General features: G+C 45.4%; 3 protein-coding genes and 1 pseudogene across 14 annotated transcripts in view; 2 read left to right on the forward strand and 2 right to left on the reverse strand.

The window, feature by feature from the left end:
* Positions 1-1,221, forward strand: part of LOC127916498 (E3 ubiquitin-protein ligase TRIM35-like) — a 5,886-nt gene extending 4,665 nt beyond the window's left edge. For 5 of the 10 annotated variants that reach the window (XR_008095036.1, XR_008095039.1, XR_008095038.1 and 2 more), the window contains one exon: positions 882-1,220. The gene's annotated coding sequence lies outside the window, so the exon portion shown is untranslated. Of the gene's footprint in view, positions 1-881 lie in introns of all 10 variants that reach the window. The other 5 variants (XR_008095042.1, XR_008095044.1, XR_008095041.1 and 2 more) reach the window with 2 other exon arrangements.
* Positions 1,222-4,697: 3,476 nt separating this feature from the next.
* wu:fj16a03 (uncharacterized protein LOC335475 homolog) lies at positions 4,698-9,489 on the forward strand. Its single transcript, XM_035754069.2, has 3 exons — positions 4,698-4,862; positions 8,546-8,644; positions 9,220-9,489. The coding sequence occupies exons 1-3, from the start codon at positions 4,817-4,819 to the stop codon at positions 9,303-9,305; spliced, it is 231 nt and encodes a 76-aa protein (XP_035609962.1). The 5' UTR covers positions 4,698-4,816; the 3' UTR covers positions 9,306-9,489.
* Positions 9,490-11,899: 2,410 nt separating this feature from the next.
* Positions 11,900-112,934, reverse strand: LOC118369580 (echinoderm microtubule-associated protein-like 4). 3 transcript variants are annotated; one of them, XM_052498425.1, is made up of 24 exons: positions 112,408-112,934; positions 49,327-49,509; positions 35,599-35,740; positions 34,709-34,930; positions 31,701-31,841; positions 31,346-31,371; positions 30,955-30,990; positions 29,194-29,317; positions 28,765-28,914; positions 27,986-28,055; positions 26,584-26,694; positions 25,625-25,720; positions 25,356-25,490; positions 24,920-25,055; positions 20,047-20,198; positions 19,676-19,801; positions 18,868-18,999; positions 18,628-18,695; positions 18,410-18,498; positions 18,183-18,280; positions 15,836-15,923; positions 15,524-15,622; positions 14,179-14,309; positions 11,900-13,880 (listed from the first exon to the last, which is right to left on the reverse strand). In XM_052498425.1, the coding sequence occupies exons 1-24, from the start codon at positions 112,430-112,432 to the stop codon at positions 13,656-13,658; spliced, it is 2,805 nt and encodes a 934-aa protein (XP_052354385.1). In that variant the 5' UTR covers positions 112,433-112,934; the 3' UTR covers positions 11,900-13,655. The 3 variants fall into 3 exon arrangements, with proteins under 3 accessions (XP_052354385.1, XP_052354384.1, XP_052354386.1); XM_052498424.1 differs by lacking the exon at positions 112,408-112,934 and adding an exon at positions 67,215-67,738; XM_052498426.1 differs by lacking the exons at positions 34,709-34,930; positions 112,408-112,934 and adding an exon at positions 67,215-67,738.
* LOC118369928 (eukaryotic translation initiation factor 5A-1-like) lies at positions 68,622-69,614 on the reverse strand (annotated as a pseudogene).
* Positions 112,935-144,179: the final 31,245 nt, after the last annotated feature.

A 144,179-nucleotide genomic window follows, 5' to 3' on the forward strand; every position in this document is an offset into this window, starting at 1 on the left:
TCGTCTCCTCCCCTCCTGCGTTCAACGTCGTCTCCTCCCCTCCTGCGTTCGACGTCGTCTCCTCCCCTCCTGCGTTCGACGTCGTCTCCTCCCCTCCTGCGTTCGACGTCGTCTCCTCCCCTCCTGCGTTCGACGTCGTCTCCTCCCCTCCTGCGTTCGACGTCGTCTCCTCCCCTCCTGCGTTCGACGTCGTCGCAGGTTTACTCACCACCGGTCCTGACATTCATCATTGCACGCACCTGGACTCCATCACTTCACTGATTACCTCCCCTATATCTGTCACCCCCTTCGTTCTATTCCTTAGGCCGTATTTAGTATGTGTTCCATGTCTGTACGCTACTCGTGTGTCTTGTTTTGGTCCATGTTCCGGTTATTATGAAACTCACCACCTGCACTTGCTTCCCGACTCCCAGCGTCCACGGTACAAGATGTAATAAAGACCGTTCCAGTGGTAGAGAACCTTACCAAACCCCTTTCAGTCCAACTTGGTGATAAAATGTTTAATCATTGTTTTGTTTATTCTCCTAATTGCTCTGTAAATTGATTGGGAAGAGACGTATTGTGGGAATGAACATTTGTTGCAGTGCGAAGGGCCTGGTAGTAACCACTCCAAGAACCGGTATCTGTACTGCGCTGGAAGTACCAGGCCATGTTTGGTATTTCTCTGACCCCTTTGACCTACTGAATGGATTTGCTCGACCGGGCCAAACTAACCCGACCACTCTTCACTGCCAAATGTAGTAATGGTCGAAGGGACCACTTGTTTTTAACACTGTGACATTGTGTGACCGAGCAGGAAGAGTTGACAACAGGTTATGTGTATGAAGAAACTTCGGGTGTGGTAGCTGATGTGAACCGTTTTTCCTCTGTGCCCCAATCAGTTCCCCCATGCAGCATCTCTATCTCCAAGATGGAGGATACCAAATGGGAAGAATTTGGTACATGCGTGAGGTTGGCAACAGACTGGGAGCATTCTCCTCTGTGGGCGGGGCTCACAGAACGTATGTGAACAGCACACATGCAATGCACCGAGGGGACAGTGAAGCCCCTGTTCCAGTTTCCCTGGCACCTAACCAGCCCACCCCTGACAGCGCACTGTTGACTCAGGTTCGGGACTGTTTATGGACAAGGGAAGATGAGAGGAGCAACGCCTGTGAAGGCACATATCGGCCCCACAAAGCACTGAACCCCTTGCATAAGGAGGAGGAGGAGGAGGAGGAGGAGGAGGAGGAGGAGGAGGAGGAGGAGGAGGAGGAGGAGGCACGGGCAAAATCCTGACCTCTCTGCTGAGCAGGGGGGCTGTTGTCACCTGTACGCCATCACCTGGCAACACGCCAGTTTGACCTGTTAGAAAAGCATCTGGTGAATGGAGAATGGTACAAGATCTTAGAGCTGTTAATGATGCAGTTTATGGCAGGGCCCCAGTTTTGACAAACCCATTCACTATCCTTTCTTCTGTCCTGCCAGATTCAAATTGGTTTACAGTTGTTGATTCGGCTGCACTGCTACATTTCCTAGCTGCGACAATGCCTCGAAAAACCAATTACAATGTGTTCAACAGACTGTTAAATATTTGGGACACGTTATCACACCAGGGGACAGAAGGGTGAAAGCTATTTTAAAAGTTCCTAATCCAAAACACCAAAGAACATATGTTGTCACTGCTAGGAATGGCAGGTTATTGTAGGTTATTGTAGAGTTTGGTTAACCTCTACGGGATCGGTGAGTGCACTAAACTGCAGACGACAAACTCTCTTGGTGTGTGAGATTCACTGGTTCTGGTGACCGTGTGGTAGAATTGGGAGTGTTTGATAGCCACCTCTGTAACAACGAGGTGAATGACAATTGCCAAACATTTCAACAGGGAATTTGCAACAGCAGCTGGGAAATGTTCAGTAAGAGCACATCAAGGACATTATTGGATTTGTAATCATACTATTTACCTGGGGGACCATACTGCTTACCCCTATTTAACTGGGGGACCATACTGCTTACCCTGATTTACCTGGGGGACCATACTGCTTACGCCTATTTACCTGGGGGACCATACTGCTTACCCCTATTTAACTGGGGGACTATACTGCTTACCCTGATTTACCTGGGGGACCATACTGCTTACGCCTATTTAACAGGGGGACCATACTGCTTACGCCTATTTAACTGGGGGACCATACTGCTTACGCCTATTTAACAGGGGGACCATACTGCTTACGCCTATTTAACAGGGGGACCATACTGCTTACGCCTATTTAACTGGGGGACCATACTGCTTACCCCTATTTAACTGGGGGACCATACTGCTTACCCCTATTTAACTGGGGGACCATACTGCTTACCCTGATTTACCTGGGGGACCATACTGCTTACGCCTATTTAACAGGGGGACCATACTGCTTACGCCTATTTAACTAGGGGGCCATACTGCTTACCCCTATTTAACTGGGGGACCATACTGCTTACCCCTATTTAACTGGGGGACCATACTGCTTACCCCTATTTAACTGGGGGACCATAATGCTTACCCCTATTTAACTGGGGGACCATAATGCTTACCCCTATTTAACTGGGGGTCCATAATGCTTACCCCTATTTAACTGGGGGACCATAATGCTTACCCCTATTTAACTGGGGGACCATAATGCTTACCCCTATTTAACTGGGGGACCATACTGCTTACCCCTATTTAACTGGGGGACCATAATGCTTACCCCTATTTAATTGGGGGACCATAATGCTTACCCCTATTTAACTGGGGGACCATAATGCTTACCCCTATTTAACTGGGGGACCATAATGCTTACCCCTATTTAACTGGGGGTCCATAATGCTTACCCCTATTTAACTGGGGGACCATAATGCTTACCCCTATTTAACTGGGGGACCATAATGCTTACCCCTATTTAACTGGGGGACCATAATGCTTACCCCTATTTAACTGGGGGACCATAAGGCTTACCCCTATTTAACTGGAGGACCATACTGCTTACCTCTATTTAACTGGGTGACCATACTGCTTACCCCTATTTAACTGGAGGACCATAATACTTACCCCTATTTAACTGGGGAACCATAATGCTTACCCCTATTTAACTGGGGGACCATAATGCTTACCCCTATTTAACTGGGGGACCATACTGCTTACCCCTATTTACATGGGGGACCAAAACATGGTTTATGTGCTCAGCTGAGCTACACTTTAATGCCGAAGACCGTAATGTTTGACCTGTAGCATACTTAGAAATGCGCTTGTTGTAGACAGAGGTTTGCTCTCACAAGGTTGTCTCAGTGGGAGTGGAATATTGGCTGAACATCCACACTCTGTGGTGGCCAGGTGTTTCTCTCCTAAGCAAACACACTCTGAGAGCAATTAGTTGCTGAGAAAGGATGCACTTTGCTGTCTTTGTTTGACCTAATCCTTAGCAGAAACGGGCAAGTTAGAACTGAACATGATGTGTTAAAGGTTGAAGGTATTAAACTCCGTTTCACAACGGATGAGATTTACATAGAATTATTGCTACATTTTTTAAAAATAAATGTATTGTTAAGGAATTAACTACAGGGAGGATGGGACATTTTAATGGGACATTTTAATTGTATGTGTCCCCATAACTGAGGATGTGACTAACCTTGTGAAACTGTCCTATTGTAAACCCTTTCTTGGGAGTATCATCCTGTGCTGTAAACCAGCTGCACCTGCGTTCTGTCCATGAACAGAAACCATGAAGACATGTCCAAATCCTTATTTTATAATATCCACCACAAGAGGTGGAGGTGGCGGGTAAGACCAGATGGGACCTGGGGGTCCTGAGAGAGAGCGTGAGTAGGAAAGGGGTCCTGAATGTGAACCCTGCCCACGGGTTCTGGGCCCTGTCCCTGAGGGACGGCGGCCAGTACAGCGCCTGCACCATGCCCTGGACCCGTCTCACTCTGAAGAGGAGGCCCAGGAGGGTCAGAGTGTGTCTGGACTATGATGCGGGAGAGGTGACTTTCTATGACCCCACTGACATGTCACTCATCTATTCATTCAGGGACAAGTTTAAAGAGCCATTGTTGCCCTACCTCTGTCCCTGTGTGAGAGACAGCGGCCGCAATGCTGAGCCACTAAAGATATGCCCTGCCAAAGTCTCATTGGTTCATGATGTTGGTGATAAAGTTTTGCAGATTACAAGATGTATTTTTTAGAGGAGATATTGCTAAAGCATCCATATGTCTCACTATCTATTATTAACACAATGGATGTGTTAATGCCCCTTCACTCAGGTCCTTAAGAGAGCACAAACAACCAGTCAATTGGCCTCCGGGGGGCTCATCAGTAGTGCCTGTACTGTGGCCCACCTCCAGGAGGGAGCGCAGTCGGACCACTTGATCCGGCTGTTCCCTCACACATCATTTGTCATATTTTTTTTCTGTGTTTCTCAATGGCGACTGAAACTAAACAGAAAAAGGTGATCATTTACTCAACATTAGTGTTCACATTCTAATAAATAAAGTGTTTCCTGTCAACAGTGAGCTTTGTCAGCCAACAGAGGTGAAGTGTTATTGGAGTGCTCCAAGACTCCCACTGATAATGCCACAGTCATGGGATGACATAAGACACCATTCCCTTATATGGAAGACATTTTAGACACCATTCTTTAACCCTGAAATCCACCCTTGTCAACACAGAGTGTATGCCGTGCCTGTCATTGTGTGGGTGTGTGTGTTCCTGTCTGAGCACACGAAACACAGTATAAAAGCAGAGGGGCTCTCTGCCCCTCCAACACTTTGAACCTCAGACGTATCCGCTGCTAAGAGAAGTCTTCGACTGAGACCAACAATGAGAGCCTACCTGGTCCTGCTTCTGCTGCTCCCTCTGTGCACAGGTACGTCATGCTTACTTACTTCACTTGGTGCGTTGAGTTCCTTGCCGAACATAGGTCCTCAACGAACTGCTTCCAACCCCTTTCTATCTCACAGACAAACTGCTTCCAACCCCTTTCTATCTCACAGACAAACTGCTTCCAACCCCTTTCTATCTCACAGACAAACTGCTTCCAACCCCTTTCTATCTCACAGACAAACTGCTTCCAACCCCTTTCTATCTCACAGACAAACTGCTTCCAACCCCTTTCTATCTCACAGACAAACTGCTTCCAACCCCTTTCTATCTCACAGACAAACTGCTTCCAACCCCTTCTATCTCACAGACAAACTGCTTCCAACCCCTTCTATCTCACAGACAAACTGCTTCCAACCCCTTTCTATCTCACAGACAAACTGCTTCCAACCCCTTTCTATCTCACAGACAAACTGCTTCCAACCCCTTTCTATCTCACAGACAAACTGCTTCCAACCCCTTTCTATCTCACAGACAAACTGCTTCCAACCCCTTTCTATCTCACAGACAAACTGCTTCCAACCCCTTTCTATCTCACAGACAAACTGCTTCCAACCCCTTTCTATCTCACAGACAAACTGCTTCCAACCCCTTTCTATCTCACAGACAAACTGCTTCCAACCCCTTTCTATCTCACAGACAAACTGCTTCCAACCCCTTTCTATCTCACAGACAAACTGCTTCCAACCCCTTTCTATCTCACAGACAAACTGCTTCCAACCCCTTTCTATCTCACAGACAAACTGCTTCCAACCCCTTTCTATCTCACAGACAAACTGCTTCCAACCCCTTTCTATCTCACAGACAAACTGCTTCCAACCCCTTTCTATCTCACAGACAAACTGCTTCCAACCCCTTTCTATCTCACAGACAAACTGCTTCCAACCCCTTTCTATCTCACAGACAAACTGCTTCCAACCCCTTTCTATCTCACAGACAAACTGCTTCCAACCCCTTCTATCTCACAGACAAACTGCTTCCAACCCCTTTCTATCTCACAGACAAACTGCTTCCAACCCCTTTCTATCTCACAGACAAACTGCTTCCAACCCCTTTCTATCTCACAGACAAACTGCTTCCAACCCCTTCTATCTCACAGACAAACTGCTTCCAACCCCTTTCTATCTCACAGACAAACTGCTTCCAACCCCTTTCTATCTCACAGACAAACTGCTTCCAACCTCTTTCTATCTCACAGACAAACTGCTTCCAACCTCTTTCTATCTCACAGACAAACTGCTTCCAACCTCTTTCTATCTCACAGACAAACTGCTTCCAACCCCTTTCTATCTCACAGACAAACTGCTTCCAACCCCTTTCTATCTCACAGACAAACTGCTTCCAACCCCTTTCTATCTCACAGACAAACTGCTTCCAACCCCTTTCTATCTCACAGATAGGGCTTTCAAACCTGTTCTTGAAGGCTTGAAAGCTTTCTCAAAGTTCCAATTTATGGATTGTTATATGATAATCCTGAGGTTGGCGATTTGGTCTCTGAAAGATCTACCACTTCTCCAGTGTTGGGGAGTAATCTGTTACATGTAAGGGTACCTGTAATCCCTTACATTACCAGCAAAAATATTGTAATTAAGATTACAGATACTTTTGAAAAACTAGATAATTACTTTTACATTCACAAAGGATGTTTGCGGGAAAAAAAATCGGACACTTCTGTTTTCTCAAGGACATTCAAATCAGCATTGAAAAAATGTGTTCCACCTGAGTGACTCAGAGACCACAAATCAGAAACCACTGCGATGACACACCAAATGTGCTTGATGGATCGTGGGAAAAGAGCAAAATCCAAGCTATGTCTTCCAATAGTGCGACTTCTGTCGTTATCCAAAGATGATCCAACTTGAATAAACGCTTGGTAAAGGATGACAGCAAGTGGTGTAGTCTACGGCGATACGGATATCAGTTATTATTGATATCTACTTAGCGCATTGATGACACTGCTGCTCTCATTTAGCTATTTGCGCCTTACTGATTGTGGTTGTGGATGGCTGTTCACAAATTGAAATGTGTATTTGAACCCAACAATAGTTGAATTCAAAACATTTAAGCTGCCTATAAATAATTGTTTTTGAAACCAGTGGACAGCCAGTGAAAAATGCGCTCTTCAACAGCTGCGTAGTGCGGATCCCATCCTATGGGGAAAAAGTAGGTATTTTATTGCTCATTCTAATTCAGGCTGGTAAAAAATAAAATCCATAGACGTAATGGACACATGCTCAAAAGACAATCTGTAGTTGCTACATCCATTTTTGGACTTATAAATTATATATATATATATATCCATTGATTCTTGAATATAATTTATGTCTTATGAGCTTAGTTCATCTGTCACGCTCCATGAGAACCCAAAATATAAGCCTGTTTAACTCCAATGTTTGTAAACATTGTGAATGTAAACAAACACTGTATAGCCTCATAACATGGTTTAAATAATAATTGTGATATCATGGATGGTCAGTCCTTGCATCTATAGCTCTGTCTGTTAATCCGAGAGTGGTTACATTTCTCCAGGCCCATCACTCTTTACCAAAACAGAGGCGGGGAAACCGTTTTGTTTTATCTGTGGATTTGCCCTTTAAACAGCTGCATATTGTCAAGATATCAAAGTGTCACCAACAAAAAGGTAAACAATAGGCCTTCAGCAAATGCAGCACATGACATTCATTTTTGCTATGTAAATAGCACTTTTCAGTAGTGCTCAAAGTATGCCATTCCATAAGCGCAGCATTTATTTTTCAACTCGAATCAATGAGCCCAATCAGTCCTCCATGACAACAACATCATAAACAACAGAGTAGGGCTGGCTAATAAGTCCTTAGTTTGGAGGTTATGCTCAGGTAAAACAATTTGGCTAATCTATACTTTCAAATTTCTAAGTCCTATTCTTGAAGATCAAAGGGTATAACATTTAGTGGAATGACTGGAATTCTGATTGGCTTTTAATGTGAATATATAATGTAATCATATTATTATATGTAGTAGAAAGTTATGGATTAGAAGACGCCTAAATTACCAACCAATAAAGTCAAATTTAACATCTATATATGGCCAGCTATGTAAACTTTAACATTGATTTATTCTGCAATAGATGCCATTCAATTGGTAACATACATTGTCTTCTTCTAATGCCTCTTAAGGGGAAAGTAATCTAAAAGTAACTTAATGTAATCAGATTACGTTACTGACTCTGGGCAATCTAAAAGTGACGTTACTGATTACAATTTTGGACAGGTAACTAACGGATAACATTTAGAAAGTAACCTATCCAACGCTGCACTTCTCAAACCGGGCCTAATATTCTGTTTTTCATCCACCGCCATCCTATAGTATAGGAAGATGTGATTGAACACTTCCTGGTGTTGTCCAACATTATCCTGAGGTAGCTTTTACACTCCCTTAGGTCTCCTTTCTTCTGTAAAGACACACAGACACACACACACACACACACACACACACAGCAGCTCGCATGCACACTCACATTACTGAATTCCTGCTCTGCATCATTCATAACCGTGCTGGCAAGGGATTGACGTACTTCCTCAGACCACATCATCGTGCCATTACGTTTGTTGTCTCCAGTGATCTGTGAACCAGCCCTAAACATACCTTGGTCATTGATGACGTAACCCTGACCCTCTTCCCTTCTCATAGCCGACTACAACATTGAATGTTACGGAGAGGACTTCCTGATGCTGAGGAACCAGCTGCTACAGTGCTCAAGCAGAACACAGCAGGCCTGCTACACCAGGAGTGAGTATCACCAGCAATAGTCCTTCACTTGTCTCCTGCCACACAAGCGCTGTGTTCATCTCTCTCTCATCGGCTCATTGGAGAGGAGAAAAATGGGCCCTCCCCTCGGACTTCCTTCACCGATAACCTTTTCGAACGGGAGGCGAGCAATTCGGGAAACGAGGGCGGAGGAAACGAGGATTTGACAGCTAGTCACGTTTTCAGACAGCCCAGGACTGAGCAATATGACTTGTTCTTGGCAAGGCTGGCTCTTTGGATCAATGGGCTGATCGATGACATTAACTGTCAGATATGCCCATGATTACGTTGGATTGCGTAATACAACAGTTAACACAACGTTTGGACCTTCAACAGGGCAACATCCAATTATGGACTTCTGACCATAACTAATTCAGTGACACAATAATGAATTATTCAATTGGGATACAAAAACATAAAGTGATCAAATCCGTAGCCTCACAATATGTCTTATTGAATAAACCGGTTTGTGAGAGTGAAATCCTTGGTCCTAGTAAATCGTCTGATAGAGACCTTCATCCTACGACATGTCCTAATGTTTTGTGTCTCCTCTACAGAGACTGGGGAGAAGGGCTGTGCTCGGCTGGAGTTATGCTCTCGATCAGGCTGGAAGTGCTGCTATGAGGACCGCTGCAATGCCTAGAACTGATTCCAGGGGACACTAACTCCACGGCCCAGGACAGGCAGAGGACGAAGAGCTGTGATATCAGCCGACAGCGACTTGCTGTTTAGCACTTGGTGATCGAATGCGTTTGTATAAATAACACAACAAAAATAACTTTAGTTGGATGTAAAGTCACATGAAATAAAGTCCTACGCAATTGTAACCACCCATCTCGAGCCTGAAATGCTGCTACATACCACAGAGAGCTCTGTCCAATGTTTACTCACAATGTCTAATACCACAGCCAGAGAACTGTCCACTTAACGGACACAACTAGAGACTGAAAGGTCCAGAATTGACTAGGGAAGACCATCCACTATACAGACATACACATGGACGCATGCCCACATACACACTCAGCAGGTCAGGTATCAGAGGATTCAGATTGACACAAAACAATCTCGTCACAGTTCTGTTTTCAGGATCAGTGAGTTGTCGTCAGAGCGTGACAAAGTCCACATTTAATCCTTCCTCAAACATCTATGTCCCTGAGCCTGTTTCGGGGACATAGAGATGTTTGAGGAAGGATTAAAAGGTTGACTTTGTCACGCTCTGATGACAACTCACTGTTCCTGAAAACACAACAGTGACTCAATGTAAACTGAAATTATGTATTGAAGCGAACCCTTTCATACCACAAAACATTCAGACCAAGATCAACACGTAGATCAGTGGAATTACTCAAACATAAAAGCTTCTCTCTGTTTTAAAATGTTTATTTGCATTTTTTTATATTTTTTTATTTTTATCTTCAGTATTTTTCTAGAGACAGATTGTGTGAAACATGTTTTTGTTGTTGTTGTCATTCATACAGTATCTCATCACCATCAAATCATTTCAACATTTCATCAGTATCCCCGTCATCGTGCATATGGTCATAACCATGTTTATTTTGAACATCACAAAAGGTTGTACATGTCTGTGCCTCCCCCCCTCCCCACACTCCTTTATGCCCTCCCCATTCCAACCACGGTGTCACCGCTGTTTTGTTCAAGGAGTGTTGGTGAGACAACCCCAGCGTACCCATCTCCCGACCTCCCCCATCCCCATCCCCGCCCCAGGACACGTAGACAATCATTCACAAGGCTGAGGTTTCAGACCAGTCAAGGAGCTTTGTGTTTTCAACTCACTTCTCCCCTTCCCTTTTTCCTTTGTGAGTTTTGGATACTAGCCATCTAACTAATAAAAACATGATTCTATACAAGCCCTTCAGAAAAACGTCCCCTAAAAAAATATGGTTGAATAGAAATAATGGCCCTCTACCTCTCAAAATCCTTAGATCCTTGTCAGGGCCCAGTACACGGGATGCCCTGGTGTCCAAATCCTCCACACCGTACTAATCCGCCCTATCTTAAAAAACATTTCGCCTCCCTTTAACCAACACAGGCAAAACCTACCAAACCCCCACCCCCGAACCCCCCTCTCAACGTGGCCATTCGTCAAAGCAACACTCAGTACATAACGGCTGTAGGCCTCCGATTGGCAGACCACCAACCAAGTCTAGATGGGCGAGGTGATTGGCCATGAAAACGCTGTAAAAACAAAAGTGACAGAAAGCCGGTCCACTGTCCCCCACCGTAACAACGTGTCATGGTAAGAAGAGCACATTATACGGAGAGACATTATTTCACACGGTATTGTACGTGGATGAGCTGGAGGAGTGTGCCCCCTAGTGGTAATAGAAAGCAATGAAAAAATGGTTCAGAGGGTCTATCTATATCTCAAGATGAAGAGACCAGATATATACACACAGGCATACCATTATATACATAAAGTAGCCACAACTGAAAGTACAAAATTATTGAGTATGGGAGGGGAAGATCTAGCAAGACCACATGCACCCCCCCCCCCCCTCCTCAGCATTCTGGGACGGAGATCCCATGTTCACTACAACTACAGAACCACAGGAGGGGAAAAAAATGACAGGACAAACTACAGAGAAAGTCTACCTGTAGTAAAGCATTCCCAAGATGGGGAAAAACACAGTTGATTTGCAAGAACAAAACAAATCTGAAAACGCTCCTAATATAAAAAGAGAAAGAGGTTCTTTGTGGGCCAGCTGGAAGGCTACATTTCTGAGGCCAACGCTAGAATAACATCAGTATAACATTGACACAACCATGCCCTCATGCACTTTCACTATGATTGATAATGTCTCTACCTCTACCACTACAACCCTGTCAATGCCACATTACCGACCTTAGGACACTATCACCGACAGGCACTTTTACCTCCACAGTCCCGTGTTCACTACAACTACACCTTTCTACACCACATACCTTTTTACACAGTCCTCTCTCGTCCTGACAAACCTGGAAAATTACTATACATACGATCAAAGTCTTTACTGTGCATTGCCACATATGCCTTAGTCATGAGTATCCCTGCTATCATCCTTCAACCTTCCTTGCTATAGAAAGCCTCCACTTTCTCTCCCTAGTCACAGATGGACAATTAAAAGGCAATCTCTCAATTCTCTATCCTCTACTTCCAGCCGATAAACAGAAGAGTCTCGCTCTCTCTCTAAATGTACCAGCACATTCCCACTGAAGGGAGACAGAGGGGGCTGTGTAGGAGACAGAGGGGGCTGTGCAGGAGACAGAGGGGGCTGTGCAGGAGACAGAGGGGGCCGTGTAGGAGACAGAGGGGGCTGTGTAGGAGACAGAGGGGGCTGTGTAGGAGACAGAGGGGGCTGTGTAGGAGACAGAGGGGGCTGTGCAGGAGACAGAGGGGGCTGTGCAGGAGACAGAGGGGGCTGTGTAGGAGACAGATGGGGCTGTGTAGAAGACTGAGGGAGCTCTCTGCCTCCCTCTGCTGGCTGTGTATTCCTGTGAGAGTGATCTAGTCCTGATTTCTGCAGAAAGGGGGGAGCCAGAATGACACAAATGTATAAAACGGCGGCTCGCAGACACTTAAGACTCTTTTTAAAATTTTTGTTTATATTCTTTTTTTTTCTTCTTAAAAACATCTCAGTCCATTCCAGCAGAGAAGGAACAGTCCCCAGAATAAGATTTTAAAAGGTATACATCCAAAAGGGAAATAAACAGAGAAAATGGTAGCATGTTATTGTAGGGCGAGCAGGTGAGAGTCTGCTGGGTACTGGTCGCTGGTGGTTCAGAGCGGTCATTGTGTCCATGGCCACAGGATATCCTATGGCTCATTATGAACCTTTCTGGCCGTTACAACGAGGCTGGATGGATGAGTTCCCTGCAGGGACTCTGGTAGAGAGAACAGCTTATTGCCATGGAAAGGCAGTCTGCATGCATGTCAGCCCACACACACACACACACACACACACACGCGCAAGTCTTGCGCAGCTAACATTGTGGGGACATACTATTAAGTCCCATTCAAAATCCAATTTTCCTTAACCCCTAACCTGTACCCGTACCTTAACCCTAAACCTAACCCTAGCTGCTAACCCTAAACCTAATTCTAACCCTGACACTAATTCTAACCTTAACCCGCCCCCCACACACACACACACCTGTTTGAAAGCCCGGAGTGATGGAGTATGTTGTCATCAGCTGTATGTGATGGTGTGTTACTGGTTGTGTGTGGTCGCAAATTATGCTATGGTGTGTTATTGCAGGTTGTTGCATTATCGAGTAAGGATCAGATGAGTATATACGTTTCTATGGCAACATAGCCTAGACACGTGATCAATATTGAATAAGGGCTGGACTGAGGAGTGAGCATTAGCAGACACGACTTAACCGTATGAACCCGAACAACCACAACATTCTCTCCTCACGCTCTCACAACGTTGGGTGATCATCTTTAAAAAACAACATAAGCCACTAACATCACTGCCTTGTCTCACGTACATCCGCCACTCTTCTCCGAATAACGCAGACATCAAAAAGAAACAAAAAGAAGAGCACAAAGACAAAACTAAAACTGAAAACAAAAAGAGACCTGAACAGAGATGGAATCCGCCCGAGAGACGCAGCGACATCGAAGCACCTCCAGGGGGGGGTGCTGAGCAGGAGAGAGGAGCGCTGGGCTGCATCACAACTGAGGCTCTTCACGAGGGTGGGGTGAAAGGGCGGCCCTCGTCGCTAGGCGTGGCCGTGTCGTCGCTGGGTTCCAGGCTGTCCTTGAGGCTCAGCGTGCTGTCAGAGGGGGGCGGGGTTAGCTCGGCGGGGGGAGGGGTTTCCGGGGAGCTCTCCTGCCGTCCGTTGGTCGTGGGGGAGGTTGGCGTGGGGGGAGGTGTGACAAGAGCCACTCCCCCGCAGTGCGCCGCTGTGGGGTCAGAGGTCAGGTCGAGGACGGTGGGCGGGGTAGGGGTTGTGGTTGGCGGCGCGGCCGGCTCGGTGGGGGTGGGCGTCAGAGGCACCGCTGGGATGGCAGCACGGAGGATGGAGTTATGTAGGAGCCCCTCCCTAGAGAGAGGGAGGAGTCACTGGGGACCAATGAGGGGGTCTTCTCCACCAGACGCCACTGCATGACACTGGTATCCTTCCCGCCCGTGGACACCAGGTGACTGTCGTTGTGCATGAAGGTCACATTGGTCACGTGACTGCTGTGGGCACTGTATTTGTGGCTAGGTGCCTGCGGAGGAAGGAGATATATTAGGATTTGAAGCCAATATTACAGTAGGCTATACTACATACAGTATGTTTACCACAGGAGGTTGGTGGCACCTTAATTGGGGAGAACGGGCTTGTCGTAATGGCCGGAGTGGAATGGAATAAATGATATCAAACACATGGTTTCCATGATTTGATGCCATTCGCTCTGTTCCAGACATTATTATGAGCCGTCCTCCCCTCAGCAGCCTCCACAGATGCATACCGGGACAGTACTGTTGAGCAGTACGGGGACTCGAGTGCTTAGGGGCCAGGCTTACCTTGGGTCTGGCGCAGGGGTACTGGAAGAGGTGCACTTTGCAGAAGTCATCAGCCAGAGCGATCACCTTCCTGTTGTGGGACCTGATCAGAGCGTTGATGTCTGTACCATCGGAACCCTCAGGCCACACTCCTGGAAGACACACACACACACTGGTTGTTTTGCCCCGCTATCATAGCAGTGGAACCTGCCCTGAACTTTAGCCTCTGTTACTAGCCAGCTATCAACCGGTACTCTACCCTGCACCTTAGAGACTGTTGCCATATGCACATAGTCATTGAACGCGGGTCACTTTGATAGTGTTTACATACTGTTTTACCCACTTTATATGTAGATACTCTATTCTAGTCTAGTGTTACCCTATATAACTACTGCTGTACACAGATGTTCTATTCATGTACTGTCCCCACTGTCTATACACACACCATCATATACATTTATACTTCAGGACTTTGACAAGGCTCATTCTGATGTCAGTATATTTCTTATTTCCTTTCTTACATTTTGGGGGATTAGCGTGTTTTGTATTGTTACGTATAACTTTTATTATCACACTGTCGGAAGAAAATAAACACTTCACAACACCCGCGATATCATCTGCAGAATAAGTGTCCACAACCAATTTGATTAGACTTCGTGTCCTATGCACATGTTCGAGTACGTGAAGCCGTGTCACAAAGCCTACCACCAGGGGGCAGACCAACACCATAGAGGCCTTCATCCACGCTAACGTGCACAGTACACACTCCCTATCTTACGTTTTCTCTCTCTCTCACAGGGAGATACAGGCACATAGAAATAAAGAGTGATCACTTCACGCACATATGCAATCTCTACTCTCCTGGGTCTGATCAGTTCCAGCCTAAGCGAGGGACAATCTACTGGCTGAGAACTGAGGAATCTGAAAGTCGAGAGAGAGAGAGAGAGAACTATTTTTCCAGCCCCCTAAAGAACTAAAATATGTGGAGTCGGGGGCTCTATGTTTTCCTGGGTAGCAGAGTTCAAATGGGAAAGACATGCGTTGGCTGTTAGGCGCCGTTACAAACTTGCGTAATACGAATGTAAAAAAATAAAAATAATTAAAGATTGAGAAAGAGAGCAGAGGAAGACAGGATGAATGATGGAGGAGGAAGAAAAAGAAAACAGAAGGCAGAAAGTCAAGAGTCCGTAGGAACGAGTCCCAGACCGCACTTTCTGTTCAGTAGCAGGTCTCACACCCACAGAGGCTTTATACACCCACAGCAGTGAGCATAAAAACACACAGTCTACACAGATCCGGCATAGCACAGCCACGAACAGAGCCAAAGCATTCCCGCCATATCCCTATTGCCCAAGTCGATACTGACCGAAGACATGGTAGCCCAGCACACAGGTATAGGTGGTCCAGTCGATGTCCTTACACTCAGAACGGTTACGGATGTACTTGCAGCCGTTTGGAATGTCCCCTGCAAAGAGGAGAGAACCGGGGCTTAGCTTAAGGGGAACACTTCACCACAGCAGTAGGTTGTTAAAGAAAAAGCTTGTGAAAAAAAATACATTTGTCTGATTGCTAAACATCCCTACGGTGGATCAGTAATTTAGCCCCATTCTCCATCAATGAAGCTGCTGGTGCGGCCTTACTAACGGCATGAGACTCATTCGAAGGTGTGTTTACGCACAGTAGAGGATCTCGTAGTCTCCTGAGTTGGACATGATGAACTTGTTGTCGGGGGACCAGTCAAGATGTGTGATGTAGCTGGAATGTCCCTGTTAAAACCACACAGAGTCAGAAGGCTGGGTAGGTGATTTAGGAGGAGAGGTGAAACAGTTCATGGTTACATTCATGGGGCTAGAGACAGGCACAACAGCATGTACAGCGAAGGGCTAGCTTGGTTTGGCTAATCGTTTCAGAGGAGATTGTTGCCTTTATTGAAACTAGCCCACGCAGTGGTTAAGTGCACTATCCTGGGAGCGAGCTCCAGTCTTCCACCACAGCCCATTGGAGGAGACACTGTGTGTGTCTGTCCTCCCCCCACACTCAGACTCAGGGAGGGAATCTCTGTTTGCCTATCTTGGCACATTGTTTGATTTCCTTCAGGTCTGCAGGCTTCCATCCAACACACAGACCCATGCAATCATATCACACACACACACACACACACACACACACACACACACACACACACACACACACACACACACACACACACACACACACACACACACACACACACACACACACACACACACACACACACACACACACGTCTCTGACATCCTGCCAAGTTAAGGCTAGTCACTCCACAGCTGCTGAGCTCACTTTCTCACACAAAACGCATACAAATCTGAATCCCATACTGAACGAAACACACACACAGAAAATGATGTATTTCTGTCTTTATGCATCTCCCTAATTATACACACAATCCGAGGCACTTCCTTATCTGAACATGAGGACTCGTATACATATTTGCATGTGTCCCTAGAAATCCATGCAACTAACTGCATCGTTATATACTTGTACTGTATACAGACAGGGGCCCAGTCCTCTGCCAACGCCAATAAAACCTCAAACCAACCTTCCCACAATGTCTTTATTCCCTCTGGAGCCCTGAGCCGTTGAACCGTACCAATTGAGAATCTGGCTTTAATACTCTCTCATGCAACCCCAAGCTTGTTTTTCAAAAATGTCAAACGTAACTGCTGTGATTCTGATCTCTGCTCTGTTATTAAACTACCCAACCCGCTCTGCTGTGGCTGCCAGGCTATGTACGGTAAGTTGCCTGGGGGTTAACATTGGTAACGTTTCGTTCCACAATAGGGTACCAAGACCATAGTGGTCAAGCACCAGAAGCAATGACCGTGACCACAACCTGAGCACCATGGTCCTGGGGGGGGTGAGAGGGACATGAAAGAGAAGTAGAAAAGTGAAGAGGGGGGAGAAAGCGAGTCAGGTCAGAGAGGTGGGAGCCACGAGTGAGAGACACTACATACAGGGAAAGAGAGGGGGAGAGAGACAACAGTGAAAGAGAAACAGAGAGATCGCAGACCGAGCAGCAGCCAAGCGGAGGCCAGAGGAGGTGTAAAACGACAGTGTGTTTAACAGTGGAGTGATTCACACTGGCCCTTTGGGTCTCCAGACCGCTGGAGAGATGGCCTGCTGGAGTCACAGCCCAGCGTACTGATCACTCTCTGTTTACCCGCTACCTCTACCCTGCTGGAGTCACAGCCCAGCGTACTGATCACTCTCTGTTTACCGCTACCTCTACCCTGCTGGGGTCACAGCACAGGGTACTGATCACTCTCTGTACACCGCTACCTCTACCCTGCTGGGGTCACAGCACAGGGTACTGATCACTCTCTGTACACCGCTACCTCTACCCTGCTGGGGTCACAGCACAGGGTACTGATCACTCTCTGTACACCGCTACCTCTACCCTGCTGGGGTCACAGCCCAGCGTACTGATCACTCTCTGTACACCGCTACCTCTACCCTGCTGGGGTCGCGTCTTTCTCTCAGTGTCGGTCTCGCTCTTTCTCGGAGCAACCCGGCGGTGCCAAGGCAATGCAAAATGTATTAATAATTCATACTCTCTCTCCCTCTCGGTTTCTCTCCTGTTGCTTTTCCTGTGATTAATACACGCTGAAAGCACTGATCATATCCCCCCCCCCCCACACACACACATATCATTCAACACACCACAGCAGTCTGCATAACTCACGTTGATGAAATGCCTTTACTATGGCTATATTTCTAAGCTAAAGGCCTCTTCCATGCTGGGTGCTGAACTGCTCCCTTCACTGTCATCACAGAGGAGGTCAAATGTACAGTCAGTAGACAAAGACAGAGTCTCTTTGAGGAAAATATCTTCCCAAATGCATATAGGCACACACACACACACACACACACACACACACACACACACACACACACACACACACACACACACACACACACACACACACACACACACACACACACACACACACACACACACACACACACACAAATGGTGCTGTACTCACAATGCACTTCCCACATCTGGTGTACTTGCGGCCTTTCTCCGCCACGGTGTGGAGGTAAATGAAGTTGTCATGTGATCCCACTGCCAGCAGGGTGCCATCTGAGGAGGGAGTGAGAACAGGATTGTGGGTAAATGATCCACCCGCGTTCTATTATCCTCCGCAGGCGTGTGTTGAATGAACAGCGCTTCCTTCAACACGTGACTGGGTGCAGGACCAGCTCCACCCACCTACGGAGAAGCGCATGACTGACAGCTGCTCGTTGCCGTCTGTGTGAATGGCCACCAGGTCTCTGGTCTCTGCATCCAGAGCGTACCACCTGGGACACGCAGGGGGGACAACACAAGAGGATTCGTAAGAATGGACTTTCCCCCGTACAGGAGGAGAGGTGGGGCAGATAACACACTAATGTCCTTCAGAGTTAGAGATGGGGTCCAGCTGAACTTACTTCCCTGAGTGAGTACCGATGGCCACAACAGCACCACTGGGGTGAAAGTCTGCACAGTGGCCATGCTCCTGAGAGAAAGAAAGAGCAAGGGAGAGAGAGAGAGATACACAAAATAAATGTATGTTAGAAATGTAAGGCATGAATTTTTGTCTGTTAATAAAATCAAAAGGGTAGTGGATGAGCGTGGATTCTTAATCTGCTGTATAGAATAATTCCCGAAAGGGAGATACTGGTTCTTACATCCAGGAGCCTGGTCCATTCCAGGGAGTGGTCCACAGAGTTCCACAGGCACACCTGCCTGTCCTGGGCACAGGTTAGGAACAGATCCTTGAAGGGGTGTGACGCCAGCCCCCATAGCTCGTCTGTGTGTCCCTGGGGCGAAAAGGTCAGAGGTTCGAAAATTATTCTGAACTCCAGCTTTTACAATGCAAGCGCCCTGCTCGAAACACACCACCAGAGGGTGGGAGCAGTTGGGCTCCCTCAAAAGACGGGAGAAATACCTCCGCCCGGCTCTTAATTCAGCGTTCAAATCACTGGGAAAAAATGAAGCCAGTTATACAACACGGGCTCTCTGGAAAATAGCAGCGTCTCACCCGCTCTGCTCCCTCTCACAGGGAGGAAACGATTGGGATGCAGCTAGTGAGGGGGCCGACACGGGCATTCTTACAACAGGGCTGGTTTAGCAGGGCCCTGCAGTCCTGAGATGCCTTTAGCTGTGTAGCTGACCCCCCGGGATGTTTCAGACTCGCCACACCAGGAATATTTAGCGGTGGTGGTCAGCTAGTCAGCAGTGAGAGTGAGAGAGAGAGAGAGAGAGAGAGGACGAGAGAGAGGACGAGAGAGAGGACGAGAGAGAGAGAGAGAGAGAGAGGACGAGAGAGAGAGAGAGAGAGAGAGAGAGAGAGAGAGAGAGAGAGAGAGAGAGAGAGAGAGGACGAGAGAGAGAGAGAGAGAGAGAGAGAGAGAGAGAGAGAGAGAGAGAGAGAGAGAGAGGACGAGCGAGAGAACGAGCGAGCGAGCGAGCGAGCGACAGAGTGAAACCTCTCACCTGCACTTCCACCTGGAAACCGTCATTAAACGTTCCCCTCAGGATGAAGTTACGTGAAGTGCCCACCAAAAACTGCTCCCCCTTGCCTTCGGCCACAGCGCGAATGGTTCCATATTGATCGGGGACCTGCAGTGGAACAGATGCATTGAGATGTATAACAAACAGCTTCCACAAACAGTTGTAATCTGATCAACAATGAATGATCGGTTTGTCATCATATTGAACATGTGATATTTGACATATATGATACACTGTATATCAGTAAGTGTATATGTTTGTGCATAATCCATGGTGTACTGGCGTATATGTGCCTGTGTTGTATTCTGTATGGCTGTGACTGGCAGAGGTATGTTCTGTGTGGCCCACTGCACCTCTATGTCCCTCTCTGGGTTGAGGTCGTGGTCCCAAAGAATGATCTTGTGGTCCTTGCCCCCTCCGGTCAGCAGGGTCCCATTCCTCATCTGACACAGAGTGAACACACTGCCGTCATGGGCCTTAATCTGACGGCTGATCTGGTACGCACCTACAGGGGGAACGAACAGACAGACAGACAGAGAGACGGAGAGAGAGAGAGAGAGAGAATGAGAGAAAGAAAATTGCCCAGAAGGAACGAAGAGGGAGAGAGGAATGAGAAAGGGAGTGAGGGTGGTCGTAAAACAGCTCACAGCGGAGGTTTCTGGGAATAGGATACAACAAATATTTGACATTTGCTAATGTAGTTTATGTGCCACGGTACAGGCCAGCCCGTTGTTCTCTCAGGGGAGCATTTGAGGTGGAAGTGAGAGAGAGAGTGTGTGTGTGTGTGTGTCTAGGGTTGCTGTGTCTGCATTCTCTACAATCGAGCGCACCGCCACGCAAGCTCCATAGACAAACATTGACAGTAGAATGGCCTTACTGAAGAGCTCAGTGACTTTCAACGTGGCGCAGTCATAGGAGCAAGTCAGTTCATCAAAATCCTGCCCTGCTAGAGCTGTAAATGCTGTTACTGTGAAGTGGAAACGTCTTGGAGCAACAACGGCTCAGCCGGGAAGTGGTAGGCCACACAAGCTCACAGAACAAGAACGCCAAGTCCTGAAGCGTGTAAAAATTGTCTGTCCTCTATTCCAGCACTCACTACCGAGTTCCAAACTGCCTCTGGAAGCAACGTCAGCACAATAACTTTTCATTGGTAGCTCCATGAACTGGGTTTCCATGGCAGAGCAGCAGCACACAAGCCTAAGATCACCATGTGCAATGTCAAGCATCGGCTGGAGTGGTGTAAACTCGCCGCCATTGGACTCTCTGGAATGATGAATCACGCTTCACCATCTGGCAGCACCACAGACGAATCTGGCTTTGGTGGATGCCAGGAGGACACTAACTGCCCAAATGCATAGTGCCATCTGTAAAGTTTGGTGGAGGAAGAATAATGTCTGGGACTGTTTTTCATGGTTCGGCTTAGGCCACTTAGTTCCAGTGAAGGGAAATCTTAATGCTACAGCACACAATGACATTCTAGACGATTCTGTGATTCCAAATTTGTGACAACAGTTTGGGGAAGGCCCTTTCCTGTTTCAGCATGACAATGCTCCCGTGCACAAAGCGAGGTCAATACAGAAATTGTTTGTCGAGATAGGTGTGGAAGAACTTGACTGGCCTGCACAGAGCCCTGACTTCAACCCAATCAAACACCTTTGGGAAAAATTGTACGGCAGACTGTGAGCCAGGCCTAATTGCCCAACATAAGTGCCCGACCTCACTAATGCTCTTGTGGCTGAATGGAAGCAAGTCCTCGCAGCAATGTTCCAACATCTAGTGGAAAGGCTTTCCAGAAGAGCAGAGGCTGTAATAGCAGCAAAGGGGGACCAACTCCATATTAATGCTTGACGAGCAGGTGTCCACATACTTTTGCCATTGTAGTGTACTTGCAGAATATCACTCCTTCTGTAATAATACTAAATTCTATGCTAATAACACAGACAGATACACAGCAAGAGGCCCATTCCTCAAGGCTAGCCAGACTGAACCTGAGGCAGTGGAATTCTCAATGGAGGTACTATTGAGTAGCAGAGAGAGAGGGTATGTGTTAGAATGAATATGCATCAGATAGTGTTTCTGTCTCTGTATCGCTTCTGCTCCCCCACATTGGCATGACCTCCATCCCCGCAGAGCTCAGACAGATGTGGACACACACACACTCCCACCGTCTAACCAGCAGGAGGCACTGTGGCCCAGCTCCACCACAGTAACTTGAGCAGAGCAGGTAAAATAAATACAGATATGAACAGTTTATCCCTGGCATCTGGCCAAAGTTCTGTTCATCCAGGTCTGTAGCATGCCAAGCAAAACCATTACTGCTCAAAACCCCAACACCGTCCCCCCCCAGGCACTCTGGCCTGCCAACAATCACACCCACTATTCTTCTTCTCTGCCCCCACTTTTCTTTCTACTTTTCTTCCCCATCTTTCTCTTCCTGTGTCTTTCTGTGTCTCCTTCTCTCTGGTCTCGAATCACCTCTTTCAGTTGCTCTTCTCTGTGTCTTTGAGACTCACTGAAAAGGTAAGCGCCTGGTATTACTCATTTGAGAATGTCTGATACGGTCAGACGGTTTACCCAAAGTGACTAAGTTTAACACAGATATTCATATATACGTGGATCATGAGGGACAGCACCATGGTCCAGCCAACTGTGCCATCAGGTGAAGGGGTTGCGTGATGTATAAAGTACACTGTATTGTGTACGGTGCTGGCTCCCACTAGGTGCTAGCTCCACTAGGTGCTGGCTCCCACTAGGTGCTGGCTCCACTAGGTGCTAGCTCCACTAGGTGCTGGATCCCACTAGGTGCTGGCTCCACTAGGTGCTGGCTCCCACTAGGTGTTGGCTCCCACTAGGTGCTGGCTCCCACTAGGTGTTGGCTCCACTAGGTGCTGGCTCCCACTAGGTGCTAGCTCCACTAGGTGCTGGCTCCCACTAGGTGCTGGCTCCCACTAGGTGCTGGCTCCACTAGGTGCTGGCTCCACTAGGTGCTGGCTCCACTAGGTGCTGGCTCCCACTAGGTGCTGGCTCCCACTAGGTGCTGGCTCCACTAGGTCTTGGCTCCACTTGGTGCTGGCTCCACTTGGTGCTGGCTCCACTAGGTGCTGGCTCCCACTAGGTGCTGGCTCCACTAGGTGCTGGCTCCCACTAGGTGCTGGCTCCCACTAGGTGCTGGCTCCACTAGGTGCTGGCTCCCACTAGGTGCTGGCTCCACTAGGTACTGGCTCCACTAGGTACTGGCTCCACTAGGTGCTGGCTCCACTAGGTGCTGGCTCCCACTAGGTGCTGGCTCCCACTAGGTGCTGGCTCCCACTAGGTGCTGGCTCCCACTAGGTGCTGGCTCCACTAGGTGCTGGCTCCCACTAGGTGCTGGCTCCCACTAGGTGCTGGCTCCACTAGGTGCTGGCTCCCACTAGGTGCTGGCTCCCACTAGGTGCTGGCTCCACTAGGTGCTGGCTCCACTAGGTGCTGGCTCCCACTAGGTGCTGGCTCTACTAGGTGCTGGCTCCACTAGGTGCTGGCTTCACTAGGTGCTGGCTCCACTAGGTGCTGGCTCCCACTAGGTGCTGGCTCCACTAGGTGCTGGCTCCACTAGGTGCTGGCTCCACTAGGTGCTGGCTCCCACTAGGTGCTGGCTCCACTAGGTGCTGGCTCCACTAGGTGCTGGCTCCCACTAGGTGCTGGCTCCCACTAGGTGCTGGCTCCACTAGGTGCTGGCTCCCACTAGGTGCTGGCTCCACTAGGTGCTGGCTCCCACTAGGTGCTGGCTCCCACTAGGTGCTGGCTCCCACTAGGTGCTGGCTCCACTAGGTGCTGGCTCCACTAGGTGCTGGCTCCACTAGGTGCTGGCTCCACTAGGTGCTGGCTCCACTAGGTGCTGGCTCCCACTAGGTGCTGGCTCCACTAGGTGCTGGCTCCACTAGGTGCTGGCTCCACTAGGTGCTGGCTCCCACTAGGTGCTGGCTCCACTAGGTGCTGGCTCCACTAGGTGCTGGCTCCCACTAGGTGCTGGCTCCACTAGGTGCTGGCTCCACTAGGTGCTGGCTCCCACTAGGTGCTGGCTCCACTAGGTGCTGGCTCCACTAGGTGCTGGCTCCACTAGGTGCTGGCTTCACTAGGTGCTGGCTTCACTAGGTGCTGGCTCCCACTAGGTGCTGGCTCCACTAGGTGCTGGCTCCACTAGGTGCTGGCTCCCACTAGGTGCTGGCTCCCACTAGGTGCTGGCTCCACTAGGTGCTGGCTCCACTAGGTGCTGGCTCCCACTAGGTGCTGGCTCCACTAGGTGCTGGCTCCACTAGGTGCTGGCTCCACTAGGTGCTGGCTCCACTAGGTGCTGGCTCCACTTGGTGCTGGCTCCACTAGGTGCTGGCTCCACTTGGTGCTGGCTCCACTAGGTGCTGGCTCCACTAGGTGCTGGCTCCACTAGGTGCTGGCTCCACTAGGTGCTGGCTCCACTAGGTGCTGGCTCCACTAGGTGCTGGCTCCCACTAGGTGCTGGCTCCACTAGGTGCTGGCTCCACTAGGTGCTGGCTCCCACTAGGTGCTGGCTCCCACTAGGTGCTGGCTCCCACTAGGTGCTGGCTCCACTAGGTGCTGGCTCCCACTAGGTGCTGGCTCCACTAGGTGCTGGCTCCCACTAGGTGCTGGCTCCACTAGGTGCTGGCTCCACTAGGTGCTGGCTCCACTAGGTGCTGGCTCCACTAGGTGCTGGCTCCACTTGGTCTAGAGGCCTGTTTGTTAGGTTTAAAGGTCCAATGCAGCCATTTTTTTTATCTCAATATCAAATCATATATGAGTAACAATTAAGTACCTGACTGTGATGTATTTCTATTTTATTGCAATGATAAACATAAGTAGCTTCTTAGCAAAGAGCAATTTCTCAAGCAATAATTTAGCTAGGACTATTTGGGAGTGGTTTGAGTAGGGAGGGGAAAACTGAAGACTAGCCGTTATTGGCAGAGAAGTTTGTTTCTCTTTCTTATTGGTCTGTTACTATTAACTCATTTACCGCCTGGTGATGTCACCAGACTCCATGTCACCGCAACAGAATGACATTGCAGGCAGTCTTTTCAAACAGCCCTTACACTAAAAGGGCATTATCACAATTTCACACTATTATGCCAAACTCATAGTGTGGAAATATACATAAAACACAGGACAATCACATTTTGACTGCACTGGGCCTTTAAGGCAGTGTAAGCAAGAAGGTATAGACGGTGTGTAGTGTACCTTTGGGTCCCTTCCCTGGGCTCGGCTCCACTGTGCTCCTGCTCCATATCAACATGATGCCTCCAGAGTCTCCAGTCAGGATGTCCCCGTTGTTGAGGAAGGCCAGACACTGAACAAACTTGGGTTTTTCATATTTCTGAGCAGGAAGAGAAGTCGAGCGAGTTATTTCGTAATAAATGCATTGTGGATGTGTTTAAGGGAGACTAGAGAAAGAGCAGGTGTACGCGTAATGTTCAATTACGTAAGGGATACATCGTTTTCTGACATCACACCATTATTCAAGGCACTTAAGGTTATTGTGACGCCAATGTGTAAAAACAACCGTTAAGTGCACTTCTCTGTTTTGCTTGGCTCAAGCAGATCTTTACACGCTTTTAAGTCCTGAACAAGTCTTAAAAAAAAAAAAAAAAAAGAGTATTAAGGTGTGTGTCCTCACCCCGAAGATGCCCTGCTTGCGTGCCAGCGAGGTGCCAGCCCAGGTCCAGAAGAAGATGTGGGACTTGCCACAGGTTACTATGGTGTTGGCATCAGTAGGGTGGAACTCCACCACATGCACCACCTCATTTGTAGACTAGAGAAGGTGAAACAGAGATCATGTACAGCTAAAAAGAAGATCCATTTTCATAACCCAATCGTCAAAAAGGCAATGATTTACGCATTTCACGCAGAATTACACAGTAGAAAAACAACCCAGGTAACTCTGACCTTGATCTCAGCGATCTTGGATTTCTTCTGCCAGTCCCAGACAGTCAACATGTGGTCGTTACAATCATCAATCACCGCCAGGTGTGTGCCCGAGTCCTGTAGGAGAAACGCGGGAGGAAACAGGGTGTCTTCATGTCAGTAAAGCTTGTATGAAACACAGATCCTATTGTCTGCAATTCAACAAATCTGCCATAACATAATTCCAGTTTATGCCTGCTATTCTTTGATAGTGTATATTATCTGTTATATACTGTAGGTCGGAGAGAGGGCATGGAAAATTCTAAACATGAATCAACCTGTCGCATAAATGGCCATAAAGCTAGCAGGAATAACCAATAAACTTCTAAGCGGTTAGCCATTAAGTCGACTTGGCATATGGTATCAGCAACGACATACGGATGTGTCATCATCCTTCGTTCAGGATGTACTCATCTTTAATAAAGCAAATCCACTGCTTGGCTAGACCTCTGATAGCATAAGAGGATAATGGTTCACTTAACCTAGAATGTGTGTGTGTGCGCTCGGTTTTATGGAAATGGGTCATGGCGTATGTGTGTGAGCGTGTGCGTGCGTAGTTCGCCTGTGAAGGGAGCCCGGACTGTAAAAGCAGAGTTCTGGAATGTTCTAACGGAGGACAGGGAGAGAATAGTAACGCTAAACTACTACTGATTAGAGAGCATGTGAGGTGCTCAACACCACAACGACACCACTCGGGACCCGCGAGCCTGATCACGAAAGGGCTCGGTTCAGAAACACACAGCACCTAGAACCCCAGACCTGATTCTAGAACATCTGTGTGATTACGTAGAACTATGGATCGGTACCTGTAGGATCGGTACACTTCCCAGGATGGAGTCTCACATGAATTACCACACTATAGTAACCATATTTCCCATAATGACTAAAACGTCCTTGATTATATCATTGGAGGTGTTAGGAGTGGTGCTAGGGGTGCCCACCGCTTTGGAGAAGGCCAGGGAGCCCACCCCTCTCTCGAAGGTGCCCAGGCCGATGACCTGCAGGGTGGACAGGCTGACCGAATCCCACACTCTCACATGGGGCTGCAGTGGCTGCAGGGGGAGAAGAAGAGAACGCACACGTCATTGAACTCTCTGTGTAGCCAAACTCAGACCCTATGGTTGCATTTACAGTGTATTCTTCTCGACAGCATCCTTTCCTTGTTTCCTTCCCTTCACAATCAGCGGCAGATGAGGAGAGGCCAACACAACATCTGACCAGCTCTCAGCTTTTCACTGTGTTCCCTAACCAGAAATGTGCAGGTCTCGGTTGGGTCACGATACTCCTTTCCAACCTTCCTTTGCTCGTCTCCTCATGTTCACACGCACTGGCAGATAAAATAACTCGATTGAATCCCAGCCAATTGCTTTTTACCTATCGCATCCTCTAAAGATCCGTGATCATTAAGGAAAAAGGAGAAGGAGGTGAGGAAAGGAAAGGAAGCCATCTTGAAGACTTGAGAAAGCATTCAACAGTTACAGTCAGTAAGTTGTCAAATATCTGGCTCACTGACAGACAGGATCCTCTTCATTCGAGGAAGGTTAGAGCCAGTCTGACATGTTTGCACCCAGAGAGCTTAAACATAATGAGTTGCATTAGAGTATGGATTATTGGTATGCTTGAGTAAATATGAGGCACTGGTGTCTGGATGTGCCTGTCAAAGACATGAGTGAGCCTGAATGTGCAACGCAAGCAGAAATACTGTACACAAGAAGAGACATTGTGCAAACAAGGATTAGGCTTTTAAATATAACCACAGATAGACATGTCATTCTTTATTTGGCAGGCTGGTATAAGACTCCTTAAAGGAAAACTCCCACTTATTTTGGTATTTGTTGCTCTTAGTCCATTGTTGACATAGTCCCAGAATGTTTTGCTTGTCTGCATTCAAGTTTTCAAGATATGTAAGTTTCAAAATACACAAATACAGAAATCATCCCCGTATGATGCATTTTCGATCATGTGATGTAAAATGCATCATACAGGGATGATTTCTGTATTTGTGTATTTTGAAACTTACATATCTTGAAACCTTAATTGCTGACAACCAAAATATGTTGGGACTATGTCAACAACGGACTAACGAAACAAATACCAAAATATTGTTTTTGGGGTGGAGTTTTCCTTTAAGTTCCTTGGAAAACCCCTTTGGTGTCACCGAGGTGACATTTGAAACCCTGTGACTTGCATAGTTGCATGTGTGTGCCTGTGTGGATGCGTGACGGGGAAGAAAACAGGTTGAACAAACATGAAATGTCACACTGCCGGTCATATCATTAAAAGATTTAGCCAGTAGAAAGTTGAGGGGTGAGGAATGGGTGACGAGGTGGGACAGTGACTCACCCGCCCATCCTTATCCACTCCTGCAATCTGTCCCGTGGCAATGCGGATCTTATCAGGGTGAACGGCAAGGCTGAGAGAGACACAAGGAGAACGAGATCAAAAAACAACGAAATGTGTCTCGCGCGTAGGACACTTACCTCCCTACTGAAAACGCCTACAGTCAGCAACAAACCGTAGTAATGAGTGGAGTATGTCAGGCGTAAACTGAAGCTAGATGAGAGGGAGCTGTTTGACTGAGCAGGCCTGTGTGCATGCCTGGCCCACGGCCTGATGGGAGGAGGTGAGGCGTATCGTTTCAAACATAATACAGGTCTGAGTATCGCACAGACTCATTTGACTCTCCCAATTCTCGCTCACCCGGACAGAAGACATTTACACCTCATTTGCATAGTACGTTGATCTTAAGAGGCTCCTGGGAGGATGGAAGCCTGAGACAGTTGAGCTGGAGGTGTCAGTTACACTACGGTTAGTGTAGGAGCCATTGTGTCTGTGACAAGTATTTGCTTAATCCGGGTGAAAGGTTTTATTTGAAGTGTTTATATAGTTCTCAGACACTTGGGGACATATGATACTACCTTCTGTATCTAGTGTATCTTATCTACTGTCTCCGGGATACACAGCCCATGGTACTGCGTAGGTGACCGTCTGAAATCAACACCATACTACACAACCAAGTCTGACCAAAACTCCCAGTTGCCACCAACTCACCGTTTTGTGTCAAACAATAAATACCAAAACAAAACAAAAGGAAATGACAGTGGAACAGGATACCAGCTCACCATTTGACACTGTCTGTGTGGCCGAGGTAGTGGCGCTGTGTCCTCTCCTCGTAGTTGAAGAGCACGACCACAGAGGCAATAAAGTAAACACTCTCCCCTGTAGGGAGCAGGTACACGTTGGCTCGGCAGTCTTTCCCCCTGTAGCCATACCTGACATCGGGAGTCAAGGAAACACAACAGAACACGCAGAAGGAAACCCATCGAGGGAAACACGAGAGACCTCAAACGGGACATCTTAATAGCAGAACTGGCTCATTCTACCAGTCTCCCTTTCTTCATCTGCAATGTGAAAACAACTGGAAAGGTGAGAGTGAAGACCCAGAAGACATCCACCATTTTGCTTTGATCCCCAGACAGACAACAGAAGGACCGAGGTCAGAGACATACAGAGTGAGAGCGTTTGGGGACCCTGCTGAGACGAAAGGATACACCCACTCCAGTTTGAGTCTCTCCGGAGGCAGCTCTGTGCGCACGTCCTCGTAGTTCTCCACGTCCGCGGGGATGAACATGGTGATGGGTCGACCACGCATGAACATCTTGATGTAGTCTCCCTCTGCGGAGGAGACCGACAGAAACGAAAATCACGATCGCCATTTCGACTTGTTATATACAGAGGAGATCTGTTGGATACTAAACCCATGCTTTTGCACACACATTCAGCATTCAGTATCGGCACAGGTAAACATAATAGCAGGGGCATAGCTGGGTTCAAATACTATCAGAAATGATTGAAAATACTTGTGAAGTATTCAGGCAGGCGAGAGCAAACACTCAAATAAGTATTTGTACCCAGGTTGGAGTGGTATTTCTCACTCAAGAAAACCCTGTTAAGGTAATAAAGGTTAATGTGTCATGAGACCGAGACTGTATGACATGAGTTTAGTCCATTAACAGAAGAATCTCAGCAGCCTGACTGTTCACCACGCTCCCCACCGGCACACATAATCACTTGGTTTGAGAACCCTTTTTTCATTATTAAAAATATTTTTAAAAAAAACATAAACACCTCAAAAAGCCTAGAGAAGCCCGATGAGTTGGGTAGATGTATATTTTTTTGTATCATTATTTTATATACTGTTCAGCCAGTGTGCTGCACATGCTCTCCACTCGTCGAGGGACGAGACACGGTACAGACAGACGAGGAGACAGACACGGACAGACCGAGAGAAGCGTTGGATGCCGTGCACCGGCGCAAAGCAGTGAGTCAGCAACACCAAACCCAGCTGAAATAAGAAGACGTGATAGGAGGATAGAAGAACAAAGAGAAGAGGAGGAAGAGAGAGAGCAAAAAGAGGGGGGATTTGTGGGAGACTGGGATCAGTGGAATGTGTGCGTTTTCCGCGTCCGCTCGTTCCAGCTCCGTGGGGTTAGGGCTCTACTCTCCAAGTGAGAAGACAATAGGGGGAGAGGGAGATTTGGTGGAGAGGCACAGAATTTCAACATTGCTCATAAAATAGTGAGGGCTTTCATCCAGTTTTCTCAAATTGAGGGGGAGGATACAGTAGAACCCAGCACTGAAGGTTCAGAATCCATCCCAGGAATTACGTAGTTTATGACTAGCTAGCATTTACTGGTACAAAGGGACACAAATAAGTGCCTTGTGGACGCAAATAAGTGTAGCCATGGTCTGTGATATTCTGATTTAACTGATGGTTTCCCCTTTATATCTGTGTCAATTAATGCCGGTAAAAGGCCCGAATTAGCTGAATTTTTGTCCTAAGTGTCGGTCTGTCTGTGGAGCTAATTAAGTTAGCGAGCGCCCCGCCCAGCCATCTCAGAACCAACCACATTCCTCACATGACCTGCCCGAGCCAAGAGAAGGACACTTTTAGCCGGACGACACTATGTTAAGTGGCAACGGGGCACAGTGGGGCGTGGCATACTGGCAAAGCTATGCCCTTTATTTAGGCTGGGCATCGCCTGAGGACAATGGCATGGAGGAGGGTGAGAAAGTATTGGGGGGGGCAATTTCTGTATTTGAGGGAGTGATAGAGGACAGAGAAAGATGGAGAGAAATAGGCGAGTGAGGGTGCAGATGGGAGAGAAAGATCATGTCTGTACTTGACCCGATGAAGGGAGTGGCAAAGAAAGATAGATAGAGGAAGAGGGAAATCAGACTAAAAAAACAGCGGAGGGTGGAGAAGCGCCTGCTCCAAGGCTGCTAGCTCTCGCTCTCTGTTGTCAACTTACCAGCTTGGCTGTTTTTCTCGCGGGTTGACATTTTGGCTGGTCATGAGACAGAAACAACGTCACTCAAAACACACACGCACACAATGACAGTACACGGGTGGCGAAGAGCTCGAATGGCCCGAAGAAGACAAAGATGACTAGTTGGGTCTACACAATAGGTTAAGGGCACGTTGGAAAGAAACACAAGACGCTTTGAAATACAGCTCCTCTTAAAACAGAGATACTACAGTGTAGCACTTTCATAAAGGCCAAAGAGAACATACTTTAGTTGACTTTGTATCATATTGTACAATGTTCTAATTGTTCCAAAAAGGCTATACTACAGTGCATAGGTCTAGTGGTTCCAATATGCGGTGGAGGATGTGTTACATGGAGAAGACAGTAAACTCACCTTGGCTGATCACTGGGTCTTTATGCCTGGAAGAGAATGGAGAAATAGCCATTAGGACAGCCCGTGACTTGTGTCGACAAAAACAAAGTGACAGGGTGACAGTCTGACAGTTGGGCCAATTGAGCAGCATCCTATATTAGGGAGGGACTTTGGATGAAAACAAATCTAGGGAATTAAGGGGTTGTCATAGTGATTGGAGGAGAGTGTCATGTCTGGAAGGTACAGTACTCTCATATACCCCATAAAGCGAACGCAGGCAAAACATAACCGGAATTCAATTCTGATGTACCACTGTATCTGGAGTACGCGTTGACACTGTATAAGGGTTGTGAAGGGGGTCCGATCAGCCACTCACTTGTCCGCGTTCTTCACCACCTTGGCCAGCAGTTTGGAGGTGGAAGCAGCCTTCACCAGCTTGTTCCTGCTCTCCTCGCCACTCTCCCACGTGCTGCTCTGAGAACGCTCTATCCCCGTGCCCCGCTTCGCACTGTGACCCCTACACACACACACACACACACACACACAGAGGAACGCACGTGAAAAAAAACAACAACAATTGTATACCACATAGATGGATCAAGAGAGGAGGAGAGAAAGAGAGTTAGCTAGACAGAGAGAAAATAAGGAGTATGGAGGAGTGCCATGGCGATAAGGGAGACTGGTTTCAATGGGCTAATGCTACTCATTTTTTTGAGATGTTAAACTGGAAAAAGTGCATTGGAAGTGTGTAACTGTGTTATTTTTTGCAGTCTACATTATACTTACGGCCCAGAGTTTGAACTTGACCAGGCCACCATGTAAACCTGACAAGGAAAAACTCTGTACCCTTAATGTGCACAATTATTTCACCTGAGGCAAACCTCCTGTTGGGTTAATCTGGACCTGAAGCACCACACACACACACACACACACACACACACACACACACACACACACACACACACACACACACACACACACACACACACACACACACACACACACACACACACACAGATATGGTGCCTCAAAGAGCCACCCAGGTCAGCAGTACGCAACCCCTCAGTGCTACAATCACTGCACCCCAAGCACAGGTTAGTACACATTGGCTGGCTGTCCAACTCAAGCCCCAGGGTTCAGGAGACAGAGAAGGCCGAAATGTTAAGAACCACACTGCAAGTGTGAAGTTAGAGGAGGAGGAGGTTTAGTAACATTGCAGAATGAAAGGTTTTGGAGAATGGCTCGAGAAGAGAAGAGAGAGAGAGAGAGTGAAGAATACCACTACTCGTGCGAAGCTGTGAGGAAGAAGGGTTGTTTGCGAGACGTAATGTTTTGGATCACTTCTGCGTGGCGTCTGCTCATCCTCCAGGGGGCAGTCGTGACGCTTTGGGGCAGATGGTACTATGGCAGACGGTTGGGGGGAGGGGTGGTTTAATGATGCATTACACTGCTACTTTTACAGAGTCTGTACTCTGTTCTTATCTACAATACAATAGACGTGATTTAGCAGCCGATTTGATCCAAAGACACTTACAGTCATGCGTGCATACATTTTACATGCGGGTGGTCCCGGGAATCAAACCCACTACAAGCGCTATGCTCTACCAACTGAGCTATAAAGGACCCTGGAGACGGAGAGACATGGACGGCGGGGAAAGACACCTAGGTATCCGCGCACGCACACACACACACACACACACACAAAGGCCCGGGGAGGGCAAGAAGAGCACACACAGGGTTAAACACATAGATCCCAGCACCAGCCTGCTGGGGCCCTCAGTAGAGGAGTGAGGGGCGAGCGAGAGGAAAGCTAACAGTCCCACAGACGAATCTGGGGGCAGAGCTGAAAAGCTTCACTTTAAAGGGGGTGTTTGGGGGAGGTGCAGGAGAGGGTACGTCAATAGATATGGGGGAGAGAGAGAGAGAGAGAGAGAGAGAGAGAGAGAGAGAGAGAGAGAGAGAGAGAGAGAGAGAGATGGGGAGAGAGAGAGAGAGAGAGAGAGAGAGAGAGAGAGAGAGAGAGAGAGAGAGAGAGAGAGAGAGAGAGAGAGAGGGGGGAAGAGAGAGAGAGAGAGAGAGAGAGAGAGAGAGAGAGAGAGAGAGAGAGAGAGAGAGAGAGAGAGAGAGAGAGAGAGAGAGAGAGAGAGAGAGAGAGATGGGAAGAGAGAGAGAGAGAGAGAGAGAGAGAGAGAGAGAGAGAGAGAGAGATGGGAAGAGAGAGAGAGAGAGAGAGAGAGAGAGAGAGAGAGAGATGGGAAGAGAGAGAGAGAGAGGAAGAGAGAGAGATGGGAAGAGAGAGATGGGGTGACAGATGGATGGAGTGGTAACTAAAAGGAAGGATCCATAAAGGGTAGACGATCGGTATAGTATCGTTGCTATACAGCGGATTTAACTTTGGTTAAAAGCCCGGAATGGTGCACTCACTGCATCTCAAGGCTTTATTCTAGCTAAGTGAGTGTGAACTGAAGCCTATTTGAGACTTCCATTCCTCTGGTTGGATTGGAAAGGAACCATTTAATAGGTCAAAATCACCCTATAATACCCACAGTACCCCTATAATACCCTATAATACCCACATGCCTCTCCTGCCCAGCAAGGCCCCTGTATGTGCACTGCGCTGCTCTGAGGCCTGGTTCATTTCATATTGGGTGGACACACGCACAATTGCTAGCAAATGAGTTTTCCAGCCAATGTATCTGGCACATCAGCAGTCCTGACTAATAACCTGATACTGCCCAGTCTAATGGGCAGGGATGTGTTCCCGGGGTGCTCTTTGTAAAAACTGAATTGATTTTCAATGTTTCTGAGAATAATTCATGTTGATCTATGGTGTGGGTCATGAGTGTGAGGTTGACCAGTGCTTTGATTAGTGAGTGCAGTCGGTCTGTGGGCTGGAGCTGGAGCTTGTGTGTGCGTGTGTGCGTGTGTGTACGCGTGTGTGTGTGTGTATCCTGACTGGTACGGAGCACAGCTGGTACATGAGAGACAGGGCCTCTCCTATTCCTAACGATACAGTGGAAGGCCTCACACTGTTGCGGATGAGTGCAGAAGGGACATCTGCAAACCGTTCCACTCCTCTCTTGTACTTTCCTCTCGTCTCGTCTGAATGAAAATGCTGTGCTACAAGTAGCCTAAAAGGAAAAAAGGTCAGTAGTGTTGAGAGCAGGTCGAGAAGTGAAAATCTGCAGTGGCGGAGTCTGTACGTGGAAAGATAGCTGAACGTACAGGTGAGAGACGGCGACAGACGGGAGGGGGTTAATAATGTGAGTGATCTGAGAAGCAGGCCAACTCCGCCCCCAGTGAAAGGTAAGCAAAGGTCAAGAGCGCTCAGTGTCGGCAGGGCATTGCGTTGAAAAGGGAGATCAAAGTGTGCGTCGGAGGAACCTTTTGGCTGGGGAGGTGCCCTTGTTCTCCAGGGCCTGCCTTTGGGACTGGGGGGGGTGGGGGGAGAGGGGGTGGCTGGAGCTGGAGGGGGACGGCGAGGGCTGCATGGGGCTGGCCGGGGGGGCTTTATCGTTAGCCTGGTTGGGCTGGGAGGGCCCCTCCTGCTTCTCCTTGATGCCCTCCATCGGAGGGGTGTCCTTTTTCCTCTCTGCTGTCTGACCGCTGTGGAGACAACCAGGGGGTTAACAAAACAGGGGAACACAACCAGTGAAGACAGGGGGACAGAAACACATCTAGAGGACAAGAGGACAAGCTGATCCTGACTCTGTGCCTATGCGAGCAACTTCTACCAGCAGCCTTCACGACTGCGAAGACTTACAAAGCCCCGACTTCCTCAAATAGGCAGTGTAAAACCGACTCAGCATATTTGATTAATGTCTAGTTACTCATTGAGGAAGTGCTCAGCAATGCTTAGCCATAGGCGTGCATACAGGCTGTAACAGGTACCCCATCACAACATTATTGTCCTCAAAGAACCAGGGTAAAATTTACAGGCTTTATTCTGTTGAATGACTGCAAGCTGGAAGGTAGAAAGTTAAACACGTGATCAACATCAAAACAGGTTGACAAATGAGATTAATGTGGCGTTTCAGAGCAAAACATCATGTCAACACAGGCACTTCATCAACGGCTGCCGATCTGATATGAGCAGGTCTAGAGTTGAGCAATGACTGTTTTTGAATGGGAGGTGTGTGTGTGTGTGTGTGTGTGTGTGTGTGTGTGTGTGTGTGTGTGTGTGTGTGTGTGTGTGTGTGTGTGTGTGTGTGTGTGTGTGTGTGTGTGTGTGTGTGTGTGTGTGTGTGTGTGTGTGTGTGTGTGTGGTACAGTACCTCTTGGCTGCTGAGGAGAAGGTATCCTTCCTGGCGACGGACACTGTGGAGCTATCTCGGTCTCTATGGCTGGGCTTACGGCTGCCGGAGCTGCCGTTGGGGATGCAGGACATCGAGTAGGCCTCGCGCAGGGGATTATGGCCTAAAGGGAGCAGGAGAGAGCACATTCAGAAGGGACAACTATAAGATATACACTGAGTGTACAAAACATGATGCTCTTTGGGGGGGGTGTCAAGGGGTCAGAATTTTTCATTGCTAGGTATTACTGCACTGTATAGGAGATGGGGAGTGGTTGAACAAGGGAGTATGACTGCTCGACAGACAGACAAACAAACAAGGGTTAAGAGTCTGATCCGAGGGAGGACAAAGGAAGGATTAGGGAGAGCAGATTCCTGGCTAATCCCATCTCACCCCCCTCCCTCACCCCGTTAACCAGACAGCCTAATTGGATAAGGAGGGAAGAGGGAGCTCATAGGAAAGAGAGTAGGCGTCTCGGTGAGATAAACCATTGATTAACGGTCCTCATGCAGAGAGCCGGAACACACACTAGATATACTATAAACAGCAGCACGGACACCATGATGCAACACTCCGTAGGAAACACACTCATATGAGTTTCATAAGTAAAGTGAATGATGAGTATTTGAGTCAATACAGCCAAGATTCTAATGGATGATGACATAAACAAATGGCGTGACATCTCGGAGAGAAGATTAGATGAATGCTCTCTTCTTTGTTGTGGTTGTAATTTAATAAATCAACTCAGTCCTTTCTAAGCACTTCTGTAAGAATTACTGTGTGTAGAGTAAGTTTGTGCACTGACCGGAGGACGGGTGAGGGGCGGGGTTATGTTTGGGGGCACGTGGTGTCCCAGGAGAGGCCTGATCCCGTGTCGGCCCAGTGGCCCAGTTTCACGGCCCATTACCACCCCCCCAGTTCAAACACACACAGCATGGTGGAGTATCTGGTCTCCCTCTGCAGGGCCGGGTTGGGGGATACCCCATCCACCAACACCCCCACCTCCACCTCCCTGCTCTCTCCTGTCTCATCCCCCTCCCCCACCGCCATCAAGGCAGAAGAGACAGCTGGAGACTAATTAGGAGAAGACCGGCAATGCTGGTACACAAGGCCTGAGGGAGAGTCAATGAGTCTGATGAATGAATAGTCAAGCGAAATCAACCCAGTCCTATTCTAACGGCTGTGTATTAATAATGATTGACACCTTGCAAGAGGCAGTCTTCTTCCATCAACCTGGCTTCTTGATCTGAGAGGCCTACTTCTCTCTCCCATCAAACTGCTGTGATTGACAGGTGTGTGTGTGTGTGTGTGTGTGTGTGTGTGTGTGTGTGTGTGTGTGTGTGTGTGTGTGTGTGTGTGTGTGTGTGTGTGTGTGTGTGTGTGTGTGTGTGTGTGTGTGTGTGTGTGTGTGTGTGTGTGTGTGTGTGTGCTCACCTCCCTATAGATTGGCTTCCTCATTCCTGATAATAAATTATTTGGAAAAGAGGAAGAAAGGGTGGTCCTTCTGTAGCTCAGTTGGTAGAGCATGGCGCTTGTAACGCCAGGGTAGTGGGTTCGATTCCCGGGACCACCCATACGAGAATGTATGCACACATGACTGTAAGTCGCTTTGGATAAAAGCGTCTGCTAAATGGCATATTATTTATTATTATTATATAAGACTGGAGCTGGAGAGATAAAGATAAGAGGCAGGAAAAAGAGAAAAGTGAATGAGAGGGATACAGTGCTGAGCAGATCAATCAAATGGATTTATAAAGCCCTTCTTACATCAGCTGATGTCACTAAGTGTTGTACAGAAACCCAGCCTAAACCCCCCCCAAAAATCTGATAAAAACCCAAGAATGTACATAGTAGAGGGGCAAGAAAGACTGAACAATACACAGAAAGAGAGGAAGAGATTTCTGGTAGTTGAGTAAGGGAACGGGGGTCTCAGGAGCAGGAAGGGGTCCTGTTTGGGGGGGGCGTGCCTGCTCCAAGGGTGTATATGTGGGGCGGAGGTGGTTTGCAGACACTCTGCAGAGTTGGCCTTGCAGTCAGAGCATGGGTGTCTGAAGAGAAACTGAACGGAACCACGTGATTTCCTTTGCTTCCTGTCTGCTTCAGTCCCGGATTACTGCCCACGTCACTGAGAGAGCAGGACAACAGAGCTGAAATATTCAGAGCCCCACTGTTGTACGTGTCAAACTGCCAGTGCTGTAACATCAGCTCAATAACCTCTTAATTGCATCCATGTACATTTCCCAGGAGTGCTGACTATCCCACTACAATAGGACACACACACACACACACACACACACACACACAGCGGGGGTTGCCAGGAGCCATCGCTATGGCAATAGATGGTATTAAATAGGAGAGTGATGTCATAATGAGATAAAAAGGTCACCAGCCGAATGGAGAGCTGACCGGAACGAGGGATCAGAGGGTGTGAGGGAGGAGAGACGGATGATGGATAGAGGGATGTGCAACGAAAAGGCTAAGCAAGGGTGACACAGGGTGAGCACTTCAATTAGGGCTGTGGCAGTCATTACATTTTGTCAGCCGGTTATTGTCATGGAAAAGACTGCCGGCGTCACGGTAACTGATCGTTAATTAACATGAACACGTTCAGCATCTCCAGGCCTCCCAACATACAAGCCGCTGATGCCTTTGGAACATCCATACTGAACCAAAACATAAAACGCAACATTTAAAGTGTTGGCCCCATGTTTCATGAGCTGAAATAAAAGATCCCAGAAATGTTGCATACGCACAAAAAAAAACATATCCCTCTCAGGTGTGGCATATCAAGAAGCTGCTTAAACCGCATGATCATTACACAGGTGCACCCTGTGCTGGGGACAATAAAAAGGCCACTCTAAATTGTCCGGGCTCTGGCTGGGCCACTCGAGGACATTCAGATACTTGTCCCGAAGCCACTCCAGCATTGTCTTGGCTGTGTGCTTAGGGTCGTTCTCCTGTTGGAAGGTGAACCTTCGCCCCCAGTCTGAGGTTCTGAGCGCTCTGGAGCAGGTTTTCATCAAGGATCTCTCTGTATTTTGCTCCGTTCATTTTTCCCTTGACCCTGACTAGTCTCCCACTCCCTGACACTTTTTATTTTTTATTTACTTAACTTTATTTAACCAGGCAAGTCAGTTAAGAACAAATTCTTATATACAATGACCGCCTAGATTGAAGAACATCCCCACAGCATGATGCTGCCACCACCATGCTTCACCGTAGGCATGGTGCCAGGTTTCCTCCAGACGCATTCAGGCCAAAGAGTCCAATCTAGTTGGTACCCTTCCACAGATCTGTGCCTTGACACAATCCTGTCTCAGAGCTCTACGGACAATTCCTTCAACCTCATGGCTTGGTTTTTGCTCTGACATGCACTGTCAACTGTGGGACCTTATATAGACATGTGTGTGCCTTTTCAGATCATGTCCAACCAATTGAATTTACCACAGGTGGACTCCAATGAAGTTGTAGAAACATCAAGGATGATCAATGGAAACAGGATGCACCGGAATTCAATTTTGAGTCTCATAGCAAAGGGTCTGAATACTTATGTAAATAAGGTTTTTATTTATTTTTGTTATACATTTGCATGCCATGGGCTCTCAGATCTTGTTCCTGTACCTACCCGGTGCTTAATTTGGGAAACAAGTGAAATCTGTTCGGGACAGGTGTGTGCAACGAAACATATTTCACGAAACCGTCTACGCACTGAAGAAAGGAAAATAGGAGAGAGCGGAGATGGAAACGCATAGTGGTGAGACATTCTGCACAGATTCAAGGTAATGTGTCACTCACTTCATTACGAAAATATGAAGAAGATCCTGACTACTAGGATATTCAAAATCAAATGCAAATTCACTAACTGTAGGCAAACCTTAAGACGCCCTGCATAATCAATGAAACAACAGCATCGCCTAGGGCTATATGACCTCTCCCAGACTCAAGGATAGAAAGTTTGGAGTGTAAGCATGAAGTAACCAGTCCATCCAGTATGCATAACAATACAGTCCACACTCAACTGCGATTCCTTGAGATTACTTGAGTTTTGAAGTATAGGCTAGACCACTTATGTACAAAGACATCTTAAATCAGTTTTGTTTTATGTTTATCTTCCCCATGCATAATATGCGGTAGGCAATGTATTGTATCATGTATTGTATCACAATCATCATTTTAATTCAGGGTTTTTTCGGGTTTGGGCTCATAAGCATTTGGATTGAATCGTCACCGTAGAAAGCGCTGTCCATTTCGTTGTGTTAGGCTTTAAAACAGCATCCACCACAACCATGTTTTACACTGTTTTAAAAGTATGATCGACCTACTGTTCTGATGATAAGTGTTTGATGTGATTTTACATTGTATTTGCATTGATGTTAGTGGTTAGAGGGACAATAGAGCCCTGAGTACCAGACCATTAGGACCTGATGGTAACAATAGAGCCCTGAGTATCAGGCCATTAGGACCTGATGGTAACAATAGAGCCCTGAGTATCAGGCCATTAGGACCTGACAGTAACAATAGAGCCCTGAGTATCAGGCCATTAAGACCCGATGGTAACAATAGAGTCCTGAGTACCAGGCCATTAGGACCTGACGGTAACAATAGAGCCCTGAGTATCAGGCCATTAGGACCTGACGGTAACAATAGAGCCTTGAGTATCAGGCCATTAGGACCTGACGGTAACAATAGAGCCCTGAGTACCAGGCCATTAGGACCTGGCGGTAACAATAGAGCCCTGAGTACCAGGCCATTAGGACCTGATGGTAACAATAGAGCCCTGAGTACCAGGCCATTAGGACCTGAAGGTAACAATAGAGCCCTGAGTACCAGGCCATTAGCACCTGAAGGTAACAATAGAGCCCTGAGTACCAGGCCATTAGGACCTGACGGTAACAATAGAGCCCTGAGTACCAGGCCATTAGCACTTGAAGGTAACAATAGAGCCCTGAGTACCAGGCCATTAGGACCTGACGGTAACAATAGAGCGCTGAGTACCAGGCCATTAGGACCTGATGGTAACAATAGAGCCCTGAGTACCAGGCCATTAGGACCTGACGGTAACAATAGAGCCCTGAGTACCAGGCCTTTAGGACCTGATGGTAACAATAGAGCCCTGAGTACCAGGCCAGTAGGACCTGACGGTAACAATAGAGTCCTGAGTACCAGGCCATTAGGACCTGACGGTAACAATAGAGTCCTGGGTACCAGGCCATTAGAACCTGATGGTCCAATAGAGTCCTGGGTACCAGGCCATTAGGACCTGATGGTAACAATAGAGCTCTGAGTACCAGGCCATTAGGACCTGACGGTAACAATAGAGTCCTGAGTACCAGGCCATCAGGACCTGACGGTAACAATAGAGTCCTGGGTATCAGGCCATTAGGACCTGATGGTAACAATAGAGCCCTGAGTACCAGGCCATTAGGACCTGATGGTAACAATAGAGCCCTGAGTACCAGGCCATTAGGACCTGACGGTAACAATAGAGTCCTGGGTACCAGGCCATTAGAACCTGATGGTAACAATAGAGTCCTGGGTACCAGGCCATTAGGACCTGATGGTAACAATAGAGCTCTGAGTACCAGGCCATTAGGGCCTGACGGTAACAATAGAGTCCTGAGTACCAGGCCATTAGGACCTGACGGTAACAATAGAGTCCTGGGTATCAGGCCATTAGAACCTGATGGTAACAATAGAGCTCTGAGTACCAGGCCATTAGGACCTGACGGTAACAATAGAGTCCTGAGTATCAGGCCATTAGGACCTGACGGTAACAATAGAGCCTTGAGTATCAGGCCATTAGGACCTGACGGTAACAATAGAGCCCTGAGTACCAGGCCATTAGGACCTGGCGGTAACAATAGAGCCCTGAGTACCAGGCCATTAGGACCTGATGGTAACAATAGAGCCCTGAGTACCAGGCCATTAGGACCTGAAGGTAACAATAGAGCCCTGAGTACCAGGCCATTAGCACCTGAAGGTAACAATAGAGCCCTGAGTACCAGGCCATTAGGACCTGACGGTAACAATAGAGCCCTGAGTACCAGGCCATTAGCACTTGAAGGTAACAATAGAGCCCTGAGTACCAGGCCATTAGGACCTGACGGTAACAATAGAGCGCTGAGTACCAGGCCATTAGGACCTGATGGTAACAATAGAGCCCTGAGTACCAGGCCATTAGGACCTGACGGTAACAATAGAGCCCTGAGTACCAGGCCTTTAGGACCTGATGGTAACAATAGAGCCCTGAGTACCAGGCCAGTAGGACCTGACGGTAACAATAGAGTCCTGAGTACCAGGCCATTAGGACCTGACGGTAACAATAGAGTCCTGGGTACCAGGCCATTAGAACCTGATGGTAACAATAGAGTCCTGGGTACCAGGCCATTAGGACCTGATGGTAACAATAGAGCTCTGAGTACCAGGCCATTAGGACCTGACGGTAACAATAGAGTCCTGAGTACCAGGCCATCAGGACCTGACGGTAACAATAGAGTCCTGGGTATCAGGCCATTAGAACCTGATGGTAACAATAGAGCTCTGAGTACCAGGCCATTAGGACCTGACGGTAACAATAGAGCCCTGAGTACCAGGCCATTAGGACCTGATGGTAACAATAGAGCCCTGAGTACCAGGCCATTAGGACCTGATGGTAACAATAGAGCCCTGAGTACCAGGCCATTAGGACCTGACGGTAACAATAGAGTCCTGGGTACCAGGCCATTAGAACCTGATGGTAACAATAGAGTCCTGGGTACCAGGCCATTAGGACCTGATGGTAACAATAGAGCTCTGAGTACCAGGCCATTAGGGCCTGACGGTAACAATAGAGTCCTGAGTACCAGGCCATTAGGACCTGACGGTAACAATAGAGTCCTGGGTATCAGGCCATTAGAACCTGATGGTAACAATAGAGCTCTGAGTACCAGGCCATTAGGACCTGACGGTAACAATAGAGTCCTGAGTACCAGGCCATTAGGACCTGATGGTAACAATAGAGTCCTGGGTACCAGGCCATTAGGACCTGACGGTAACAATAGAGTCCTGGGTATCAGGCCATTAGAACCTGATGGTAACAATAGAGCTCTGAGTACCAGGCCATTAGGACCTGACGGTAACAATAGAGTCCTGAGTACCAGGCCATTAGGACCTGATGGTAACAATAGAGCCCTGAGTACCAGGCCATTAGGACCTGACGGTAACAATAGAGCCCTGAGTACCAGGCCATTAGGACCTGACGGTAACAATAGAGCCCTGAGTACCAGGCCATTAGGACCTGATGGTAACAATAGAGTCCTGGGTATCAGGCCATTAGGACCTGACGGTAACAATAGAGCCCTGAGTACCAGGCCATTAGGACCTGACGGTAACAATAGAGCCCTGAGTACCAGGCCATTAGGACCTGATGGTAACAATAGAGCCCTGAGTACCAGGCCATTAGGACCTGATGGTAGTTAGCAAGTTGGGTACTACCAAAGCATGTCCAGAGTGCATAAAAAGGGGATTACCGTGACTCAAAGGTCACGTGGAATTTTACTGCACTCATGGGCCGTGACTCATGACTGCCGGTGTGGTGGTAATACAGTCACCACAACAGCCCTACTCCAATCCTACCATTCATACAGTAAAGGGTTCTGGTTTTTTTTTGTGCCTTTTTTTATATAGTAAGGCACTTTTTAAATGCAAGAGAAGTTTGCAACATAAGCCCCTTAGCCCTTGTTTTTAGTGGGCTTTGCGAGTGTACAGTTATGTTCACCGCCGTGGCCTGAAACTCCCCATAAATCAATTTGCGATGATTGTACACCCGCTAAGAAAAGTCTGCAAAAACTTAAAACATCATCAATGGAGAAGTCAACATGCAAGTGGAAGTAAAAACGAATGCAAATAAGTTAGAAATTGTGCTACTAAATCACATAACGGCATAAACACGTCTTGTAAAAAGCAATGATGTTTTTGTTTGGTTCTCTTTTGGAAATTGTAGAAATAAAACATTTCCCTTCTTCAGAAGTTCCAGCTAGGCAGGCTAACGTTATAGTTAGTTAATTTGCAAGCTATCATACAGTAGGTGTATATTAATAATTATAAAAATCCAAATAACTTCACAGATCTTCATTGTAAAGGGTGTAAACACTGTTTCCCATGCTTGTTCAATGAACCATAAACAATTAATGAACATGCACCTGTTGAATGGTCATTAAGACACTAACAGCTTACAGACAGCTTACAAACTTAGGACACAAAAGAGGCCTTTCTACTGACTCTGAAAAACACAGAAAGAAAGATGCCCAGGGTCCCTGCTCATCCGTGTGAACGTGCCTTAGGCATGCCGCATGCAAGGAAGCATGAGGACTGCTGATCTGGCCAGGGCAATAAGTTGCAATGTCCGTACTGTGAGACGCCTAAGACAGCGCTACAGCGAGACAGGACAGACAGCTGATCATTCTCGCAGTGGCAGACCACGTGTAACGACACCTGTTAGGTACATCCGAACATCACACCTGCGGGACATGTACAGGATGGCAACAGCAACTGCCCGAGTTACACCAGGAACGCACAATCCCTCCACTAGTGCTCAGACTGTCCACAATAGGCTGAGAGGCTTGTACAACAGGCTTGTAGGCCTGTTGTAAGGCAGGTCCGCACCAGACATCACCGGCAACAATGTCATCTATGGGCACAAACCCACCGTCGCTGGACCAAACAGGACTGGCAAAAAGTGCTCTTCACTGACGAGTCGCGGTTTTGTCTCACCAGGGGTGATGGTCGGATTCGCGTTTATCGTCAAAGAAATGAGAGTTACACTGGGGCCTGTACTCTGGAGCGGGATCGATTTGGAGGTGGAGGGTCCGTCATGGTCTTTGGCGGTGTGTCACAGCATCATCGGACTGAGCTTGTTGTCATTGCAGGAAATCTTAACGCTGTGTGTTACAGGGAAGACATCCTCCTTCCTCATGTGGTACCCTTCCTGCAGGCTCATCCTGACATGACCCTCCAGCATGACAATGCCACCAGCCATACTGCTCGTTCTGTGCGTGATTTCCTGCAAGACGGGAATGTCAGTGTTTTGCCATTGCCAGTGAAGAGCCCGGATCTTAATCCCATTGAGCACGTCTGGGACCTGTTGGATCGGAGGGTGAGGGCTAGGGCCATTCCCCCCAGAATTGCAGGTGCCTTGGTGGAAGAGTGGGGTAACATCTCACAGCAAGAACTGACAAATATGGTGCAGTCCATGAGGAGGAGATGCACTGCAGTACTTAATGCTGCTGGTGGCCACACCAGATACTGACTGTTACTTTTGTTCAGGGACACATCATTGCATTTCTGTTAGTCACATGTCTGTGGAACTTGTTCAGTTTATGTCTCAGTTGTTGAATCTTGTTACGTTCAGACAAATATTTACACAAGTTTGCTGAAAATAAACGCAGTTGACAATGAGAGGACGCTTCTTTGTTTACTGAGTTTAGCACACACAAGTTACCGATGGCTGAAAACACAATCATGAACAAGTGACGAATTTCCAGGCAAGGGTGGTCCATTTAAAAATCATCCCTTCCTCCCTCGCCCCGCAACTCGTCAGACGTCATGATACGTCATCAGAAGTGTCCACTTCATTTGAGGGCTGAGGGGATAGGGTGTGTCTTTTAAGTGTTTGGACCGCAACAAAGAAGATGAAGAAGAAGACCACGAAGAAGAAGGAAACAAAGAAGAAAACGAAGAAGATGAAAAGGACGAATGTCAGAAATAAAGTATTTCTGAAGAGGTGCACATCAAAGATGCACAATTCTTTCCCAGTTACTGAGTGTTGGTCCCATTAGCCAATCGGACGGAATGCAAGGGGAGGTAGTGAGACGAATACGGATAGCCAGGGGAAGGAAGTTGGAGCTCAGGAGAATTTGAGAGTGGCAAAGGCAAATGCAAACTTTTGTACATATGTTTTAAAACAATCCCCCAATCGTTTAATTTTCCAACCTTACCAGCCAGAGTTGGTTAGTTGCGTGCACTATTTAGTAGGATGTGATCGTTGATGTAAAGTTGAGTGAGTGAGTTGTAGTTCTCTCGTGAGTTGTCATTTGCTAGCTAGCCTGTCAGTAAACAATCTAAATTGGACAGGTAGCTATCACCAGCAGGTTGTTTTCCGCGAGGACTGTGTGCACCAAGCCATTTATCCCTCTACGAGCTAGCGAGGTAGTGTAAATAATCTCAGTAGTTTCTAGATTTGGGACTTATTGCCAACTGTCCTGGGCAGTAACCGCTTCCTCTATGCATTTTTCACAAGGAGAGACCAGTTAGATAGCGTCCACATCCCTGCACGCTGATTGGGTTCCTCTGAACCGAAGGGTTTTTTTTTCCTTTGGAGATCAGATCGCCACGGCCCCGCGAGCAGCTAGGTTTCTCTGATCAGAAGAAACGTAACATTGTGAGTGAGGAGCAGGTGTCAGTGCGTATCTTGTGTTTGGTGGGCTGCGTTCAGCCTGACATACTTCACCAGTAGTGCCAGGTCTGCAACGTTAAAGGGGTAGACCAACTACTTTGTACCGGTACTTCTCTTTCAGGTCTTTTACACTTTCAATTGTGTACCTCATTGTGATTTTATACTATATATATATAGTATATAGCATGAGACAGAGTCTACAACCCACACAAGTGGCTCAGTTAGTGCAGCTCATCCAGGATGGAACATCAATGCGAGCTGTGGCAAAAAGGTTTGCTGTGTCTGTCAGCGTAGTGTCCAGAGCATGGATGCGCTACCAGGAGACAGGCCAGTACATCAGGAGACGTGGAGGAGGCCGTAGGAGGGCAACAACCCAGCAGCAGGACTGCTACCTCCGCCTTTGTGCAAGGAGGAGCAGGAGGAGCACTGCCAGAGCCCTGCAAAATGACCTCCAGCAGGCCACAAATGTGAATGTGTCTGCTCAAACGGTCAGAAACAGACTCTATGAGGGTGGTATGAGGGCCTACAGCCCAACACCGTGCAGGACAGTTGGCATTTGCCAGAGAACACAAAGATTGGCAAATTCGCAACTGGCGCCCTGTGCTCTTCACAGATGAAAGCAGGTTCACACTGAGCACATGTGACAGACGTGACAGAGTCTGGAGACGCCGTGGAGAATGTTCTGCTGCCTGCAACATCCTCCAGCATGACCGGTTTGGCGGTGGGTCAGTCATGGTGTGGGGTGGCATTTCTTTGGGGGGCCGCACAGCCCTCCATGTGCTCGTCAGAGGTAGCCTGACTGCCATTAGGTACCAAGATGAGCTCCTCAGACCCCTTGTGAGACCATCTGCTGGTGCGGTTGGCCCTGGGTTCCTCCTAATGCAAGACAATGCTAGACCTCATGTGGCTGGAGTGTGTCAGCAGTTCCTGCAAGAGGAAGGCATTGATGCTATGGACTGGCCCGCCCGTTCCCCAGACCTGAATCCAAATGAACACATCTGGGACATCATGTCTCGCTCCATCCACCAACGCCATGTTGCACCACAGACTGTCCAGGAGTTGGCGGATGCTTTAGTCCAGGTCTGGGAGGAGATCCCTCAGGAGACCAGCCGCCACCTCATCAGGAGCATGCCCAGGCGTTGTAGGGAGGTCATACAGGCACGTGGAGGCCACACACACTACTGAGCCTCATTTTGACTTGTTTTAAGGACATTACATCAAAGTTGGATCAGCCTGTAGTGTGGTTTTCCACTTTAATTTTGAGTGAGACTCCAAATCCAGACCTACATGGGTTGATACATTTGATTTCCTTTGATAATGTGTGTTGTGATTTTGTTGTCAACACATTCAACTATGTAAAGAAAAAAGTATTTAATAAAAATATTTCATTCATTCAGATCTAGGATGTGTTATTTTAGTGTTCCCTTTATTTTTTTGAGCAGTGTATATATGTACTATTCCTGATTAGTATCAGTAAGTTGATAATTATCTACAAGAGTATACCAGTTTAACTGTATTTATCAACTTCGATAAGGTCTTTTAGATAGATGTTCACCACGGGCAACAATAACTGGCGACTCATTTTCTGGATAATTGTTTTCAGACAAAATATGTTCAACTCATCATTAGTTCATCCACTAACCACTGCATTTAGCCTCATTAAAGTCCCGCCACTGTACCCGCCACTGTACTCGCCACAGTACCCGCCACTGTACTCGCCACTGTACCCGCCACTGTGCTCGCCACTGTACCCGCCACTGTACTCGCCACAGTACTCGCCACTGTGTCATCCTGTGAACCCCATCAATGCTGCTCGCAGCCTTATTTATGAAAGACATTCTCTTCATGGTGACATATCCTGAACAGGTAGAGAAATGGGGACAGGATCTCTCTTTATCAAGGAGCCATGGCTTCCCAGCCAAGACACTTCCCGAAGAGAGAGACTTCCACATGATCGTACAGTAATTGGTTTCATTAGGGAAAGTGAAATGTCAGGACAAGGCTGCCCAGTCACCACACACACAGATAATGTTAGACTTCCCACAATTAGGTGCACGCACGTGCATGAGCGTGGCCAGAAACACACACACGGGCTCGCACACACACGGGCACGCACACACACGGGCGCGCACACACACGGGCGCGCACACACACGGGCGCGCCCACACACGGGCGCCCACACACACGGGCGCACACACACGGGCGCGCACACATACACGGGTGCACACACACACAAGGAGCACACACACACAGGGAGCGCACACACACACAAGCACGTGAACGCACACACACACACAGGCCCGGGAGACAGATGGTCTTATTGTGTGCAGATGGACAGCTCTGGAGTCAGTTAGCCAGGATACGGGTGAGTGGGTGGTGGTTATTACTGAAGCGTGATTACAGAACCCATAAGCTCGCCAATGACTCTGGGCACGACACATCTCCCCCTCTCTCTCTGAGAATGTAATCTATTTCTCTGCCTCTATCTGAGAGTGCATTCAATCTCCCTCTGTCTTTCTCTCTTGCCCAGCCGGGGAATGATATTCCTGACAGGGACAGCCACAGGAATTCCCTCCCCCTACTGCTGGCTGGGCATATGAGCCTCTACTTTGTCACTGAGCTCAGAGAGAACCTCAGTTGGTTATAGTGTGGGAGAATGGAGCGGTATCAATTCCCCATGGACAGATTTCATTCACAGTGAGAGACTGGATTGTGATGCTGTTCCTGTGTTAGCCTGTGATTGAATTGAGTGTGTCCGCACATGTTGTGAAGGTGTGTGAAGGTAAAATAAGCACGTTCCTTGCTGTGGCTCTCTGGTAGACGGTATTAACCGTGGCATAGCAACACTCCAAACGGGCACTTCCGCGAGCCCCAAGCACGCGCTCAAACACACACGCATAGGCCTGCACAGCTGCGATCTGAATGGAAACGTTTTGCACCGGGGGTCAAGGTCGGAGTGAAACTGTTAACAGATCCAGGTTCTGGCTCCGCTGCTGAACTTCCTTTGTGTAAACACAAGCGGAGGAATACAAGATAGCCGACTCTCACGACTACAACCTGGCGAAGAAACTCAAAGGAAATGGGGCTAAACGAGCCTTTGGGAAAGTGGAGATGAATGGAATGTACAGTGCTAGATCACAGGTACGGTAAGTTGGTGGAGAGATGACTGTCCCGTTGTAGGGTTTCTAGAGGGTTTCAAACATGTAGAATCGGTGACAGTGATGGCGACTGATGGTTTCGGTGAGAGTTCAGGGATGGGGTCTGAGGTGACTGACTACCTTTGGTGCTGGTCTGTTTTTTGCCGGTGGCGGCCGTGTCCTCGGAGAGCGCCAGGCGTCGCAGCACGTCGGCCAGTGCCGCCTTCATCACGGCGATCTCATCCTCCTGCTGTTGGACGCGCAGCTCCAACGACGACAGACGATCCTGCACGTCAGACGCACTCGCTGCTGAGATACTGTCATCTACACACACAGAGAGAGAGAGAGAGAGAGAGAGACAGAGAGAGAGAGAGATAGAGAGAGAGACAGACAGAGAGAGAGAGAGAGAGAGATAGACAGAGAGAGAGAGACAGAGAGAGAGAGACAGAGAGAGAGACAGAGAGAGAGAGACAGAGAGAGAGAGAGAGAGAGAGAGACTGGGTTAGATACTGTAGACAACAAACATTTAGACATCCACCCAGCAAAGAGACCCACGCCCGCCAACACAGAGAAGCATGAACATTAGGGCTGGGACGATACCAGTATCACAACATTTTTTCTATGGCAAAAATGGAAACATGAAGCAGGCCAAACTCATTGGTCCTTTAAAAATCTGCTGTATGCAAAATATTGCGTGCTATTGTTTGGAAAATAAACAAATGTGACTCTGGATGACAGACAACATAATAATGTTTGTTTCCAACATTAGGGCTGTTTTACTAATCAAGTTAAATCCGCTTCGTGTTTTGCTTCCTTCCCACGACACTAACGAGCATTAAGATACTGGTATGTATATATGCACCAAACACACACAGGCTGTGATAAGACTTCCATGGGTGAACAGGAGTGTTTCACTGTATAGGTCTACAGTCGCAAACTGGTGACTTCCCCAAGACCCTATTGTGAAACAGTATGGGAAGTGAGAAAGAGTAAAATACAGGCATGATACCATAAGCAATGGAACCTACTGGACTCTGATGTCTTACTGGACAGTGTGTGTGTGTGGGGGGCTCTACCTCTAAATACAGGGCACATGTTCAACTGCTCAAAGTATTTGCGGGTTGGGGCTGCTGCCAAGCCTAGCTGTGGTTCAGGGCCTGATTGCTGGACTGCATGGGGGTAATTTGGCAGTGGAGAGAGTGAGGGGGCCTCAAAGCCAATGTTGGCCTGTTAGAGGGGTGATGACAAACACCCCCCCCCCCCTTTCCCCAGAAGACCCCCGTCAGAGGAGTTTGAACCCCCTTCCCACGTGACACAAAATACAAACATCAGACACACTCAGAATTTAAGAGTGGTAAAGAGGTAACAGATACGGTCATAATAGTTCAGAGCAAACTATTAACAAGTTAAACATATTTCTGTCTAACAGCTCAAGCCACGAGAGCACTTAACCCTGAACTCAAAAGTGGATTATGTTTGTGGCACTAACAGATCAAGCTAACTTTCACTGTAAGCCCAAAGCACCGTTTCTGGCCAACAAAGTTCATGTTTTTTTATATTGTGGCTGTAAGGAAATGCCTCACCCCTTGACTATGTGCAGAGACTGATAGTAATATGGCACATGCCTGCGCACGTAAACAAGCCTGTGCAAGCACACAGTCAAGGGGTGAGGCATTTCCTTCCAGCACCGAGAGGTCAGTGAGGGCAGAGGTGGTGAGGCAGTGCCTGATAGCATGCCCCGGATGGCTGGGCAGCAGTAGACCGGAGGGAGGGAGGGGGAGTGAGAGAGAGAGAGAGAGCGTACAGGGGAAGACTTAACCCACCACTCTCTCACTAAGCGCACACACACACACACACACACACACACACACACACACACACACACACACACACACACACACACACACACACACACACACACACACACACACACACACACACACACACACACACACACACACACACACACACACACCACACACACACACACACACACACACACACACCACAAACAACACCACACTTCAGAACAATGGGCCTCTGTACACTGAGGAGACCGGAGCCAGGAAAACTAGCCCAGCACAGAACCAATCTACTTCTACAGGGAACGTAAATCAAACACAAAGCCATCAAATAGACAAAGCCAGGGAAATTAGCTTAAAAAGGATAACTCCGCCACTTTTAAAATTTGGGTTGTGATTATTTGGTATTTTATTAGGATCCCCATTAGCTGTTGCGAAAGCAGCAGCTACTGTTCCTGGGGTCCACACAAAGCATGAAACATGACATAATATAGAACGTTAATAGATAAGAACAGAACTGCAACACTTTAAAAGAAGAAGAAGCGATGCACTCGTAGCCAACGTGTGGAAAGCATTCTACAGGCATACTGACCAACGTGTGGAAAGCATTCTACAGGCATACTGACCAACGTGTGGAAAGCATTCTACAGGCATACTGACCAACGTGTGGAAAGCATTCTACAGGCATACTGACCAACGTGTGGAAAGCATTCTACAGGCATACTGACCAACGTGTGGAAAGCATTCTACAGGCATACTGACCAACGTGTGGAAAGCATTCTACAGGCATACTGACCAACGTGTGGAAAGCATTCTACAGGCATACATGGCATACTGACCAACGTGTCGATTCTACAGGCATACATTCTGGAAAGCAGGCATACTGACCAACGAGTGGAAAGCATTCTACAGGCATACTGACCAACGAGTGGAAAGCATTCTACAGGCATACTGACCAACGTGTCGAAAGCATTCTACAGGCATACTGACCAACGTTGACTCCAATGCTTCCCACAGTCGTGTCAAGTTGGCCAGATGTCCTTTGGGTGGTGGACCATTCTTGATACACACAGAAAACTGTTGAGCGTGAAAAACACAGCAGCGTTGGAAGTTCTTAATACACTCGTCTGGCACCTACTACCATACCCCAGTTCAAAATCACTTCAATCTTTTGTCTTGCCCATTCACCCTCGGAAACGCACACACACACACAATCCATGTCTCAATTGTCTCAAGGCTTTAAAATCCTTCTTTAACCCGTCTCCTCCCCTTCATCGACACTGACTGAAGTGGATTTAACAGGTGACGTCAATACGGGACCATAGCTTTCACGTGGATTCACCTGATCAGTCGATACATTGGAAAGAGCGGGTGTTCCTAATGTGTTGTACCCTCAGTGTACATTTAGATGAAGCTTTGTCTGGGCTTGATAGCCAACTAAGCTGCAGGCTAACTAGGCTGAGCATTGCATCATGGGAGACTAAATACACCCCTTGGAATCAAATTATGCTGCAGAAGAGGGCAATAGAGAAGTTTCGGCAACACTTTTACTTGACACCCAGCGTCATAACACGGTCATAACCATGTCATAACCATGTCATAACAGCTGACATAAGCTGTCATAACCATGTCATAACCATGTCATAACCATGTCATAACCATGTCATAACAGCTGACATAAGCTGTCATAACCATGTCATAACAGCTGACATAGGCTGTCATAATATGGTGATAATACTGTCCCAAAACATATTTAGACATTTATCATTGTAATTGTGCACACACATGCACCTGCCCCAATGCTCTGTTTCGGATGACTGGGATGAATGCAGGAGCATATTTAGCAGCAGGACAAGACACCATCTTTGTGACTGATGACCGACATAAGGGCATGTACGTACGTAGGTCTATCTGGCTTATATGATCAGGATGGTCATGATGCTTCTCGACAGTGTCATAAAGTGTGTGTTCAACAAGTTGTTTCAAACATGATGAAATGTGACTGCAAAGAATTCATTACAACAACAACAAATGGCTTAAGGAACTAAAGGAAAAAAACACATTTGAATAAATGTGGGTTTTGAGATGTCATCATCACCAGCCATAAAAACAATACAACAGGTTGGCCGTGACAGTGTTGTGACACATGACATGGTTATGACCGTGTCATGACAGTGTTATGACGCTGGGTGTCACGTCATGTGTTACCGAGCGTTTCACAATGACAAAAACAAGGAATCGTGCGGCATGACTAACAAAAACGACAGAACATCAAAAATGTGGATCGAATCTTACAGTTGTGCACATACACTAACAGCATAATAACTGGCTAGAACGTGTTTTTAATTGTCCCTTAGAAGCCTTAGTACATAACTGTCAATCAACTGACTGTCGGACAGAGCCGCCACCCACCAGAACGCCCAACTCAGGGAGTCCAATCAATACACAGACTCCGGATGTAGTGACCCGAAGCAAGCGGCAGCGTAGCCTAGTGGTTAGAGCGTTGGACTAGTAACCGGAAGGTTGCGAGTTCAAACCCCCGAGCTGACAAGGTACAAATCTGTCGTTCTGCCCCTGAACAGGCAGTTAACCCACTGTTCCCAGGCCGTCATTGAAAATAAGAATATGTTCTTAACTGACTTGCCTGGTTAAATAAAGGTAAAAAAAAAAATAATAATAATTTAAAAAGCAGGTGCCCAGACTCAAACGCGCACACACACGGTTATGATAAGAGTTCAGTGGGCGAACCCAAGGCACAGAGGAGCTTTGTCTGTCTGTCTGTCTGTCTGTCTGTCTGTCTCTCTCTCTCGCGGTCTTGTCTGATAATTAAAACACGTCTCCTCGGGTCTCTTGTAACACACAGTGACATGCACATAAAGGACAGACAGTGGTGACTTGCAGGCCTCGGTGTTGGCTGCTTGCAGTGTGAACGACTTTGCCTGCACAACACAGGACATAATGAATCAGAGTTACTGAATCACTGCTTAGATGTGACACAGGGCTGGGGGGAGCAGCCAGAGGGTTCTGAGGGTCTGTGAGATTGTAGGCTACAATGCATTCTCTAGCCTTCCTTTGATACCGACTCCTGACTTTGATGTGAAACGAAAGCATGTACTAAAGCATGTACTACAGCACTGAGCAGGTGGCCCACAACACACAGAGAGGTAAACAACCCCCTTAACACACACACACACACACACAACAACAAAAACAGACATATTGTTCTAGCAACTTCATTGGGGAAAATCATGATGAAAATCATGATGAAGGTGGCCATTGTGAGACATAATGATCTGTTAATTGTACGTGATACAGACAACATCTTGGTGTCATTATACTACCTATAGTGTGATTCTGAAATACATTTTTCACAATTATTTATTCATTTACATTCATTAAAAGTACCCTTTTTGATTTGGTTCATTTTAAGAGGGAGAGTATATTGCTCCAAACAGTATACAGTACAAGTACATAACGTTTCCAGAGTGGACTCTACTAATTCTAATGGTATGATACATGTTATGAGTACCACCAACACACTGAATGGGAAAATGGATTCAAAGGAAACGCCCTCTGCTGGTGACTTGCTGAATGTGCAATCCGAAAGGAGGACTGTGATTGTTTAAGAACCTGTAATGTCAATGTCTATGTATAAAATGGGTCATATCATTAAAAGGACCAGAGAGCCCAACTGGAAATGTGACATGTTTTGAAGAGTATATTGTTACAAACAATATGTCTAAATATAAGCCAAATCAAAAAGGATAGTTTTTATATATTCATATTTGTAATGCTGAATAAATGAATGTGAACATTTGCTTTTCAGAATCTATAACATAGTCCATATGTGTGGTTCACAGATCATAGGGTCTTCCAGGAGGCATGTATAAAAAAACACCTAAAATGGGTCATTTCATCATGAAGCAAGTTAAACATCCTTCCTCTAAATGAAGTACAATCTAAATGAAGAACAATTTGAGATAGCAAACATATTTTTCACTCCCACTGGCATGGAATCGCCCTACACCCAGACTCTGTTGTCAATCACTGACATCTTGTAAATAACGAAACACCACAGTCACACTGTCACGGCCGTTGAAAGAAGTAGACCAAAGCGCAGCGTGGTGAGCGTACATATTCCTTTTTATTAGGATGACGCAGACAAAAACAATAAACAATACAAAAACAACCCTGAAGCTTAAGGGCTATGCGTCACAAACTAAGTTAACAACCCAGAAAGACAGGTGGGGAAAGGGCTGCCTAAGTATGGTTCCCAATCAGAGACAACAATAGACAGCTGTCCTTGATTGAGAACCATACCCGGCCAAAACAAAGAAATACAAAACATAGAAAATAGAACATAGAATGCCCACCCCACATCGCACCCTGACCTAACCAAATAGAGAAATAAAACAGCTCTCTAAGGTCAGAGCGTGACATACACCAATACCTTTATCACATATATTTATAGATCAAAGACACAAACTAGAAACAAAAAAGGTAGAGAAGTGCCTTGTTGGCCAACTAACTGGATACAAGAAGCAACATATCAGTCACACCGAGTTCACAGTGATGAAACCATGAGTTCATTTGTCCTCCCTGACTCTGCTCTTTTGTTTCTTTTGCCTCAATTTCCCCTCAGCTAAGTCTAGCTACAATAATGTAATCTTATCATAACTCTCCACAGCTTGACGAAACGCTCCCTTGAGAAAAGAACACAGTAGAGCTGCACTCTGCAAGGCAACGTTCAGGTGCATGAGTAAGTCAGTGTGTGTGGGGAGGTTCCGTGACTACGGTACTTGGATTTGTGTAATAGAATATCAAATCAGACAAGTGGCGGCATTCAGTTACTGTTCGATTGAATGTTAGAATGGGAAAAACGAGTGACCTAAGCGACTGAGCGTTTTATGATCGTCGGTGTCAGGCGCACCAGTTCCAGTATCTCAGAAAGGTCCGGCCTTGTGTGCTTTTCACGCACAACAGTGTCCAGGGTTTACCAAGAATGGTGCAACAAACAACAAATATCCAGTCAGTGGCAGCCCTGTGGGCGAAAACAGCTCGTTGGTGAGAGGTCGAAGGAGAATGGCAAGTGCAAGCCAACAGGTGGGCCACAAACAGTGAAATAATGGCACCGTACAACAGTGGTGTGCAGAACAACATCTTAGAACTCACAACTCATAAGTCCTTCTCACGGATGGGCTATGGCAGCAGACGACCACACCGGGTTCCACTCTTATCAGCTAAAAACAAGAAGTGGCTCCAGTGGGCACGAGTTCACCGATACTGGACAATTGGAGAGGAAAAATATTGCCTGGTCCGATGAATCCCGGTGTCTGTTGCGTCATGCTGATAGTAGAGTCAGGATTTGGCGTAAGCAGCATTCGTTCATGGCTCCATCCTGCCTGGTGTCAGCCGTACAGACTGGTGGAGGTGGTGTAATGATGTGGGGAATGTTTTCCTAGCACACGTTAGGTCCCTCGATACCAATTGAGCAAAGTTTCCATGCCCCGAAGAATTCAGGTTGTTCTGGAGGCAAAGGGGGGTCCCGGTACTAGACGGTGTACCTAATAAACTGTGTTTATATGTAATACAATCGGGTAGAACTGGGTGATAACTTGCCTTAGTTAGTTTGATCATGTTTATATATAACTATACGTTTATAACATTAAAAGTGCACAACAGTTTTGATTTATTTATTATCCTTTAAACCAATACAACTAGGGTTAGGCAGTCTATTGTATATAACCCTATCCCAGGATATTTTTTAAATACTCTTGGTATGATTTTCCAATGCCGTAAATAAAATAACTTGTGCACTTTGTAATAGATAATGCAGTTTGCGTTCATTATTTCGCCTGTTAGATCATTTTTCATTGTAAAGTTCACCGGTGCTGGTTACCCAAAACAGCTGTTTAAGGCATTTGTTTACAAAGAAACATAACGAGCAAAACAGGAGCATAGCGAGGTGAGTCACTCCTGCGTCAGCGAAACTTAACTTTAGAACCGCCATAGGACAACAGCCACTGATGTTCGATTTTGTAAATTAAAAAATTCTGCCCAAAAATATTTAAAAAAAAGGTATGTCCTGGCTTTTCATAAAATGTTTGTATTTTACATTGCTCATTTGTCAGATAAAAAAACAGAAAAGTATTTAAAGCTTTTCTTTCACAACTATTCCGAACGTAACCCGCTAAGACAATGTGCTGTAGGACGTTGGTACCCAGCCAGACGCTAATACGTCTCTCTGTCCTCACTGAGTGAATGAAAATGAATGGGCAATAATTGTGTCCCTTACTTCATAACTGAATTTAGTGACAATATTAAGCCTGTCAGTTGTCAGATTGTACATGAAGAATTGGGCACATCTTGTAATTGACAGATGCCGGGAAAGGAGAATCACATGATCAAATCCTCCTTCAGAGTCACATGCAGGTAAAACATTTTGATTTCTTTATAGTATCAGAAGGAGCATATTCTGCCGTTTCTATGACACTTACATTTGTCAAATAATAGGTGCAGCTCTATTTCCAGATTTGAGTTTTTCCAAGAATAACCGTGCTGTACATGCATTCAGCACAACTGAAATGTAACTTTTAAATTGAAACATTAACTGTTAGCAAAGGTGTCAGCTAGAGATGATGTGCAGGAGCTTACAGGGATAAGTCGTTTTGGATGTCTACTTTGATGCTAATTAGCATTTTTGAATCAGAGTAAATAGAGACAGATATATTGATAAAAGTCACCTTTCTTTGAGAGTTTTACACAGTTATCAAAATGTCACGCCAGAGTAAGCCTGCACGAATCACAGCCCATATTTGAAGTGTTTCTAAAATCCCCTATGGGAAAAATGAATTGTGGAAAAACGATTGGAACAATTTCCCTGCTTGACCACTAGGTTTTATGGGTATTATGACTCATACTGTGGAAGTCTATACAGTGTATGATACAAATCAACAAATTACTGTTTTATATCTTGTCACGAATATACAGTATTTCCACTAATATTTCTTCAAGGAATTCCTCCTTTTCAATTGTTCATGCACAAATAAAGTTGATCAAATTACATTACACGGTAATGTTTTTATTGGGAAACGAAAATAGGCTATTAGGCAATTGTTTTCTCTAGGACTTCGTAGAATTATACAAAACATATCCTTGACTCTAACAAATAACTATTATTTTTATTCATATTTCTTCAAGCAATTAATCCTTTACAAAAGCTGATGCACTATTTATCAACTGCTGGTGCTTATGATTGCTCACCCTGCAGGTTGACATGCATCGGATGCATATGCTAAAGGAAAAGGCCCAGAAACATTCTGCAGTGGGTACTCATAGGCTGAAAGGCCAAGCGGTTCTAGTGTTTAGTGAGGTGATCAAGTTACACGTGTATGAAATTCACTAGGCTACTAATGTTTGCCAGCTATATATATATATACACACACAACTATACAGTTGAAGTTGGAAATTTACATACACCTTAGCCAAATACATTTACACTGAGTTTTTTTTACAATTCCTGATGTTTTATCCTAGTAAAATTCACGGTCTTAGGTCAGTTAGGATCACCACTTTATTTTAAGAATGTGAAATGTCAGAATAATAGTAGAGAGAATGATTGATCACAGCTTTTTTTTCTTTCATCACATTCCCAGTGGGTCAGAAGTTTACCTACACTAAATTAGTATTTGGTAGCATTAAATTTAAATGGTTTAACTTGGGTCAAATGTTTCGGGTAGCCTTCCACAAGCTTCCCACAATAAATAAGCTCATTCCTCCTGACAGAGCTGTAACTGAGTCAGGTTTGTAGGCCTCCTTGCTCACACACACTTTTTCAGTTCTGCCCACAAATCCTCTATAGGCTTGAGGTCAGGACTTTGTGATGGCCACTTCAATACCTTGACTTTGTTGTCCTTAAGCCATTTTGCCACAACTTTGGAAGTATGCTTGGGGTCATTGTCCATTTGGAAGAACCATTTGCAACCAAGCCTTAACTTCCTGACTGATGTCTTGAGATGTTGCTTCAATATATCCACATAATTGTCCTCCCTCATGAAGACATCTATTTTGTGAAGTGCACCAGTCCCTCCTGCAGCAAAGCACCCCCAACAACATGATGCTGCCACCCCCGTGCTTCACGGTTGGGATGGTGTTCTTCGGATTGCAAGCCTCCCCCTTTTCCTCCAAACATAACGATGGTCATTATGGTCAAACAGCTCTATTTTTGTTTCATCAGACCAGAGGAAATTTCTCTAAAAAGTACGATCTTTGTCCCCATGTGCAGTTGCAATCTTTAGTCTGGATTTTTTTATGGCGGTTTTAGAGCTGTGGCTTCTTCCTTGCTGAGAGGCCTTTCAGGTTATGTCGATACAGGACTCATTTTACTGTGGATATCGATACTTTTGTACCCGTTTCCAGCATCTTCACGAGGTCTTTTGATGTTTTTATGGGATTGATTTGCACTTTTCACACCAAAGTACATTCATCTCTAGAAGACAGAATGCTTCTCCTTCCTGATTGGTATGATGGCTGTGTGGTCCCATGGTGTCTATACTTGCGTACTATTGTTTGTACTGATGAACGTGGTACCTTCAGGTGTTTGGAAATTGCTCCCAAGGAAGCAGAGTTGTGGAGGTCTACACATTTTTTCCCCTGGGCTGATTTATTTTGATTTTCCCATGATGTCAAGCAAATAGGCACAGAGTTTGGAAGTAGGCCTTGTAATACATCCACAGGTACACCTCCAATTGACTCAAATTATGTCAATTAGCCTATCAGAAGCTTCTAAATCCATGACATCATTTTCTGGAATTTTCCAAGCTGTTTAAAAGGCACAGTCAATTTAGTGTATGTAAACTTCTGACCCACTAGAATTGCGACACAGTGAATTCTGTCTGTAAACAATTGTTGGAAAAATTACTTGTGTCATGCACAAAGTAGATGTCCTAACCGACTTGCCAAAACTATAGTCTGTTAACAAGACATTTGTGGAGTGGTTGAAAAACGCTAAGCACTACTAGTTTGATGGTTGTAACCATCAATTGTTCCAAAAACAGTCACCCATATTAGCAAACGTATTTAATTTCAAACATAACAATTCCTCTAGTATAGGCTACTGCAAAATGCCTGTGATATGTGATTGGTATGGTCGGTGTCGATTCATTTTGGTTTGTCGTCCCAGCTGTAAAGTATATGTAAATAAAATGTTAAGAAATACAATGTATAGGATGGGCTGAATTTGTATTCATTGATACAGAAAGGTTTTAAGGCCCTGTGTGAACCCCCAGCCTAGGCTCGGAAGGAGGAAACCCTGAGAATTACTCAGGAAGAGATATGGTGAAAGAGGCCGGATGTGAATGGTGATATCCTTCTCAGTAATAGATGCCACAATTTACTGTGTAACCCACTCCAGCAGATAACACACTTGTTGTTATCATTAGAGCATTGCAAAAAACTCTAAAGACTGATTAGAGGATAAGTAGATTATTACCCAACACCCTGACAAAACATATCGTAGAGAAAATGTGCAATTCAAAACCTGACTCCTCTGCCAACTATCCTGTTGTAGTCTGTGTGTTGAGAACACATTTAGTGTTCTCAAGTCATGTGAAAGTAATAACTGAGTAATAAGCACATGAGAAGTGAGTAATTGCACTTCCGAATATCTTTGTGAAAGTTTTCTATGGGATGATATGTTCAGTGTGTGAGTGTGGAAAGTTGTTGGACTAGAGTTGGACTAGAGTTGGACTAGAGTTGGACTAGAGAGATGTCATAAGGTGAATGCACCAATTTGTAAGTCGCTCTGGATAAGAGCGTCTGCTAAATGACTTAAATGTAAATGTAAATGAAACAGATGCTGCTAAAGGACAAGGACACTAGCTGGGACCTGCTGGAAGTGACATCACAAAGGAAGTGAGGACACACAGGAAGTGAGATCACACAGGCTCGAGAGAGAAGGAGGAGAGTGAAGCAATCAGCAGTCTGAAATAATGATTTCTTAAGAGGGAGCATAATCACAAGACACACATCCTGTCAAACAGGAAGCAACACTATACAATTAATCAGAGTTGTTTTGGTTTGAACACTGAATGGCTGCTCGAGTGGTTGGTGTTGACACTAACAACTAACCAGGCTCTTCCCAATGCTTGCCTCATTACTGATGCCTTCCTCAACTACAGTAGACGGCTATGTTTCCAGACATGCTCCAGGGCCCATATTCAAAAACTGGCGGAGTGCTGATCTAGGATCAGGCCCCAACCCCCGACCATATAATCTTATTGATAATGAACTAAAATGCTAAACTTATCCTATATCAGCATTTATAAACCGAGACACTTCATGAACACGGGCTTATGGATATGATCTCCCTCTAACTGAGTAAGCCTGTATTTATCCATGATAGCCCCATTGACAGGAGGTTTAATACAGCCCAACACTTCACCCAGGAGGTCATCGTCTCCAGTGAAGGTCTTACTGGGAAGACTGGTTCCGGTTGGCTTCAGCTGCACATACTGACTTTGCAGGGAAAATGTGTTGAAAGACTCATGCATTCACACTCACACAGGAGCCATTGCAGGCTTATTTCCTGTCCTCACACACTCTGGAGGCCTGTTTAATCACCAGCAACTCCCTCCATCAATACTTAATCACCATTACTGATGCCCGGTCTGTAGTATCTAATCCTGTTAATGAACAAAGACACTCTCTCTCTCACACACACACACGTACACACACCAAGGAGAGGCAATAGGAGTGTTTAAAAAAAATACAAAAATATTTAATCTTTACTTAACTAGGCAAGTCAGTTAAGAACAAATTCTTATTTACAATGATGGCCTACTGGGGAACAGTGGGTTAACTGCCTTGTTCAGGGGCAAAACGACAGATTTTTACCTTGTCAGCTTGGGGATTTGATCCAGCAACCATTCAGTTACTGGCCCAACGCTCTAACCACTAGGCTACCTTTTTTTTGCACACTAACTCAATGCTATGTGTATGAGCAAACAAACAAAAAAAACATCTGTCTGCCATTTTATGAATGTATTTTTGCTGGGTGTGCATCAATGAACTGTATGGGCAAGTACAGTGCCTTCAGAAAGTATTCAAACCCCTAGACTTTTTCCAAATTTTGTTATGTTACAGCCTTATTATAAAATGTATTAAAAAGTTGTTTTCCCCTTCATAAATTTACACACAATACCCCATAATGACGAAGCAAAAACAGGTTTTTAGAACAAGAAATATCACATTTATGTAATTATTCAGACTCTTTACTCAGTACTTTGTTGAAGCACCTTTGGCAGCAATTACAGCCTCGAGTCTTCTTTGGTATGACGCTACAAGTTTGGCACACCTATATTTGGGGAGTTTCTCCCATTCTTCTCTGCAGATCCTCTCAAGCTCTGTCAGGTTGGATGGGGAGCGTCGCTACACAGCTATTCTCAGATCTCTCCAGAGATGTTCGACCGGGTTCAAGTCCGGGCTCTGGCTGGGCCACTCAAGGACATTCAGAGTCTTGTCCAGAAGCCACTCCGGTGTTGTCTTGGCTGTGTGCTTAGGGTCATTGTCCTGTCAGAAGGTAAACCATCACACCAGTCTGAAGTTCTGTGCACTCTGGAGCAGGTTTTCATCAAGGATCTCTCTGTAATTTGCACCGTTCATCTTTTCCTCGATCCTGACTAGTCTGCCAGTCCATGCCGCTGAATAACACCCCGACAGCATGATGCTGCCACCACCATGCTTCACCGTAAGGATGTTGCCAGGTTTCGTCCAGACGTGACGATTGACATTCAGGCCAAAGAGTTTAATCTTGGTTTCATCAGACCAGAGAATCTTGTTTCTCATGGTCTGAGTCATTTAGGTGCCTTTTGGCAAACTCCAAGCGGGCTGTCATGTGCCTTTTACTGAGGAGTGGCTTCCGTCTGGCCACTCTCTCATAAAGGCCTGATTGGTGGAGTGCTGCAGAGTGTGTTGCAGTAGTGCTGCATCCTTGTCCTTCTGGAAGGTTCTCCCATCTCACAGAGGAACTCTGGAACTCTGTCAGAGTGACCATCAGGTTCTTGATCACCTCTCCGATTGCTCAGTTTAGCCGGGCAGCCAGCTCTAGGAAGTCTTCTTCCATTGAAGAATGATGGAGGCCATTGTGTTCTTGGGGACCTTCCGTGCTGCAGACATTTTTTGGTACCCTTCCCCAGATCTGTGCCTCGACACAATCCTGTCTCAGAGCTATACGGACAATTCCTTCGACCTCATGGCTTGGTTTTTGCTCTGACATGCACTGTCAATTGTGGGACCTTATATAGACAGGTATGTGCCTCATGTCCAATCAATTTAATTTACTACAGGTGGACTCCAAGTTATAGAAATACCTCAAGGATATTCAATGGAAATAAGATGCAACTGAGCTAAATTGAGTCTCATAGCAAAGGGTCTGAATACTTAGGTGTCTGTTTTTTTCTTTTAATACATTTGCAAAGATTTCTAAAAACCTGTTTCACTTTGTCAATATGGGGAATTGTGTGTAGATTGCTGAGGATAATAAAAAATATATATATTTTAGAGTAAGGCTGTAACGTTACAAAATGTGGAAAAAGTGAAGGGGTCTGAATAAGGCACTGTATGTGTGCACACAACAGTGTATATGTACAAGAGTGTGTGTGTGTATAAGTGCCGTATGAATCGTAATGGTGCTCAGATTCCTGCGGGCTGCTCGTGGGGGCTTTAAATTGTTTTCTGCATGAGGCGACATGTTTGTTGTAAGACATTAGGCTGTGCGGCCAGGCCAAGTGTGTGTGTGTGGGGGGGTTGAGGGGGTTGAGTGAGAGAGCGAGCGAGCGAGAGAGAGAGAGTGACAGAAGCAGGGCTCTGATGATGGATGAGATTGGATTAGCAGAGAGAAGCTGCGCACACAGCCCAGCACTCAACTGTAATTTACAACTCTATCACTGTAATACACACTGTGTTACTAAAGACACACGTTACAGCCTTGTCAAAGGACACTGTACATTCACTATGCACCTACATACTTCACGGCTCGATCAGAAAATTCTATACACTCGCTAGTCACTATAAACACACACTTTTACAGCTCTTTCAGTTCACAAACACAAAACACACACTGGAGAAAGAACTGTAAAGCTCGAATCAGGCCATCTGTGAATGCTCTCAGAGTGGTGATTCTCCCATTCTGCCAGAGAGCCTAACACACAGCACCTCCTGCTCTATTAAACCCTAACACATATACACCACACAGATACATAGTGTGTGTGTACATGTCTATAGATCTGTATCTGCATGTAGTATATGTATATGTCAGAACATATGTCTGACTATTAGTATGCATGTGTAAATCTGCGTGTATGATATAGAGTGAGAGCGGAGAAGAGAGAAAGACAGAGGTAAAGTTTGTATCTGTAATTGTTGACTGCCTTTGTTTTCTCCTGCCTCTCGCTCACTCAACACCACTATTTTTCTTTAATTTCTTTTTGTTTCTCTTTTATTTGAGGAGGGTGTGTGCTTTGAAGAAAAGGCGGCATGGTGGTGGGGGGGGGGGGTACAAAGAGAGAGAGAGGAGAGAGAGTGTGTGAGAGAGAGTGAGAGAGAGAGCGTGTGAGAGACATAATTTGCCCAAATGAAGTGTTCTAACAGCTCCCACAGCCCTAAAGGCATCCACATGCTTCCAAATCCAAAACATTTCGGAACAGTTTGTGCATGTATTACAACTTTTTGTGCCGTTTTTGTTCGTTTTGGTCGTCGGCAGTTTGTTTTAGGACTGTTCGTGCACACAAAATGTTTTCTTGAGGCAAGCCGAAGTCTGTAGCTGAAGTCTACACTAGGGATGCGCGATATATCGGTGAACATATCGGAATCGGACGATATTAGCCAAAAATGCCAACGTCGGCATCAGCCCGATGTCTAGTTTAACGGCGATGTGCAAAACCTATGTCAAAGCTGACGTGCATACCTACTTATATAATGTAGGTCGATGCAGCATTCCTAACCTAGCCCACAATGTCTGCTGTGAGGATCGAGCAGTCAACATGTCGAGCAGTCATTTGAAAGAGTAAGTCAAATTCAGCCAGACAACTCAAAGGTCAAAATCCATTAACGCCAAGATAATGGAATTCATTGCCCTTGACAATCAACCGTTCTTTGTCGTGGGTGATGTTGGCTTTCGCCGACTGGTAGAGCAACAGTACACACGTGCGAGTGCACCAAGTGCGCTATTCTTCAAATGTTGCCTTACCGGATTTACACAGCCATTTGGACCAGCGATATCAGCCCCATGAGCATGCGGAGTCTGACAGCACAGTGAGTCGTCGAGGATTTTGTACTGAGGAAAGTTGTATTTCAGGCTCATAAATGTGCTGGTTGTCATACCGCTGCTTCCATTTCAATGGCATTTGAGAGCATGTTTGAAACTTGGAAACATGAACACACTAGCTAGCTCCATTCGAACAACTGACTCTAGAAATAAGCTCATCAACTGCGCCTGCAGCAGATGTGGTACCCTCTGTCATGGCATTGAAACGCCTGCTCCACAAAACTGCCGACACAGGCTGTGAACAAGCGATTCGGTGGCATTCTCTCTTTACTGTGTCACCACTATGCTCGATGCTAGGCACAAGGACCGCTACTTCGATGCAGACAAAAAACAGGGTTTATGTGAAATGTTACATACACCGCTGGACCAGATGGAAACGGACACAGTGCACCAAGGAAGAGGCCACGGACAGACAGAGCTGACACTTCACTGCTTGACATGTATGATGAATTCCTGGTTGAGAATGAAACGACTGAACAAATGAACAACGAAACAGCACAGCTATGTGAAAGAAATAGGTTTTGATTATGTTTTACTGGTAACAGGGACATACGTAAATGCCAACAAAATAACTTTTTGGTCAGTGTGGTGTGGTGTGGTGTAGAGGTCGACCGATTATGATTTTTCAACGCCGATACCGATTATTGGAGGACCCAAAAAAAAAGCTGATACCGATTAAATCGGCAGATATTTATACATTTGTAATAATGACAATTACAACAATACTGAATGAACAATGAACCCTTATTTTAACTTAATATAATACATAAATAAAATCTATTTAGTCTCAAATAAATAAAGAAAGATGTTCAATTTGGTTTAAATAATGCAAAAACACAGTGTTGGAGAAGAAAGTAAAAGTGCAATATGTGCCATGTAAAAAAGCTAACGTTTAAGTTCCTTTGCTCATCATAGTGGTCTCTGACTTGTGGTCAGACTCGCTGAGGTGGAACAAACTTAAACTTGCACCTTTTTTCCAATGCTGATTGAACGCCATTGAGAAAAACATCCTTTCGGAATTTAAAAGTAAACCTCGAAGTAATTATCTAGTTTTTCAAAAGTATCTAGTCTGATTACGATATTTTTCACTGGTAACGGATTACAGTTACCGCTTTCTTGTAATCCCTTACATGTAATCCGTTACTCCACAACCCCGGACACACCGCTATGATCTATGACACTCCCCTCCTTCTCTCCACCTAACTCAGTCACACTCCATCTACAGCCACGTGTTCTCTCACTCTCTCACTCTTCTCTCTCAGATTCAGATCCTCCCTGCTACGAAGACAGACATCTAGATGGCTCTACTTCCTCAGACCGGTCCTCAATCAATCAGAAGCAGCCTCACTGGGGTGTGCTCTCTGAATAGATATTGAATGGATTGGAGAAAGGTCATACTGGTCCAAACACAGACAATCGGGGTTGCAGAGAAATCGTATGAATGAGCAGCCAGTCACAGAGACCGGTCAAACAGCCTCACACACAGGGGAACTACAGCGGGTCGTGAAATGGGCTATTCTCTTTCACAGTAATCTATCTACCTACTTCTTTCTATAGTTTCACTATGACCCACACAAGAAAATCTACCTACTTCTATAGTTTCACTATGACCCACACAAGAAAATCTACCTACTTCTATAGTTTCACTATGACCCACACAAGAAAGTCAAAGGTATTGTCTGTTAAAACCACTTGTATGCAATTTCTGGTAAACCACACAGATGGTATTGCAGTAGAGAGATTCTGCAGCAAACTCCAATTCTAGTGCATAGCTGGGGGAAACCCCATAGAGAGCACACACACACGCCAATGAACCACATGGATCTGGCACCCCATTAACCTCCAAACATCTCTCTCTGGAACAGTACTGAAAGCAATTCTACGGTTATAGTACAGTACATTACCGGCACAGTGGTTGTTGAGCAAGGCGTTGGTGGTTGTAGATTTGCAAGCTGGGGCCACAGACAACAAGCCCTCCTCCATTCTCTTCTTACTGCAGACACACACACACACACACCCGCAGACGGATACACACACCTCTCCCTTGACAAGATCCAGGCAGCTTCCTGCCTTTTTTTTAAACTGTCCCGAGAGTGTGTGATTGAGTACCCTTGCCTCGCTGCTACACGCCTGCTGTGTTTGTGACTGTGTATACGCGTGTGTGTGTGTGGTAGACTATTCTTCTCGTCGTCTCAGGCAGTCCTGTTTTTCCTCGCTCTCTCTCTTTTTCTAGAGTCTATTTCATTTCCTTCTTCCTTTCGATCAGGTCTTCCTCGACTGCAGTCAGAAGGATTTCTGGTTGTCTGTGTGCAAACAGAATGCTTGTTAGTCTCCCTCTTACTTCGCTCTCGTTTGTGTCTGCTCTCTCTGGAGCACACTCACACACAGTGCCACTGCTGCACGCTCACACAAAGCCTGGAGAGAATGAGTGAGCGAGAGAGTGAGGCAGGAGGAGGAGATCGAGATTTTTTTTTTTAAACAAAAATCCTTGGCTGGCTCAGGGAGTGGCTAAAGCTGAGCTGCTCTGCTGCTGTTGGCTCACAGAGCTTTAACCCCATGAATGCCGATAGCAATAAGGCTCCTGTGGACAATAGAGAGAGACCGAGGAGGAGGAAAGAGGGGGAGAGGAGGGCGCGTAGAGGTGACATTATAGCGCGAAGAGAATAGTTCCTGCTCCACTAACTCATTGGTTTCTGGAGCTGTCTGGGCCCCTCGTTAGGTCTCCAAACATGCCGATGGCGAAGCCGTTAGTCACCAAAAAACGTTATTCATTCACGTCTCCCTCGCCGCCAAAAACACATTTATTAGATTTCAGAGAGACAAAGTCAGAATACTATAAAGAATATACAGTATATTATTCTTCTATTTTTTGTTGTTGTTCTGGATTATTATTATTTATTGTTTATATATGTTTTACCCTCTTTTTCTCCCCAATTTCGTGGTTTCCAATTGTTAGTATCTTGTCTCATCGCTACAACTCCTGTACGGGCTCGGGAGAGACAAAGGTCAAGAGCCACGCATCCTCCGAAACACAACCTAACCAAGCCACACTGCTTCTTAACACAGCGCGCATCCGACCCGGAAGCCAGCTGCACCAATGTGTTGGAGGAAACACCGTGCACCCAATTGTGCGTCGCCCCATGGACGTCCCGGTCGCGGCCGGCTGGGCTCGAACCCAGAGTCTCTGATGCAATGCCTTAGACCACTGCGCCACCCAGGACACCTATTATTAGTATTTTAAACATTCAGGGAATGTATGTGGTAAGACCAAGACATCTCGAAGGGAAAAATAAACAGAGGAATGAGGAAGAAGTTTTTAAAAAAGAAAATCATTATTTTCAAAAAAGTACTTTTCTTTATTTAGTAGATTATGTATAACTAAACAATATCTTAGTGATCCAGCAGAATGCCATCCAGCACAGTGAATGAGCCGCAATAACGGTGGGGCAGTCCGGCTCAGCATCTACAAAAAGGAATAATCAAAACTGATTGAGGTTTTCTGTGAAGGCCGTCGCATATAGAACCAATACACATGCTAGAACCTGATTGTGGAGTTTGTTGCCTGGGTAGTCAAGCCTTTCTATTTGCCTGTCATTTGCTTAACCGCCACCGCATGCTCCTCCCCCATAGCGGACAGCACGGAGACCATGATATCCTCAGAGGTGGCAAACCTCTGCTCTATTTCCTTGCCCAGGTCTGAATCACTTGCCATTGCCACTCATGAGGGACATGAACCAATCAGTGATGTTCAACAGCTGGAAATGGTTTATCTCGACGTGGGGCACATCCACGTTGTGGGTGGAGGGACACAAGTCCTCATACTTCTTGTTGGTGAAGATGTCAATGCCCATCGTGTTAAACCTTGGCGTGTCTGTGCTTTCCGGCCTTGGAGGTGGACATTTCCACAATCTTGCAGGGGTGTCCCTTCAGCAGCACAAAGAGGTTCTTTCGCAGGACAGGAATGGGGGTTGGAGGCGCCAGAATCTCCAGTGGTGAAGTCAAGTTTGGGGTCTGCCATGGTGTGCCAGATTAAGAGCACTTCCAAGAGAAAGAGGAACGGGACTGCGCAAGCGTGACCAACTTTACTCGCCAAGTCAGATTACACAGCCACACGATCTGCCTCACAAATGATGTCATCGCTATCTTAAAGAGACAGCGCACAATTGAATAAAAAGAGACTGCTTCTTCTACGCATATGCTGTCGATCAGTGCAATAAAAGAATACGTTCTCCGAGCAGTTGCCAATAAAATAAGTCCTAAATAAGAGGGATTGTTTGTCATCTGTAGCCCCATGATATCAGCTAAAACGCGCTCAACTCAATGCACCCGCTCCTTTTGAATAACATCCCATGCATCTGTATTGTGAAGAGTCCTAGGCTACATTTTGATTTACCCAGTTTATCAATAGAGATGTACCTTTCAAATGAATGATTACCATTGTTGTTGTTGTTTTTTGTAGATCGTTTGGTAAAAACAAAGTCAAATTGACCATATGATTGATTCATTAATGCATACATTGCGGTCTCAAAAGAATTGACATAAAAATGTTCAAATGTGATGATATTGAACTAAAAAATACGGCCAGCAATTGAACAGAGCAGTAAGCGGAGTCTGTCTGGATCAAGTGCCATTCTGGGACTTTAGATGATACCACAAAAAGAAAAAGTATTGTTTTGGAATCGAGTATCATGATGGTGTCGAGTATCACGATACTAAACCTGGTTATCCAAGTCAGAATTCTCGTATATCGTGACAACACGAATACTTACGTCAAGGTTATAACATCCCTCTAGAATGACTTCTATGGCTGACCTACAGTGTAGTCTATGGCTATGCTGTGAAAGATAGAAATGTTCCTTGTTGAGATGAAATTGAAATAAAAAAATACATTTTAACCGTCTAATCTAAACTCCATGATCAGCACCTTGTCTGGACGAAATTAAACCCACTGTTCCACACATGACTGCAGGAGCACAGCCAAAACACTGGGCCTGAGGTGGAGACAGAGAGCACAATGGTAGAAATACACATTCTGTTAAACACACATTCTCACTAAGATTTTAGCGAAGTTTGGATGGAACAGTGTGCAGCATGTACGTAGATAGGTATTCTGTTGATGTGCACGAGGCTCTTTAAAGACTGCACATGTGTGCACAGGCTACTCCTGCTGGCTGCATTGCAGACAGTTGAAACGGGACCCTCTGCCCTGTGCTTGTATTATTATTCTGTTTAAGCCTGAGCCTCAGAGGGAGAGCAGGTCCCAGCCGATGGCAGGGATTTCAACCAGAGTGAACCATTTTAATCTCCACTGTTAGAGAAAGCGAGCAAGCGAGAGAGAACGATCGAGAAAGGGAGCGAGCGAGAAAGCTAATTATTTCAAGGCAGCACTCTACCACGTTGGAAGGAAAACCCTAAACAGAAAGGGGACTGGTGACTAGCCAGGAGGAAGAGATGAGGGGGGGGGGAGAAGCCATTGCCACCATACTGTACATCTACAATGGGCTCTACAATGACTAATGGTATGGGCAGTAAAGTCCAGTACGGGTAGCTGAAGCCCAATATGGTGACCAGACTATGGGCGTGTCGTAAGGAGTGGGCGTGTGGAAAGGAGTGGGCGTGTCGTAAGGACTGGGTGTACAGAAAGTGGATCAGCTACGTGGGCAGATTTGTTGCCACTCGATGTCATTTTGCGAGGCTGAAAGGGCTGTACTACTGCGGTAGCTATGTGGCTATTTCTTTTTCTCTTACATCATTTTATTAGTAGGATAGCAGCCTACACAATAAATAATATTGTTCACCATGCAGATGTCACCTTGATCATACATAGTCTACTACTCAATGGGGAGGGAATGAATGGCAACAACACCAGGACACAGTGCCCTTTGCTCCCGAAGCACTACTGTCCGGCAACGGCGTGGGAAGTAGCTCCCTAGTAGCTACTTAGGGTGACAGTTGCAGTAAACACTCGCATACAACGCACGAAACATTAACAAATAAACAATCATCAGTTTTAGAACTGAAAATGTACAATTATTTGTGTAAAACTAACAATGAAATACGACTCAGACTCATCCTCTGTTTAATTTAGGAACTCTGGTTGCCAAGTATTTCCCCAAATAAAAAAAATTGAAATTTGTTCACGTCTCGATGTAACCAAGGTATGAAATGACTGTATTTGAAAATAATACATTTTTTGGCTTAGTGGTCAATTTGCAGTGTACAAATTATAATTTTACAGCCCCCCAGCCATTCGCTCCGAAAAAAAATCGACCCGCGGCTGAATCTAGTTGCCTACCCCAGGGGTAAGGGTTCACAGGTGATAGGAGGAAGGGACCTGTTTCCGCAGTGTGAAAGGTGAGGTAGCCAACTGTGACACTTAAGTTGTCCTCAAAATACGCAATGAGCTTTAACAGTTGTCAGTACAAATGACATTAGCACAGTGACAGACAAGTAAACTGTTGTGAGGTCAAAAGCCAAGAACACAGAGTTCTAGGGAGGGGACATTTTATCTCATACCTAAGCACAGTCAAGACAAGTCAGCCTGTGAGGCCCCTCAAACATGTTCCTGCTCTGAAAACCCCCTGGTGTGGCACGCGCGTTAACTGCCATCTGAAGGGAGATGAAACCTAGATGTTACACCCTGTGTAGAGAGGAATTGCAGCGGAGTCACCAAAATAGAGCTGACAGGAAAGAGGAGGGTGGCAGGAAAGCAGACAGGGCCTGACACACTTAAAACTGAAACGCTGCAATCAGAACACTTATGGTACTCGGCTACTCTCTCGAAACAAAACTCTTCACCATGTTGGAGGCTAAAACAGAGTTCTGAAACAGGGACGTCTTAAGGGGTGGTGTCAAAAACAGCCTCTTCAGTCCTCAGAGATAAAGGGAGATTTGGGGATTTTTTTTGGCAATGATGCCTTTCAATCTACTTCCCCAGAGTCAGATGAAATCGTGGATACAATCTTTATGTCTCTGTGTCCAGAATGAAGGAAGTTCGAGGTAGTTTTGCAAGCCAATGCTAACTAGTGTTAGCACAATTAACAGAAGGCTAAGGGTGTCTGCTAGGGTCTGGAGAAGTTACAGGAGGAAAGGCCCTATAGCCACAGGGGCATATATATGTACTAGTGACAGATTTTAAATACCTCAAATTAGAATTTGGTTGGGTAAAAAACAAGCAAAGGCGCTGAAAAACGCTAAACTACACCATCTCTTCCACTTTAAAACCAATTCTTGTAGCGTTCTTGTTATTTTCTCTCTCCTGATTCGCCCTCTCTCCTCCTCCTTTCTCCCCTGCTCTCCCTCATCGACGCGTCTTAATCTGCCTAATGGTTTTTCCGACAGGGCAAGTCGGGGCATACCGGAGGAATAAAATACTATCTGCTAATCTTCCTCTGTAACATCGTGTTACTTAAGAGGAAATCACTGCCAGTGCAAGTCTGATGAGTTACCCAACCTGCGGGCTCTATTCTGGCTCTATGTGGCCCCAGGGAGCGGTGCCAGTTTCACTATCTCCCACCCAGGCTGCATTATAAGAGGACAGAGTGCAGCGCCTTGGTTCAATGAAGTGTCATGGCGCCCTTTCAAGTGACACACTCAAGCGCAGAGGAGGAAGCACCTGGCATGGAGTCACGGCACTGACGCCCATCAACTAACCATGGATAAGGTACTGTATACTACCATTTATGTGTGAGAGTGAACCTGTTTCTTTTTCAAATTGAAGTCAGCAACCAGTGTTTACACTTGTGCGTGTTTCAGACAGTAATACTGCACAGAAAACAAAAGGGAAATCACATACTAGACAGTGTGAGGAAAAACAGGGGGGAGTGAAGAAAGGGGAGAGAGATGAAAAGAGACACAGAGAGACAAACAGGTGGTGTCTGAGGCAGATACATGGCGGCTCTCTAAGGAAGGAAAGGGGTCAGAGGTTAGGGTCGCAGGAGAGAAGGATGAAGGGAGGAAGAGTGGGAGGAGAGGGGAAGGGGAGGAATGTGTGTTGAAAACCACAGAGCAACGTGTTGGACAGACTGGGACACGTTCTTAGGAGGCCAGCCACATGCTCGGAGCGAACATGTCTGTCTGTCTGCCTGTCTTGCAGGATTCCACACGTTGACAGACAGCAAGCCAAGCATAACAGCATTATATAATATACACATTGTTATACAACCCAACACGACGCAGCATAATATGCTGCAGTACGACACATTAAATGAACGACGCAGCAAAGCAGAGTGACTGCTACCAGGAACGACAATGGAAGGTAATGTAGAGCTAATCAGCATTTTGCCCTCATGACTCTCAGCCTTGGTTCACTAGTGTGCAGCTCCTTTCGGGCACCCAGCCACTCTCTAAATCTGTGTTAACAGAGTTGGCAGAAGGTATATATTGATGTGCAACATCCCAACAGGGTAGAGTATGAAACACGCAGTTTGATGAGCTGTGCGTAAGGGGTTTGTATCTAATGTTGGGGTTATTCGAGGCTCGACTATGCTTGAAATGTGAAATGTGTTTGTGTGTGTGTGTGTGTGTGTGTGTGTGTGTGTGTGTGTGTGTGTGTGTGTGTGTGTGTGTGTGTGTGTGTGTGTGTGTGTGTAGGAGGTAGACATAGCTGATACTGTTGTGTTATTCTAAGCCCCTGTTCAGTAGTGTTTAGCCCAAACTCCCTGACCCCTCTCTGGTACCCCAGCAGCAGATATGGGTGGGTGGGGGTGGGGGGGTGGGGGGTGGTGTAGTAGGGGCCCTCCTTGCCTCGCCGTGCTACGCCCACCACTCCTGGCCCTTGGCAGCTTCGCCCACATTCCTCACCGCCCTGTTTGCAATTAGACTGGCACTGGACCCTCAGACTGCGGGAGCCATGATGACCTGCCAGCTAACGCAACCACGCACTCATGGTACAACAGAGTACCTACACCCTCAACCACTCAGGATACCTAGCTACTTTAAAAGCTACATTGTATACAGCACACAGCCATGCACTGATGGTACAGAACACCTACTGGAAACCTACACGCATCAACAATTGCAACATATGTAAATTGTGGTACACTACTAAAGGTAAAGTACCTATAAGAACATCCAATAGGCAAAGGTAAATTAAATACGAATGGTATAGAGAGAAATAGTCATATAATTCCCATAATAACTACAACCTAAAACATCTTAACGGGGAATATTGAAGACTCATGTTAAAAAGGAACCACGAGCTTTCATATGTTCTGAGCAAGGAACATAAACGTTAGCTTTGGCACATATTGCACTTTTACTTTCTTGCTCAGAACATGCTAACTTTTTACACTGTATTTTAGCATTATTTAAACCAAATTGAACATGTTTCATGATTTACTTGAGACTAAATCGATTTATGCATTATATTAAGTTAAAATAAAAGTGTTCATTCAGTATTGTTGTTAATGTCATTACAAATATAAATATATATATAAAAAAGTTGGCCGGTATTTGCTTTTTTTGGTCCTCCAATAATCGGTGTCGGCGTTGAAAAATCATAGTCGGTCGACCTCTAGAGGAGATGCCAATTCTGCCCCCAACCGAAGGACAGTAAAAGAAATACTAAAATGAGTGGTGTCCACTGATTGAATGCAGTCTTTCTGCATTGTGAAGAGGGAAAACCCAGATATTCACAAGTTTGTGATGAATGAATGACAAAATTCAATTAAGCTGCTTTATTTTAGGGGTTTAGTGAAGGTGGATCATTTTGACCCTTGGGACAAGGGGAGTATACAGAATGTTAAGACTACACAAGGGTTAAGCATAAGATTAAACAACTCCTTTGTCAGATACATGTTTTAAAATGAAACATGTATGGAAACAGGTGAATTAACACTCCTCAGTTAGCAGGCTCAAACAAGCTAAAACCCACATGGTAGCAGAAACTAACTAGCAGAAATTGTTAACAAGTTTAAACACTTCACTGTAGACTACTATTTACTAGTTACCAAAAAAGAATGTATGTCATAAAATATATTCACCCCACCCAGTATTGTAATCAAAACTTGCCCGAAAGCATGTAGTCCTTGGCTCAGACAGTGTAGTAGTGTTGGCTCAATAGCATCTCATTAGTGTGCAAGATCTTGAGAATCAGCTGTACGTGTGATGGAAGAATGCACTGTGCATACAGAGGGTGGAAATTCCATGAATTGGGGATAGTTTAACCAAAATATGCCACATGACCTATAATTGCCTTATGTGTATACCACAAAAAAAAAGGTTCACTGTTAAGCTAACTTTTTTAAATGAATTTAAGCAAAATTCCTGGAAACTTTACCGAAAGGTTTCCGACCCTTTGCAACCCTACATGAGACAAAATGTGTGTAGCATGTGTTAATTGTAGGGGTGCCCATGGGACTGGGGTTCAGAAATGTCCCGTGCGAGAGATGCAGGATGAGGTTTCCAGTATTAGAGTAGTGAACAAAATAGATGTATATGGGACAAGGGGGAGGAGGGATACTGAGAGGAGGTAGTGGTGTGAGAAGTAGATCTGTACCAGTACAGAGGAAAAACCAACAAGTGATAGATGTTCCAATAAGATCGGCATTTATAGCAATGGTTATCAACTGTACAGCAGGCATGGAACGTTAAGTCAGAGAAAATCGAGGTTGTGGTGGCAGCTGCAGAGAAGTATTTGGGTGTGCGAGAGAGATTTGACGTCAGAAGAGTTACAGGGTGTGTTGAGTGGTGGTGGTGGTGATGTCTAGGTAGATAGGCTACTTCAAAGCAAGGTATCTCATCTTTTTTTTTAATCCGATTCATTGAACGAGGGAATAATTGTATTAAGACAAAAGTACTTGGTTGTAATGTTGCAATATTTTCTATCAAGCGTCGCGGGCAACCATTCTCCAGGTTAGCTAGCTACTGGATGTGCAGGCTTTTGTTCAAGCCCTGGTCTAACTACATTGTAGCCTAAACATCAGCTGCTCAATAGGACCTTGATAAGCAGACTTGGGTGTGCAGGCTTGGCTTTTGATCCAGCTCTGAAACACCCAGGAGCTCTCCAGACTGAGTGTTGAACACATGTTGACAACATGTGTCCAACAGTGCACCTCTACTATGTGGGGGGGGGGGCTAAGTGCCTTGATCAAGGGCACAATAGCAGGAGATGGTACTGTAGGCCTACATGGGATCGAACACAGAAGCCTTCCAGTGTCCATAATGGTTACTTTTTATAGGTCTATAGCATAATGTAATTCGTGAAGTTTGGTGAACATAGTCTAATTGACCGACTTGGAAAAAGACAGCTCCTGCACTTCTTTCCCAAGTCAAGCACTGTCAAAAACCAGAAACACCCCCGTTGTTTCTGCAGACTTCTTTGACTCTTAATATTTAACAGAGCTTTTGGAAAATGTGGTCACAGAAAACTCAAGGAGATTTTTACAAAACTTTGCATCTGCACAGTTCTTCCAGTAAATGTGTTTTTGTACAATTTTCTGTGGAAACTGTTAAAAGTAGTTATTGTGCAATGAGTTGTATGGTTTATTAAACTTAGAAATGAATTGTTTTTTATCGTGAAATCTGAGTCTCAGCGCAATTCTGGTACTGTGAAATTGCCCCCCAAAAAACGTGGGATGCATGCCAGCAAAGCCACTAAAACAACATTAAACAATACATGAATTGCACTATACCACTGCTACACCTGGCTATCAGTGGAGTCTTGTCTGGCAGCGAAACAGTTCATTCAGCCTCATTTACTGCCTTTAAAAAAAACATAGCTGATATGGCTGACTGCTTAAACAAATGTGGATTCTACTGACAAAAGTCAGATTTTGCAGTTCCAAGTTAACAGTTGTTTTGAGCGTGGCACAAATCATGCTTCATTGACAGTGTGGCAAATTTTAAACTAGGAAGAGAGACCCTTAATCTTAGACTTGGGATCACACAGCCACAGCGACTCCACTGAATAGAAGGCTAATAATTGCTTTGCAATGCTTGCAGTTAGCCACTGATTCCTTCCAAACCACTCTTTGTTGAATTTGCAAATTCCAACTTGTGTAATCTTTATGTCCAATGGCCGATGGGCACAGATGTTTTATCTGTAATTTATCTTCATACAGCAGGGTTCCCGAGTGGTGCAGCAGTCTAAGGCACTGCATCTCAGCGCTAGAGGTGGCACTACAGACACCTTGGTTCGACTCCAGGCTGTATCACAACCGGCAGTGATTGGAATTCCCATAGGGCGGCGCCCAGCGTCGTCCGGCTTTGGCCGGTCTAGGCCAAATTTTCGAGGTCTACCCTTAGACTTGGCGGTGACGTAGTGTCCCCATGAGTGACAGAACACTCAGCTAATCAAGCGCCATATTTTCTGCTGGCTTGCCCCACCACCACAGAAAGCACAGAGCTAGGCTGAAACACCTGCATTTTGGAGCTAATTTACTCAAGAAAACAAAAAAGACCATGTTTGTTTGCAGCTTTAACTCATTTATATATATTTTTAATGACATTGTTTGCAAACTGATATGTCACATATTAATATATTAATGCCAAAATAACATGCACCCCCCATGCACCCCCCAAAAAAAAACAGTCTCTTCCCCACCTGCCCTGAATGACGGGTCAGCACTGGAAATTGCCCATACCATACTTTGGGGCCTCATGCTATCTATTGTTATCTTGAAGCCACAGGTGCATTGCAACAGTTTATTTTCAGTTTTACTTTAAAGCCAAATCTTGCTTTGACATTCCCGCCACGCAGACAAAGAGGTAGACTCACCACAGCTCTGTGCCTAAAGCAACAGGCCCCATCCCTGCCCGTGCCCCCCGGCCCTGCCTGAGCCAAATCACAGGTGTAGAACCATTTTGTGTCTGAATCAGGAGGAAACTGATTGAATGAGCCTGCTGAACGCAAATCTGAGCAAACAAATGAAATACTGCGGAAATTAAACTGGAAACATGCCAACGTTGGCAGACTCATAAAACAGCCATGGAGTATAGGGCTCTGTGGAATCGCTCCATTGATTATTATACAGTGCTGTGTAATAGTTGATTTTGACCTCCTGATGCTAGACCGGGTGTCTGAGTCTCAACCCTTATTATCAATGTGCAGAGGGCATTGAGTCTCTATCACAACGGCAAACTACAAAGTCCCAGATCCTGTTAACAAAACATATGGTAGATATGATTTCATGTCCTTGTGAGTATGTCTGGTCTTTGAGTATTGCGGGTGCTTACAATACACAATGAAGTTAATCATTACCTTTGAATAAGGCCTATAAAATCCCTCCTTTTGTAAAACTACCACAGGCAGCTGAAAATGGGTTTTTACTATCCCTCACTAAGATAACGCAGTTTCACTACACACACGGACACAGTCCAGTGCATATCCTGTCATGGCACAATTCCACACACATGGTTCGAAGTGCACACACACACACACACACACACACACACACACACACACACACACACACACACACACACACACACACACACACACACACACACACACACACACACACACACACACACACACACACACACACACACACACACACACACACACACACACACACACACAAGTCAAAGCCGCCACAATGGAATTGTAGTAAGTAGAAATTCATGTTTAAATGTAAAAACAGTGTGTAAGACAGCGAGGGAGGTCTTGATCAAATCCAGTGATTCCTCACAAAACCCAGACAAAAGAAAACCATGATTTGTGGGATTTTCATGAAATGTAATCCATTATTAATAAAACATGGAAAATACTGGAATATTCTATGGATTACATTTTGTAAAAATCCCCCAAATCATGGTCATTGTTTTTGTCTGGGTTTGGTGAGTAAACACTGTTGTATAACGAGGTTGTTCTGAATCTGAGCCTTGTTTTCGGTTACAGTATGGTTTTAGACCACCCTGCAATTGGCTGAAACACATACACACATGCTGGGTCAGTTTATCAGTATGTATGAACATACGCATGTATGTACATAAGCAGGTGTGTGAGGAAGTTAGATGGTGTGTGTGTGTGTGTGTGTGTGTGTGCAGGAGTTTGTGTGTCTGTGTCTTCAGAGGGCCCTGGATTCAGGCCTGCAGTACTGAAACATCACTAACTGACTCTTACTGACAAGCCAACACTCATCCGTCTCTGACTGACTGCGGCATGCAGACACCACCTTTTTCACCTAGTTTAACTGCTGGAATCTTGGGCCTTTGTGCCTTTCCAACCCCAGTAATAAAAAAACAAGGGGAAAAACAACAATTACGCTAAAAACCTGGGCAGGGAACGGAAGAGAGAAGCAGGGATCTGGAAGCTGTGTGTTCCTGCTTGCCTCCCATTCCCGGAAAAGCAGCATCTGGACCTAGGGAGCTTGGAGAGGGAGGGAAGGAGAGGGGTGGGTTGAGGTCGCATGGTCGACCGAACATCAGAAAAACAGCCAAAATAAGACAAGGGCTCCACAGAGAGAAAGAGCTCTCTTCTCCTAGCCTGAAAAGTTGTTTGTGAGTGCTATGACACCCTCCATAACTCTACCAAAAACAGCTGAATATCTGCAATAAGTCCATTAAAACACGAATGTGTGGAAACATTATTTAAACATGATGTAAAGAAGCAATTCCCCCTTGGCTATGGCCACAACACCAATGTGCCACAGTAATTCTGGGTTAAACAGAGGCTCAGGCATGGTCTTTTTTCCAAGATCCAAGCTGTAGTATGTGTTCTAAATGTTAAAGCCAACTGACTGTTGCAAGTACTGGATATAATACCAGACTGCTTTTCAAAGTACTCTAACATAAATGTGTTCACTTTAAAATGCATAGCATAGGTTATATCCATCCAAGGTCACTTCATGGGGCAAATAGAGATCTAAATGCTAAGTGTTAGGTAGTGTGAACCCCTAAGGCCTCCAAAACCAGCTCTGTATCCTTAACCATAGAACTTTAGCACCTATTTCAACCTCTCCACAATATGTTGAGACACTCCACAGGCCCCAAGCTATCAGTCAGTGAGACAGCGCCCCCTATCTGCCAACCATTGACACTCCACCATCTGCACTCCTCAGGACTAGGCAGAAAACCTCCACTGTGGTTGGGTGGATGACAAGAAGACACACACCCTTCCCCCACACTGCTCACCTGGTCATAATGCAAATCCCTCTCTCGTTCTCTTGTCTGTCTGCCCAATTGCCATGGAAAAGTACCATAGGAAAGTTAGGCTTACTGCAGCAGAGGTCTCCCCCTCCTCTCTCGGTCTGTCTCTGAAATATTCCCCATTCTGACTCAGCATCACTGCACTGAGCAGGAAGACAGAACCGGTTAAATCACTGCAGGGCACCGCCGCATTGGGTTCTAACACAGCAGAATCAGTACTAATGGTGTACCATGGTCCTGTATCTAGTGTTAATAGACTGAAACTGTATATTCATGTATAGTCTATTCAAATGTTAAGTGAGTGCTAGGCAGTGTTGTGGTAAATGCACTACGCAGTACATTCATCATTTGTAGGTGATAAAAGCTCAAAAATAAGCATCTGCAGCACAAAGTAATCAAAGAGAGGGACAGAACAGGGGAAATTCCACAGAACGTAATTATGCAAACTCCAACTCACTTTCACATTAAAATATCCCTCTGTTTTTTTATGCAATCATGTTTTCTACAAACTCTTACATATCTGCCTCTGAATTAAGATTCAAAGATGTCTGCAGAAAGAATAGGGTATGAGCTATGACATGACACCTTGAGTTTGAAAACATCTCTTTTGGATATTGAGCGGATTTACACCTGGTAACAGACTTACGGTAACATAATTACATTATGGGTCCCTGATCTGTACCACACAGAAATCCATAATTATGGATATGAATTGTAATTTTCTTAATGGTGATGTATCCTGAATAGGTATACAAAAGGTAGAGATTTGCAATATCATATACAGTACCAGTCAAAAGCTTGGACACACCTACTCATTTATTTTTACTATTTTCTACATTGTAGAATAACAGTGAAGACATCAAAACTATGAAATAACACATATGGAATCATGTCGTAACCAAAAAGTGTTAAACAAATCAAAATATATTTTATATATTTGAGATTCTTCAAAGTAAACACCCTTTGCCTTGATTACACCTTTGCACATTCTTGAAATTCTCTCAACCAGCTTCACCTGGAATGCTTTTCCAACAGTCTTGAAGGAGTCCCCACATATGCTGAGCACTTGTTGGCTACTTTTCCTTCACTGTGTGGTCCAACTCATCCCAAACCATCTCAATTGGGTTGAGGTCGGGTGATTGTGGAGGCCAGGTCATCTGAGGTCGGGTGATTGACCTTAGCCTGGACAACTCTTGCCAGTCTGCACAGCGTGATTCAAACCAGAGCATATCGGACTTATTTTTCTCCATATCTCCTGATTCCTACCGCAAGCTCTGAACCTTTTCACCTGGATCATCGTAGCTCTATCCGAGTGGCCACTCCTGGCTAACGTCTCTGTCCCGAAGCAAGCACCAATTAGCCTGGAGCTAGCCTATGCTAGGCCCATCTCCCGGCTAGCTGAGGAGGTCCATCAGCCACTCCTTGGGCTACAATACCTATTTTGCCAATTGGCCTGAACCCCTTTTACTGCCGATACGGAGCCCCGCCGATCCATCACGACTAGACTACTGACGGAATCTTGTCCGAGGGGGTTTTTCAACTGGCTCCTCCATCGCGACGTCCCCTGAATGCTCATCTGCTAGCCTGCTAGTCACGGCCCTCTAGCTGTCTAGAGCATATCGGACTGTTAGCTGAAGAGGCACATTGGCCAATTTCTTGGGCCACTATACCTATTTTGCCAATTGGCCTGGACCCTTTTACTAGCTGTCTGAATCGCCTAGCTACTCACTGGACCCCTATGGTCACTCGGCTACACATGCCTCTCCCTAATATCAATATGCCTTGTCCATTGCTGTTTTGGTTAGTGATTGTCTGATTTCACTGTAGAGCCTCTAGCCCTACTCAATACGCCTTAACTAACCCTCCAGTTGCACCTCCCACACATGCAGTGACCTCACCTGGTTTCAATTATGTTTCTAGAGACAATATCTCTCTCATCGTCACTCAATGCATAGGTTTACCTCCACTGTATTCTCATCCTACCATACTGTACATTATGCCTTGAATCTATTCTACCATGCCCAGAAACCTGCTCCTTTTACTCTCTGTTCCGAAAGTATTAGACAACCAGTTCTTATAGCCTTTAGCCGTACCCTTAGCCTACACCTCCTCTGTTCCTCTGGTGATGTAGAGGTTAATCCAGGCCCTGCAGTGCCTAGCTCCACTCCCATTCCCATTTGACTTCTTTAACTGTAGAAGACTGGGTTTCATGCATGTTAACATTAGAAGCCTCCTCCCTAAGTTTGTTTTATTCACTGCTTTAGCACACTCTGCCAAACCGGATGTCCTAACAGTGTTTGAATCCTGGCTTAGGAAGACCACCAAAAACGCCTGAAATTTCCATCCCAAACTATAACATTTTCCGACAAGATATTACTGCCAAAGGGGGAGGAGTAGCAATCTACTGCAGCTATAGCCTGCAAAGGTCTGTCTTACTATCCAGGTCTGTGCCCAAACAATTTGAGCTTCTATTTATAAAAATCCACCTTTCCAGAAAAAAAGTCTCTCACTGTTGCCGCTTGTTATAGACCACCTTCTGCCCCCAGCTTTGCCCAGGACACCATATTGTCAGTCCCTGACCTTAGAGAGCCTTTTTTATTCTCTATTTGTTTAGGTCAGGGTTGTCTCTGATTGGGGATCATACTTAGGCAGCCCTTTTTCCCACCTTCAGTTGTGGGATCTTGATTTTGTTAGTTGCTGTATAGCCTGCAGACCTTTACATTCGTTTATCTTTTTTTTTTTGGTGTTCATCAAAATAAAGAAAGATGCACGCTTACGACGCTGCACCTTGGTCTCATGCCAACAACGGACGTAACAAAAGATCCCACCACAAATGGACCAAGCAGCGTGGTCATGAGGAGAGGACACAACGGAAACCCGAGAGGCAGCCGCCCCCCCCCCAAAAAAAAAAATGTAGGGGTCAGATGACGTGGGCGTCGGTGCTGAGGGGTGAGTCAGAGGAGGAATTATTGGACCGTTTGAGCGAGGAGTGGTTGGCAGTGGAGAGGGACGAATGAGTTTGGAGGGGTTGGAGTCTGGAGCAAGACAGTCGCTTTGAGGAGCGTGGGACCCTTCAGGCACCATGCTTTGCGGTTACACGTACTGTGTCTCCGGTACTCATCCACAGCCCGGTGCGCTCTGTGCCAGCTCCCCGCATTTGCCGTGCTAGAGTGGGCATTCGCATTGTACCAGCTCTACGCTCCAAACCTCCATTGCGCCTCCTCGGCCTAGGATATCCTGCGCCAGCTCCGCGCACTGTGGCTCCGGTGCGCCTTCACAGCCCAGTGCGCCCTGTGCCAACACCCCGCAGTTGCGTGAGCATCCAGCCAGGACGGGTTGTGCCAGCTCTCCACCCCACACCTCCGGTGCGCTCCACGGCCCAGTATATCCTATGCCAGCTCCATGCACCCGGACTCCTGTGCATCTCCCCAGCCCGTTAAGCCCTGTGCCAGCTCTACACACCCGGCCTCCAGTGACAATCCATGGCCCGAAGCCTCCAGCGGCGATCCATGGCCCGGAGCCCACAGCAACGGTCCCCGGTCGGGAGCCCGCAGCGACGGTTCCCGGTCAGGAGCCCCCAGCGACGGTCCCCGGTCGGGAGCCCCCAGCGACGGTACCCGGTCGGGAGCCCCCAGTGACGGTACCCGGTCGGGAGCCTCCAGCTACGAGCGGTGGTTCAGTTCCTCCAGCAGTGATCTACGGTCCAGAGTCCGCGACGACGAGCTACGGTCAGGAGTCTACGACAAGGATCTATGGTCCGGAGTCCCCGGCGACGATCCCCACACCAGAGGCGCGGGGTCTGCGTCCCGCAGTGGAGCCTCCACCGAGATGAGACGCCCACCCGGACCCTCCCCTATAGGTTCAGGTTTGCGGCCGGAGTCCGCAGCTTTGGGTGTGGAGGGGGTGGGGTGGGGGGGTACTGTGACCTTAGAGAGTGTGACCTTAAGAGAGCCATTTGGTTAGGTCAGGGTGTGACTAGGGTGGGCAAATCTATGTTTCTATTTCTTTGTTGGCCTAGTATGGTTCCCAATTAGAGGCAGCTGTTCATTGTTGTCTCTGATTGGGGATCATAGCAGCAGCCCTTTTTCTCACCTTCAGTTGTGGGATCTTGATTTTTTTTAGTTGCTGTATAGCCTGCAGAACTTTATGTTCGTTTATTTTTTTCTTTTTTTTTCATCCAAATAAAGAAAGATGTACGCTTACCACGCTGCACCTTGGTCTCATTCCAACAACGGACGTAACACATATGTGAATTGATTGCCCACCATCTATCTTCAGAGCTCATGCTGTTAGGTGACCTAAACTGGTACATGCTTAACACCCCGGCCATCCTACAATCTAAATTTGATGCCCTCAATCTCAAGCAAATTATTAATGAACCTACCAGGTACAACCCCAAATCCGTAAACACGTGCACCCTCATAGATATCACCCTAACCAACCTGCCCTCCAAATACACCTCTGCTGTTTTCAACCAAGATCTCAGTGATCACTGCCTCATTGCCTGCATCCGTAACGGATCTGCGGTCAAACGACCACCCCTCATCACTGTCAAACGCTCCCTAAAACAGGCCTTTCTAATCGACCTGGCACCCTGGAAGGATATTGACTTCATTCTGTCAGTAGCACCTAAGGTGCTTCAACAAAGTGCTGAGTAAAGGGTCTGAATACCTATGTAAATGTGATATTTCAGATTTGTATTTTTTTATACATTTGTAAATTTCCTAAAAACCTGTTATTGCGGCAGGGTAGCCTAGTGGTTACTGTATACACAAAGTCATATTCACACACTGAAACCGATTATACATTATAGACCGACTGACACACATGAATCAATGCTGTATCATGTACTAACTGCCCTTACAAAAACAAAAATCAGTCCGAGCGCAGTATAATTGCAGTATGCAGTATTGCAGTAACACTGTGTCCAAAATACCACAGATGACTGCAGTTACTGCAGCTTCAAAACTGCAATCTTTTTTTTTAGTAAGGGTGATTTTATTGCTTGACTGCACTGACCCACCGAGGTCTAGGCAAGAAGCAACTCCCCAGGGAACATTTTTGCTCAACATTTGCTTGTACCTCATATAATGACTTCCATGACATTGATAAAATGAACCCTGGTTTGTTCTAAGGCAGGTATTCCCAAACTGGGGTGTAATGCCGTCGGGGCCAGATAAAAATGTGTTTCACTTTTTTTTTTTTAACAATAATAATTCTTCACATTTTCAAACAGTCCATTTATATTTTCCAACAGGGCTACACATTTGTTTTTTTTCCCCTCGCCTGAAAGATCGAAATCTTTGACTACAGGAACTCGCAACTATATTCAATGTGCGGGACAAAATTGAGGCTATGATTAAGATGTTGAAGGTCTTCTCTGTCCGCATTAACAAGGACAACACACAGGTCTTTCCATCATTGTATGATTTATTTTGTGTGAAAATGAACTCAAGCTTACGGACAATGTCAAGTGTGATATAGCGAAGCACCTGAGTGCACAACTATGAAAAGTTTGGGAACCACTGTTCTAAGGTAACTTTAATACGGTAGCTAGTGTAAGCCTAAGAGCTCCCATCTAGCCATGGTTCAGATAAACATCAACATGTTTATGTGAAGAAAAGCTGAAAATTCTATGAGAAACAGTGATACACACTGAATGAGGAAAAATAATAAATCCCATATTAGTTTTACACATTCAGGCCAACACACAAGCTGTATTGTGCAAGTAGGCTTACTATTGAAGCAGATAAATGAGTCAGAAATTCACAGGTTTCAGATTTTTCTATTTTTTTCCATGTTTTTGCTCTCAAAGTTACACTTTTGAGGTTACCCTTTAATTGAAGTGCACATGCACCTTGCACTGTTTGCAGTAGAGGCTGCTGAAGGGAGGACAGCTCATCATTTTTAAAAAATGTAACTCGACAAGTCAGTTAAGAACAAAATCTTATTTACAATGACGGCCTACCCCGGCCAAACCCGGACGACGCTGGGCCATTTGTACGCCGCCCTATGCTACTCCCAATCCCGGCCAGTCGTGATACAGCCTGGAATCGGGGGGGTCTGTATTGACACCGCTATCACTGAAATGCAGTGCCTTAGACTGCTGTGCCACTCGGGACACCAATAATAATAGCTGAAACGGAGCGTTTTCACGCCTTTTGGAACATTTGCACATAGGCCTACTGCAGTGTGCACATTTGAAGAAATAATAGCTTATCAACATGTTAAGCTAAATATTCTGATCTGTTCCACCATGTCCACTATGTTGAAATGCATTGTGGAGATTAAGGAGTGATTATACGCAATGCCCACTGATAAATAAGTGGGTATACGCCATGTACCCGTGTATACCCTCCACTGCACCACTGGTTTGTGCCAACTGGCTTGTGGCTACTGCGATATTTACGTCCAAAAATCACACATTGCCAGCCAAGGATGTCATGTGAATTGAAACGTAGAAATGTTCACCATTCCGTTCCTCAGACTCTCTCGTAGTGCAAATAGGGCCTTACACCCACACTGTTAACTGCTCTAACCGTCAGTCGCACACTAATATAGTTGTCACCCAGGCCGCCACGGGGTGCCAGAATGCTCTCTGGTTCGCTGGTACATAAAGTGTTGTCTAATCCTGGATAAATGGCTTTTAGGATTGCCCTGCTTTGTCTGGATGCACAGGATTACTGATACAAACAGGAGCACAGGGAACACCAGAAACCACTGCAGCACCGCCATCAATTAAGACTAAGGCAAACAGACAGTAGAAGAGTACAGTAGAAGAGTTATGGATGGGCCAACCCAGTGCGGTACTGAGGAGGTTTGTAACCTACTTTCAGCCTAGTGGATTGATGACCTCAAAGAGCTGCACACACACACTCACAAATGCACACACACACACCGTGGAATTAATTGAATGACCTAACAAATAATATCAGTGTAATTATGTTAATCCTAATGTCTAATGTGCATTTACAGTAACCATATGGAAAATTATCTGCATTACTGGAAACAGAACAACATAATACAATTATTGATGTGGTATCATTTTCATATGACTAAAACTCAAATGAATGCCTTCAATTGTGAATACTACTGATACTGTAGTCTTACCCTAACCCCCTTTCCTGTAACCCCAAAACACATGCGTCGCCCCTTATCCTGCAGCCCTCCCTGTGATCTGGCTCCCTCTAATCCTACCCCCCTTTCTGTTATCTGCACACACACACACACACACACACACACACACACACACACACACACACACACACACACACACACACACACACACACACACACACACACACACAGCTCCCTCCTCCACTAGCATCACATCCCTGCCTAATCCTGATAAGAGATACCCCACAGAGAGTCGCCACGCGCCCCTCAAAACAGATAACCTGCCTGCACCCCTCTACCCTTCCCATCTACCCTCCCTCCATCCTAGCCCCTCCCATCCCCTTCTCCCTGCTCTCTGCCCTGTCCCCTCCTCCACTTCCTGGCTGGTCTTGCAGGTAACTGAGGGGATCAGAACCTCAAGGTCGCATTAAAAGGGGGACTGGGGAGATGTATATCCAGTGCTTTCAATAAAACATTTTCATTGGTAGCCCTGATGCTCCTAACTTAGAAAAGTTAGTGTAGGAGCACCAATAAGATAGATGTTTTAATTGATTGAGATATAGCCGACATTGGGCCTATATGAATCCTGCTATTTTTTAAGCACATCTCCTGAAGAAGATATGACTTTACCTTTTTTCCTGTGCCACCACATGTTTGCATATACTGGTAAAGTTACCAGGTTGTTAGTAGGGCTGCACAAAATGTGCAAAATATCTAACTGCATTTTTCAACCAAATATTGCAATACAGATCAACAAAAACTTAGGTGAACTGTTGGAATTATATCAATATAAAGATGATTCTAATTCTATGGTTGGTGTTGTTTGGCATGACAACAAATGAAAAGGTCAGGTAGGAGTTATGACAGGGTAGGAACATAAGTGTTGGTCAGTTTTTCCCATCGGACCCGGTTGTGATAAAGCATGGATTCAAAACCAGGGTGTCGCCTCTAGTACTGAGATGCAGTGGACTGCTGCGCCACTCGGGAGATAGATGTTGCATTTAGGTAAAGATTTTAGAATAGGCCATCTGATTCAGAACATGCCGTTGATTCATATTTAGAAGCAACGTTGAAAAAAAACATTGTTCTTGTTGAGTGCATGAATTGACAGCTTGTTGAGAGAATAAATAGCGCCGAGGAACTGTGTTCTTTGTCGATGACACAACAGTGGTAGGCCTGATCACCGACAACGACGAGACAGCCTATAGGGAGGTGGTCAGAGACCTGGCCGTGTGGTTCCTGGAAAACAACCTCTCCCTCAAAGTGATCAAGACACAGGAGACGATTGTGGACTACAGGATAAAGAGGACCGAGCACATCACCATTCTCATCGACGGGGCTGTCGTGGAGCAGGTTGAGAGCTTCAAGATCCTTGGTGTCCACATCGCCAACAAACTAACATTTTATATTTGATTTATTTCACCTTTATTTAACCAGGTAGGCTAGTTGAGAAGAAGTTCTCATTTGCAACTGCGACCTGGCCAAGATAAAGCATAGCAGTGTGAACAGACAACACAGAGTTACACATGGAGTAAACAATGAACAAGTCAATAACACAGTAGAAAAGAAAGAGTCTATTATATACATTGTGTGCAAAAGGCATGAGGAGGTAGGCAAATAATTACAATTTTGCAGATTAACACTGGAGTGATAAATGATCAGATGGTCATGTACAGGTAGAGGTAGATATTGGTGTGCAAAAGAGCAGAAAAGTAAATAAATAAAAACAGTATGGGGATGAGGTAGGTAAAATTGGGTGGGCTATTTACCGATAGACTATGTATAGCTGCAGCGAACGGTTATGGTCCAAACACACCAAGACAGTCGTGAAGAGGGAACGACAAAACCTATCCCCCCTCAGGAGACTGAAAAGATTTGGCATGGGTCCTCAGATCCTCAAAAGGTTCTACAGCTGCACCATCGAGAGCATCCTGACTGCTTGCATCACTGCCTGGTATGGCAACTGCTTGGCCTCCGACCGCAATGCACTACAGAGGGTAGTGTGTACGGCCCAGTACATCACTGGTGCCAAGCTTCCTGCCATCCAGGACCTCTATACCAGGTGGTGTCAGAGGAAGGCCCTAGAAATTGTCAAAGACTCTAGCCACCCTAGTCAAAGACTGTTCTCTCTGCTACCGCACGGTAAGCGGTACCAGAGCACCAAGTCTAGGTCCAAGAGGCTTCTAAAACAGCTACTAACCGCAAGCTATAAGTCTCCTGAACATCTAGTCAAATGGAAACCCAGACTATTTGCAGTGCTCCCCCCCCCCCCATCATCACACCACTGCTACTCTCTGTTGTCATCTATGCATAGTCACTTTAATAACTCTACCTACAAGTACATACTACCTCAACTAACTGGTGCCCCAGCACATTGCCTCTGTATCGGTACCCCCCTGTATATAGTCTCACTATTGTTGTTTTACTGCTGCTCTTTAATTACTTGTTTGTTTTATCTCTTATTCTTATCCAGGTTTTTTTTTAAACTGTATTGTCAGTTGGGGGCTCATAAGTAAGCATTTCACTGTAAGGTCTACTTACACCTGTTGTATTCAGCGCATGTGACTAAAACAATTTGATTTGATTTGCTGCCTGCTTGAGTGACAGGGGGCGGGGCTTGGTGTGTGTGACCAAGGAACTTTTATTGGATTTTCTTATATTCGCACTGGTGTGCGTCTGTGTCTTGGTTGTTCTATCCTGGTGGAGACCTAAAATCCCCAAAACGTCCCACATGGACAATAAAACAAGGACAATTCTCATTCGTTGGGACATTTCCCACCTTCCCATGATGACAAAGCCTATTTTAAGCTTAGGGGTTAGGTTTAGGGTTACAATTAGGGTTAATGGTTTGATTTTAGGTCCCCACGAGGATATAATAACAAAATGTGTGTGTGTGCGCACGCATGCATTAGTTTGTGAGTACATCTCTGGTGAACTGTGGGCAGGAAATCTGCACTAGATGCCACTCGGGGGGATCGCTCTACTTCCTGGTTGTACCTAGTGATCACTGGAGGATATAGAGTACCTCTAATGAGCAAATTACACACACACACACACCCACACACACACACGAGACAGCCTACAGGGAGGTGGTGATGGCCCTCGGAGGTGGTGATAACCTCTCACTCAAATGTCAGCAAAACAAGAGAGATGATCGTGGACTTCAGGAAACAGCAGAGGGAGCACCCCCCTATCCACATCGAGGGGACAGCAGTGGAGAAGGTGGAAAGTTTTAAGTTCATCGGTGTACATATCACGGACAAACTGAAAATGGTCCACGCACACAGACAGTGTGGTGAAGGGGGCGCAACAGTGGTACCGCATATCCTCCAGTGATCAAAGGTACAACCAGAACCAGGAAATGTAGCTTGTCACCGAAAACTCGCATTCTGTTGGTTTGTATCACTGCCTGGTACGGCAACTGCACCACCCACAACCGTAGGGCTCTCTAGAGGGTGGTGTGGTTCCACAACACATCCCCGGGGCAAACGACCTGCCCTACAGGACACCTACAACACCCGATGTCACAGGAAGGCAAAAAAGTTCATCAAGGACATCAACCCTCCAAGCCACTACGTGTTCACCCCGCTTCCATCCAGAAGGAGAGGTCAGTACAGGTGCATCAAAGCTGGGACAGAGAGATTGAAAAACAGCTTCTATCTCAAGGCCATCAGATTGTTAAACAGCCATCACTAGCAGAGAGGCGGCTGCCTACCTAGAGACTTGATATAATTGGCCACTTTAAAAAATGGAACACTAGTCACTTTAATAATGCCACTTATCTCACATTACTCACCTCATATGTACAGTTGAAGTTTGAAGTTTACATACACCTTATATTTAAACTCAAATATATTTAAACTCAGTCTTTTAATTCCTGACATTTAATCCTAGTAAACATTCCCTGTCTTAGTTCAGTTAGGAACACCACTTTATTTTAAGAATGTGAAATGTCAGAATAATTGTAGAGAGAATTATTTATTTCAGCTTTTATTTCTTTCATCACATTCCCAGCGGGTCAGAAGTTTACATACACTCAATTAGTATTTGGTAGAATTGCCTTTGAATTGGCCACTCCAATATCTTGACTTTCTTGTCCTTAACTTCTTTGGGGTAGGGGGCAGTATTGGGTAGCTTGGATGAAAAACGTGCCCAAATTAAGCTGCCTGCTCCTCAGCCGTAAAAGCTAGAATATGCATATAATTAGTAAATGTGGATAGAAAACACTCTGAAGTTTCTAAAACTGTTTGAAAAATGTCTGTGAGTATAACTCATATGGCAGGCAAAAACCTGAGAAAAAAATCCAATCTGGAAGTTGGAAATCTGAGGTTTGTAGTTTTTCAACTCAGCCCCTATTGAAGATACAGGGTGATATTAGTTATTTTTCACTTCCCAAGGTTCAAACCAGATGTCAACAGTATTTAGAACCTGTGTTGAGGATTCTACTCGAAAGGAGGGGCTCATAAGAGCTCTTTGAGTGAGTGGTCTGGCAGAGTGCCACAGCCTCGGTCTGGCGCGCTCACGTTCCACTTCATTTGTACAAAGGAATTGTCCGGTTGGAACATTAATGAAGTTTTATGTTAAAAACATCCTAAAGATTGATTCCATACTTAGGTTGGCATGTTTCTACGGGCTGTAACGGAACTTTTTGAACTTTTCGTCCGACGTTCAGCGCGACCTGAACGCGCTTTTGGATTTGTTTACCAAATGCCCTAACAAAAGAAGATATTTGGACATAACTGATGGACATTAACGAACAAATCAAACATTTATGGTGAAACTGGGATTCCTGGGAGTGCATTCTGATGAAGATCATCTTAGGTAAGTGAATATTTAAAATGCTATTTCTGAGTAATGTTGACTACCCAATATGGCGGGTATCTTTTTGGCTGCTTTGTTGTCTAAAGGCTGTACTCAGTGTAGTGACGTTGTATTAGTTAATGTGACAACAGTTGCTCATCGAATGATTAAAAGTTTTTAATTGCGTGATTAACTGAATCATTAACCTGGGGCACCATGGGAAAATAAGTTTTTATTGAGTTTCTATTTCCCAAATTAACTCAAAGAATGTCAGAATATCGATTTTACAACAGCCACTAATTAATCAGTTACCTCTACAATCTCGTTCTGAACGTCGCATAATCCGAGAATCTGCATGGACCCGGGTCTCACCAATGAGTTCGTACCACACCAATCTTAGTTTAGTATTTATTTACTAGAAAGCTAAAATGATGATAAAAGATACACAAAAACACATTCTAGGCTATTGATTAGGACTTAGTAAAACGGGCCAACACACCATGGCGCGTGTTACCCAAAATGGGGATTTAAAAGAGAGAGAAAAAGAGAAAGTACATGAGAGAAATGTACTTCTGGGTGAATTTGTCAGCTATGCTTATTCTAACCCTAGCCTTGCCCCAAACTGCCGCTCTTGTGGGTCAGAATATAATGATGTAATTACATGGGGAAGGTCTCTGTGGATTCTCCGCGTGGACCATTCAGGCTGCTCAATGGCAATTCTCTGGGCGTACCTAGTTAAGAGGCAAGGTCTAGATTTGACTCAAATCCAATTTTAGACAACTAACTTCACATTTCATCTTTACCAAAACATTCTCTTTGATTTGGACATTTTCCATACAACGTACAATGTACAATGTATAAACATCAAACATATACTAGGTGAACTGTTGACATTACAATGTTTTCATAATAACGTCATCTATTAACCTTTAATAACAAAACAAAAATGACATACATTTTCAAATTCCATCTATCGTCATGACCACCATTGTGGCTGACGGAAACCATTGTTCCAAAGTCCCTTTATTTCATGTTTAATGTTCTGAGGCTGGTTCTCCATAGTAACAGGACAAAAGGAATTTGTCTGAGAGATAATCTGTAGGGTTGTGGTCTCCTGTAACCTGACCAGGACAGTCATGACATCAGATTATTGCGTGGTTTGCTTTTGCAATAAAGTTTTTTTTAAATCTGACACAGCGGTTGCAGTAAGGAGAAGTTTATCTAAAGTTCCATGTATAATAGTCATATCTTTGTCAATGTTTATAATGAGTATTTGTGTAAATTGATGTGGCTCTCTGCAATATCACCACATGCTTTGGAACTACTGAACGTTACGCGCCAATGTAAACCAATGTAAAAAAAATGGCTGTGTTTTTCTGTGGCTTGGTGGTGACCTAACAATCGTTTGTGGTGCTTTCCCTGTAAATCCTTTTTGAAATCAGACACTGTGGCTGGATTAACAAGCATATTATCTTTAAAATGGTGTAAAATACTTGTATGCTTGAGGAATTTTAATTATGAGATTGTTGTTTTGAATTTGGTGCCATGCTCTTTCACTGGCTGTTGCAGGGGCTTCCGCTAGCGGAAAGGTGTTCCGGAATGGGGTTCCCAGTCCTAGACAGGTTAAGCCATTTTGCCACAACTTTGGAGGTATGCTTGGGGTCATTGTCCATTTGGAAGACCCATTTGCAACCAAGCTTTAACTTCCTGACTGATGTCTTGAGATGTTGCTTCATTATATCCACATAATTGTCCTCCCTCATGATGCCATCTATTTTGTGAAGTGCACCAGTCCCTCCTGCAGCAAAGCACCCCCACAACATGATGCTGCCACCCCTGTGCTTCACGGTTTGGATGGTGTTCTTCGGCTTGCAAGCCTCCCCCTTTCTCCTCCAAACATAAATGGTCATTTTGGCCAAACAGTTCTATTTTTGTTTCATCAGACCAGAGGTTTCATCAGACCAGAACAACTTCACAAGGTCCTTTGCTGTTGTTCTGGGATTGAATTGCACTTTTTGCACCAAAATTTGTCCTCTTTAGGAGACGGAACACGTCTCCTCCCTTAGCGGTATGACGGCTGTGTGGTCCCATGGTGTTTGGAAACTGCTCCCAAGGATGAACCAGACTTGTGGAGGTCTACAATGTTTTTGATTTTCCCATGATGTCAAGCAAAGATGCACTGAGTTTGAAGGTAGGCCTTGAAATACATCCACATGTACACCTCCAATTGACTCAAATGATGTCAATTAGCCTAATCAGAAGCTTCTAAAGCTATCATTTTCTGGAATTTTCCAAGCTGTTAAAAGGCACAGTCATCTTAGTGTATGTAAACTTCTGATGCACAGGAATTGTGATACAGTGAAATAATCTGTCTGTAAACAATTGTTGGAAAAAGTACTTGTATCATGCACAAAGTAGATCTCCTAACCGACAAGTTTTAATGACTCCAACCTAAGTCTATGTAAACATCCGACTTCAACTGTATATCCTGTATCCTTCACTATCTATTCTTTACTATCTATTGCATCTTTGCCACTCTGTCGCTGCTCATCCATATATTTCATACTTATATATTCTCATCCCATTCCTTTACTAGATTGTGTGTATTAGGTTTTGTTGTGGAATTGTTAATTTTACCTGTTAGATACTGCTGCACTGTCGGGTCTAGAAGCATAAGCATTTCACTACACTCACAATAACATCTGCTAACCATGTGTATGTGACCAACAAAATTTGATTTGACACACACACACAACTTTTAGTAAAACAAAGAACAAACGCCCAGCAGTCGGTCTCTGGGAAGCACTCCAAGCTGTCCCTCCTCCATCCATCTTTCCCCTCCCTCCATCTTCCCCCTCCCTCCTCCATCATCTGTTCACAGTAAGAGCGGAAACATGTTGAAAGAAAGGCAGAATCAAAGGCTGTGCAGGTCTCCCATTCATCTGCACAGATGTTTACAAACATCCAGCACATGTACCATGCCACACACATACACACAACCGCTGTAACAGACAGGACCTCCAATACGTGCCCTGCAGCTGCATAAACAAATACATATGCACACAATCAAGTTAGAAAATACCACAAAAACATCCTCGAAAACTATGACTAAGAAGACCATATAGACAAAAGTATGTGGACGCTTCAAATTTGTGGATTTGTCGATTTCAGCCACACACATTGCTGACAGGTGTATAAAAAAAACAAAATCGCGCAAACAGCCATGCAATCTCCATAGACAAACATTGGCAGCAGAATGGCCTTACTGAAGAGCTCAGTGACTTTCAACATGGCACTATCCTAGGATGCCACCTTTCCAACGTGTCGGTTCATCAAATGTCTGCCCCTGCTAAAGCTGCCCCGGTCAACTGCATGTCCATTTGGTGGTAGCATCTGTCTGCCTTTAAGTAGTGCAGACAATTCTGGGGCAACTGACTGAGTGTCTGTCTGTCCACACTGCTCACAGTCTCATATAACCACTCAAAGCCCTGACAAGGTTGAGCAGGAGAGTCTTATTTATTTTATTTCCAGCAGTAATGTAATACATTGTTATGGAGAGGGAAAAATGTGGGAAGATGGGAGGCGACATTCCTGCATCTGGAACCGCTCTGGAGTATGTGCATCCCGCTCCGGATCTTTACTCTCTCTCCCTCCTTCTTTCTCTCCCTGCTCTTTCTCTCCCTGCTCTTTCTCTCCCTGCTCTTTCTCTGCTCTTTCTCTCCACTTTCACCAGGAAGGAATTCTGTAACCTGATCCTCTGGTTGTCTTTAGTGCAGCACTGGATCTGCAGCACGCACACACACACATGGGTTCAGTGTAGTGGGGCAGTGAACAATGCCACACTGACCTATACTCACTCAGAGGGAAAATATTTTATATATTATATTTTACACTGTAGGTGTAAACACATATACCCCAAGTACAGCAAATGTCAAGAACACACAAGTGGTGCTGATTTTGTCCCAAAATATGGTCTTAACATTCACATAATAGATTTTTGCCAAACACAAACACTAGTCAGCAGCATGTGAATGGGACAGGGGGCATGGGGTAGGTACTCGGCAAGGAAGCAGGGAGTGAACACTAGCACCTAGCTCCTGGAGGTTCCACATTTAACCTAATATTTGACAGTAAAAGTTCTGATTGGGTGCAGAAAGGTATCAGTGTAGCGGCAGGGGCCCTCTGATGCCATCCCAGCTCGCTTTCAGGCCTACACTGAGAAAAAAAATGTTATTTGGGGCTCCATATAGAACCTTTTAATTCTTTGGACGAGATTAAAGAACCCTTTACTAAATTTTATTACAGTTATACAGTGCATTCGGAATGTATTCAGACCCCTTCCCCCTTTTTTTTACATTTTGTTACGTTACAGCCTTATTCTAAAATGGGTTAAATACAAAAATGTCCTCACCGATCTACACACAATACCCCATAAGTACAAAGCGAAAACAGGTTTTTAGAAATATTTGCAAATGTATAAAAAATGGAAAACTGAAATAGCTTATTTACATAACTATTTAGACCCTTTTTAGACCCTTATTTAGACTCGAAATTGAGCTCAGGTGCATCCTGTTTCCATTGATCATCCTTGAGATGTTTCTACAACTTGATTGGAGTCCACCTGTGGTAAATTCAATTGATTGGACATGATTTTGAAAGGGCACACACCTGTCTATATAAGGCCCTCAGTTGACAGGGCATGTCAGAGCAAAAATCAAGCCATGAAGTCGAAGGAATTGTCTGTAGAGCTCCAAGACAGGATTGTGTCGAGGCACAGATCTGGGGAAGGGTACCAACTAACCTCTGCAGCATTTAAGGTCTCCAAGAACACGGTGGCCTCCATCATTCTTAAATGGAAGATGTTTGGAACCACCAATACCCTTCATTATTTAGAGAGAGGCAGAGCTGCATGTGAGCTCTCACATTTTTCAACATGTTTTTTTACAAAAGGATAGATTTGGAGTTAGATAAACCTGGATTTTTTGGCAGGGACATACGCAGGATGTTACCCTCCACAGCATGGCCTTCACTCCAGATCAAAACTCCAAACCTACAACCTAATTTTAGCCAAAATTAACCAGAGGTTTCCTGTTTCCAAGCTATACGGAGGGTGCTCTAGCAAACAAACAGCAGAGACCTGAGGACACCCTCCAACCTGGAACTGATTGCATAGTGTTTGGTCTGATGCTGCATTGAAAGCCAGGAAAAATATACATTAAAAATAGTACATTAATGATATTTTACTTTACGGGGACTGAATGCTGAGTTAAGGCTGACAGGCTTGCTAGGACAGACCAGATACAACTTCAATTAGCACTGATGTGAGCGGTGTCGAGGCCTTTGGGTCCAACGGGTGGCAGCAGTCTTTGAAGTCCCCTCCTGCTGTTCAAATCTACTGGCATTTTCTACAAGAAATCTGCCTCCAGAAATAAAAGCATCTCCCCAGTGGGTGGGACACCTACTCCCGTTGCCTGCTGCACTACTGCTTGGATCCCACCTGGCGATCTGTTCACTGTCTGCCCTGGCCTATCTCCCCCTGTCTGGTACAGGTGCCCCCACTACACTCCCCCCTCTCTCCTGAGCTTTCACTCGCCTCCAACACACCACGCACTGTTGGGGCGAGTGACTCTAAACTTAGTGGCTTGCCCCAAGTTGTTATATATTAAATTGTTTTCTTGTGCATTTTGCTACTTGCCTCATGACTCCTGCAAGCTTTGATGAATATGAACTTTCTTTACCCAATACGTGGGACAGACTTTGTTCCCACACTCGGGAATATGACTCTCCATTGGTTACACTGACTTTTGGCCTCCCATCCTTTTCTAACCACCTCTCGCCAGAATGACAATCTTTACCAAGGATCACCTTCAGTGCTCGGTTGCCTCTACCAAGTCTGTCCCCAAACAATTTGATTTGGTTTTAAGCAATTATTTAAACTTTCAAATAGCTCTTTGTTGACAGTTGCTGGGTCCCATCGTCCTCCATCAGCACCGGCCTGTACCCTACCTGCCCTAAAGCTCTCCCCTGGCCCCTTACACTTAGTCTGAATTTGTCCTGCTAGGTGACCTAAACTGGGACATGCTTAAAACCACCTGACCAAGTCCTAAAGCAATGGGACTCCCTAAATCTCTCAGATTATTACCAATCGCACAAGGTATGTCTCCAAACACCGAGAAAAGACTCCTCTCCCCGACGTTATCCTCACAAATAATCCTGATATGTAATTACAGAAAACACAACTGATACCTTAGTGATCACTGTTTTACAGCCTGTGTTTGTATTGGCTGCTCAGTGAAACGACCTCTCCTGATTTGTCATAGACGCTTGCTAAACAACTTTAATGAGCAAGCCTTCCTTCATGAACTGGCCTCTGTAAAAAGGTATAGAATCAGCTTGTTCCCCTCTGTAGAAGACACTTGGATCTTCTTTTTGTATATTTTCAGTGGTATTGTTAACAAACACGCCCCCATAAAAAAACAATAATTAAAAACTGGTTTACCTCTGGTTCAACCGTGATCTTGCAGTTACTCCACCTCATGAATTGCATTTGGCAAATCGCTTGGCACATGCATACTCAGGCTGACTGGCTCTCGTTCAAGCAAATAAGAAATAAGTGCACTCAGGCTATCCGGAAGGCCAAAGTTAGTTACTTTCAGAAGCAGTTCTCTCTCTGGGTCTAACCCCAAGAAGTTCTGGAAAACTGTTAAAGATCTGGAGAATAAACCCTCCTCCTCACAGCTGTCTCTTAATGTTGATGATGTGGTTGTTACTGACAAGAAGCACATGGCTGAGCTCTTTAATCACCACTTGATTAAGTCAGGATTCCTATTTGTTTCAGCCATGCCTCCTTGCCAGTCCAACATTTCCTCATCTCCCACCCCTGCTAATACAACTATCCCCGATGCTCCTCCCTATTTTTCCCCCGCTACAAAGTTTTTCCATGCAGGAAGTCACTAAGTCCAAGGTACTAAAGGAGCTCCTGAAACTTGACCCCAAAAAAACATCTGGGTCAGATGGTTGACCATTTCTTCTTTAACCTGTCTGGGAACTAGCGGAACCCCTCGCCAACAGGCAATGAAATTGCAGGGCGCCAAATACAAATCAACAGAAATCTCATTAACCTCTTGCTCCTACCTGACACGCAGGCGTCCCATCTAGACATCTGGAAATGCAAATGCGCTACGCTAAATGCTAATAGTACTAGTTAAAACTCAAACGTTCATTAAAATACACATGCAGGGTATTGAATTAAAGCTACACTCGTTGTGAATCCAGGCAACAAGTCAGATTTTTAAAATGCTTTTCGGCGAAAGCATGAGAAGCTATTATCTGATAGCATGTAACACCCCAAAAGACCCGCAGGGGACGTAAACAAAATAATTAGCATAGTCGTCGCTACACAAACCGCACAAATAAAATATAAAACATTCATTACCTTTGACCATCTTCTTTGTTGGCACTCCTAGATGTCCCATAATCACTATTGGGTCTTTTTTTTTATTAAATTGGTCCATATATAGCCTAGATATCGATCTATGTAGACTGTGTGAAAAACGAAAAAAAATAGCGTCTTATAACGTAACGTCATTTTTTTTTATTGAAAAAGTTGACGATAAACTTTCACAAAACACTTCGAAATACTTTTGTAATGCAACTTTAGGTATTAGTAAACGTTAATAATCGATCAAATTGATCACGAGGCGAAGTACATTCTTTAGCTGTCCGTCTGGAAATAATGTCCGGGTAAATCTCAACCAAAATATCCGGTCGGAGACCGGAAGAAATGCACTGCCTTGCGTCTGTTTGACCAAGAAACAAATAGTAGGCAAATGACAAGACTCTAGACAACGTGTGGAAGCTGTAGGTATTGCAACCTCAGCCCCATTAAATGTGGTTCACCTTTATCAATGGGTTCAAGTCGCGCATGGATATATTTTTCCATTTTCAGTGATCAGATTTTCCTGCACTTTTCGATGAAACGCACGTTCTGTTATAGTCACAGCCGTGATTTAACCAGTTTTATAAACGTCTGAGTGTTTTCTATCCACACATACTAATCATATGCATATACTATATTCCTGGCATGAGCAGCAGGGCGCAGAAATGTTGCGCGATTTTTAACAGAATGTTCGAAAAAGTAGGGGGTAGGAGTAACAGGTTAATCAAGTTTCTCAAACGTACAAGTATTAGGCACCATTTTAAAGATACCATTTTCGTTAATCCAGCCACCGTGTCTGATTGTCAAAAATGCTTTACAGCGAAAGCTCCACAAATGATTATGTTAGGTCACCACCAAGTCACAGAAAAACCCAGCCATTTTTCCAGCAAGAGAAGTCACAAAAAGCAGAAATAGAGAAATTAATCACTAACCTTTGATGATCTTCATCAGATGACACTCATAGGACTTCATGTTACACAATACATGTATGTTTTGTTCGATAAATTGCATATTTATATCCAAAAATCTCCTTTTACATTGGTGTTTTATGTTCAGTAGTTCCAAAACATGCAGTGATTTTGGAGATCCACATCAATTTACAGAAATACTCATTATGAATGTTGATGAAAATACAACTGTTATGCATGGAACATTAGATAAACTTCTCCTTAATGCAACCGCTATGTCAGAATTTTTTTTTTTTTTTTACTTTACGGAAAAAGCATACCATGCAATAATCTGAGTACGGAGCTCAGAGTCCAAACCAACCAAAATAAATATCAGCCATGTTATGCAGTTAACATTAGTCAGAAATAGCATTATAAATATTAACTTACCTTTGATGATCTTCACCAGAATGCACTCCCAGGAATCCCAGTTCTACAATAAGTGTTTGATTTGTTCGATAAAGTTCATAATTTATGTCCATATACCTCCTTTTGTTAGGGCATTTGGTAAATACATCAAAAAAGCAATGGAACTGGAGCTACCTCTCATGTGAATGCGCGTGACTGAGCTCGTGACTGCTAGCAGACCTCTGACTCATTCCCCTCTCATTCAGCCCCACTTCATAGTAGAAGCATCAAACAACGTTCTAAAGATGCTTGACATCTAGTGGAAGCATTAGGAAGTGCAACACAACCTGTTCCCTACTTCCGGGTTGGAGCAAGTGGTCGCATTCGCACTTCGGTCCGCAGGTAGTATTACTTTTCATTACTTTTCATTACATTTCATTATAGTACAACGTGATTTGTCTAATCTTAGCAATTTCTTCTTAGCTAGCTACATAGCCGTCTTTGTATCAAAGATAATTGCGTAATTATCGTATTTCGTCGTCCTAACGTAGTCTACTGCAGCTAGCCACATAGCTAACGTCCACCGTATAGCAGCACCGTAGTAACTATTACACTCAACTGAACGACTTGATTAGTGTAGTGTTAGATAGCTACATAGTTGTCTTTGCTGTCTTCGTATCCAAGATAATTGTGTAGTCTTAGAGTGATTATCTTAATTTACCGAGGTTAGCTAGCCAGCTATTTGTCGTCCTTAACGTAGGAGACACTGCTAGCTAGCTAACAGCTAACAGCTAACAGCTAGCCAACAACAACCCGGTCGCATTCCGCTTCGCTCCACAGGTAGTATCACATTTTCATTTCATTTCATTACAGCACAACGGTTTGATTTGCTTGATCGTAGCTAGCTACATAGCTAGCTACATAGCCGTCCTTGTATCAAAGATAATTGTGTAGTCTAGAGCGATTTTCTAGGTTAGCTAGCCAGCTATTGTCGTTCTTTTAACGCAACGTAACGTAATCAACACTGCTAGCTAGCCAGCTAGCCCCCGAATAGTAGCACTGTAGAAACTATTACACTCAACGGAACGACTTGATTAGTGTAGTGTCAACAACGCAGCCACTGCCAGCTAGCCTACTTCAGCAGTACTGTATAATTTTAATCATTTTAGTCAATAAGATTCTTGCTACGTAAGCTTAACTTTCTGAACATTCGAGACGTGTAGTCCACTTGTCATTCCAATCTCCTTGCATTAGCGTAGCCTCTTCTGTAGCCTGTCAACTATGTGTCTGTCTATCCCTGTTCTCTCCTCTCTGCACAGACCATACAAACGCTCCACACCGCGTGGCCGCGGCCACCCTAATCTGGTGGTCCCAGCGCGCACGACCCACGTGGAGTTCCAGGTCTCCGGTAGCCTCTGGAACTGCCGATCTGCGGCCAACAAGGCAGAGTTCATCTCAGCCTATGCCTCCCTCCAGTCCCTCGACTTCTTGGCACTGACGGACACATGGATCACCACAGATAACACTGCTACTCCTACTGCTCTCTCTTCGTCCGCCCACGTGTTCTCGCACACCCCGAGAGCTTCTGGTCAGCGGGGTGGTGGCACCGGGATCCTCATCTCTCCCAAGTGGTCATTCTCTCTTTCTCCCCTTACCCATCTGTCTATCGCCTCCTTTGAATTCCATGCTGTCACAGTTACCAGCCCTTTCAAGCTTAACATCCTTATCATTTATCGCCCTCCAGGTTCCCTCGGAGAGTTCATCAATGAGCTTGATGCCTTGATAAGCTCCTTTCCTGAGGACGGCTCACCTCTCACAGTTCTGGGCGACTTTAACCTCCCCACGTCTACCTTTGACTCATTCCTCTCTGCCTCCTTCTTTCCACTCCTCTCCTCTTTTGACCTCACCCTCTCACCTTCCCCCCTACTCACAAGGCAGGCAATACGCTCGACCTCATCTTTACTAGATGCTGTTCTTCCACTAACCTCATTGCAACTCCCCTCCAAGTCTCCGACCACTACCTTGTATCCTTTTCCCTCTCGCTCTCATCCAACACTTCCCACACTGCCCCTACTCGGATGGTATCGTGCCGTCCCAACCTTCGCTCTCTCTCCCCCCGCTACTCTCTCCTCTTCCATCCTATCATCTCTTCCCTCTGCTCAAACCTTCTCCAACCTATCTCCTGATTCTGCCTCCTCAACCCTCCTCTCCTCCCTTTCTGCATCCTTTGACTCTCTATGTCCCCTATCCTCCAGGCCGGCTCGGTCCTCCCTCCCGCTCCGTGGCTCGACGACTCATTGCGAGCTCACAGAACAGGGCTCCGGGCAGCCGAGCGGAAATGGAGGAAAACTCGCCTCCTGCGGACCTGGCATCCTTTCACTCCCTCCTCTCTACATTTTCCTCCTCTGTCTCTGCTGCTAAAGCCACTTTCTACCACTCTAAATTCCAAGCATCTGCCTCTAACCCTAGGAAGCTCTTTGCCACCTTCTCCTCCCTCCTGAATCCTCCTCCCCCCCCCCCCTCCTCCTCTCTGCAGATGACTTCGTCAACCATTTTGAAAAGAAGGTCGACGACATCCGATCCTCGTTTGCTAAGTCAAACGACACCGCTGGTTCTGCTCACACTGCCCTACCCTGTGCTCTGACCTCTTTCTCCCTCTCTCCAGATGAAATCTCGTGTCTTGTGACGGCCGGCCGCCCAACAACCTGCCCGCTTGACCCTATCCCCTCCTCTCTTCTCCAGACCATTTCCGGAGACCTTCTCCCTTACCTCACCTCGCTCATCAACTCATCCCTGACCGCTGGCTACGTCCCTTCCGTCCTCAAGAGAGCGAGAGTTGCACCCCTTCTGAAAAAACCTACACTCGATCCCTCCGATGTCAACAACTACAGACCAGTATCCCTTCTTTCTTTTCTCTCCAAAACTCTTGAACGTGCCGTCCTTGGCCAGCTCTCCCGCTATCTCTCTCAGAATGACCTTCTTGATCCAAATCAGTCAGGTTTCAAGACTAGTCATTCAACTGAGACTGCTCTTCTCTGCATCACGGAGGCGCTCCGCACTGCTAAAGCTAACTCTCTCTCCTCTGCTCTCATCCTTCTAGACCTATCGGCTGCCTTCGATACTGTGAACCATCAGATCCTCCTCTCCACCCTCTCCGAGTTGGGCATCTCCGGCGCGGCCCACGCTTGGATTGCGTCCTACCTGACATTTCGCTCCTACCAGGTGGCGTGGCGAGAATCTGTCTCCTCACCACGCGCTCTCACCACTGGTGTCCCCAGGGCTCTGTTCTAGGCCCTCTCCTATTCTCGCTATACACCAAGTCACTTGGCTCTGTCATAACCTCACATGGTCTCTCCTATCATTGCTATGCAGACGACACACAATTAATCTTCTCCTTTCCCCCTTCTGATGACCAGGTGGCGAATCGCATCTCTGCATGTCTGGCAGACATATCAGTGTGGATGACGGATCACCACCTCAAGCTGAACCTCGGCAAGACGGAGCTGCTCTTCCTCCCGGGGAAGGACTGCCCGTTCCATGATCTCGCCATCACGGTTGACAACTCCATTGTGTCCTCCTCCCAGAGCGCTAAGAACCTTGGCGTGATCCTGGACAACACCCTGTCGTTCTCAACTAACATCAAGGCGGTGGCCCGTTCCTGTAGGTTCATGCTCTACAACATCCGCAGAGTACGACCCTGCCTCACACAGGAAGCGGCGCAGGTCCTAATCCAGGCACTTGTCATCTCCCGTCTGGATTACTGCAACTCGCTGTTGGCTGGGCTCCCTGCCTGTGCCATTAAACCCCTACAACTCATCCAGAACGCCGCAGCTCGTCTGGTGTTCAACCTTCCCAAGTTCTCTCACGTCACCCCGCTCCTCCGCTCTCTCCACTGGCTTCCAGTTGAAGCTCGCATCCGCTACAAGACCATGGTGCTTGCCTACGGAGCTGTGAGGGGAACGGCACCTCAGTACCTCCAGGCTCTGATCAGGCCCTACACCCAAACAAGGGCACTGCGTTCATCCACCTCTGTCCTGCTCGCCTCCCTACCACTGAGGAAGTACAGTTCCCGCTCAGCCCAGTCAAAACTGTTCGCTGCTCTGGCCCCCAATGGTGGAACAAACTCCCTCACGACGCCAGGACAGCGGAGTCAATCACCACCTTCCGGAGACACCTGAAACCCCACCTCTTTAAGGAATACCTAGGACAGGATAAGTAATCCTTCTCACCCCCCTAAAAGATTTAGATGCACTATTGTAAAGTGGCTGTTCCACTGGATGTCATAAGGTGAATGCACCAATTTGTAAGTCGCTCTGGATAAGAGCGTCTGCTAAATGACTTAAATGTAAATGTAAATGTAACCAATATCCCACTGTATGTTCAATAGGGGCTGAGTTGAAAAACTACAAACCTCAGATTTCCCACTTCCCGTTTGGATTTTTTATCAGGTTTTTGCCTGCCATATGTTATACTCACAGATATCATTCAAACAGTTTTAGAAACTTCAGAGTGTTTTCTATCCGATACTACTAATAATATGCATATATTAGCATCTGGGACAGTAGGAGGCAGTTTACTCTGGGCACGCTTTTCATCCAAAAGTGAAAATGCTGCCCCCTTGCCCAAACAGGTTAAAGTTGCTGCCACGGTTCATACAAACCTGTGCTGTTGCAAAGTAAATGCTACTCTAGCTAGAATGAGAAAAATAAGGAAATAATGTGTTTCATAAAAGCAGACACTCTTAAACCCTTCTTCCAGAAAAAAAAATTAACCGCTAGAACTGATGTACATCAACAAAATAACGCCGAAAAACGCACTGGAAAACCGTTTAAAATCAACTTCGGGCGCACGAGAGCGCATTAGATAAATTCACTTGGAAGAGGCATGCCAACTTTGCTTAATGGAAAACCGTATCAAGCGAGATTTGCGCATGCTCAGTTGCTGGGTCTCGAGAGGAAATTTGAAATGGAACTCCATTTGCATGCTTCTGTTATGGGAAAAGTTCCCAATGAAACTGACATTAAAATGTGGAGAATGATACATTTGCATCTATGCTATTGTAGGCTACTGTAGCCTGCATTTGATGCGATATCACTGGAGTCGTTGCAAATCCATTTGTGCCACTTGTGTAGACTACCTGGAGCTGGCGAACAGATTTAATAAACCAATACCTTCAGTTTATTGCTGCTGTAGCCTTTATTATTCAGCTATTAATGTTTAGTTAATTCAATTGGAAGTTATGAATTGTTGAATTATTAATATTTGAACCAGTGACTAAAATTACGACCGCATCCTCAGTAGCCTATTCCAGCATGAACCTATAGGCTATTGGGCAACACAAACACTTCTTACCTCGAAATTGCCTCAAGTTGAAGAAATGACAAGTCAATCATCCAAATAGGCCTAATCATTTACATTATCCATTTAGAATGGTTTGTTTAACATCTGGCACAGAATAAGCCACGATTGACAGAAAATAACATTTGTTTTTTGAAGCTCGTCAAAGTGTTTCCTGCGCCGAGAATTCGAGATCCAGGCCAACTTTCATAACTCAAACCGATAGCAGTCAAACTAGTTCATTTTCCATCAATGGATGTTGATTTCTGGAGTTTAATAAGGGCGAGGTATATTTTCTCATGACATATGCAAATTCCTTTATTACTTCACGTTAGCTCGCAATAAAAATGACTTTGATGGAAAAACTAATTTTGCTTCTTATGTCGCTACACATTAAGTCAACATTCTTATTTAATTCAGTCTAACATTATGGAAAAAGGGTTTTAGTTTTTTTTTTAAAGGGGATCTATATAGAACCTTTTGGATTGGTCAATTCAAAATTTAATTCAAAAACCAACAGCCAATCCATTCCAGCATGATGATGCAAGAGGATGGTGGTTGAACCAACTTGCAAGTAGTTTAACCATAAGCACATTATTTTTCTATGTATTAACTAACTATTCTGCTGTGTTCTGGTCGAATTGGACCAATTTACAAGTTCTCTCTGAAAAATGTAGTTCATTTAATCTGATTGCCATGAGTTTTCATGACTTTGTCCATTCAGGGCATCTGAACACACAAAATACATTTTGATGGCTTTCATTACATTTTGGGTGTTTTATTTAACTTTTGTACACCTGTTGTGTTCCCTGTCAAAATGGACCGTTCATTAGAAATGAATGGGTGAGACCACAATTAGTGTATAAAATTGAGTTCAGGCACATGCCCATTCATCAGATGGACACTTCATCTCCCAGACCTCCACATGCATGTGTGTTTGTACACACACACACACCTCACTCCCCTTCTTGGCTTCCATGGCAACCTTTCCCCAATAGAATCTTTCCCCTGGGAACCACATCTGTTGGTATTCTCACAAACAATCGCAACATTGTTTCAATAATATATATAACTTTTCTTGCAGCTTTTTTTCGGCCTTGCTCACAATTCATTCTGTGGCAGCACAATTACCAAACGATATACTGTATGTGAGGCTCTCGATCATATCTTTGACCATGACACTGGTGAAGAGGAGAGTCCTTGTTAAACTTTGACACAAAGTCGACTGATAAATAGCACAATCTTTTATCTGCGTATTTGTTATGGTCAATAATCCATTAATTAATTATGCTTTCTTTACTCAAAAACGAGTTGCATGAGCTCAGGTCAATGAGGCCTACAGGCCATGAATAGCAAATAGAAGTTTGAAACTTGTAATGTTGACCAACGTAAGTTGATAAAAGGATCTAACACAACATTAGGTGATAATATACGTATTATTATGGATTTATAATCAGCTATAAATGGGGCAGTCATTTTGGACCGGGAACACAGAATGAATTAAAACAGGAGGGTTAAGTTAAGCAAAGTTGCTTATTTAATTCAAATATGACAAAGCAATTTGATACAACTATAGGCTAGAAAAATAGTTAAAACATTATGATAATTTGAGCATGTTAGTAAGCTAGCTAGCTAAACAGGCTACTTTTAATCCACCACTTTACAAGCTAGCCGGGTAACTCTTTCAAATATTATTTTTTTATTACGGGATATCCCAAATAGAGCTACAGACCCAGCCTGACATTGGCAATTAGATAATTGTTTATTGTTTTCAGTATTTCAGTGTGGACACAATTGAGGGGACTAGCCTGTTTCGTGAAGCCATTAGAAGACTGTTGCTGATTTGAGAAGAGGTATTTATGAATTATTTATAATACATTATGTATAATAAGTCTTGGTGATTCAATAGCCTAGTTAATCATTACATTACTTTTTACACACTATCCACTCTGAGTATACAAAACATTAAGAACAGCTGCTTTTCTATGACAGACTGACTAGTTGAATCCAGGTGAAAGCTATGATCCTTTTGAAACGGCTCAAAACTCCATGCAAGTTCTTCTACATCATAATAATTACATGTCTACATAGCATTTTGTCTTCAATTTGGCAGATCAATGTATTATTTCTTAACATAAACTCATGTTTTTGCTCCTTTCTTCTTCTCTGCAACCAGTTAAGCAGGGTAGCCCATCGGCTAAGGAGTTGGACCTGTGGCCAGTTCAAATCCCGGGCAGGGTGGTTTTTATTTTTTTATCTACCCTCATAGCCTCAAAACACTCCCCTACCGTTGGGCCCTTGAGCAAGGCCCTTAACCCCACAACATTGCTCTCCATCCAGGGGAGCTGCATGCAGCTTGAACCTGTGCTCGTATCAACTGTATGTGTGAGGTCTGCTGTTAGGAGGCGGGGGGGGCAGAGTTGACGTGGGCCATCATTCAAACACAGTGCATATTTCCAAGCTGTTTGCATATAATTACAATAAATTCAAAAACTATGCTGATATTCTTTTGTCCATTATTCAATTATATCCTTAGCTCAATATTACTATTTAATAGTAGTAGCAACAATTCATAAATGGCAACATGTAGGGTTCTATATGGAACCATTTTGGTTCAGTGAAGAACCTCTAGGGTTCTGATTAGAGGTCGACCATTATGATTTTTCAACGCCGATACCGATTATTGGAGGACCAAAAAAGCCGATGCCGATTAATCGGCCGATTTAAAAAAATATATGTATATATATATTTGTAATAATGACAATTACAACAATACTGAATGAACACTTATTTTAACTTAATATAATACATCAATAAAATCAATTTAGCCTCAAATAAATAATGAAAGATGTTCAATTTGGTTTAAATAATGCAAAAACAAAGTGTTGGAGAAGAAAGTAGAAGTGCAATATGTGCAATGTAAGAAAGCTAACGTTTAAGTTCCTTGCTCAGAACATGAGAACATATGAAAGCTGGTGGTTCCTTTTAACATGAGTCTTCAATATTCCCAGGTAACAAGTTTTAGGTTGTAGTTATTATAGGAATTATAGGACTATTTCCCTCTATACCATTTGTATTTCATTAACCTTTGACTATTGGATGTTCTTATAGGCACTTTAGTATTGCCAGTGTAACAGTATAGCTTCTGTCCCTCTCCTCGCTCCTCCCTGGGCTCGAACCAGGAACACAACAGCCACCCTCAAAGCAGCGTTGCCCATGCAGAGCATGGGAAACAACCACCCCAAAGCTCAGAGCGAGTGACGTTTGAAACGGTATTAGCGCGCACTAACTAGCCAGCCATTTCACTCGGTTACACCAGCCTAATCTCAGGAGTTGATAGGCTTGAAGTCATAAACAGCGCAATTCTTGACGCACAACGAAGAACTGCTGGCAAAACGCAAGAAAGTGCTGTTTGAATGAATGATTACGCGCCTGCTTCTGCCTACCACCGCTCAGTCAGATACTTAGATACTTGTATGCTCAGTCAGATTATACGCAACGCAGGACACGCTAGATAATATCATTAACCATGTGTAGTTAACTAGTTTTTTATAAGATAAGTTTTATGCTAGCTAGCAACTTACCTTGACTTACTGCATTCGCGTAACAGGCAGTTAGTCTCCTTGTGTAGTGCAACGGTCGGTCGTTATCGCGTTGGACTAGTTAACTGTAAGGTTGCAAGATTGGGTCCCCCGAGCTGACAAGGTGAAAATCTGTCGTTCTGCCCCTGAACGAGGCAGTTAACCCACCGTTCGTTCCTAGGCCGTCATTGAAAATAAGAATGTGTTCTTAACTGACTTGCCTAGTTAAATAAAGATTAAATAAAGGTGTAAAAAAAAAAATATACCGATTTACGATTGTTATGAAAACTTGAAATCGACCCTAATTAAATCGGCCATTCCGACCCTATAAAAGGGTTCTTTGATTCTTTTTTCTAAAAGTGTAGGAGCCCCGTTAACTGCCTTGGCATTGGCCTGGCACAGTGGCACACTCACACCCAGTACATACAACCACATGAATCAACTGACACAAAGTACTACTGAAGTACATTTATGATGCTGCTTATATCAATAACTAAGTCCTCTGAAGGGTACCAACCAGAGCTTGATCCTATTTTAGCAGTGGTGTGAATCTTTAATTTAATTCAACAACAACGACACACTATCAATACCCAATTAAACAATACATTACAGCTGCACCCATATCTATCACTGCAATGCCCCTGCAAACCTGGTGCTCTGCCACTTCTGCTTACAAATGTCACAGTCAATTATTGTGCAAGAGAGATCCTTCCTATGCAGGCAAAAGAAATCCCATAAAGTGACATTACATATATGTTTGAAAGGGTCAAGCAGATACAAGTTTCTTTACACTGTGGGCACATATGTGACATGGTGTGTTGCTCATGCCCTGAGTGCAGTATGGATATGAAACTATGTGGCATATGTCTGTCTCTACTGTAAATATATCATAAGTGATTGCATAATAGTACTCTATGAAAAGCAACATGTGGGTGTGTGTGTGTGTGTGTGTGTGTGTGTGTGTGTGTGTGTGTTGCACTGACTAATTCAGCACTACAGTAAGTGTTGAGGTGATGAGAACAGGCTGGCACAGCATACGGACACTGCAGAGCGGGTATGATGACTGGGCATGTATGCCGTGGCGTGCTATGCACCCAAATCCTCGTAGGCTGCGTGGGCACCCTCTCCTCTTCCTCTGCAGTGCTCTAGGGCTTGGCTAAAGTCTGCATCCTTTAACTTTACCGCATTCAAACATGAAGGTTGAGGGAGGGAATGAGACGCTCACACAAAGAGAGAGAGAGAGACAGAGAGAGAGAGAGAGAGAGAGACTCTCATTTAAATGGGAAGGACAAGGACAGAATGACACTACCACCACTCACTCTATATCAAGCATGCATAAACACACACACTGACTCCCACTGCCATAATTGCCTGTGGCATTGCCAAAGCAACACAAAAAAAGTGAAACTATGCACACATGCAGCCCAACAACAGCAAGAATTTAAGTGACATTGAGAGCAACTGACGCCATGCATCACCTCTGTAATCAAAGAGAAACACTGTCGGAAGTCACTTGCAGTTAACTCGGGTGTTTTATAGACCATCTGTGACTATCTTTCCTATGGGGTGTGCAATTTACAGAATTTATTGTATTCTGTAGGATATTGCATTATTGTTTACATAGCCGATCAGTCTTTGAGATTCATAAACATTTTATAATAAGGAAGTTGGAGCACACACCTTATTTGTGCATATTCTAATCATTTACATTCCTTTGGGATAGTCACCTGCCTGGTACCTAAAGAGGAAGCGTAAGTCATTTTGTTAGAATATCAGTCAGTTATAATGTCATTGTGTAGGTCTATATTAGAACCTTTTGGAAGGCCCCCTTCTTGGACTGCCACTCATCTGACACGTCCCCTTGCTCTCTCTCTGTCTGGCTCTCTGTCTGTCTCTCCCTCTGTCTGTCTGTCTCCGTCTCTCCACACACACACACACACACGATCCTACGCGCACCGGCAGACTGACTGGATAAATCATTTCCCGTCGAATCGTTTCTTCAACCCACAAGTCTTTGTTTCGGACGGTTTCAGAGGACTCCTTGCCATAGCAATAAATGGCATTTGACGTAGCTACAGCATGAACGCACAACCGAGTGCGTATAACAGAATAGCACAATATCCCTCGCATTGTTTCGAACCCTATTGCGGTATTTAGTAGCCTATGTCAAGTGAAGCCTACGTGTGATATCCAGCACAGAAAAGCAAAGCAATAAAATAAGGACGCTCATATAACGTTAATGTTTTGCACTTTAACACATTGCAGGCCACCTCTGGATGTCAGAATTCCGGTTGTTACAACGTTAACATCTGTTACAACGATAACTCCATTGGTTTAATAAAGCACTGACACGTGTAGCCTGTACATTAAGATAGTCTATAATACATTCCAGTCTGCTATGTGAATTCTATTAATAGGCTTGAGTTCGTCTATAACTTACCCAAACTGCCGGCGAAACCGTCCATTTCTGGGAGAAATAGCCGAGCAGACGCCGATAAATATTCCTGTTATGACGGGTCCTATTCTGCAGTCGTTCCCAGTCCTGTATTCGGCAAGTAACGGGATTTCGGCCTCTATGCGGGCTATCCAGACAGGCGGTGATTTCTCAAGCCAACTGTTCTCGCAGTGGCCGCGGCCGTCTCGTTGCAAACTTGGGCTCTGCCGAGTCGCAGTGAAGTTCTCAGTCCGGAGCAACACCGTGGTTCTCTGGCCAGATAATCACGCTCTCTTGCTCGACTCCACGATCGTACACCTCCGCCGGGGGAGGGAGGATAGGGTTTCCACTAGTTACCACCGTCACAACGTCAGTATTGTCCGTTAGGTTATCGTAAAAATTAATCGAAACTAAAATTGAGTTGTTTTGGTTTTAATTCAAGGTTAGGGTTTGGTTATCAGTGTGGTTAGGTTTAAAATGACATTTTAAGAAGATCCGTTTTTTTTTAAATAAACGAGGTTTATGACATTCTGGCTGTGGTAACTAGGAACGACCGGAGGATAGGCAGAGCTTTTCAGACTCCGCCCGCTTTGGCACGGCTCGCTTCCCTTCCAGACCGGAGCTGAGTGGCTAACTGGCGCGCCTCAATTTGACACACAGCTGAGTGTAAAACTGTTTGTGTAATGCCGTTTTTCTCAATCGCATGCAAGCGTTTTTTAGGTCAGCGATTGTCAACTGGCGGGCCGACCTCCCTTTTCTTTTTTTCTACCCGGTCGGGGTCTCAATATACTGTTGGCAGTGGAGGCTCCCAAGTGTAGAACGGCTCATAATAATTCCGGGAATAGAGCAAATGGAATGGCATCAAACACCTGGAAACCATGTGTTTGATGTATTTGATACCATTCCACTAATTCCGCTCCAGTCGTTACCACGAGCCCGTTCTGCCCAATTATGGTGCCACCAACCTCCTGTGCTGTTGAGAGTGAGAAAAGTACGATACACAAGGTGCAATTTAGACATTTCGGTTGTTGCTGAGGAGCTAGAAGCAGAGTTGCCATATCTATCGGCGCCATCTAAAACCCGGTTGTGTATCAGCAGTTTTTCTTATTATTTCAGTCACTGACAGTCACTCAATTAGCCCATGTCAGCTAACATTTTTTCGATTGGTAAGTTAGTCTTGGCAGCTATCTAAACGTGTAGTAATCATGGTTGAATCACCGACCAGGGACCCCCTCCCCATTGATTATTTTTAGTCACTCTCACTCAGATATCATGTAAAAAAAAAAACATTTATCTCCATCCTATGGCAAAATGTATAGAATTGCGTGAAATTAGCTGTAAAATTGCAAAGTTTCTCCGCCCCATAGCAAAATGTGTAGATTGCAGCTAAATGCTTTACAACTGCAACAATTTCTCAACATCTCATGGCAGAATGTGTAGAATTGCAGCATATTGCAAGAAACAAAAGGTCGCTTAGGGCCCCCAAAAGTCTAGGGATCCCCATTACCTTTTGCAGAAGCAGCAGCTACTCTTTTTGGGTCCACAAATGTGTGGGTATGGACGTGGGTACGCAGAAATGTGTGGGTATCTTTGTGGCCGACCATCCCCATCAAAGTTACCCTTCCCTGTTTTAGATCAATGTTGTCGATTTTCAAAACAGTGTTTTCAAGACACAGAACTCTGTGGCCTTTTGCAAAACAGTAAATTAATTTTCAAAATGTTACCTTCTCAAAACGTAAGTACATTCAACAAAGCTATATGATACGATCACAATTGATAATTACATTCATCAAAAGAACAGGACTGTCTGCAAAATGATGAACACATACATTTATTTTGAGTCTAAGCTGACAAAGTAAGTTAGTCTATCATTTAAAAAATCCCAGTCATCAAAATATTTTATTTGCAGTCACTAACGATGATCAAAATACAACTGTCAAAAGGTGCAAAATTATGGGAAATTACTCTCCTTTTATGCATATTTCACAAAACAATTTCATACACATCGAATCCAATATTATATGTGATCAAAAAGAAAAGGGAAAATAAGCACATTGTGTGCAGGAATCATTCATTAGTGTCATCACAATCAAATGTAATGTATTCAATACTGTACATGGGCTTAGACATTCCATTGGCAAGCAGAAACACCCCTATAGAAACAAGGAAAGGTGAATATAGTGGAGGAACACAACTAATATGAATGTATTGGCCTCAACCCACACCAAAGCAAAGCTCTAAAATGGAAGGTCACAATGTTGGAGATGATGACTTAGGAGTAACCCAATGTTACTTAGAAGTAATGATAGTAGCTCCACTTCATTTTCTGCATCTCTGCATAACAATTAGAGAGTCCCTGTTACCTAGATCTTACCCTATAGTACCCGCTGTACTACTGTTAAAAGCCCCCGTTTTGTAAAGGGTTTATAAATGGGTTATAATTCAGTTATTAACGATTATTTGTATATGCATTATAAACCATCAATAAATAGTGTTTGCCAAATAGTAAGCCAAGATTTACCTTTAGTTATTAACCATTTATAAATGCACTTACAAATGATTATAAGATGAACCCTTCCATTTCATCATGCAACCTTCTATTCAATAGTTGCACAGTTGAACAATAGTTATTTTCACTTTTGGGTGTGAAGCATTGGTGCTGTCCCAGGAACAGAAGAGGTTGGTTTTCATGATGTGTCTTCACCCACCTTTGAAACCCTGATGGCCTGTGGCCAAATGTACATACAGGACATGATTCAATCATCATTCCTAACATATTACCCCTTACCGGATTATATCAACACACATCACTTGTCTGTGACAGTCCAAGTATGGTGAACGCTCCTGTGTCAAATGGTAACCGTAATACCTTTGGTTGGTGAAACCGGGGAGGTATCCTCTCACAACGTTGAATGTTTTGGTCTTCACACCCACCATTAGTTGACTGAACATGTTGAACAAAGTGTTGAATCTTCTCTCATGTATGTAGTGATGGGTACTCAATACTATAACTATGTCTATGCTCTGAGTGAACTCTAAAATCATATATAAATGATTTACCCACATATGTAACTGCTAAAGGTATACCTTATTTTAGTGACAGACCTATTAACATTTATAACTGAGTTATCAACATCTATAAATGCTAAAATGATACCTTAAAGTGGCAATCCACTGACCATTAACAAGTGACTTACAAACATATATAAATGCTGGAAGATATACCTTTAAAGATAGTGGAAACCTACTGACCATTTATTAATGAGTTAGTCCTACCAATATTTATAACTTAAAATATACTTTAACTTAAAATATACCTTAAAAGAAAGTGGAAAACTTCTAGCCATGTATTAATGTGTTGCAAACATTTATAAGCACATATAATCTCATCAAACATGCAATACGTAGTAAGAACAAAATGTCATTTACTAGAAACGTACATTTGGGAATTTGAATTGTAGCGACTCAAATCTGTAGCCTATCATTTGGTCTAGTGAGTAGCCTAGCTAGTTCAGATGAACTCCCCTTTTTTTAACATTACAAGTCAGAATAGAAATTCACAACAGATGAACTATTTAAAACACAGCATAGGGTCTCATGGTCCCCTTATCCGTCTTCATCTGTTTCTTTCTTATTAAGCATTTTCCCATCCTGGAGTCTGATACTTTATGGGATTCTACGGGAGAGAAGATACATTTATGACAATTTACCATAGATACTCTAGCAACACATAGCACTACTATAATCATTATCATGCTTTACACAATTTAAGCTTAGCTAGTTTTGTTAATAGATAATGTGCGCAACCGCGACATTCAAACGAGGCTGCAAAGAAAACGAATGGGACTGTAGCGACTGTGTTGACTTCAAAATCTGGGGTGTGAACTAGGTTTCTATTCAAGCGTTGATCGACATGGTAATGGCTCTATAATATTGGAGAAAAGATTTAAAAAATGGACCCTCCGTTACATCGTAACGTGTCATGCCGTAACGTACAGCATGCATAAAGCTACTATTTCTGTCTTACAATCTCTCTCCACCAGGTGTAGCACTTCTCTCTTCATTTAAAAACAAGAAATGGACAGTGACGGGGGTAAGGGGGGATACCAAGTCATATTTTGCATCGTCACTGCAAGCGATCACGACTCTCAAAAAAACTGTTTACTTCTAAATCTCACTTTAGCTCCGTCCTAAAAACCGGTCAAATTCAAATTTGACACAAACCTTCAAATAGGTATGTAATCACACGTTATATAAACTCTGTATTGTGTTTTATTTACATTTTAGAGGCGATAAGGTGATAAATTGGACAGATTGAGTGAAAAAAAGCAATTCTCCCACACTATTTTTCCACTATCACGCATTAGTTTCGCTTCCCCACTCGCCATTTTCAAAAAGACCCGACGGGGCTCAGTGCCTTCTTGAATCATGCAGAATTGGGCAGCATTTAGGTCATGCCATTTATTTTGTTGGAAAGGGGAGAAAGTGTGCTTTACAATGGTATTGACATTACAGTTGATCTGGAAGTATTACGTTTTTGGGGCGCTATAATAAGGTCAATTGTACGGACCAAGGCGATGTACAAAAGTGAGTAAGTTTACATTAGCTAGCTAGCGTGCTAATCCCAAAAAAGGTAGCTAAACAAATAGACAGGTTGGTTGTTTAGCAACAAAAACATAGGGCGATACAGATGGGGTTGGCTTAGATTGTTGACAACATGTAAGCAACATTTTTTCTCAAATGTTTGTTGAAACCATAAACACATTTACACAATGAGCACTTGTTGTTTCTCAAATACATCGTTACAGTTGTTGGTTAGCTATCTAACGGATGTTAGCCATATTAGCAATAACATGAAATCAGTCAAAACACTTCAAAAACGACATGGTATCAATAACAAGATGAAATGAGATGAAACGATTCACATAAGATTCCCCACATGGGAGTATCTTGTCGTTCTTCTTAGCAATCTGGCCATCCAGAATTACAACAACACGCTAATGTCTACCCCATTGAAGCGTGCACATCGTTTTTGTGACGTTGTCATTGAATGGAAATGTAGTTATCTTGCTGGCAGCTAATGTTTTCTAGCTAGCGAGCGAAGCTAATTAGCCAGCAAATATGATCGATTTAGCTAGGTAACTATATCATCCCAAAGATTATTGCGTGCTAGCAAAATTTCTATATAAAAAAATATGTTTTAGGTTATGCCTAATTCTAGCTAGCTAGCTAACATTTCCTAGCTAGCTAGGTAGGACAGAGGCAAAGATATTTACAACTAACCCAAAATATACTTACCCATACTTACTCATTTGTGTCATTTACAGTGGAAGCAAATTAAGCATAATCGACGAGCAAGGAGGTCCGCAAAGCCCAGCAAGAGCTAGCGAGACACTATTGGCGCGTTGTAGCATGAATTTGCATATTCCCGTTAGGGACTACCTTCTCTGTGAAGTGTGCATGTGCACAAAATTAATTAGACCTTACACTCCTAAAAAGCACCTTACACTCCTACAAAGCATCTTTATTTCATCTATGAGCAAATTAGCAGAATGTTGGCCCAATTTCAACTAGTTCCATCCTCTCCCACTACCCACAACTGGACTTCCTCTCACTACCATATTTGGTGGTGAGAAAACATTCTAAATGGATGCTTCAGCTTTATAGCCCCTGTGACGTGTCTGGGTTAGTCCTCCTGTCTGTGACAGAGGTGCTAGAAAACGTTAGCTAGCTAGCTACAGAATTGCATAGACAATTTACCCTCTCTCCTCTGTCAACATTGTTATCTTGTGAACAACATTTAAAAAAAAAAAACAAAAAAAAAACATTTCTTCCACATACTCTCTTTTGTCTGGCCTTTGCACACATCTCATAGCCACGTCCATCCTGATTCTTCTTCGATGAGGTTTCACGGCAGTTGGCATCCAATAAATATTGCATTACCGCCACCAACTAGACTGGGGTATGAATCCCTTATACTTTGCGTGGGAAAGGGGAAAACGGGGACACATTTGAAACAAGTAAACAAATAGACTACCATCTAAACCAACACTCATTAAAAACCCACCACCCTATTCCACTATTTAAACCTACAGTATCTAGTCCTACCTCAGTCCAACAGCCTGGAAGGACGGGACACCACCACTCAACACAGCCTGTAACTCTTCTGACCTCAAATCTTGTACACCCAAATACTTCTCGGCAACTGCCATCACAACCTCTATTTTCTGCGACTTTACGTTCCATCCCTGCGGTACAGTTGATAACCATTGTTATCATACACCGCATTTTTGAGGAACAATGGGAAAGTAATTCTACTTTGAAAGTTGACAAACTTGTAAACTCACTTTTGAGAAAATGGCCTTTGAATGTTTAGGTACCTATTGAAAATCTCCTCTTTGTCTACACCCATTCAGCATCGTTCACAGCCTATTAAGCTTTAGCCCCACCCAACTCGTTTCACTCTCGGAGTGTTTAGAGCGCACACTTGACACTCTGGCAAATGATTTGTTTACCTCTGGATAACATGAAAATAGCCTAACCAGCTCTGCTGGCAACAATTTCATTACGATTTTTTGCCGACATTGACTGACACTGGCCATATTAAATGGGGGTTGTGCGTTTGTAAATTCATCAGTTATTCTGTGCTCTGGCATACTCAGACTGAATTTACGAATGCACCCAAAATGGTCTCTTGCATAGTGGAGTCTTTTGTTAAGACTGTGGGTAAAGACAGGGGGTTTGGTCAAGACGTTTACACATATCAGACACAGACAGAGAAGGATTAGCTCAGTTTCAAGGGTGTTTATTTAAATAATAGAACAAAAAGAAAAGAATAGGTCTCCTCCATGAGACTCTCTCCGGGATACCGTCTTCTGGGTTCCGGGTCTGGCTGTATCCTGTCGGGCACAAAACTGAACTCGCTCTTCTTACCTCTGCAAGCGTCAACAATAACACAGGAGTCCTTTCTTCCCCCCCTCTCCCTGTGTGCTGCCCTTCTGGCAGCTTTATGGGCCTTGCACAGCTGGTGAGCAATCAGCCCTTGATTACTCACCAGCTCCCAATGAGCCCCAATTAGTCCTGGCTGGAGAGCCCGTCGAGACCTGGCACGTCCAGCAGATGGAAATATCGCCCCGTGATGTATACTCAACGAGACTCCCCCTGCTGTAGCTAGCAACACATTCCTTTGTCTCATGCCCTTCTGCACACTTCTTATACCTTGGAACATCTGTCCTACACACTGCTGCCACATGCCCATGAGCTTGTCACCTGTAACAACGTAATGGATTCGGCATAACTGAAATATCCTAACATCAACACTCAAAAGCACAGACAATGACTCTTCCGTTTCATCACTCACTCTACCATGTCTGCGTCGGACCAAACAATGAGCATCACAAACACCGGGAATTCTCCCCTTCAGTTGATCCACTTTCACATTTAATGCTACCCCAGTAATCATTCCTTTCAACTGCACCCTTTTCTTGAGAGCAAAACAAGTCACATCTCTTGTCACCATTGGTGTGGCGTGTCCCCATTGGTGCACCTTCTCTCTCTGACCGGCAGAAACACAAACAATTATCATTATCAAGACCATTTTGGTCAAGACCATTTTGAGTTACCTTCACCAATTCCACAGCACCCAACTCCATTTTCACCCACCCTGAAACCACACGTGGATTTACCAAAAGACAGGGGTCCAATTTCTCCAAAAAGTAAACTTCTAACCATCACAGACTCAGCTTCATCCTGACCATCGGTACAGGCCTCGGGCTCCAAAAACTTCAAACTCCAGATCTCACATGGCTCACTCTGCTTACACTTTCACCATTCTTCTTCGACAAACCATCTCCCATCTTCACCCTCTTACCTCCCTCACTCTCTACCTCCCTCACCCTCTACCTCCCTCACTCTCTTCGACCTCCTCCACATCTCTTTTTTTCTCCATTCCTCCTCCGTATTCCAAGAATACGTGTGCTTATGATCATATTACTCGTCTCCTAACATACATCTCATTCTTGCCCTCTCAAAGGACGCCATGTTTTTCCCATCTGCACCCAACATTTGCAACTCTCTTATCCACACAATGTGTTGTTAGCTGGTCACTCCATCCCTTGTGCCATTCATCCTGATTCTTCACAACGCATTGTCACGTAATGTCAGTGTTAACAGACGTTTCAGGTCGTCTTTATTTCAAGCGCATTTCGCAGACGTTACAAAGGTGGGGGAATTTATCTGAATCCAGCCAACCACACCAATAATGTGGTTTGAGATCTTCGGATGAGGCCTTCATTCCTCTAATAAGTAAGTGTCCCGATGCATCATCACGGTTTCAAACGTGGGGAAAACACGTCATGGGAGTTGACCATTGGTCTGAAAACCAACCATTTCTATTCATGACACAGAGCAACAATGCATTATACCAAAAAGTGAGAAAATAACTATTGTTTACCTGTGCAACCATTGAAAATAAGGTTGCATGATGACATATGAGGGTTCAATATTAAACGCATTTGTACGTGCATTTCTAAATGGTTAATAGCTGGAGGTAAGTAGTGGCTCAGTATTTGGCAAGCACTGACTGGCTATCACAATATTTTTTGACAAATGTGTTATAACCGATTGATTAATGGTTTCTAATGCATTTACACATGATTAAAGAACCGTTGACAACGTAATTTCCAACCCGTTATACACCATGTACAAACGGAACCTTATTGTCAAATATTACCATTGTGGGTACAGTTTTGAAAAAGCAGGTCTAAAATACGCAATTGAGGTCCAAAGGCAGGAAAATTATCAAACATTCTGCAAATGTATTTAAGCATTTGACCAAAAAAAGCCTGTACGCGATAGAGAAAAACTGTAATATAGCTTTGGTATGAATATAGTGCCACCCTGCACTGTAATCTGAGGAGAACATCTAAGGCTACAGCAATGTGCTCCGAATCTAGGAGAAATACATGGCACTGTTGATTTAATAGGTTAGGTAGATAAACAAGATGTGAGTCCCCACCTGTGTGGACACCCACCTGTCTTGGAGCAAGGTAAATTATTCCAGATGCCCATTGCCGTGTCCATTGGCATATTTACTTTGTTCTCATTCATATATCATATATTCTGATTTCTAGAGGAAGCCTCAGCCTACAAAGAGATGTGGAGTTCGAGAGGAATGTCTACAGTGCAGGACAAAACAAAACAAACATGGCATGAACTTGAAAGAGATGTGCTTACATGTCAATGTTTCCCACGGTCTGCCATAAGGAGCTCTACTTCAGCCCTTCTGTAGCCGGAGAACCTCCTCCAGGGACAAACCAAAGATAGCTAAATCCATCAAACAACAGAGTCAAAATGACATGTAACATCATAAGGCACCATTAATCAAAGCAGGCCTAAAAAAGTGTGGACTTAATGGTACTCTACAGGGTGCCGTGAGGGCGTGCATAAAAAGAAGAAAACAAAAAAAGAAACAAACATTGTGTGTACTGACATATAGGCCTACAAGTGCCTGGACTTTTCACAATTGACAATTACAATCCAAGGTCTGTGGTCCTTTCCCAGTAGAAGTCATGAGAATGACATGACCACATCTCAGTCTGGCGCCAGACACTGACCCATCTGACCTCCTGACCAGAAGACACTTGTTCCATCCCGCTGACCAGACGGCAACATCAGGAGGTAAGCCCTCAACCTTTGACAGAGCCAGTCAGCCAAATGCCAGAGTAGAGAGAGATGTCATAGTGAGAAACTGTGTGTGCTAACTCTGACAGGACAGAGTGAAGACTGTTTACAGGACCACAAGCCAATAAAACCTTTCTCTCTCCACATGCTCTGTTCGCAGATATAGGTCATGACGTGCGTGTGCGTGTGTGTGTGTGCCAGTCAGGAATCCTGTCGGCAGCTTCTATCTCAGTGGAGTAAATGAGTCTCAGCAAACACCCACCCTCTTACCCCTTCATCCCCTGTTTCCTGGCAGTGTGTGCTCCCCCCCCCCACACCCGCCATGCTCAAACACACCTACCACAAAGCCCCCCTTTCTTCTGCTTTTCTGAAGGATGGAGGGAGAGAGGAGAAGGGACAGGATCCATCATTCATCCTCTTTCAGGGTCCCGAGGGAACTGACACTTGGGGCCTGCCTGTGGTTTCTCCAGTGGGGTAATGATTGTGGGGCTACTTTGAAGACAGACAGATGATGAGTCATCACAAAGCCAGCCTGGCAGGCTGCACAACCAGCTTCTTCACGTTGGCTTGATTGGAACTGACAGGGACCGTGTTAAATGTTTTAGTATTTACGATGAGTCACTCAATGCGTTGTACTACTTTTGGCCCAGTTATGTTTGCTGTCACATATATTTGAGAGGCACATTCATAGTAACTAATACTCTAAAGTAGGCTAAACTGTACAGTATGTGGAAAGGTCAAAGAGACGAGTTCAGTGTGTCTGTAGCTGCAACTGGTATACATGCTGAGTTCTTAGTGGAGGTTTTGAGACAGGATGGCGGATCTCTGAATATGCCTTTTTAGTTATGAGGCAGATGGGATTCACCCTATCTGTGCTTAAGGTTTCTGCTGAGAGAGAGAGAGAGAGAGAGAGAGAGAGAGAGAGAGAGAGAGAGAGAGAGAGAGAGAGAGAGAGAGAGAGAGAGAGAGAGAGAGAGAGAGAGAGAGAGACTCTCTTTTGATAATGAGTCAGTAAATCACTGCAAATAAGACAATTACAGTGGCAAGAAAAAGTATGTGAACCCTTTGGAATTACCTGGATTTCTGCATATATTTGACACACATTTAATCGGATCTTCATCTAAGTCACAACAATAGACAAACACAGTGTGCTTAAACTAATAACACACAAATTATTGTATTTTCTTGTCTATATTGAATACAGCATTTAAACATTCACAGTGTAGGTTGGATCAAATATGTCAACCCCTAGGCTAATGACTTCTCCAAAGCTTATTGGAGTCAGGAGTTAACTAACCTGGAGTCCAATCAATGAGACATGATTGGTTAGAGCTGCCCTACCCCACAAAAAAAAGTTTGCTATTTGAGTTTGCTATTCACAAGAAGCCATGCCTGATGTGAACCATTACATTTACATTTAAGTCATTTAGAGATCTTATCAGAGCGACTTATGGGTGCATTGCCTTGACATCCAGTGGAACAGCCACTTTACAATAGTATCATCTAAATCTTTCCAGGGGGGTGAGACAAATTGTCTATAAAGGTATTCCTTAAAGAGGTGGGGTTTCAGGTGTCTCCGGAAGGTGGTGATTGACTCCGCTGTCCTGGCGTCCTGAAAGAGTTTGTTCCACCATTGGGGGCCAGAGCAGTGCAGAACAGTTTTGACTGGGCTGAGCGGAACTGACTTCCTCAGTGGTAGGGAGGCAGAAATCCAGGAACATGGATGACAGTGCCCTTGTTTGGATGTAACCTGATCAGAGCCTGGAGGTAATGAGGTGCCGTTCCCCTCACAGCTCCGTAGGCAAGCACCATGGTCTTGTAGCGGATGCGAGCTTCAACTGGAAAAAGCAGTGGAGGAGCGGAGGAGCGGGGTGACGTGAGAGAACTTGGGAAGGTTGAACACCAGACGGGCTGCAATGTGTGGATGAGTTGTAGGGGTTTAATGGCACAGGCAGGGAGCCCAGCCCAGCGACTGCAAAGTAATGGTGAGACGGGAGATGACAAGTGCCTGGATTAGGACCTGCGCCGCTTCCTGTGGGCAGGGTCAGCTTGCTCATCGGATGTTGTAAAATGAACCTCCCAGGTTTACGGGCCACCGCCTTGATGTTAGTTGAGAGACAGGGTGTTGTCCAGGATCACGCCAAGGTTCTTAGCGCTCTGGGAGGAGGACACAATGGAGTTGTCAACCGTGATGGCGAGATCATGGAACGGGCAGTCCTTCCCCAGGAGGAAGAGCAGCTCCGTCTTGCCGAGGTTCAGCTTGAGGTCGTGATCCGTCATCCACACTGATATGTCTGCCAGACATGCAGAGATGCGATTCGCCACCTGGTCATCAGAAGGGGGAAAGGAGAAGATTAATTGTGTGTCGAACTGCATAGCAATGATAGGAGAGACCATGTGAGGTTATGACAGAGCCAAGTGACTTGGTGTATAGCGAGAATAGGAGAGGGCCTAGAACAGAGCCCTACAGAAAACCAGTGGTGAGTTGAGGTTACAGATTCCAAAGCCAGGGTCAACCCTGAGGTAGGATAATCCAAGGGTTCACATGTTTTGCCCAACCCGGAGAGGGTGGAGAGGAGGATCTGATGGTTCACAGTATCGAGTGGCAGCCGATAGGTCTAAAGGAAGTCAGAAATGATAATTGTTTGTGTGCGGAGGTTCCGTGATGCAGAGAAGAGCAGTCTCAGTTGAATGACTAGTCTGAAACCTGACTGATTTGGAAAGAAGGTCATTCTGAGAAAGATAGCGGTAGAGTTGGCCATAGGACGGCACGTTCAAGAGTTTTGGAGAGAAAAGAAAGAAGGGATACTGGTCTGTAGTTGTTGACATCGGAGGGACCAGCCCTTTCAGGTTTTTTCAGATAGGTTTTCGCCCTCCAGGTTCCCTCGGAGAGTTCATCAATGAGCTTGATGCCTTGATAAGCTCCTTTCCTGAGGACGGCTCACCTCTCACAGTTCTGGGCGACTTTAACCTCCCCACGTCTACCTTTGACTCATTCCTCTCTGCCTCCTTCTTTCCACTCCTCTCCTCTTTTGACCTCACCCTCTCACCTTCCCCCTACTCACAAGGCAGGCAATACGCTTGACCTCATCTTTACTAGATGCTGTTCTTCCACTAACCTCATTGCAACTCCCCTCCAAGTCTCCGACCACTACCTTGTATCCTTTTCCCTCTCGCTCTCATCCAACACTTCCCACACTGCCCCTACTCGGATGGTATCGCGCCGTCCCAACCTTCGCTCTCTCTCCCCGCTACTCTCTCCTCTTCCATCCTATCATCTCTTCCCTCTGCTCAAACTTTCTCCAACCTATCTCCTGATTCTGCCTCCTCAACCCTCCTCTCCTCCCTTACTGCATCCTTTGACTCTCTATGTCCCCTATCCTCCAGGCCGGCTCGGTCCTCCCCTCCCGCTCCGTGGCTCGACGACTCATTGCGAGCTCACAGAACAGGGCTCCGGGCAGCCGAGCGGAAATGTGGGAAAACTCGCCTCCCCGCGGACCTGGCATCCTTTCACTCCCTCCTCTCTACATTTTCCTCCTCTGTCTCTGCCGCTAAAGCCACTTTCTACCATTCTAAATTCCAAGCATCTGCCTCTAACCCTAGGAAGCTCTTTGCCACCTTCTCCTCCCTCCTGAACCCCCCTCCTCCCTCTCTGCAGATGACTTCGTCAACCATTTTGAAAAGAAGGTCGACGACATCCGATCCTCGTTTGCTAAGTCAAACGACACCGCTGGTTCTGCTCACACTGCCCTACCCTATGCTCTGACCTCTTTCTCCCCTCTCTCTCCAGATGAAATCTCGCGTCTTGTGACGGCCGGCCGCCCAACAACCTGCCCGCTTGACCCTATCCCCTCCTCTCTTCTCCAGACCATTTCCGGAGACCTTCTCCCTTACCTCACCTCGCTCATCAACTCATCCCTGACCGCTGGCTACGTCCCTCCCGTCTTCAAGAGAGCGAGAGTTGCACCCCTTCTGAAAAAACCTACACTCGATCCCTCCGATGTCAACAACTACAGACCAGTATCCCTTCTCTCTTTTCTCTCCAAAACTCTTGAGCGTGCCGTCCTTGGCCAGCTCTACCGCTATCTCTCTCAGAATGACCTTCTTGATCCAAATCAGTCAGGTTTCAAGACTAGTCATTCAACTGAGACTGCTCTTCTCTGTATCACGGAGGCGCTCCGCACTGCTAAAGCTAACTCTCTCTCCTCTGCTCTCATCCTTCTAGACCTATCGGCTGCCTTCGATACTGTGAACCATCAGATCCTCCTCTCCACCCTCTCCGAGTTGGGCATCTCCGGCGCGGCCCACGCTTGGATTACGTCCTACCTGACAGGTCGCTCCTACCAGGTGGCGTGGCGAGAATCTGTCTCCTCACCACGCGCTCTCACCACTGGTGTCCCCCAGGGCTCTGTTCTAGGCCCTCTCTTATTCTCGCTATACACCAAGTCACTTGGCTCTGTCATAACCTCACATGGTCTCTCCTATCATTGCTATGCAGACGACACACAATTAATCTTCTCCTTTCCCCCTTCTGATGACCAGGTGGCGAATCGCATCTCTGCATGTCTGGCAGACATATCAGTGTGGATGACGGATCACCACCTCAAGCTGAACCTCAGCAAGACGGAGCTCCTCTTCCTCCCGGGGAAGGACTGCCCGTTCCATGATCTCGCCATCACGGTTGACAACTCCATTGTGTCCTCCTCCCAGAGTGCTAAGAACCTTGGCGTGATCCTGGACAACACCCTGACGTTCTCAACTAACATCAAGGCGGTGTCCCGTTCCTGTAGGTTCATGCTCTACAACATCCGCAGAGTACGACCCTGCCTCACACAGGAAGCGGCGCAGGTCCTAATCCAGGCACTTGTCATCTCCCGTCTTGATTACTGCAACTCGCTGTTGGCTGGGCTCCCTGCCTGTGCCATTAAACCCCTACAACTCATCCAGAACGCCGCAGCCCGTCTGGTGTTCAACCTTCCCAAGTTCTCTCACGTCACCCCGCTCCTCCGCTCTCTCCACTGGCTTCCAGTTGAAGCTCGCATCCGCTACAAGACCATGGTGCTTGCCTACGGAGCTGTGAGGGGAACGGCACCTCAGTACCTCCAGGCTCTGATCAGGCCCTACACCCAAACAAGGGCACTGCGTTCATCCACCTCTGGCCTGCTCGCCTCCCTACCACTGAGGAAGTACAGTTCCCGCTCAGCCCAGTCAAAACTGTTCGCTGCTCTGGCCCCCAATGGTGGAACAAACTCCCTCACGACGCCAGGACAGCGGAGTCAATCACCACCTTCCGGAGACACCTGAAACCCCACCTCTTCAAGGAATACCTAGGATAGGGTAAGTAAGGGTAAGTAATCCTTCTCACCCCCCTTCTCCCAAAAAAAAAAGATTTAGATGCAAGTGACTGTTCCACTGGATGTCATAAGGTGTATGCACCAATTTGTAAGTCGCTCTGGATAAGAGCGTCTGCTAAATGACTTAAATGTAAATCTAAATGTAATGTGTAGGTCAGGGTGTGTATGGGGGTGTTCTAGAATGTGTATTTCTATGTTGGTGGTTTTGTATGGTTCCCAATTAGAGGCAGCTGGTAATCGTTGCCTCTAATTGGGGATCATATTTAGGAAGCCCTATCTCCCACCTGCTTTGTGGGATATTGTGTGTGTGTGTACACGCGCGAGATGCACCACTTATGTTATGTTGCTTGATTTTTAAACGTTTTTTTTTAAAGTTCACTAAATAAAGATGTGAAACTCAGAATACGCTGCGCCTTGGTCCGTCTCTCCTCACGATCGTGACAGTTATGACCAATTTACGACACAACAGTGGTAGGCTTGATTACCAACAACGACGAGACGGCCTACAGGGAGGAGGTGAGGGCCCTCGGAGTGTGGTGTCAGGAAAATAACCTCACACTCAACGTCAACAAAACTAAGGAGATGATTGTGGACTTCAGGAAACAGCAGAGGGAACACCCCTATCCACATCAATGGAACAGTAGTGGAGAGGGTAGTAAGTTTTAAGTTCCTCGGCGTACACATCACAGACAAACTGAATTGGTCCACCCACACAGACAGCATCGTGAAGAAGGCGTAGCAGCGCCTCTTCAACCTCAGGAGGCTGAAGAAATTCGGCTTGTCACCAAAAGCACTCACAAACTTCTACAGATGCACAATCGAGAGCATCCTGTCGGGCTGTATCACCGCCTGGTACGGCAACTGCTCCGCCCACAACCGTAAGGCTCTCCAGAGGGTAGTGAGGTCTGCACAACGCATCACCGGGGGCAAACTACCTGCCCTCCAGGACACCTACACCACCCGATGTCACAGGAAGGCCATAAAGATCATCAAGGACAACAACCACCCGAGCCACTGCCTGTTCACCCCGCTATCATCAAGAAGGCAAGGTCAGTACAGGTGCATCAAAGCTGGGACCGAGAGACTGAAAAACAGCTTCTATCTCAAGGCCATCAGACTGTTAAACAGCCACCACTAACATTGAGTGGCTGCTGCCAACACACTGACTCAACTCCAGCCACTTTAATAATGGGAATTGATGGGAAATGATGTAAAATATATCACTAGCCACTTTAAACAATGCTACCTAATATAATGTTTACATACCCTACATTATTCATCTCATATGTATACGTATATACTGCACTCTATATCATCTACTGCATCCTTATGTAATACATGTATCACTAGCCATTTTAACTATGCCATTTTGTTTCCATACTCATCTCATATGTATATACTGCACTCGATACCATCTACTGTATCTTGCATATGCCTCTCTGTACCATCACTCACTCATATATCTTTATGTACATATTCTTTATCCCCTTACACTTGTGTCTATAAGGTAGTAGTTTTGGAATTGTTAGCTAGATTACTTGTTGGTTATTACTGCATTGTCGGAACTAGAAGCACAAGCATTTCGCTACACTCGCACTAACATCTGCTAACCATGTGTATGTGACAACTAAAATTTGATTTGATGCAGAAATCCAAATCATTCTAAATGGTTAACATACTTTTTCTTCCCACTGTACAATATATTCCTCATATATGTTTAATATGGCCTATTTGTGTATTATTATGAAATGTTTTGTTTTGTGTAGATTGGTTAATTAAAGCCTGCTGAGAATAATATTAATGTACTTTAGGACTCATATACAGCCTGTTGAGATGTTGTGATCAACTTTTACTTGAGCAGTGGCTCCCTCTAGTGGTTGTTGTAGATCATTTCACTGAAAGAGCTTCCAGCACTCAATTAGTTTGGATTACTGTGTGGTCTCCCTAGGGAGACTGGGTTGCCTCACACAAAGTTCTTAGATTTCCAGAACTGACTGTGGGATTTCAATCGGGCTGAGAGATTGTGTGATTGCAGCCATTCTGATCCATCAGTAGGTCTATGATCTCAAGTTTATGTTAAATAACTTACAACTGCACTTTAACCAGTATACGGTGCATTCGGAAAGTATTCAGACCCCTTTACTTTTTCCACATATTGTTACGTTAAAGCCTTAATCTAAAATTGTTTAAATATTTTTTTCCCCCTTATCAATCTACACACAATACCCCATAATGACAAAGTAAAAACAGGTTCTTAGATATTTTTGCAACTGTATTAAAAATAAAAACTGAAATAATACATTTACACAAGTATTTATACCCTTAACTTGTTGAAACACCTTTGGTAGCGATTACAGCCTCGAGTCTTCTTAAAAGCTTGGCACACTTTTATTTGTGGATTTTCTCCCATTCTTCTCTGCATATCCACTCCAGCTCTTCAGGATGGATGGGGAGTGTCGCTGCACAGCTATTTTCAGGTCTCTCCAGAGATTGGGTTCAAGTCCGGGCTCCGGGCTCTGGCTGGGCCACTCAATGACATTCAGAGACTTGTCCCGAAGACACTCCTGTGTTGTCTGGTGTGTGCTTAAGGTTGTTGTCCTGTTGGAAAGTGAACCTTTTCCCCAGTCTGAGGTCCTGAGTGTTCTGGAGCAGGTTTTCCTCAAGGATCTCGCTTTGCTCCATTCATCTTTCCTTCGATCCTGACTATTCTCCCCGTCCTTGCCGCTGAAAACATCCCCACAGCATGATGCTGTCACCACCATGCTTCACCGTAGGGATGGTGCCAGGTTTCCTCCAGATGTGTCGCTTGGCATTCAGGCCAAAGAGTTCAATCTTGGTTTCATCAGACCAGAGATTCTTGTTTCTCATGGTTTGAGAGTCCTTTAGGTGCCTTTTTGCAAATTCCAAGTGGCTTGTCATGTGTCTTTAACTGAGGAGTGGCTTCTGTCTGGCCACTCTACCATAAAGGCCTGATTGGTGGAGTGCTGCAGAGATGGTTGTTTTTCTGGACAGTTCTCCCATCTCCACAGAGGAACTCTGGAGCTCTGCCAGAGTGGCCATCAGGTTCTTGGTCACCACCCTGACCAAGGCCCTTCTCCCCCGATTGCTCAGTTTGGCCAGGCGGCCAGCTCTAGGAAGAGTCTTGGTGATTCCTAAAGGCCACTGTGTTCTTGGGGACCTTCAATGCTGCAGAAATGTTTTGGTACCATTTCCTAGATCTGTGCCTCGACACAGTCATGTCTCTGAGCTCTACAGACAATTCCTTCGACCTCATGGCTTGGCTTTTGCTCTGACATGCACTGTCTACTGTTGGACCTTACACAATCAGGTCCATAAAGTTATTATTATTTTAGCTGTCTACCACAGCATATTGGAGTTGAAATTAAATCATGAATATGAGCTGAAAGTGCAGAGTTTCAGCTTTAATTTGAGGGTACTTACTTTTTTATATGTGGTCCTCCCTTTTTAAGGGACCGAAAGTAATTGGACAATTGGCTGCTCAGCTGTTCCATGGCCAAGTGTGTGTTATTCCCTCGTTAGTTCATTTACAAGCAAGCAGATAAAAGGTCCAGAGTTGATTTCAAGTGTGGCATTTGCATTTGGAACCTGTTGCTGCTAACCAAAGTCCAAAGAGCTGTCACCGCCAGTGAAGCAAGCCATCATTAGGCTGAAAAATCTAAACAAACCCATCAAAGAGATAGCAAAAACATTAGGTATGGCCAAATCAACTTAAAAAGAAAGAACGCACTGGTGAGCTCAGGAACACCAAAAGGCCTGGAAGACCACGGAAAACAACTGTGGTGGATGACAGAAGAATTCTTTCCCTGGTGAAGAAAAACCCCCTTCACAACAGTTGGCCAGATCAAGAACACCCTCCAGGAGGCAGGCGTATCGGTGTCATCAATCAGAATACAGAGGGTTTACCACAAGATGTAAACCATTGTTAAGCCTCACAAACAGGAAGACCAGATTAAATTAGCCAAAAAAACATCTTAAAAAGCCTGTACAGTTCTGGAACAGCATTCTATGGACAGACAAAGATCAACGTGTTCCAGATTAATGGGAAGAGAAGAGTATGGAGAAGGGAAGGAACTGCTCATGATCCGAAGAACACCACCTCATCTGTGAAGCATGGAGGAGGTAGTGTTATGACGTGGGCATGTATGGCTGCCAATGGAACTGGTTGTCTTGTATTTATTGCTGATGTGACTGCTGACAAAAGCAGCAGAATGAATTCTGAAGTGTTTAGGGCTATATTATCTGCTCAGATTCAGCCAAATGCTTCAAAACTCATTGGACGGCGCCCTCGCAGTGCAGATGGACAATGACCCGAAGCATACTGTGAAAGCAACCCAATATTTATTTTTAGGCAAAGAAGTGGAATGTTCTGTAATGGCCAAGTCAATCATCTGACCTGAATCCAATTGAGCATGGATTTCAAAACGCCTCAAGAACAAGCAAGAACTGAAGACAGCTGCAGTAAAGGCCTGGCATCACCAGGAATTAAATGAATTACTTTTGAGACCCTAAAATTGAGGGGCTATGTTTAAAAATGGTTGTAATTCCAACACGGTTCATACAATAATTTTGACAAAACCCTTAAATTAAAGATGCAAGTCTACACTTAAAGCACATCTTGATTGTTTCCTTTCCAATCCATTGTGGTGGCGTACAGAGCCAAAATGATGCAAATTGTGTCACTGTCCAAATACAAGACTGGTGTGTGCCTTTTCAAATCATGTCCAATCAATTTAATTTACCACTGGTGGACTCCAATCAGGTTGAAACACCTCAAGGATGATCAATGGAAACAGGACGCACTTGAGCTCAATTACGAGTCTCATAGCAAATGATCTGAATGCTTATGTAAATAAGGTATTTCTGTTGTTTTTTTTAATACATTTGCAAAAATATCTAAAAAACAGCTTTTACTTTGTCAATATGGGATATTTTATGTAGATTGACGAGGAAAATATTTTATTTAATCCATTTTAGAATAAGGCTACAATGTAACAAAATGTGGAAAAAAGGAAGGGGTCTGAATACCTTCTGAATGCACGGTGTGATTTTCTATCCTAACCCCCCACCCCACCACCCACACACCAATGTGTACCTCCTCGTACATACATACCCAGCTCTAATATGTAGTCTACACTAGTTCCTTCTATGGGAAAACCAATCTCCTCCAAACGCCATTGCCATGCTACTCTGAATGTAAAGTTACCATGGGACTGTTGATGAATGCTTTTACCATCCTAATAACATCAATAAGGATGATAATGATGATTACCGTGGACATGGCAGCCAGTTGTTGCGCTGTGCTGAAAGGCCTGTTCATGCGGTGGGCCCCTCATTAGCCATGTTTTCATAACCTTCTTAAAACCTAATATTTCTTACGCTTTTTCAATTGCCCCAGAGTTGGGCTGCTGAGACATTGTGATAGTTGTCCGCGCTGCTAAAACTTCATGGTGTGAGGGAATGTAGAGGCAGTAACCTACATAAAGCACAGCAGGCATGGGAGAGGAGAGGAGGGGGTCAGTGAAGGGGCTTTTCTCCTATCCTGATAGAGCTCATGCAAATATATTTGATTTATCTCTGGCTCAGGCCCTATTTACACTTAACAGTAAACAGTATTTTAGGTTTGAGTGTTGGTACAAGGACCACTGGGGGGAAAAAACTGGTTGAATCATTTCAACCCAAAACATCAATGTGATGACATTGAATCAGCGTAGAAAACTGATTGGATTTGCAGAACGTCATCAACGTAGGGACATTTGGTATTTTTTGTCACCCAACTTTTAACCTGAATCCAATGACATGGTGACATTTGTTGTTGATTTCACATTGAGTTCAAGTTAGTTGGCAACTCAACCAAATGTAAATCAAAACTAGACGCCTGTGCCCAGTGGGTGAGCTCAGCATTCGGGTTAGAGTTGAGGCAAGCATTGTGTGTGTCACACAGAGAGCCCAGACCCATGTTAGTAGAGCTGGGAGACCCCTGGCCAGGTTTCCTGCTCTCATCACTCCCCCCACTTTCCATCTCTTCAAAGTTCATACTCCCTCTACACCCTATGTACCCCCCCAGACCCCATGGTCTCCATGTGCGACAGCAGCCCCATGACCCCCACTCTCAACCAGTACCCACACTCCCCTCCCTATTCTCCCCTCTGTCAGAGAGTGCAGTGAAGGGAAATGCCGACGTCAAGTCCAAAAGAGAAAGCAAAGCACGATCACTCTCCGAAGTCTCTGTTATTCCACTTTCCCCACATCCCTCTCTTCCCCCTGCCCTCCTCTTCTCCTCCCCTTCTCCCTCGCTCAGCGGGCCTGTTGAGAGAGTTACATTAGCGAGCCGAGAGATGGAGCGCAGATAAACTCACGCTGGCAGAATGGAGTCATTAAGGAAGTGTTGATGGAGGGGGGACTGAATTGCAGTGAGGAGGAGGGCTGGAGGAGGAGGGGAGGAGAAGAGGAGGAGAGGGAAGTGCCAGGAGCCTCATTCACAGCTTTTTACACTTCGGTTTATGTACATTATGTACATTTCACAGGGCTTTTACCATTGAGGGCTCATGATGTGAATGAACAGAGCTTGTCTCTGTGTGCCCCGCGCTTTCACTTTCAATAAATACTGTCGACATTGAAATATTCAATTACTGCTCTTCACTCACTCTGAGTCCCAGAACACAGCAGACTGTCTGAGGCCCTCTAGGCCTTGTGAGGGGCGACAGGAGACAAGATACTCATTCACACAAGTCCCCTTTGACAATGAGATAATAAAAGGTGAGTGAGGTAGCATGAATTTGGTTACTCTATCAAAGAGCATGGATTGGATTATTGATTGACAGAATATTGTGTGTGAAATTGCAGTTGGGTAGGAGGCAGTATAGCTATTCTTGCCAGCCAGCCCTTTTGGATAAGCTGGATCAGCAAGGCATTGGCAAGCAATGCAACCACTCTGTCATGCTCTGCCTGGCCCTTTCCCTCTCCCTACCAGTCTGTCATGCTCTGCCTGGCCCTTTCCCTCTCCCTACCAGTCTGTCATGCTCTGCCTGGCCCTTTCCCTCTCCCTACCAGTCTGTCATGCTCTGCCTGGCCCTTTCCCTCTCCCTACCAGTCTGTCATGCTCTGCCTGGCCCTTTCCCTCTCCCTACCAGTCTGTCATGCTCTGCCTGGCCCTTTCCCTCTCCCTACCACTCTGTCATGCTCTGCCTGGCCCTTTCCCTCTCCCTACCAGTCTGTCATGCTCTGCCTGGCCCTTTCCCTCTCCCCACCAGTCTGTCATGCTCTGCCTGGCCCTTTCCCTCTCCCTACCAGTCTGTCATGCTCTGCCTGGCCCTTTCCCTCTCCCTAACACTCTGTCATGCTCTACCTGGCCCTTTCCCTCTCCCTACCAGTCTGTCATGCTCTGCCTGGCCCTTTCCCTCTCCCTACCAGTCTGTCATGCTCTGCCTGGCCCTTTCCCTCTCCCTACCAGTCTGTCATGCTCTGCCTGGCCCTTTCCCTCTCCCTACCAGTCTGTCATGCTCTGCCTGGCCCTTTCCCTCTCCCTACCAGTCTGTCATGCTCTGCCTGGCCCTTTCCCTCTCCCTACCAGTCTGTCATGCTCTGCCTGGCCCTTTCCCTCTCCCTACCAGTCTGTCATGCTCTGCCTGGCCCTTTCCCTCGCCCTACCAGTCTGTCATGCTCTGCCTGGCCCTTTCCCTCTCCCTACCAGTCTGTCATGCTCTGCCTGGTCCTTTCCCTCTCCCTACCAGTCTGTCATGCTCTGCCTGGCCCTTTCCCTCTCCCAACCAGTCTGTCATGCTCTGCCTGGCCCTTTCCCTCTCCCTACCAGTCTGTCATGCTCTGCCTGGCCCTTTCCCTTTCCCTAACACTCTGTCATGCTCTACCTGGCCCTTTCCCTCTCCCTACCAGTCTGTCATGCTCTGCCTGGCCCTTTCCCTCTCCCTACCAGTCTGTCATGCTCTGCCTGGCCCTTTCCCTCTCCCTACCAGTCTGGCATGCTCTGCCTGGCCCTTTCCCTCTCCCTACCAGTCTGTCATGCTCTGCCTGGCCCTTTCCCTCTCCCTACCAGTCTGTCATGCTCTGCCTGGCCCTTTCCCTCTCCCTACCGTTCTGTCATGCTCTGCCTGGCCCTTTCCCTCCTACCAGTCTGTCATGCTCTGCCTGGCCCTTTCCCTCTCCCTACCAGTCTGTCATGCTCTGCCTGGCCCTTTCCCTCTCCTTACCAGTCTGTCATGCTCTGCCTGGCCCTTTCCCTCTCCCAACCAGTCTGTCATGCTCTGCCTGGCCCTTTCCCTCTCCCTACCAGTCTGTCATGCTCAGCCTGGCCCTTTCCCTCTCCCTACCAGTCTGTCATGCTCTGCCTGGCACCTTCCCTCTCCCTACTAGTCTGTCATGCTCTGCCTGGTCCTTTCCCTCTTCACAACCAGTCTGTCATGCTCTGCCTGGCCCTTTCCCTCTCCCTACCAGTATGTCATGCTCTGCCTGGCCCTTTCCCTCTCCCTACCAGTCTGTCATGCTCTGCCTGGCCCTTTCCCTCTCCCTACCAGTCTGTCATGCTCTGCCTGGCCCTTTCCCTCTCCCTACCAGTCTGTCATGCTCTGCCTGGCCCTTTCCCTCTCCCTACCAGTCTGTCATGCTCAGCCTGGCCCTTTCCCTCTCCCTACCAGTCTGTCATGCTCTGCCTGGCACCTTCCCTCTCCCTACTAGTCTGTCATGCTCTGCCTGGTCCTTTCCCTCTTCACAACCAGTCTGTCATGCTCTGCCTGGCCCTTTCCCTCTCCCTACCAGTATGTCATGCTCTGCCTGGCCCTTTCCCTCTCCCTACCAGTCTGTCATGCTCTGCCTGGCCCTTTCCCTCTCCCTAACACTCTGTCATGCTCTGCCTGGCCCTTTCCCTCTCCCTACCAGTCTGTCATGCTCTGCCTGGCCCTTTCCCTCTCCCTACCAGTCTGTCATGCTCTTCCTGGCCCTTTCCCTCTCCCTACCAGTCTGTCATGCTCTGTCTGGCCCTTTCCCTCTCCCTACCAGTCTGTCATGCTCTGTCTCGCCCTTTCCCTCTCCCTACCAGTCTGTCATGCTCTGTCTGGCCCTTTCCCTCTCCCTACAAGTCTGTCATGCTCTTCCTGGCCCTTTCCCTCTCCCTACAAGTCTGTCATGCTCTTCCTGGCCCTTTCCCTCTCCCTACAAGTCTGTCATGCTCTTCCTGGCCCTTTCCCTCTCCCTACCAGTCTGTCTTGTCTGTCTGTGAGACACTGTCAACCCTCTGGATTACAGCAGGGAGCTGACAAACCACAGAGAACTGGGAGAGCTCCACTTCCCTTTCCATCTGAACAAACCCACAGGGTGGGAGGGTGGGTAGACAAATCCACACACACACACACACACACACACACACACACACACACACACACACACACACACACACACACACACACACACACACACACACACACACACACACACACACACACACCACACAAATCACACACACACACACACACACACACACACACACACACACACACACACACACACACACACACACACACACACACACACACACACACACACACACACGGACACACGCATACGCACGTTGGCCTACGCGTGCACACACACTCCACAGCTCGTTGCTCTGATATATACATTATTCCCATAAATATTTAATAACGCATGTAATGGAACATACCAAAGCTAGGAATTATTTTCTCCTCCATTCCCAATTGATGTGAGAATAACTAGACCCAGGAGTGGTGTAGTGTGTTGTCTCTCCACTAGATGGCGAGAGGGGGCTGTATTAGTTAACCGTTATTGCAGGGTAGGCTTGGGTGTATGTGTGTGTTGTGTTTTGGGTTCTACTGCTCTGTATTAAGTTCTAGTCTTAACTACCCCTACCATCCCAGACCTCAACTCACACCCTCAGGCACAGAGCAACTCCCTTCACCACCCCCTCTCCCACCCCCCGTCCCATACCAACAAGGTTATTGTAGTGTTGTGCTTTTATATGAGTTTTAATTTCTATTTGTTTTCAAATGTGTATTTGAAATTCTGATTTGTTTCAGTTAGTTTTCAGATTTGATTTAGTCTTTTTTATTTCATTTGAGTTTGATTAGAACATTTTCTATCATTTCAGTTTCAGTTTTAGGGACAGAAACTTGCCTCTGCGTAGAAGGCTAGGAGCCATTTATGTGTTGTAAGTTTGTGTTTTATCCGGATGACACTGGTGATGGTCATAGGTTTGGTTCGGCTTAAATTCTAAATCAATCTTAGGCTACATTCCAGAGCTTAGACTTTGATTACGCCTGTCAGATCTTACAATGCCTAGATAGTTATTTCAAGTATCAGCTAACCACATCATATGTTATAGCAATCTGTCAGTCAATGACACAGTCGATGACGCGGCACGCAACCATTGGTTGATGCATGCAACGTCCGAGCAGGGGAACGCAACCATTGTCTGCTTATTGCCCCTGCAGTGCCAAGGTGGTGCCCCAGAGCGAATCATCTCACTGGAAATTTCTGCTTATTGCCCCTGCCGCGACCAGAAAACAATGGACCACAATGGCAGGAGACAAGATCAGGTGGGACCATTCTATCCAATGAGAGGGCAGATACGCGTGTAAACAACAGTCACAACTAAGTTGTTTTGCTCAAAGTTGCCGAATGCCACATGCATACACCGACATCAACACATTTGTAACAATCGAAACATGACTCTGTTTGATCAAATACGCCTCAAGTAATTTGACACTCCCTCACAGGTCTTCTTATCTCACGGGGACAGATTTGGGGCGGAGGTAATCCTCTCGCTTTGCCTCTCCCTCTCCGGTGATAGCTAGCGATAGTGATGCACAAGATTTTACAATGCTTTTTTTTGTTGTTTCGTTTTGGTTTGTTTTGACGTCTAACATAATAGTGTAGTGCAGAAGGCCTCGCCCTTGTTCCCACCATGTGGTCCACGGTGCAGGTTCTGTGTGTATCACAGCCGCTCATTGGTTAACGGGTGTGCCATGTTTAGGTTAGCCAGTTGTCTAGTTTTTCCCACAGTTGGAAGTTTTGCTGGCATGTTCATGGCATGGACGTGGACATCGTTCTGAGCCTGAGCAAGAGAGCCGAGACAGAGCATGTGTTATCACATTTTTGTGTAAGAACATCTGAATGCCAGTATCTTCATGTGAATCCCCGTCATCATTATACTATATCATTTGAGAAGATCTTGTTGTCGTGGCCCTTCTTCGCCCACGCATCAGTAGCTAGGAAGAGCTCTATCCAGTAACACCAGAATAGTTTTCTTAATTATTTTACTTCATTAAATGTTTTGTTTTAGTTGACAATGACAACCTTGCATACCAGATCCCTCTACACCAGCTACCCCTCGCTCCCTCTCTGTCGACCTCTCTCAGACATACGTTCTCATCCTCTCCGCTCCTTCTCTCCTGTGTGTCTCTCCTTCAGTTGTCATCTCCCCTCAGCCCTCCTCTACCCTGTGCCTAGTCATTCCTTCACCCCCTTAACCATCAGTCAAGCACAATATGCCAAGATGTGCGAACGGCCCATGCCAACCTTTCCCCCCCCCCCATGATAATCTGAAAAATTGACATTTCCACCACAAACATTGGAAATGGTTGTCTAACTGCTCCCAGCTGTGTTGTCGAGGCGGTGGTCCGGTGCGTTGACAACTGCTTGAACTGAGAAAAATGAATTAGCAAACCTGTTCATAAGTTAAAGATGTGACCCTACCAACAGAATCCAGTACAGAACTATCAGCACTGAGCCTGGAAAGCCACAGCCTGCCTGTAGTTGATAGCCACCCTGTTAGACAGCTCCGATAGCTAATTATAAACTGGGTAGTTCGAGCCCTGCTCTAATTACATTGGTAACAAGTTTATAATAGCAATTGAAACCTCTGGGGTTTGCGGTATATTGACAATATGCCATGGCTAAGGGCTGTATCTAGGCACTCCATGTTGAGCCGTGCCTAAGAACAGCCCTTAGCCATGGTATATTAGCCATATACCACACCCCCTCGGGCCTTATTGCTTAAATACACAGTAGTCAGTAGCATGCATCAACAGCAACTCAATCCCATTGCTAATGTACAGTAGAATTACATTGCGGGTCATTCTACTGGTGTGGTGTGGTTTGGGTTGGAGAGGTGAAATGTGTCTGTCTAGTGTAACTGTCCAGATTTCTGATATACTATGTGTGCGTTTACCACATCATTACCTGACCATTTGTGATCAGGAGACCTTGGCATCACATTAACCTTCCCCGTGACCCAACATTCCCTAACCCCCCTGTCCACCCACCATGCAGGATGCACCAGGAAATGAGGAGTATGCCGATGTGCCTGGAGAGATGAGGGGCTGCTACACGCTGCAGAAGGGCATGGTGCTGGACCCACATGGGCGATCACACAGCCACCCCTCCGGACCCACACCCCTCCCCAGACCCCTGATCAAAGACCTGGCTCACCCCTGTCTGCCGTGACAAAGTGCCCCCAACATAAACAGGAAGGCCTGCGTACATGAAAACATTGAATCATTTTTCTCCCCGAACAGCCAGTGGAGCAGACGCTACTCTTAGGCTCACTACAGTCAACAGCTTGTACTTAGAAGTGTTGAGTTAGTGTTTACAGGTCGTGCATATGTTACTTCCTCAGGGCCTTCATTTAAATATAATGAGGGTCATTTCGGCAGTGTGATTCTTGTCATTTAATGAAACTTTCCACTTTCTTCACGGTACTTAATATAGGAGATTATTAGTTGTGGAGGAAAATGCATTGACATCGATCTAACTATCTGTACTCTACTGTACCCTTTAAATGACTTTCCCAGGCTCGCTTAAAGTCGGCGGCAGTAAAGAAAAGGATGTCAAAGTATTTGTGGTCAATCTTGGCTAAGGTCGGATTATCACACTGAAGCAGGGTCTTTTTCAAAGGTACGTATACTGTAACATCTGAGAGAGGGTAGGACGAGAGAGATAGACTAAAAGCAACATACAGACAGTGCCTGGTCTACCTCAGAACGGAGAGTGTGTGTGTTGTTGATCCGGGTTCCCAGTTAAAGAGACAGAACTACTGTATCATTTCTTCATTATATCACAGACCCACCAGAGGCCTGGAGAGGGGATCAGGTCCAAATCCACAAACGGATTTGGCCACTCTGCAGTAATCAGGCAGCCTTAAATCCTTCCCAAGTGTGTGTGGAGATAATGTACAGCATCGTATCATGGCATTCTATCAAATGCTCTCCGCTAATTCAGCAAATGTACATGAGAAAGCAAACACAGCCACAACTCAAAAGCCAGTGTGACAGCATTTGGCGGTGGTTTCATGGAGCTTGTCCCATGAGACAAACACACATACACACACCAACCCTGTATTGAAACCAAATATGCTTGACTTTAGGAAAATACAAAAAACTTTCCCTGGATTGGAGTGCTTCCACGAAGCAGGAATTGAGTGTGAGCCCAGTGTTTAGGTGTTGAGTCTGGACAGAACCTCTGTCCAAAACCTGCTGTTCACATTATTGGGCTCCAAACCCCTGACTGTCACAGTGAAAAGCAGGGCCGGACTACCACTTTTGGGGCCCTGGGACATCGACCTCCAGATTGTTTTAGAGGAAACAGCTAACTTCCTACATTTCAACATGTGTGTAGAAAAAAAATGCAATTGTAAAGCAAATTTCCTCAAATTCTACACTTTTTGCCATGGGACAAAGAGAAAATGTGCTATTTTATAGCTCATCTCATGCTATTGTTCACATTTTGCCATGAGGCTGAGAAAAAAATGTTGCTGAGCTAATAATACATTTTTTTCTCTCATTTGGCTGAGAGATAATTTGACCCTTTTCAAGATCATTTCCTGCAATTCAACATATTTTACTATCATATTCCAACTGGGGGGCCCCCTGCCTCCGGGGGGCCCACAACTCCCCCCATAAAATGAAAATCATAATACTCAATTTGGTTGGCGGGACCCCTGGAGGTCGGGGCACGTGCCCTGTGTGCCCGTTCTGTAATCCAGCCCTGGTCAAAAGCCTACTAACAGTTTTATAAAAGCGTGTGTTGCAACACTTTTGGCCTGATGTAGTTTTAATTTATTATTCGTTGTGGAGATACTTCTGTGGATCTCAGAAATTCAAAGAGACCTTGAATTGGAGTAGCGATAAGGGTGGAGACTGGTTTATAAGCTACTACACACAGAGGGGAAGGATGGATCGTGTTTGTGTGAGATGAATAAACAAGATGAACGGGGGATAGACAGAAGGCCACCCAGTGGACATAAATAAAGGAATAAAACAGGCCAAGGAAGAGACATGGGGGAGGGAAAAAATGATACAGACAAGAAGATATAAAAGCCACTTCTGGACTTGCTACTGGAAACATACTCCCACTTCAAGCGATATACCAGTGATTGCACCGGAGGGGATGGCTACCATTTTACAGGCTCCTAAAAGCTTCTTAGGGATACCACCCTTTTATTCAATTTTCGCCTAAAATGGCATTGCCAAATCTAACTGCCTGTAGCTCAGGCCCTGAAGCAAGGATATGCATATTCTTGGTACCATTTGAAAGGAAACACTTTGAAGTTTGTGGAAATGTGAATTGAATGTAGGAAAATATAACACAATAGATCTGGTAGACGAAAATACAAAGAAAAAACCAACCGTTTAAAAATGTTTTTTAGTTTTTTTTGCCATCACTCTGGTTGTAATTCCGATGGTGTCCACAAGATGGCAGCAGTGTATGTGCACTGTTTCAGACAGGTAACTTGAAGTATGAGTAAACTACATGACATTCAGTGTGAAGTCACCCAGGTACATTTGGGCAAATCGTGAAGGAGACTTTTGCATTCATATTACATTTTTCCTGCAAGAATATCATCAAATCTGTATACTTGGACTTTGATTTAGCTTTTCCAGTATTAGTAGCCATATTATAAGTTCAACATTTGCAAAACAACCAGTTTTCAGAACTTCATAACTCTGAATATTCTTATAATTTTTGTTCAAAAGGTAAAGGCGTGCTGTCGCACAAGGTTAGCAGCTATGTTTTGCGACAGATAGCTCATTGGCTATCTAGCTAGCTTTGTTTGACCCCAATTGGTGCTTATTTGAGAAAGTTTGAGTTGATCAAGTGAAGACTGCCCACGTCATCGGCGTAGCCATGAAGGCGTCGCTCTATATATGTTCTCTCTGTTCTCTCTGATCAAACTTGGTGTCCTATAGGATATACTACACCCCTAATGATAAACAGTGAGTAGCAGCAGTGTACAAAAGGGGGGGGGTCAATGTAAATTGTCCGGTGCCGATTCTATTAATTGTTCAGCAGTCTTATATGGCTTGGGTGTAGAAGCTGTTGAGGAGCCTCTTGGTCCTAGACTTTGGTGCTCCGATACCACTTGCCGTGCGGTAGTAGAGAAAACAATCTATGATTTATTGGACTTTAGGAAAGGGAGGGCCGAACAGACCCCCCTTAACATCGACGTGGCTGAAGTGGAGCGGTCGACAGTTTCAAGTTCCTTGGTGTCCACATCACCAACGAACTATCATGGTCCAAACACACCAAGACAGTTGTGAAGAGGGCACAGCAACACCTTTTCCCCTTCAGGAGACTGAAAAGATTTGGCATGGATCCCCAGATCCTCAAAAGGTTCTACAGCTGCACCGTCGAGAGCATCCTGACCAGTTGCATCACCGCCTGGTATGGCAACTTCTCAGCATCTGACGGTAAGGCGCTACAGAGGGTAGGATCTATATACATCCAGGATCTATAAACTACTCGGTGTCAGAGGAAGGCCCAAAAAGTTGTAAAAGACTCCAGTCACCCAAGTCATAGACTGTTCTCTCTGCTACCGCACAGCAAGCATTACCTGAGCGCCAAGTCTAGGAGCAAAAGGCTCCTTAACAGCTTCTACCCCCAAGCCATAAGACGGCTGAACAATTAATCAAATGGCCACTCAGACTATTTACATTGACCTCCCCTCTGTTTTTACACTGCTGCTACTCGCTGTTTATTATCTATGTGTAGTCACTTTACAAATAACCTCGACTAACCTGTACCCCCGCACACTGACTCGGTACCGGTATCGTCTAGGTATAGACTCGTTATTGTTATGTAATTTTCTTGTGTTACTTTTTGATTCTATTTTCTTTTAACTTTAGTTTATTTAGCAAATATTTTTCTTAACTCTATTTCTTGAACTGCATTGTCGGTTAAGGGCTTGTAAGTAAGCATTTCACGGTAAGGCCTACCTGTTGTATTCGGCACACGTGACAACTAAACGCTTCTTTTATTTGACGTTGCCATGTTCTGAGCCCGAGTGAGTGGACGTCTCTTTCCCTGCCTAGTGGTGGGGAGTAGGAGGCTCCAGAGGCTGCAGCCAGAGCAGTGTGCTGTGGGTCTTCCTTATTACAGCTTTTCCAATGGCTGCAGTACAGCACACTGAACTCAGACTGGCTCCACCGAAGTCCCAGATTCCACTCTCCCTGCCCTGGAGCGGACCACTGTGTCTCCCCAGACTGTGCGTGGCCCACAGATCGTACCAACCCGACCTGCGGAGGAGAAAGGGAGGGTGGGTGATAATTAAACTGGCCAGCATTCCAACACTATCTCACTACTGTGGTGGGTGAAGCTGTCTGTCTATGAGCAAAGACAGAGCACTTGATGATTACTGTGTATATGCTCACCAAAATATGACCTCCTTGTAGAGCTGGGGATATATACTGAACAAAAATA

The sequence above is a fragment of the Oncorhynchus keta genome, chromosome 36 (assembly GCF_023373465.1).
Source record: "Oncorhynchus keta strain PuntledgeMale-10-30-2019 chromosome 36, Oket_V2, whole genome shotgun sequence".
Taxonomy (NCBI): Eukaryota; Metazoa; Chordata; class Actinopteri; order Salmoniformes; family Salmonidae; genus Oncorhynchus; species Oncorhynchus keta.

Coding starts and splice junctions, on each gene's coding strand:
- wu:fj16a03 (XM_035754069.2), top strand. CDS start 4,817: ATGAGAGCCTACCTGGTCCTGCTTCTGCTGCTCCCTCTGTGCACAG. Junction 4,863..8,545: donor GCTGCTCCCTCTGTGCACAG/GTACGTCATGCT, acceptor CCCTTCTCATAG/CCGACTACAACATTGAATGT. Junction 8,645..9,219: donor GCAGGCCTGCTACACCAGGA/GTGAGTATCACC, acceptor TCTCCTCTACAG/AGACTGGGGAGAAGGGCTGT.
- LOC118369580 (XM_052498424.1), bottom strand. CDS start 67,293: ATGGAGGAGGGCTTGTTGTCTGTGGCCCCAGCTTGCAAATCTACAACC. Junction 25,721..26,583: donor CCCTGGCCTTCTCCAAAGCG/GTGGGCACCCCT, acceptor TTTCTCCTACAG/GACTCGGGCACACACCTGGC. Junction 13,881..14,178: donor ACCCCTGCGCCAGACCCAAG/GTAAGCCTGGCC, acceptor CTTCCTCCGCAG/GCACCTAGCCACAAATACAG.